Source organism: Phasianus colchicus, chromosome 5 (genome assembly GCF_987193195.1).
Source record: "Phasianus colchicus chromosome 5, bPhaCol1.hap1.1, whole genome shotgun sequence".
Classification (NCBI taxonomy): domain Eukaryota; kingdom Metazoa; phylum Chordata; class Aves; order Galliformes; family Phasianidae; genus Phasianus; species Phasianus colchicus.
In genome coordinates, this window is record NC_143440.1 from 30,508,903 (window position 1) to 30,652,163 (window position 143,261).

General features: G+C 39.2%; 4 protein-coding genes and 1 long non-coding RNA gene across 30 annotated transcripts in view; 3 read left to right on the forward strand and 2 right to left on the reverse strand.

The window, feature by feature from the left end:
* Window positions 1–20,283: 20,283 nt before the first annotated feature.
* LOC116229300 (uncharacterized) lies at window positions 20,284–24,364 on the reverse strand. The gene is made up of 3 exons (XR_004166983.2): window positions 23,214–24,364; window positions 21,436–21,559; window positions 20,284–20,632 (listed from the first exon to the last, which is right to left on the reverse strand). It is a non-coding gene; the product is annotated as an uncharacterized LOC116229300 (long non-coding RNA).
* A 131-nt stretch (window positions 24,365–24,495) lies between these two features.
* SRP14 (signal recognition particle 14) lies at window positions 24,496–33,114 on the forward strand. Of its 3 annotated transcripts, none has more exons than XM_090141200.1 (5): window positions 24,496–24,646; window positions 24,883–24,955; window positions 25,738–25,850; window positions 26,987–27,023; window positions 31,833–33,114. In XM_090141200.1, exons 1-5 carry the CDS (start codon window positions 24,623–24,625, stop codon window positions 31,889–31,891), a joined length of 306 nt encoding a protein of 101 aa, XP_089997326.1. In that variant the 5' UTR covers window positions 24,496–24,622; the 3' UTR covers window positions 31,892–33,114. The 3 variants fall into 3 exon arrangements, with proteins under 3 accessions (XP_089997326.1, XP_031449566.1, XP_089997325.1); XM_031593706.2 differs by lacking the exon at window positions 31,833–33,114 and adding an exon at window positions 27,344–28,220 and having other exon boundaries at window positions 26,987–27,019; XM_090141199.1 differs by lacking the exons at window positions 26,987–27,023; window positions 31,833–33,114 and adding an exon at window positions 27,344–28,220.
* Window positions 29,012–61,476, reverse strand: EIF2AK4 (eukaryotic translation initiation factor 2 alpha kinase 4). 4 transcript variants are annotated; one of them, XM_090141195.1, is made up of 40 exons: window positions 61,287–61,476; window positions 59,748–59,863; window positions 58,509–58,611; window positions 57,396–57,569; window positions 56,460–56,540; window positions 55,805–55,953; window positions 54,353–54,468; window positions 53,515–53,672; window positions 52,569–53,104; window positions 52,110–52,219; window positions 51,430–51,587; window positions 50,672–51,084; window positions 49,907–49,976; window positions 48,770–48,853; window positions 47,708–47,830; window positions 47,134–47,238; window positions 46,943–47,000; window positions 46,142–46,221; window positions 45,393–45,494; window positions 44,781–44,831; window positions 44,382–44,480; window positions 43,516–43,752; window positions 42,910–42,985; window positions 41,563–41,684; window positions 40,405–40,454; window positions 40,146–40,314; window positions 39,565–39,681; window positions 38,792–38,857; window positions 38,069–38,239; window positions 37,425–37,559; window positions 37,181–37,288; window positions 36,382–36,510; window positions 35,345–35,431; window positions 34,754–34,866; window positions 33,164–33,222; window positions 32,502–32,599; window positions 31,796–31,864; window positions 31,187–31,231; window positions 29,968–30,092; window positions 29,012–29,517 (listed from the first exon to the last, which is right to left on the reverse strand). In XM_090141195.1, exons 1-40 carry the CDS (start codon window positions 61,437–61,439, stop codon window positions 29,463–29,465), a joined length of 5,070 nt encoding a protein of 1,689 aa, XP_089997321.1. In that variant the 5' UTR covers window positions 61,440–61,476; the 3' UTR covers window positions 29,012–29,462. The 4 variants fall into 4 exon arrangements, with proteins under 4 accessions (XP_089997321.1, XP_031449564.2, XP_089997322.1 ...); XM_031593704.2 differs by lacking the exon at window positions 44,382–44,480; XM_090141196.1 differs by lacking the exons at window positions 29,012–29,517; window positions 29,968–30,092; window positions 31,187–31,231; window positions 31,796–31,864; window positions 33,164–33,222 and having other exon boundaries at window positions 32,506–32,599.
* Window positions 61,477–62,507: 1,031 nt separating this feature from the next.
* GPR176 (G protein-coupled receptor 176) lies at window positions 62,508–94,451 on the forward strand. Of its 18 annotated transcripts, none has more exons than XM_090141206.1 (9): window positions 63,115–69,467; window positions 69,593–70,316; window positions 73,363–73,461; window positions 76,241–76,344; window positions 77,435–77,515; window positions 80,144–80,264; window positions 84,068–84,183; window positions 91,672–91,924; window positions 92,845–94,451. In XM_090141206.1, the coding sequence occupies exons 6-9, from the start codon at window positions 80,152–80,154 to the stop codon at window positions 93,950–93,952; spliced, it is 1,590 nt and encodes a 529-aa protein (XP_089997332.1). In that variant the 5' UTR covers window positions 63,115–69,467; window positions 69,593–70,316; window positions 73,363–73,461; window positions 76,241–76,344; window positions 77,435–77,515; window positions 80,144–80,151; the 3' UTR covers window positions 93,953–94,451. The 18 variants fall into 18 exon arrangements, with proteins under 18 accessions (XP_031449567.1, XP_089997335.1, XP_089997332.1 ...); XM_090141207.1 differs by having other exon boundaries at window positions 70,064–70,316; XM_090141208.1 differs by having other exon boundaries at window positions 63,115–69,271; window positions 69,383–70,316.
* A 5,062-nt stretch (window positions 94,452–99,513) lies between these two features.
* The window catches only part of FSIP1 (fibrous sheath interacting protein 1), a 78,783-nt gene continuing 35,035 nt past the window's right edge, over window positions 99,514–143,261 (forward strand). For 2 of the 4 annotated variants that reach the window (XR_016466911.1, XM_090141201.1), the window contains exons 1-12: window positions 99,514–99,605; window positions 99,930–100,068; window positions 101,397–101,469; window positions 102,473–102,571; window positions 103,813–103,985; window positions 104,580–104,664; window positions 108,701–108,799; window positions 110,805–110,905; window positions 111,635–111,742; window positions 117,318–117,426; window positions 118,481–118,557; window positions 123,853–123,990. Coding sequence is in view for 3 of the 4 variants with exons in the window: in XM_090141201.1 (XP_089997327.1) it covers window positions 99,943–100,068; window positions 101,397–101,469; window positions 102,473–102,571; window positions 103,813–103,985; window positions 104,580–104,664; window positions 108,701–108,799; window positions 110,805–110,905; window positions 111,635–111,742; window positions 117,318–117,426; window positions 118,481–118,557; window positions 123,853–123,990 (1,188 nt within the window). In the remaining variant the exon portion in view is untranslated. Of the gene's footprint in view, window positions 99,606–99,929; window positions 100,069–101,396; window positions 101,470–102,472; window positions 102,572–103,812; window positions 103,986–104,579; window positions 104,665–108,700; window positions 108,800–110,804; window positions 110,906–111,634; window positions 111,743–117,317; window positions 117,483–118,480; window positions 118,558–123,852; window positions 123,991–143,261 lie in introns of all 4 variants that reach the window. The other 2 variants (XM_031593712.2, XM_090141202.1) reach the window with 2 other exon arrangements.

Below are 143,261 nucleotides of genomic sequence, written 5' to 3' on the forward strand. Positions count from 1 at the left end.
TAGAAGTAAGGAGCAGAGCCTCTGCAAAGGGCTTCATGCCCATAATGAGGGAGGGCCTCACCTCTCTGGGCCTCCCACAGATACAGAGCTAGTTCTTTAATGTGCAGTAACTGGCACCTCCTAACATGTATTTTCATGTTAGGAATCCTATAGGATGGATAAATGTGTTACAGGCCATTTGCAATATATTTGTGTAATGAAGAAGATTTTAAAGCTGCAGTCTGTAGCTGCAGCCTGGCCTAACCTCTGGTATTAAAATAATTAAAAACTTTCAGATTCATAATTCGAACATAACTGGATTTATAAAAAATTAGAATTAGATGCTCTTAATTTCTATACACCTTTTTGAAAAAATACTTTCAACCTATACTGAAAGGTGAAAATATACTGGCAGCATCTTTTTAAGCACCTTCAAATGCAAGTAGACATGCTGAGAGATCTCAGAGTAGGGCAGGAGTGGGACATCCTGTTGCTCCTCTTTATGATGCAGCCTAGAATTTGCTGCTGAATTTGAGTTGGACTGCAGTTTTCTTTTGAGTTTGAATAACTGTTTTTATAGTTACAGGCAGGGACAAGAGTTTTTTTGTGTCCGTAAAACCAATGGTAAAGTAGTGAAATTTGTCAGTTTGAAAATGGAAGGACTATGCTTATACTGATCTGCTGGTCAACAATTATCTTTATGTGGAGTGTTTATTATTGATTATCACGTATACTGGAGAGTCTGCAGTGAAACATGCCCTATCATAAACACCGTCAGCTATCTGGTGATCAGGCTGTGGGTTTTTTCTTGTGGAGATGTAGGCTTAAGACAAACTCAGCATCAGAACAAAAGCTTTGTCAGAAGGAAAGGGGTTTGCAGCATATGAAGTTGGTTTTGATTCATTCCCGAGCTCAGATGTTGCTTTGGGAAATGTATTCTCTTCAGGTCTCTCACTCTGACTCTATAAACAGAGGCCAGCGACTCGCATTTGGAGGCACTAAAAGTGATTTAAATGATTCAGCCTGGGATTTTTGCCAAGCAGCACCTCCTTCTGTTTGCTGTGGGGGCTTTTCTGCCCTCCCCTTGTGAGTTGTTTTTTTTTTTTTCCGTCCATGCAAAATTTTTTGAGACTATCCTTTGAGACAGTTTCTTTCTCCAAAACAGAAGAAAAAAGTTTGCATCTCCAGATGGACAGCTGCTCCCCGCTCCTTTTGATGTTGCTTTTATCTGCCAGGCCAGTGCTCTCTCACCCTCTCCCCGCCCCCGGAGGCAGTTTCCATGGGGTCTCAGGGGAGCTTTGTCTCTCACATGTGTTTAAAGAGAAATGTAGAGCTGACACAAAGGCTCCACGGCTCGACCTTTCGCCCTCTGCAGTTATGAGGGCCATAAAGCTCAAGTCCCTGGTAACAGTGCCGATGACCAGGGCAGCTCTGGACACAGACAGAGCTCTTTTGGCACAAAATTGTTTAACTAAAAATAGTTCTAGGGAGGAAAATAAAAGGTTGTGCAAACTAAGCAATGTCTTCTATTTCCTTATTTGGTGTTACTGGTAGTAGGATGAATTTCTTCAGTACAGGCAGAGGCAAATGGCTTCATTGCATTTAATATCAGATTTGAAATGTATCAGGCACAGACGGCACCTGTGAGGTATAGGGGAGCAAGTATGGGATGGCCAGGCTACCAGCACAGGAAAGGAAGGCAGAGCTGCCCTGCAGAGCTCAGCTGGGCCTGAAGTCTCAACCTGTGGGCAGTGAGCCTGCAGGCACTGTGCAGGAACAGCCGCTTCTTCTCCCTGGGCAGGGAACCCCGGAACTGGGCAGAGGCAGGGAGCAGCCTCATTAGCCAACTGGCAGCATTAGCCTCAAGTCTTGCAGAAGTGCAGAGGAAGGCACCGCTTTTCTCCCATTGCTCACAGCTGTGAGACCTCTCACAGAGGTAGGTGTCCAAGCTGGATATCTCCAACCATGATTTGAGACAACAGCTGGGCATTTATTTATTTTTTAATTTATTTAAATCACCATTCAGGCTAGCTACTAACAGATGTTGGATCCAGGTGGGCCACATTAGAGGTAAAAAGGTTTTTCCTGCTGAAGTTGTTGTCTTCAGCCTAAAATGGAGCAGGGATGGAATAAAGGTAGAGAGAAAAAAAAAAAAAAGTAAAAAACCTATCTAATTCTCTTGTGGCCTGCCAGGTGTATTTGTTTGCAGGAGAGTTGTGGGAACATTGAGTTTCTATGTGTAAGCTATAAAAAGTAGAATATTTTCAACAGGACAGTGACTTGCCTGGAATATCTGTTTGCTGAATATTAACCTACTCTCCTCAAAAGTGCCAGATACTAGAACAAAAATTTGGAGGTGGGCTTTTCATTTCTGTAAAGGAAGCTGTAATGTTTGAGTACTGGGTGTGATAAAGGGCAGGTGACTATGAAGCCTTGTTCCCTGTTTTTCTTTTGTCCAAATTAAGCTTGCTGCAGTGTGGTCTGGCCATTCAGATGGTGTAGGCGGGGTGGGGGAATGTTGCTGAGTAGGGGGGTTGACTGTGAGTATTAAGACTCTGAGCAGGACTTTCAAAATCTCCATTGCATCTCAGTATTGTGAGAAAATGTCTTGTTTTCTTTGGGAGCAGGTTGTTTGGGAATAGAGGACACCTGTTATCTATGTGTTTGTAGGTGTATCGTCTTGATGGGTTTCTTACCAAGGCATAGGTCTGTGGCAGCAAGACATTTCCCATGAATCTTTCTTCAAACTTTTGTTCATCCATAACAGATAAACAGGGCCACTTGCTGTGCAGCAGGGGATAGGATTTTTTCTCATTCACAAAAGAACTCAAGGGACTTTTATTTTAGGTTAAATAAAGCCAAGAAAAGGTGGGGGGAGGGGTGAAATAAAGTCTTCAGAAGGAAGAAAAACCTTGGTGATTTATGCTGAGTTGTTATTTTGTTTGTTTGGTTTTTGTTTTTTTTTTTTAAACCAAAATACAGCTACTGTTAGAGAATTCTTACACTGAAAGGAACACAAGGAAAACACAGCCAGCATCTCTTTCTGCTGACAGGTCTCTTGCTCCACTATCTTCTTGTGTGAAGTGAGCAGCTTAATGTTTAAACACCAAAGCTCCCTGTGAGACAGTGCACCAACTGCATGTAGTAACTTTTGTTGTAGTTGTGTGTGTCTGCTTGCCTCATGTGATAAGGTGTGTATGTGCACTCTCATTTTCCTCCTACTGTTTTTTTCCAAAAAGTTGTAAACTAAACATAATAGTGCATACTTTCTGAAAAGTATGGTTTACTCTGAAATCCTTGGCTTAAAAATGTTGCCTGGAGGAGAAAAATCTGTCAGCCCCAAGGCCGACGATTTGGCTCATGAACTGATCATCACTCTGTGACCATACCAGGGATATTATGCTGGGGGAAGGAAAGGTGCAAATAAGGAGTGAATAGGACAAGCCTTTCTTTGGCTCTGATCATCCTTTGGTGGTATATGAGCCTTCAGGGGATCACACAACTGGATTATAGTAAAACAACCCTACAGTTCCCCTAAATCATATAGCCTTGTAGAATCAGTGAACTCAATCTCTTGCCTCCCATACATCATCCTTACACCAGACAGATCCTGAATGCAGAGCTGAGTTGAGCTTCTCTCACTGCATCCAGAGCATGCACCTGAGGTTAATAGCAGACGATCCTAATCACAGCTCCCACAGCCCCAGGCTAGCTGATAACTCTCTATTCTGACTGCTGACCCTGGTAATCTTCTCATTCCTGAGAAGGAGCAGATATTGTAAACCATGGTTTCTTAACAGCTGGGACAAAAATAGTTGTCTTCTTGCATAAAGGGTTCAGATGGCAAACTACAGGAGCAGCAGTGATTAAACAGCCAACATACAGGGCTGGGAAAGTTTTGCATTGCATATCTGGCTCCATCACAGGCCTGATCTTAGTGACCTTAGGGAAACAGTTATTAAAGGCCTCACAGCTTCATTCTTCCCCTGGAAGAAAAAAAAAACAAAAAACCAAACAAACAAAAAAATCCCCCTAAAAACAGATAATAGCAGGCAGAGACTCTGGAATAATATAATACTGTGAGGATAAATTATTATTTAGTGTTGTCCAATATGCTTTAATGTTTCCGAAGAAAGGTGGGATGTAGTATATGCAATTGGGAACAAAACTTTACTGAAGCTACTTCAGCAGTTACACTGCTTCTGCAGCAGCCCTTCAGGCTGCACTACCACCGAAGGGCAGTCTCGTGAACTCTCCACTTACACTTTAAAACCTCTACACAGGCAGCAGCAGAGTCACAGATGCAGCTGCAAGAAGAAACCACACACCACAGTTGTGCAGGTGCGTGTGGGCCCCAGTGGGAAAGAATATTAACTATTTCCTGGTAATAGGAACACAGAGGTCCTTCACACTTGCGAAATAATCTCAGCACAGTTCCAGGACATGGACTGTGTGGGAAGCTGCTATCCAGTTGATAAACACACAATCGTGCTTAACAGATCCTAGCTTATATTACTGCAGACTAAATATTCTGGGTTCTCTTTTGAATCCAGCTAACTTGTGGATTGTATGCCCTGTAGTTTCAGTATTGTAGGGAAAGCTTCTGTGTTATGATTTCCATCAGTGCTAGTTTGTGTTTGGAAGGAATAGCTGATGCTTACCAAGGTATTGTCAAGATCAGATGTATTTTTTCATAAGCTGATCCTGTTATTTTCATCTGTTCTTGACAAAAATTTGCAGTGGGATCATTCGTTGTGCCCAAAAGGTAGGCAGGAGTGAGAAGAAGAATTCATAATTCATTATTTAAAAGTTCTGTCTTTTTGGAATAAAATTGTGCATTACAATTCTCTCTAGTATATTCTTTAATTACAATTATTGTCTGAAATTGAAACTGCCAGATTGTTTGCAAAAGTAACAGGGCATGTTTCCCTTCCCTGAAATGACTGAAGTGAGAATCAAGCTTCCCGTATGCATGTGTATGTAAACTATATTTTGAAATCACTTGCTTTGAAATTACTTCCAGTTATCTAGTTTTCTGAAACATTAAGATGCAAATTTAGGCAAAGTTGGATTTTTTTATGTGCTGATTATCTGTGAACCTGGTAGGATTTGCTGAGCTGAAGCTGCTGCGGATGATAATGATGTTCTGCTGAAACACAGCAATGCTTCAGAGAGCCCTGATGATGATAATGCATTGAAATAACAACATGTGGCATGGCAATCCACCCACACATCATAATGCATCACACCAGAAATGTCACGATGTGCTGATGGTTAAGTTTCTCTTCTGAAATCACAAAGCTTTCAGTCCCTGCTGCACCGCTCACAACAAACGGGGCTGTTTTGTTTCACGTCTTTGACTGGTTTCAGCTGTACCCAGCATCTTTCCTATTTGAGGTGGTGCTCCTTAAGCATTTTAAAAATGAAATTCAGAAAAATATTTACCTTTCCGAGTTTCTGTTCTAACAGAACCTCTCCTTAACAGTAGGAGGCTGTAAAACTGAGCAGAAAATCTAACAAGAAAGAAGTATGGCACCTGATTTTTATCCTTCTTGCTTTCAGGCAGAGAAGAAACTAGCCTCTGTTTTTCAATTCTGTGGGAAATACAACTTCAGTTACTTTTCCAAATGTCTTTGAACTTGCACGTTTAAAAACTTAGATTTGGCAAAAGTTTCAGCAAAGGTTTAGAGTAGTAGCTAGTTGGAATGACAGCAAAAGCTGAACTTTGCCTTCCCCTTATATTGTGATAGCAGAATAGTTACAAGACAACTCAGTTGCAATAACTTACCAACTTACCTTCAGCAGGAGTTTCAGGTTCTCTTACCACTGATGGAACTAAAGTGAAGGTGAAAAAAATTTAGGAAATACTGCTTGCATGAATCAAGGCTAAATCCAAATAATGCCTGTCTGTCTGTATTTAGGTTAGGAGCTGACAGAGCTCTGGAGCCTGCACCCTAAATTGCAATTCTGAGAACTTAGCTGCTGCTTAACTCTGCAAATACCTGTGTTCAATAGGTACTTCAACTCTTAACATCAAAAAATCCTATTTAAGCACTCTTAAAATTCTATTACTACATGTGCTTACCAGCACTTCAGTGTTTGCAAGTCAGACAAGTGTGACTTCTATCCCACATCAAAAGTAAATAGAGATCTGGAAACTAAAATGATGTCTTCTCTGCTCTTCCCTCCTTTTCCTTCTTGGATTCCACATGATATTGATGATCCCTGCTGCTTTTTTCTTCCCCCAAAGTAACAGTGATGACAATAGTTCTGGTCATGTGTTTTTACACAACAGTTTGGTGGTTGCAGCAGTCTTCCAGTATATACATTAGAAATCTCAAAGTAAGTGACAATCTTAACATGGTTAAGTCCATTAAGATTTCTTGCATCCTTATCAAGAGAAGAGTCCTGCTCTTGTTTCATATCTCCAAATTACTGTGGAGACAGACTTAATTCCCTTCTGAAGAACTTGAAATTCACATTTTCCAGCTCTCTGGGATGTCTTCTAATGATTAGAGAAGAGGCTGCGGTAGGACACATCTCCCTGTGTAAGTCTTCCAGCAGGCAATGGGAAGACAACAGGATATGCTGTGTTGGAAGAGTTGCCATGGCTATGATCCCTACCGATGAGGACACTTGCTTAGATTTAGCTTCCTCACCCTGCCTGAGGGCTGTTATTGGTACAGCTACTGCATGAAGAGCAGCCCTGAAATCAGCATAAGGAGCCCAGCAGGTCCCTAACCATGTGAGTGCAGACTAAATGGAGTTACCTGCTTTTCCTCTGGTCCAACTCATTTCTAATGTTTTCCTGAAGTTGTCATCTCAACAAGAGGGGCTGGGAGTACTTAAGTACCCTGAAATCTCTTGTCTAGTGGCCAGAGCACTCTCTAAGTATCTGTGGAGTTACTGATGAGGTGGAGGTGTAGTAAAGGGCAATAGCAGGTGCACATCACACTTCTGGTCAACTGCACCTGCTAATACATAATGCACTCATGAATTATGTGACGATGGCTGTGTAGCTGTGCACTGCATATTTCCCTCTATGTTTAGTTCAGACCTGTGCCTGCTTCCTAAGCAGTTTAGACCAGATCTGCTTCCTAAGAGGTCTGAACCTCCTCAAGGTTCTGGCTTCTTCCCCATGGGACTGAAAATAAGGTGTCTCGGAGCCTGGCCCCACAGTGCATGAGTTCCTCCTCTGCACTCAGCAGAGCCACCACTTCCTCCAGCACGGCTGGTACACACACATGAAAGTAGATGTGACTCAGTGCAGAGGCTTCTTAGGGAAAGGGCTCAGGAACTTCCTGCACAGACACAGGCTGTGCCTCCCCTTTGTAAGCACTCACAGGGGAAATGGAAGAAGAGAAACACTGAGGGTGGGAAATAAGACTGTGTTTTCATTTCCTCTTTCTTGTTTGTTACTTGGTCCTTCTCTAGTAAAAGAAAAAAAAAATACAACAACAAAACCCCAGCTGCACCTGTTTTTTTACAAAATGTTCTCGTGCACTCGTTCACCTCTTGGTAGCACTGAACTCCAGAAAATACGGTGCACGCTCTCTTTAAGAAAGCCTGCTCTCAGCCCAGCTGTTGACTTGCCTGAAGGTGAGACCTCTACTTAAATTCATGGCTCCAGCTGTCAAAAGCAAAGAAAAGCAGCTTTTCCTTGGCGGCTCTCTGCTTTGGGTAGAATTTGACATCTTCCTCAGTCAGCAGAATTTAATCAGCACCGAGTGCCCATAGCCTCCCAGCTTCACCGCAACCCGGCTGGGGGGGGAGCCAGACCTGGGGAGGAGAAGGGGGAGAGTTCGCAACCAGCAGGCACAAACAGACACAGACACAATCAGCGGCCCCTGCAAGAAATCCAAAGCTTGTCACTGTCTGGGGAGAGCCTCATTATACCCTTTGACTTAAGAATTGCTGTTATCATTCAGTAACCTTAGCCGGCTTAGGCTTTGCTGTGTCCTCCTGAGAAGCTGTGAGCAGGTAAATGGAGTGAGTTACTGACAGCTGACAATAGTACTGATTTCCAAAAGAAAGCCGATGAAATGGCCTCAGGGATACTGTTTCCCAGACTTGAGACTAAGTAAAGCAACAGCTCCTACGATTGCTGAGCTTTGCTTGCCTTTCTCCTAGCGAAAAGAATGCCTGCAGTGATGTTTGCATGGATGTCTGCAACCTAAATGATCTAGTTAATAGGAAAACTTCCCTGAGCATCCAACCTAGCCCAGCATCTGAGCCTCATGTGGTCAGACCAGACTGGTGTAGCAGAACCAGGTACACACGGACTTAAGTATGGATCTGCTACAGCAGGATGGCATTTGCTTTTCCTCAGTCCTACCATCCTTCCTGCAGCCAAGCCCCAAAAACTTGTGCAGAGAAATGAGATGCAAATAAGGCAGCCTGGAAGGTGGCAGTGCCATACTTGGCAGTGTAGGGTCTGGTTCTGTTCCCCATGTTGGGGACCTGGGGGCCGTCCTGGCTGCTTCCCTCTCTGGGGAGCCAGCATGTGCACAGGGTGCTTTCTGAAGGAGACTTTGTGGTAGTGCTCACCTGTTCAAAATAATCTGTTTGCAGTAAATATTGTCTGTATGTATGTTTTGAACACACAGGCTCCAGACTTTCTTATACATACAGTTCATTTCTAGCACCTGCAGCTGTTACCGATTTCCTGACAATATCATCGTGCCCATTGAGGAGAGGAAGGACACATTGGGTTGTTTTTTTTAGTGTTTACCTCTTCCACCCGTTTGATATTAGCCTGCATAATGGCACAGAGTGACTGGTGGGAGCAAACAGGAAATGAAGCAATGCCCGAGGTAAGGCGGGCAGCGTGCAGCGCAGCAGGGAGGAAACAAGAGTATGTATTTGCGGTGGGGGGGAGAGTACTAACTGGCAGACATCCCCTAGTCCTCAGGCAGGACCAGCTTCCCAGACCAGGAATCATTAGAAGCACTGATTGCCCCCAGCTCTTTGAGGGAGAAGAAGAGGGGTGAGATAGCAGAAGGTGCTTAGAGAGGGAGAGGTGCTATGGTTAAGGCAGGAATACAGGTAAGGCTTGCTGCTTAGGGCTGGGGAGTGATCTCAGGTGTATTGCAGCCTAGGAGCTTGACAGTGATCAATGTAGAGCTCAGGCTGTGAACTGTATAGTGTTGCAGCCTGTAGCCATAGAATGTGGTGAGGTTTTTTTTTTCTTTTTTTCTTTTTTTTCTCCCCACCCCTCTGTTCCTTTGTATTTGGGGAATGAACTTCATAAAACCTGCATTCATCGTTTCTGCTCAGCCACATGACAAACTCCTACTGAACTGTGTCCTGGAGAGGTGATGCAGCCACAAAAACAAGATTGCTTCTGCGTCAGTCATTAAAAACACTGCATTTCTCCTCTCCTGGTGCTGGGGGAGGGCACTGGGAACAGTCCGGGAAGCAAATCCCACTGGGGCACTATTACAATATGAAAGAGACTGTGAGCCTCATTTACGTACAGAATTTATCACCAAACATCCTACTGAAGGACATGCTTTTATTCTAATATTGCTTATTTTTCTCAACGTTCACCTTAAAAAAGAAGAAAAGGTGTTTTTAAAATGACCATCCTGCTTCCCTTCTTCTCAAACTTCTATATTTAAAATTTTACAGACTTTAAAGGTACAATGCTAATTTCGTATGGTGTCTGGAGCCACCTTTTCTGAAATGATATCCCCCTTATATGAGCAGTTAACTGAAGACATCTGTTGGATGCAATTATCTGAATGCTGCATGTTTGCTTTAGATGGATTGTTTTCTATGTTACAGACAGATAACATAGCTAATTATGTTTTGCTGTCAATGTTCTTATTTGCGAAGATGGTTCTCCACTGTCAGCTGAGTTCAGAGAGTGGTCAGATTTCTAGTGGAATGTCCTTTTTGATTAATGAAGTAGGTGTGCATATTTAATTATTTCAATAATTCTTTCTGGCCTCTTCTATCTATCTTGTATCCATACTCACGTATGGATCCTCAGCTTTTGTTCACTACGGCATAGTTTCATGGCAGGAGGTGAACTTGGTTACAAGTTTTATGTCTGTAGGATTACCTGCTATGCGGTATGCTGCCTGTGGGACATGAGCCATTTAATAATGTTGGATTAAAGAATAGATGGAAATGACTGAAATGTATTCTTTTTCAGATCTGGTCAGAAACAGGTTGCTAAAAGTACTGAACTTTTCATTAAATCTTGACAGAAAGTTTCACTGGCCACTTTATAAAGTACTGGGGAAAGCGCTTTCAGCAAACGTCAGCAAAAGGCTTTTCTCTACCAACTCCGTTTTATCTGTTTTCTAAAAAAAGGACCCATAGACTGACACAGCCAAGTTGCTGTGGCTTACTAAAATACCAGCGTTAGCTGAGCTCTGGTAATTGCACACACACGCGCTTTCAGCTGGGGCAAACACAGGATAAATGAAATTAGCTTTCCTCTAGGGCCCATGCTAAGGCGTTTCACCTCACAGCGGGAGGCGGGATGGCGGCCAGGCCATGCTGAGGGAGCCCAGAGTCACCTCAGTGTGCTGCAAAGCCCTGCCCCTTCCGAACAAGGACAGCTCTGCTCAAGTCTGACCCGGTGAGCACAGGGGGAAAGCGTACTAATGGTGTTATTTCATTTGCATTGCTGTGATACTTAGGAGCTCCGGTTTGGATTAGGACTCTGTTGTGCTAGGCCCTGTGTAAACACACATGAAAGTGTGACACTGTCCTCCTGAGCTGCTTGCCTTGTACAAACACACGCGGGAGTCGGGTACAGTTTCACACTGAGGTTGGGCTTTGTCCTCCTCAGTGCCTTGTGCTGTGCCAAGCATGTTTTCAGCTCTTGCGAATCACTCTTATTTAACAGCCCACACCTCAGCATGTTCTTTGCTGAATTAGTCATTGGGCAAGTTCGTATGTTTGTGCAGCATGCAGTAAGTGACCCAGAAAGATGCTTGAGGCCAAGCCAGGATGGACCTTGTGGGTTTACTTTATGGGCAGCTTCAAGAAGTCCTCACACATTGCAGTTTTGGGTGAGAAGAACTTGGGCTGACTGAGCACTGAAATTGAGAGCCTAGCACAGGCCACCTTGTGCCAGCCACCCTGGGGTGAAGAAGAGGTAGAGCTGTGTGGGTACCACAAGGCTTGTGGGGTGTTGTGTGGTCCGTGCAGGGCTGCTGAGCTGTCTGAAGGGCTGCAGGGCAATTTGCCTCATGGCAGCACCTCCCCTCCAACTCTGAGAGAGCCCAGCACCCAGCACTAACGAAACTGTCTTTGGATGCCTCTGAGCAGGAGCAGAGAGAAACATTTATTATTTTTCTTTCTGTGAAACATTTATTTATTTTCTCAAAGGCTGTAATGAAACTTCTGGCTTTAGCAGAAGAAATTCCACCACATTCCCTAAAATTTGGAAAAATAAAGATGAGTCATAAGCAATTTTTGTGTTTTGAAGCAGAGATCCTTCCCTCACCCCAAGTAGGAATAGCAGGGTGACCCCTGAGAAAGAAGTTGTTTGGATAATACGCTGTGTTTGGAGGCCTGTGGTGAGCATCTGAACAGTGCTTGGGATTTCCTAAGAGTAAGAAAAGAGCTCTGTGTGCAGTGGTTACCTGTTAATTTGTTCCCTTTCTCTCAGCCTTAAAGATCTGACTACATTATTCCTCCAAAAATTGTTTGGAAAAACTGCATTTCTTTTTATACTCGATAACTTCAGTCATGTTCAAGACTTTCCCTGTTTCAAGACAGAGCTTGCTGGTATGGCTGCAACATGATTCAGACATACGTTGTGCAGTTGCATGCTGTGCTGCTTGCAGCTGGAGTGCTTTGTGGGTTATGCAAGTGATGTGGGCAGACTGAAATAGGGAAAGTGTCTACGTATCAAAAGATGTAAGAATTCTCAAAAACTAGATAAACCTAATAAACAAGCTCATAAGCTGTTGTTCAAGGTGGTTTGATTTTGTTTGGAAGTAAAGATGCAATGCAGTCAAGGCATTGCATCAAGGTGGGGTGTGAAGCTCATGCCATCCAGCTAATCTTGCTGCAGAAGAAAAGTGGCCTTTGTTTTAATGTATTTCTCTTTGGCTCACTTGTGTGATCAGTCATTCTGTATTAGAAATGCACGTTTTTACTATTGTAGACAAAATGCATAAACATTTGACCCCTGGAAACATGATATATAGCTGAAGACAGTCTTTGAAAATCCTGGAGTGTGTACATGCATTATAAATTCCTCCTTTCTCACAGGACCAGTGCAGTAGAAAAAAGAATAATCAGTTGTGTCTTCTGGTCTTCTCTCCTCCCTCCCCCCTTCACCTCCTCCGTGCTCCCCTCCTTTTCTGCTGTGGGATGTGCCAGCACTTGTCTTGGCAAAAGCCAGTCTTGGATCTCAAAGTGAAGAAACCTCCAGTACGTCTGTGACTAACTCGGCCTTCAGCAGGGCTCCTCTGCTCCCGCCCCAGCACACACTGAGAGATGAGCGTGTCTCGGTATGCGCCAGGGAGGCGCAACAGAGGGGCACCTGCATGGCAAACATGTAATTCATGCCTTCATAAATCGGGGCCAAGTCAGAAGTAAGATGTGAAATGCATGTACATGCATGTACCTCGCAGGCAGATCATCACATGTGCCAGACACTACCTAAAAATAACAAGGCATTGCCATCCAGAATGGTTCAGGTCATGTTTTCAATGGGGAAGTTCAATTAAGGAATGTGCTGGCAGTCTTGGAGACCAGGGTGCTTTTTCTGAAATCAGGACAGGTAAAGTCAGCTGACCACGGTGTAATTTCCACCCAACACCCACTGCTAAATGCACCAAGCTACTGGCTTGTTTGTTCTCCACATCCAGTCAATCTTTGGCCTTTCTAGAAAGATTGCCAGCAAAACTATCATTTGGCAGTGGTGATGCCATGAAACAGCAGTTCATTTTCCAAAGCAGCTACCAACCAATAGCCACGTGGTAAAGCATGAGCTCTCCTTCAGTCCCCCTCAGCCTGGTCTGGATATTAACCAAGTTGATGAAAAACTTCAGCTCTCCTCCCAGGACCTAAAAGGGTGATAATCAATGTCCTGATCATCACAGCTAAATCACGCAGAGTAAACACACATGCTGTTCTTAATTCATAAGCATCTAGAAAGTCCACATTAAGAACCTGGGATAGAAAGGGACCTACTGGGTTTTCCACATCAGAAGGCAGTGCTAATTAATTGTGAATTGCCATTCTGAGCTTGTTTTCTGCTTAGCCATTAATAAATCTAGTAGAAAGTTTTAATACAAGCTGATTCTCCTGAGTCATTATTTCATACCACTTTGTTCTTGTTTTAAGGTCATGCTTCAATTTAAGTAGTTGTTTTTCTGCCCTTGGTGTTTTTTCCTCAGACATATTTAAAGACTCCCATCACTGCTCACCTGTTTTCAATGGTTTGTTGCTGTATAAGTCAGAGTTTTTCTATGATATTCTAACGCAGACTCTACATTTCCCTGATCATTTGCTTTAGTCTGAATTATTGTAAATATGGGTGACAATAGTGCATGCTGTTATGCATTAGATTTTGGTACTGCTTTACATAATGGCAGTAATGCTCTTCTAATCGTTCAGAGTATCTTGTCTAAAACATCCTGTCATTGCATTTACCTTTCCCGTGGCTGGCTTGGTTACCTACAGTGGGTAAGTACATCTTGATCATTCTTCACCACTGTCTTCCACATCTGTTCCTGTCTTTGCAGCAGGATCTCCTATTATTTAGGTGTATGACCTTCTGCGAATTTCTGAAGTCATTAGATTTTTTCCTGATATTATGCTCATCTTCTCTGTTGATGAGACATCTCAACCTTGTGCCTTCATTAATTTTCATTAGCACACTCTTACTTTTTTTAAACCTCCACCACGCCTGCTTAAGATAAAGGATTAAAAAAGTCTCCTTAACTTTTGTTCGTGGTGGGAACCTCGTTCTTTAAGGTACAACCAAAATTTTATGTTGAAACTCTTTTTTTTCTTGATGATAGAAGCTACAGATCTGCCTTGCCTGTCAATAACTGTTGTGTGCTTATCTCCAGTGCCAGAAAGGCAAGATCAAAGTAGGCTTCTGATTCAGATGGCACAGGAGCATGCTGTGATGCCATTGCCCTTGAGTAGAGCTGGGGCAGGATAACTGGATGTACCTGTCCAAACAGCTGACATACATATGAAGAAGGACAGAAAAAGATTTCTGGTTCTTGTCTCTCCATCCCAAATGTGCTTTGTCCTGGAGCAATCCAGGAGCCATCATGGAGGGAAGTTTTACTGGAGTTCGGCAGTTTCTAGGTATGCCATTTACTGCAGGAGGGTTGGCACAGAAGCAGCAGCTAGAAAAACCACCCATCTGCAATTTGTGTAGCAGTACATTGTCTTCAGTCTGGTCAGCTCCAAGGGGGAAGTCTCAGGGCTTTGAGAGCAGCCTTTCAAAACATTTAGAACAAACCCTAGACATTTGTAAAAACCACAGAGTGTACAGTTAATACACCCAGATGTGCTGTCAGCCCCACAGCACTGCACCAGAGTGGATGGAGTGTGTAAATCTTGGAAAGGTTAAAGCTGAGGGAACAGCGATACGCATAAAGACTTGTGTTCCTTCCAAAAAGAGGAGGGGGGCAAGGTGCTATCATTCAACATTAATCACTTACATCTCCAACCTGCCTAAATCCTCTGAAAAGAACCAGCAAAGAAAACACCAGCTGCTGTAGCTCCTACTCTTTTCTCAGTACCCGCCAGTCTCTCTCCCTCCTCCCTGCCTTCCTCAGACTGTTTATTTTTACTGCTTGTGAATAGCCAGGAACTTGCTCCCTGCAACAGGATCAGCTGAGAACAAGCTGCAGTCTGTACCTTCCCTGAAATCTTGGTTTCGTCCAGCAGCTTCCAATCAGCAGCAAAACAGTGGAGTAAAGGAGAGAAAGTGATACACGTCTTCTTTCTCACCCGGAGAGATGGGACTTTCATTCCGCATGCAGTGGGACTTCCCCAGCTCACTCTCTGTCAGATTTCACTAGAGATTTTAAGTGTGCTTGGTTTCTGAAAGAACACTGTCATCACTTAAACTGTGAGTGTTTTGGGAAAGCAACCATTGTTTTATAGAGGTGTGCCTCACTCCCACAATATCCCTGACTGACTGCACACTAACAGAAATAGCACAACAGCTCTCCCACCGGCAATGGCTGTTTCTTCTCAGGTTCCTCCAGTGCAAGAACAATTCTGTCTTGAATAGCAGAAGGACTCTCCCAAAGCTGGCAGTCACTGCTGCTTCTCATGGTGAAATCCTCCTGGGTGACAGCCAGGCACACTGACAAAAGGGATAGTGAAGAACAGCAATTAGGAACAGAGAAGTGAGGATAATGAGGAGGAGAGAAAAGGAGAGGGGAAAGGAAGGGAAAAAAATGGAAGGCAAAAAGAAATGTAAACAAATCCTCAAAAAAAAAAATAGTATGTGGGATAACAGGAAAATAAAAGGATGAACGTGATCAGATCATTCATGGGAGGAACACCCTGCTCAGCTGGGTGGTAATAGCACCTTTTTTCTGGTGCCTGTCTGAAGCTAGTTCCTGCAGCCTGAGCATGAGCCTGAGCAGCTGCATCTCTAGGAGGATCTTGGGAAAGCCATGTTTGGAGTCTGGTCATCTGCAGAGCGAGAAAGTCCTTATTTACAGATATACAAAAATGCTAGTTTTCTCTAGACTCTTGTGTTTGGACAGTCCAAAGGCCACCCTGACATTTACCATCCAGCAAACCAGTTGTCACTGGATTCATATCCAGTGCTTCAACTCACACGCCACTGACAGGCATGAAATACTACGCCTGTCGCCACGGCAAATGGAGAAGCACTTGACTTCTGGAGAGGCACATGTCCCGCAGCCCCAGCTGCAGCGTGCACTGGGAGGCTGCCTCGCCACTGCTGCATGCCTGGTGCAGAACTGCTAATCACTTTCAGATTGAAGAGGCTATTTGCTGCCAGGACTTCTCTGCCAAAAGATAACTGTATAATACTGATAATCAGGCGCCCTGTGAAGATAAAATGCCTGTTACTTGCCTCTAAATGAAGAGGATGACAGGATCCTTATTATGGCAAACAGTTTGTGCTAGGGAAAAAGCTGAGCCTTTTATTGAAAAGTAGCAAAAAAGTCTTATCTCGGCCTAGAAGTGCAGAAAGTGCAATTAATTAATTTGTTTCTGAAATCTGAGCTCTAGACACAATAGATAGCAATGAGTTATATACTGTAATTACAGGAAGGAGCAATCTATACTACAGCTTGTAGCTGAGTGCATAATGAGGAGTGAAAGATTGATGTTAAATGTGGTCAGATGACTAATACACCAGTAACAACCAAACTGGCTGGGCAAGAGCAACAGGCACCTGAAATAGCAACTGATATCTTGACGAATAATGATGCTGTTCTCTATCTTGATTATCTTCCTTTAGCTTGGTAACTAACTTGTCCTAACAGCACTGAGCACAACACAACACTCAGGATAGCAAGGACAGCTCCGTGTGTAGCTGCTGTCATGCCACTGCTTTGCCCATTACTCTTGATCCTCCCTCAAAAGCACTATGGGATGCTCCCAGGAAGCACACCGTAGGTAAGGACACACAAACATAAATGACAGGTGATGGTTGCCTTCTGAGAGAATTGTTCTAACCATACTCTTCCACCTTGCCTAGAAAAACAAAGAAGAAAAAGATGAAGGTTAGAGGAAAGCATTATTTGAATACAAAACAATGCTAGGTAAAACTTTAGCATAGATGAAGAGAGGTTTTTGGAAGAGACTTTAACTTTGACGTTCCCCATAAGGACTGAGAGCATTCTTCAGTGGAATTTTATCTCTTCTGCTATATTCAGGTGATGATAAAATACTGTTTGGTCATTGTAAGGTTTAAGCATGGTAGACTTCCTACATTAGTATGTCTCGCTGACTGAGCTCTATGCAAAAAATCACAATATTCTTGGCAGTTCAAATCCTGGAAATGTTCCTCCTCTTTGCTGGTATTGTAACCTAATCATTTTTTTTTTTTTTTTTTTCTGAGAAAGAAAAAAAAAAAGGAAAAGAGAAAGGAAAAGAAAAAGAAAAAAAATCCACTGATGTGGAGGTTTCTGGTACACAGTTCTGTAAACCTACCGCACTATCTGAATGCCTGAATCATCAAACAGTGCCATTCCTGAGCTTTGAAAGCTGTAGGACTTGTCACAGGTTTTTAAGGCTGTGGGCTATAACAAAGGGATTGCATTTATAGTACCTGCATTCCTTCTGAGAATTTCCTTGGCAGGTTTGTATTTAAGAATCTGTGATTGGCGATGGCAGGGCTACCTGCTACTGCAAGCAGGGATGACTCACTTGGTATTTCTATAGCCTGAGTGCTAACAAAGAGCCTACTACTTCTAATCTCCCTGGGGCTCCTGTCTGCCGCTCAGTGTGTGTCTGAAGACAACATGTATTCAGGAAAACAGGGGGATGCTGAAATACAGGGAAAGGGATAGCAACAAACTCAAATTACTATTTTCATACCTGAGTTTCCTGTTTTTGAGTAACTCCAGTTGTAGTTACAATGCCTACATTAATCTACTTTACAGAGCTACACCTTGCAACCCTTAATCTCAGGAGATCCTTGTGAAAAATAAGGCCAGTAAATGAGGTAAGATTTGGGTTTTGACAGAGATCACGAGAGCCAAGCTCCAGCATGGTAGCAAGGGATACTGTCTGAGAATGGAGATAGGAGGAGGAGAGCAGGAGAGCAAAGGAACGTTGTGAACTGATAAATATGGATTAGGGATTTGGCACTGAGCAGACTACTAGAGAAAGGTGGCATTGAAAAAGGCAGAGTGAAGAATCTCTGTTAGAGCAGTTCCTACTCAAATGAATGGACCACTACTGAAAATCCTTATCTCAAAACAGAGTTAAAACCATCTACTAGGAAGGACAATACACTTTGAGTTGTAAAAAGGCATGCGTGATTCTAGCTGATTGTGATGTTCCAGAAGTGCTGCACGTGGATCTCATTTTCTCTCTCACGGGAGGCAGGAGGAAGGACAAAAACTAGCAATATTCAGTCTGCTATTTCAGACCAGCTGGCAAGCTGTTCAGGCTGCTTGTATGGCAGAAATGCCTTCCAGCGCTCATTCCCTCAGGATCCAGTGCCTCTGCTTCTTTTCCCTGCTGCCTCCTTTCCTCTGGCCAGGCAGGGCCACCAAGCGGGGGTGAGCCTGGGGCAGAGCGGGGAACAGGCAGACAGCTCATGAAGAAAACAGCTTTGCTATGCTTAGGTCCTGCAGTTTTTTTCTTTCCCCCTATTGTTAAATGGCATTGAATACCAGCAAAACAGGAAACTGCTGCCTCCAGCCTCTGACCCAGGGAGTGCAGCCCAGCTACTAGCTGCTGGAGTGGCCTCCCCACCACACTGTTCCTAGAAAGTATCTGGATATTTGGAGGAGCATTAGGGAAGACGAAAAATACAAGTAAAACTTGAATAAACAGGTAAACTTGGCAAGTCTTAAAAGAAGGGAGTCATACTGGAAGTATCTGGTTATGACAGTCAAAACTGTCTGTTTATGCAACATGAGGGCTTGTGGAAATGAGAGCAATAGTGTCTCAGCCAATCTCTGTCACCTCACTCATCTGGTAGCTAACTTGATTATCTCTTTGTTCTGCTGTGCAGCTCTCACGTCAGGCATTCTCACACAGGCTGTGAAGAAAACACTGTTTTACAGGCACGGCAGTTCATGTTGTGATCCCTAAACCTCAGAAGTCCAGCCAGGTCTTGTTTCTTTAGGCAGTCTCAGCAGAGATAGGAAATGGTGCTGGTGAGTTCATAGGTGATCCTCTTCTTCCCAAGAAAGCAACACCCCACAGTGTCAAGAGAAATATGCTGCTCGTAAGCCTGTCCTTTTGAGAAGGACCTTGTGTCTCCTTTTATAATGATTCATTCCCTTGTGCTCTCTGATATCAAGGACAATGTTGTCCTCCTTAGTGACATTCTGTTGACCTAGAATTCCCATATTCCCATTGACTGATTTTTGTTTTTTTTTCCTCCTCGCCTTGCTTTGCCTTGCCTTGCCTTTCAACATAGTGTGATATTCTTCAACCTGTCTCTTAAATGTGTACATAGAAAAAAATATCCCATAACCTCAGTGGGATCGTCTGGTGGAAATTTTTCACAACTGCATTTCTGTGTTTCTTAAAGTAGGACACATCAACGTGAAAGAAATGATGCTCAACACAATCTCTGTCACCTCATTACTCTTGAGCTCCAGCTTAATTACCTCCCTGATGCTTTGCACAGCTCTTAACCAGACATTCGATGTCTGCTTAAAAATCTGCTGTACAAAATGAAGTGATGATTATATATCTTCTCTTTTCTGGGGAGATGAGCTGTGAGGTTTGGTAAATATCATTTCTAGAGCACCCAGAAGGTGCATCATATTGTACAGGCCTTCTCTGCACTGCAGACAACTTGTTGCAGTTCCCAGATGACTTAGAAAGATCCGCAGAAACCAGATTTCAAGGTCATATCGTGAAACTTATTTAAAGATAATAGCAAAGTTTTAACCCTAATAAAATTGTGGTTTATTGTTTACAGCTCCAAAGAGAGAAGTTATGCGAACAGCTACCAAATTCTGACCTCCTGTATCTCACTATGACTGTACTGACATCAGTGAGACTGCAAGAGAGATGAATTTGATGGCTTATATTCAGAAAGTCTTTGAGTTTCTTGTGTGAAAGTCCACACCTCAAAGTGTGTGCATGAGATGTGCTTCAACTTCATGCAAAACTTCCTCCGGGTTCAAACACAGGCCTGGGTCTTTCAATTCAGTACCTGCTATAGTATTCCAGTAATATTAAAAAAATGTAAGGGAGGTGCACACTGAAACTCACATCCCTAAGTATTGATAATATGCTTGCTTTAAGAGTATTAAATAAATGAAGTATAGCTGCCAAGTTATTATAATGTTGGCTGTGGAAAATGTATGGCAAGTGTGGGACCATGACCTGGTCATTTTGGCTTGCTTTACACAAGTGTCCCATCTGCCTAGATTCCAAAGGGATGCCACTGTTGGGTCACTACTTTGGGATGGCTGTGCCACGTGGCACAGAGCTCTCAGCCGTGCAGCCTCCACCTGAGGCTGTGTAACCCCTCAGTGTGAGGCACGGCACAGCACAGCGGTTCTTTGCAGCCTACAGGGGAGAGCTGTGACCTGGCTGCACACGTTACAGGCAAGACCTCCCGCACAGGTCCACTTACACCTCCCCAAACCTGTTCCCTGAATACTACCAGTTTTCTCTACCGTAACAATGTGATGCATTAGAGTTTCTAGAAATATTTCTATTTCTTGGTCTCCCTCACAAAAAATAAATCAAAGTTGACACTGCTGCTACACAATGAAAGAAAGTTGAATTCTTTGAAAACAAGGCTATGGAATAATATTAAATAAAACAGGAGGTATTCATGAAGACAAACAGCAGTGTTTAGGATAGAGCTCATGGCACAAGAACTTGTTCCTAAGACGTGACAGAAGACCTCCCGATTCTTATGGAGAGCTTCTCCCCTGAAGCTGACCTCTCTGCCTCAGAAGCTTCCTGGTGGCATATCCTGCTCTCTGAAAGAGCTGTCAAAATGTCTTCTTTAGTTCTCTTCCTGAATCTGTAACACATTTAGAACCCCATTTTCATTATCACTATTATTAGCTGATCACACCAATAATACCACTTAGTGTACATATGTTGTGTTGAGTAGCTCTCTGGTCATTGCCCCTCTGCGTGTCCTTTACTTTTCCCACTTATAATGGTTAAGAGCAGATTTGGGGGCAGACATTCACCTGTACCTATGTAACCTGCTAATTGCTGTGTCAGAAATCAACCTATCACTAGAGAAAGGAGTAACTGCTCACTGTGCTCATTAGAATTACTTTATTTCCCCAGCACACAACTGGCGGACATTTTGGTAGCTATCTCAGGGTTAACTGTATTTCTGCCCAAGCAGCTGCTGTTAAATTTTGGCTGTAGAGAGCTTTTCCTTTATCCATTAATCTCAGATCTGGTGAAGCTAGGAGGGCACTGAGGTGTGCACCTCTGTTTTTACAGTGCTAATGACAGACTTGCAAGGAGAGCGTGTGTGTATTACTGGGGTTTTGCTGTAATGCTGATTCTTTTTCCTGTGCATGGTTATACTTGGATGTGGCGTGCTTAAACCTACACATCAAAGTGAATTACCAAAATGATCCACTTGTGAATTGTGGGTCATTATCTGTTATTAACACATCTTGAGCAGTGTGGTGAGCAAATGGTAATTTATGGTATGTTATTACATTTCTCTTCACTGTGGTGTGTGGCAGCTGAATTTGAGTGTGTGACAGCCCCTAACGAGAAGTAACCTTTTCTAGTCTGTTCAAATAGGTCTTTGCCACCTTCTAATAAAGTTGATAAAAATAAAGGAGAAGGTCTCACCTCTGCTTCTTTTCAGTACAAGCTTGCTTCCAGGAAAACTTGGAAGCACAGCAGCAACCTCCTCCAGTTCCCTGCCAGATTTCCTTCAGGATTTAATGATTCAGGTGGCTTCATTTGCTAATTTCTTGCCAAAAAGAAAGAAAAAAAAAGTCAATCTCTACTGACACCATATAATAAAGTTGAGCAAACAGGAGGGCTGGTAGAAGCTTATTTTTATTGCCTGGCTCTAGTCACATGACAGATTGGGTTACAAAATACTAATGCCCCTGCCAACTCTCAAGATCCAGCCATTCCTCTTGCTACTGTTTTAATCCAACCCATCTTCTCTTGTCTATTTATTTATTTATTTATTTATTTCTGGGGGCAGAGCGTGAGGGAGAAGGTGTTAAACTGGGGCAGGAGATAAAGTGAAAAGCAAGTGTATCGTGATTGGGAGTATCCCTTTAGCTCCTTCAGTGTTTGTTCAGCACTTTTTCACCAGCTGAATAGCTTATTCCCTCCGAATGTTGGCAACCTTTGGCAAAATTAAAGCGGTGTCAGCATTCCCCGTTCCATCTCTTTTTTTGGAAAAGAATCATTAAAAATATTCCATTTTCACCTTGTTTGCAAGCTGTGATGAAGGCTTCTCCCCTAATTAAATTGTGACATTCTGGCTTGAAAAACAGCTTCGTGATCAGGAAGATAAGCTCACAAAAAAAAAAAAAAAAAAAAAAAACAAACCAAACCAAAATAAAAAAACCCCAAACCTCTGCTGCACTTCTTTTGGAAACAAATTCAGTAATTCAGTGGAATTGCTGTTTTTATTATCAGTGAGACTCAAAGGTTTTCAGATAAAAACTGCTGATAAAACAATACATTTGAAAAATGTAAACTTTATACAAGTCTCTCGAGTTCTATACCGTAACAGTAAAATCCCCTAGTAAGAGGGAAGGCCTTTCAATTTGTACAAAAGCAATCCCTGTACCTTGTGAACAGACAGGAGTCTGCCACACTTGCATAGCAGTGATAACTACATTATGTGGACATCCATGAGTGCTTGTGTGGAGAACAGGGGATGGTAGAGTTCCTCTGCTCGTAAACTGTATTTTACAGGCACCAAGCAATGCTAAGAGGAACTGAACAATCAGAATGTTGGGTGCACATTTCTCAGGTTGTTTTCTTTTTTTTTCCCCCATATCTTGGTACATTAACTATCATGAGACAAGGGCCTTCCAAAAATATGCATTCCTAAACCTTTCTCATGTTTTAAATGCATACAGTAAGTTGCATGCTGGAAACACACATCAGTCTTCAATGAATTCTGAACAGTTGTCTCCGCCTTCTCTGTATTCCCACTGCCTGGAATGTGTGCTCTCTCCACTTGCGGTTTCTTTTTCTTGCTCCTCTGCTCTGAAATACTCTCCTCCCTGAATTAGTAGTGTCTGTCTGTCTGCAGAGAAGTGCTTCTTCACAGAGGTTTTCCCTTCCTCCCTTTTCCCAGCATACACTGCTATCAGAGCATCTGGCACTACAAATTCCTGCAAAGGACTGTACAACCCCCGATACGGTAGCTGCACTGCTACTGCTGCCTGGATAGCTAGGTTAAAATGGAAACAATTATGGCAGCTCCCAACATCAGGTTGAGATTTTCATGCAAAATGGGGGAAAACTGTGCTCATCCCGCAACATTAAATGTTTTTGTTGAATAAGAAGTAGAGATAGTAAACATGCATCTTCCCTCGTCTTCAGGAGAGAGGAGCTGTGGTACAGGAAAGTGAGGAGACCGCACAAGAACTCACTGGTGCACGGAGGGGTCAGCATTCAGATGAGGGCTGTAATCCCCGTGCTTCAGCTACAAGACCACCCTTCTTGTCTTTTGGCAAGCTGAGTGAAGTGCATTTCTTTTGCCTTCTGGTTTCTGTGGCCATGGTAGTTTCCAAGGAGGAGTATGTTGCAATTGTTTTAGTTTTTCCATTTCTGTTTTGCTTTCACAAGCTGCCTATAAAAATCTGCAGCACAACCGCATCATTCCCATTCAAGTCTCTCCTGAAAATCAAACCTTGACAACAACCTCTGCAATGAGGAGCTGGTGGTGCCCGCTCCCCAGATGGCAGCACTGGAGGCAGCGCATCCCAGCAGCGACTCCTTGCAGCGGCTGCCTTGGCTCGCTGTGGATGCAGGCTGCAGGGCAGGGACCGTCCCCATCTGAGCCCGGACAGCGCTCTGGCCTGTCTGTACCTCTGAGCACAGCACTGGTTGTGTCTCCTGGCAATGTCAGCTTCAGGAAGACTTAAGCAAGCTAAGCTCCTCACTTTAGTGCTTAGAAGACTTCTATGCTACGAGAAAGAGCCAGGTGAATTTGTATATCTGAAACCTTCCCTTCTCAGCTGTCACAAGTGGGAAAACACGAGGATAAGCACATCCACGGTGAGGGAACTGCGGCGCTGGATGCGCGCGCTTGCTGGGCCGCCATGAGAACGGGAGGCCCCGGCTGGGCTGCTGCGCAACGCCGGCTGTGCGCGATCACAGCGCCCCCTGCTGCCTCGCGGTTTGTCTGCAAGTAGACAGCGAGCGACTGCCGGCACCAGAGCGGACGCTTTGGGGACGGGGCTCTGTTTCTGAACTGCTTGTTTGTTACGTATTTAGCGCACTGGGTAGCGACCCTTCCGAGGATGGCCACGCGAGGAGGCAAGCCGGCCCTCCCCGCAGCGCCGCCGGGTCCAGGGATCAGCGCCCGCCGCCGGGGTCGAGCAGCCACCCGCGCGTCTCCTTTCTGTCTGCGGGCAATTCCTTCCACATCCGCGTCCGTGGGGAGGGACAACAAATCGCCCTTCCGCGGGAGGAGCGCGGCGAGGCCCGAGACCGCGCGCTGCCGGGGGCGGCACACCCGGCCGTTCTCACGGCCCGCTCCCGCAGCGCCATGCGAGGAGGCCGCGGCGCGGGCGGCCGAAGCCCCGCCCGTCGCGGCGTCGCAGCGCCGCAGGGGCCGTGCCGGGGCGTGGCGGCGGCGGCGCGGGGCTGACGTGGCGCTCCCCTCGGCGGGGCGGGGCCTCGCGGGGCGGTCGGCGCCGGCCCCGCCCCCCGTGCGCGAGACGCCGGGCCCGCTCTGTCGCTCCCGGGGCGCCGCGCATGCGCTTCTGTGCGCGTGCGTGAGCGAGCGAGCGCGGCGCTTCCGGCCCGGCTGCGCGGCGTGGAGCTGAGCGGGGCGATGGTGCTGCTGGAGAGCGAGCAGGTGGGGCCGCGCCGCGTGCCGCACGGTCGCGGCTTCGGGGCCCGGCGCTCGGGGCTCCGGCCGCTCGCCGGCCGCGTGAGGTGTCCGCGTCCCGGCCGCGGCGGGAGGAGGCCGGGCGGGACCCCGGGGTGCGCCGGGCCCGGCACGCGCCTCGTCGTGGGCCGCGTGTGCGGCGCCGGGAGAGCGGGCCGGCGGCGGGATCCGCAGCCGGGCGCCGTGGTGTGCTTGTGTTGCAGTTCCTCACGGAGCTGACGAGACTCTTCCAGAAGTGCAGGACTTCGGGGAGCGTTTTCATAACGCTGAAGAAATGTAAGTGTTCGGCGTGGAGGCGGCGCGGAGGGGTGCTGGTTTAAATCGTGCCGGTTGCGTTTAGGGGTGCGGGTGTCCGTCAGGGCGAACGGCAGCTTGGCGCGCACGGACGGAGCCGGCGCCCTGCGGCCGAACTTCGAGCTGCAGGCGACGTGCGGGCTTTCTGGTTGTTAAAAGCTAATTGGGAGCTCCTAGGCTTCTGGAAACGGAGAATTAAAACGTTCTTAACCTTTCTTAGGTTTCTCGATAGTTATTGGTGGGTTCCAATTGGGTGCGACGGGAAAATTCCGTGCTGTGAGGACGGTGGGTGGTTGGAGGGACCCCTCAGGGCTGCGGCGGTCCTCCGGCGCTGGAGACCTTGCGGGTTCGGCGGGACGAGTGGTGGCGGCTCCGCGGGGCGCTGCTCCCGCAAGAAGGGGCGGGCGGGCTGTGATCTGAGATTCCTCCCTGGCTGGGCCGTGCTGTGCTTCTGCAATAGGTACCAGGGCCGTGGTTTGAATCGCATTTGAAGCGTGGCGCTGCTGAAATAAGCGGTCCGCACAGCGTGTCTGTGGGAGAGTTTGTGTATTTTTCTCGGCTTTCTTTTCAGGCAGAGCTAGTTTATGTGACGGAGCCTTCTGCAATTGCAGAGGGAGGGGTCTGAAAAGTTTTCATTCATTTGAGGCTGCTCTAAATTCCAAGATGTTTTACTGATCTCGTGAGCAATTTTTAGTATCTCAGGTCAGGAGGCATCACGTGATTTTAGTGAAATATGAATAAACGTTCTCTGTTTTCCAATACAGATGACGGTCGAACAAAACCAGTTCCACGCAAAGGCCACGTAGAAAGTTTCGAGCCAGCAGACAACAAGTGTCTTCTAAGAGCTACTGATGGAAAGAAGAAAATCAGCACAGTGGTGAGTGACAGCTCTGCGTTAGAATGATGAGCAGCCCTACTTGGCTTTTATGCAACACTCCCATATTTAAGTGAAGCTGCCTTATGTGGATTACATGAGAACTGCCCCCTTTGTTCTACACGGAAGTAGCTGAAGGCACTATTGGGATGCCAAAATGTTACACTTAGTATTACAGATAGGACAATTGTTTAGTTGTACTTTCTTTACCAGATTTTGCTCCAAAATGGTATTACTGAGCATGCAGAAAAGGATGTGCCTGTTTTCCACAACCTTGGGTATTGAGGGAGGGAGAGGGGAAACTGCGTCTAGAGAGATAAGGATGGTGTGGGCAGAAAGCCACAGGACAGTGATGAAATCTGCAGGATGAGGAAAACATCCAGGGCGGAAGGTCCTACAGTCAACCTCAGGTGATGGAGGCAGCTTCTTATAGAGCTTGATGGCATTAACAAAGGTAGGCCTGGTATTACTAGAGCAGCCAGGAAACAGGGGAATGTTCTCTGTCTGAAATAGTAGGAAAAGGATTCTTGTTTCTTGTCAAGAATATGTGGTATGGGGCACATATTGAAGCCTCAGTCTCACTTAGCGTGCCTAGGTTTCTTTGTTTGTTTAAGTTACCCCCTCCTCCGTTTACAGAGCTTCTTGTATTTCAGGAAATGTTAACTTTTGAAGTTGGGAACCTGATGTGTTTATTTTGAATAAGAGATTGGGAAAGGCTTTCGCTGACTTTAAATGTCCTCTGTGATGTAATCTAAGGGAAGGCATTACTTTTAGAAATAGTTGAGAGAATCTGGGCTATAGCATTTCATTCCAGGATTTGTGTTTCCACCCACAATTAAGGTATGGCCTCATAGTGAAAGCAAGTATTCTTTACTAGAATGTTTCTTCACCTCTTTCCTATGTGAAAACGCGTGGATTTGGGAAGGACAGCTTTCAGAGGATTGCCTTAATCTAATTAGGAGTGTTTTCAGTTCTCTAAGTCAGTGAAGCAATATGGCATGTTAGTACAGCCTACGTATATATGTACATATACATGACATTGTTGTGAAAAGAGAGAGCTACTGGTGGGTGAATATGTACTGATAGTTTGTAATAGAAGCCAGCGTTCTCTTGTTTAACCTCTGGTATTACTTTTGTAGGTGAGCTCAAAGGAAGTAAATAAATTCCAGATGGTAAGTTTTGTAAGCCTTCTATTTTCCTTTTCTGTAGGTATTGGGGAGTAGGCAGCAGGAGCAATGGAGAGCTGGAGCCCGGTTGGTTCAGCACTGAACTGACATACAGATTAATCTCAGACTGCACACATCCATCCATGAAAAACAATCCAGTTGTTTTGTCCAACTTTCTACATTGGTTTAGAAACAAGTTTCAAGTTTTGCAGGGTAGTAGAGGAAGACTGTCTGTAACTGAGAAAATGAAGATACATATCCATGAACAATGTGTAAACTGGTATATACATGAAGTATCTGTTCTTTTAATGGTTCTAATTGTTGTTTCAGGCATATTCTAATTTGCTGAGAGCTAACATGGATGGCTTGAAGAAAAAGGACAAGAAAAGCAAAAACAAGAAGAGTAAAGCAACACAGTGATGGACAGTATCTGACGCTGACCCATCACTGTAATAGACTTGACCCTTGCTCAAAGCAAAGTCCATTTCTTTTTGAGTTACCACTTGTCTTTGGCTTTTCTTTTCCAGCAGGATACTGGGATGTGATCAGTACTTTTGTTTAAATTGAAAGGCAGAAGGTGCTTTCTGTGGATTGTTGTATGGCAGGAGTATTTACAAGATTTTACCAAAATAGCTTTATACTCATCTGCCAACTAGTTTTGTACTTATACTGCTGTATGTTTTGTATTATACAAGTGGGCAGTGCAAAACCCATCTGGGGAATAACAGGGGTGAAGAGTAATGCACAGCACCATGAGCAAAGTGAGACTGGAACAGAAGTCTTGGTGACAGATGCCCAGTTTTATAGATAAGCCGCAGTAATACCAGGGAAAGCGGGTGCCAACCTATTACGAGGAACAGCAGCTTTCCTGTTTGTCTTATTTTGAGGGACTTGTTTACATGATGCAGTACAGATGTCTGTAAGGCAGCCAGAACGTGTTTGAGCTCGCACAGGGCTTAGCAGCTGTGCCTTTTCTCCACGCTGAGCCTGGCTTGGGGCGGGGAGGGCAGGATGCTGCATCGTGGTTCCTTCAGACATAGCTTAAGAATGCTTGTGTCACCTGAGTGTTTGTTTTTTAAGGCTTCATCCTTCAACATATTCAGGGATCTGGATTTCCCCATTTTCACATCGTAAAGTAACTCCTTCATATGAGCAGATGTAAAAGATGAATACTTACTTGTTCCTATTAAACACAATGAGAAATGGATTTAGTTGTAACGACTGATGTGACTTGTCTGGTAAATGGCTAGGAATGATCCTGTTATCTGTGACTTTAGGACCAATACCACCACAGTTGTTTTCTGTATGTTGCTATTGCAACCTCACAATTCTCAGAGGTTTTTGGGCCGGTTTGTCACTGACGTTACCTCTTTACATGTTCTGATTTCACCCTCCTTGTCACTACGAGAAAAAGGCAGAAGTAGGTAGGTATTTCTTAATGCACTGAGCCTGCAGTGCTGAGGACAGTCGTTTGTTTTAAGGGAAAGAAGCAGGAACAAGTTACTTAAACACATAGATTGCTTTTTTTGCATACTCACTCTGGTATATCAAGATTTATGCGACATATAATGCATTATATGCAGCAACTAAGGCTGTTATTCTTCTTTACATTTATTTAGCCTATTCTTCCTGATGTGTTGGTATTGCAGCTTAGTTTTAAATACATACGCTAGTAATTCTAAAAAGCAGTGACTGGGAAGCTGTAGCTTCAAAAAAGAAATTAAGATTCCTTTAATCAACATGTTTTCAAAGGCTTTCTTCACGTGGATTCTAAACTTAAGTTTGCTAGTTCAAAACTTCTGTTATGCTTCGAAGCATGTCAGGTTTCTCTGAAGTCTTACTTTCAGGACCTTCAGGTTTAAAATAAGTTCTTCTGCAAGGGTTCAATTTTTGTCTCCCATGAAACAGCTGTTTGTTTTGAATGGAAAGTGTGTGGGGAGGATGGATGTAGGCAGCCAGGCTTGCACAATTCAGCTTGGTATGTTTTATAAATTCAACTACTATGTTTTATAGAAAGATTTAAGATGAATTAAAAAAACACAAAACTTTCTAATACATATTTCAGAAAGGCTCAGTAGCCAAACCTTTTATTACCCAAAAGTTCTTCAAAAGTCATTTACAGTGGAAGATATTAGAGAATACATGTCCTCTAATCCTTGAACTGAGATTCTCATTTCAGTACTGTTGCATAAGGACATAAATGGCATTGTAAGCTGTATTTAAGTAAGTCATTTCACACTTACACAGCTGCTAATTTCCATTGTAAGGGAGCAAGAATTACACAGTAATACATATCTCTGGCTGTAGTCAGACTGCTTCTTAAATACCTATAAAACATTTATTTCCATTTCTTGGAATAAATTTACAGCTTATATTACAAATGAAATTCCTTTATGGAAAAACACTATTGTCTGTTAGTAAGAGCATCCCATAAAAGATGCTTTATGCACTAAAACAAAACCTTGCATTCATCTCGGTAACTGTACAGGATGAGCACAGGAACCCTGCAAAGGAAAGAAAAATAATTTTTTAAAATTTGTGTCAGATTCCAATTGTATTCTTTCAAAACAGGAGGAACTCAAAAGTCCCACCCACACAGAATGAGGGTCACAATACAGTAGTAGAAACATACTTGAACATGTATTTACTATTCAGTCGTTTGAAGAAAGCAACAAAAATAAATAAATGAGTGCAGTTTAGAATTTCTTGAAAAGGTTTATGAAGTGTAGAATTTAGATTACCTGAAGTGAGGATTAGATGATGATGTTAACCCCCAATTTTGTTTCATGTTAGCCAAAAATGGCACTTAAAGAAACAGGCATACTTCCTGAATATTTCTTTTTTGTACTTGGGGAGAGGGAAAGGGGAGAACAAATGAAGAGCAGCTTATTAGATGAAGCTGAAATGCAGAAATCGATGGGATATTTCATGTACCTTAAAGAACCTAGATTTACCTCTTTTCCATTTTGATACTGTAAATTTCATCACAAATTGCTTGCAAGTATGAACATCTCTGTTTTGGCCATCGTGACATCAGTTGTCTCACAGTAGCATCAAAGGCATGTCTGGCTCCATCAAACTAAGGAAGAAAATGACAAGAAACTTTAGTATTCTCCAGTGAAGGAAGTATTTCTCTTGGAAGGATTCAGTTTTCTGAACAGTGTAATGTCAATTCTCCTTAATCAAACAGGGTATTAAAAGGATTTAAATGTAATTCATGCAAACATGTGCAACTTGCCTTTAGTATTTAAGAAAAGGTGTTAAGAATGAGGTTTTTCAGCGATTGCTTTCTTAAAACAGTTCAGCAAACAAAGAGGCTCTATCCTTTTAGCAGTGCTGGATGGAATATGAGAATTTTAGCATAAGGGCAGTGAAAATTGAATGATACAAGCTGATCATGTGCCTGTTCCCTTTTTTGAAGCGAGAGATGATAAACTACCTCCATGTTCTGGAAGACTGGATGAAATAGGTATTTTGAAACGTTCTCATGTTTCACTGAAGTCTGACCACGTGAGCACTGCTTCAGAGCAGAGCAGCATTATGGAAGGTGTTAAAAGGAGTACTAGATCTACATCCATTTACAGGCAAGATGTCATTTGTATTTTTGGGGAGAATGGAGAGGTATCCAACTGTATTAAGAACTTCTGACTTCAAAGCCACTGCTCTGTCTACAGCATTTTTTTTTCCTAATCAAGTAGCTTTTGAATTGTTAAAAGGGCCTATATAATACTTATACATCTTCTGTTTTTCTTGGCTTCACTAAGAAAAGAAGCTTCAGCTACTGTAGTCATATCAACTGCCTCTGTGTTTTGGGTCCTCCTTCATTAACAGCTTCAAGAAAGAAACATCTTTTCTGAGACTGCAAGTTAAAACTTGTTTGTTTTGGAAAATGCATAGTAAGTTTGGATTTCAGATAACTTCTGGGAAAAATCCATAGCTTTGGATTAGGATCTCCTAATGGTGTCTTGTGTAACTTGGGCATCTCCCAAAAAGGTTTTTCTAGCCTCAGTTAAGCTCTCTGGGTAGAAAATTGCTTTCAGGTTTTAAAGCCTAATTCAAACTCCTCAAAGGAGAACAACTACAATAGGCAAATTGTATGTTCATCTTTGTTAAGAACAGAACTTATAACCTATACTTCCATTAGAGTTTCAACTACAATACTTAATTGCTTACCTCTACTAATAAGAAGTGTATCAGAGTTTCTTTTGGCAGATCTACCTGCAGAAATATCAAGAAATCAAATATTTAACATTTCTATCATCAGTTTGCCAACTGGAGATTAACTGCAGTAAGGGGAGTTACTTTTTCAATTCCAAAGAAGCACTCATGCTGACAGTGCTAGGAATATACAAAGGCTTTAAGCATTTAAAATAAGCTGTTAATGAGAGATTCCATTATGGAATGTTCCAAATAGGCACAGGCAAATAGGAAGTACATTTCTTGAAAAGCATACACCAAAGTCTGAAAGTCATATACAACAGCTGGATCAGTTTAACTGTAAGAACAAATCTGGCAGGAACAAGTTATTAAATTACCACAACAGGATAAATACAGCTTAAGACTTTACAGCTAAGTACTTGTTCCATTTTGGTGTGTACAATTGGACAGTACATACAGTCTGAGATACTTCTCAAGCATTAAAGTTGCACAATATGGCCAAGAGTTTCTTTGGTTAATTTACTGTCTCTAATGGGAAGCTGGTAGTAGCAATTTCTTCCAGACTGTATCATCCAGTTCAATTACAGATTTGAAATTAATTCAAGCTTTTGCCAAAATACTTACTGCCAAAATCTCAATTTCACTTGTTTTCTGTTGCAAGCTAGAAACGAATGTCTGCAGTCTTGTTTGCACCTGCCAACAAAAGATGGCCAAAAGTAATACGCTGCTTTTGTGACCCAGGTTGGGAACAGTTATTCTCTGTTTCATAGATTATGAGAACAGAAGAGGCTGCTTCTAGCACAAGATGCAGAACTACAAATTTAAACTGAAATTCACCGTCAGTATTATTTTCAGTAACATCCACAACAAACCTTGATAAGCAGACAGGAAGGAGACTGGGGCTGAACAATCTTGCTGTAATGATAAAGATTTGGTAGTAGCAGTATTGTACTAAAGCAGACTGGGCTGCACATTAGATTGTGAAGCCTGGTATATACAGTTACAAGCTGCCTTTCTGGCCATTAGGTGAGAACCTATGACTGGAGGGCACAGCAAAGTATGGTTCATTCTTTATAATACTTATATACATCAAGTATGTGTATGTATATAGCAAGCAAGCTACGCTAATTTTGCAAAGGTAGCATTTTACAGAAATAGTTGTAGCCTTACATTAATATTGTCTTCTGTACTCTAATATCTTGAAGCCACTAACCCTAAATAAGCAAACTGATCATTGTCTCTGTATCATCACATCGTGCAATCTTTTTACATTACAATAATACTGTATTTCAGAGGCTTAATTCTTAATACTTATTGGGCATGCTTGTACCTGAATTTCTTGGCGACGTCTGGCACTGGCAGATAACTTCTCAGGAGCTATAACACTGACATTAGGAACTACAAGAGTTCCATGCGACTCAAATGCACCTAAAATGCAAATGCAGAGTTTTACATTATATTCTCTTATAATAGAAAAAAAAGTAGCAAGAAACAGAAAATTCACAAATATTAATAAGCTTAACATGTAGTATAGGATTCAAAAAGCTGCTCAAAAGTGCAGTTAGTCAAGTCCACTGGAGGTGAAATCTGCATATAAGTTCTCAAAATGCATGCCTATGACTGTGAAAGGCTGGCTGGCGTGAATAAAAATTTGATATTTTATGTCAGAGATCCCTGAAACTACTAAAAAGTTCCAAATGGCTTACAGAATTTATAAAAGAACATAGTACGTGTAGTATCAAAAAAGGAAAGCTATTATAAGATTGAAGAAACCATTTAATGCACAGACCCAGGAGACAGTTTGTTTTAGATCACTTTGAAACATGTTTGCGAGTAGGGGGAAGTGTTTCTGAGCAGATGCACTGCTAGAAAACGTGTCCCTTCGCTGACCTTGGCAATACTTTTAGAATGTACGACCTAGGAAGATTTTCTAACAAAACTAGACAGAAAGAGAAATAATTTTCAGTGATTTATTAATCTGAAAATAAGTACCTGAAATATTAGCGAATGATCCCTTTTGGTTTGGTACTGAGAGGTTATCTGAGGTTTCTCTGAAAGTAACAAGGGCAGTTAAGGAAACAAATTAACAATAATGAGGGCATGCTCTGATAACACATGGTTTTAGGCTATGGTACGTACACACTTCATTCCAACAGATAAATTTATGTTCTGTTCTGGAACAGACAGGAACTCATTCAAGATTACATTAGCAAATTTGATGTATCAGGCCCAGCAAACAACAAACAATTGTATTGCTATTGTATTGGACTACTGCTTGTTAACAGCACAGCAACCTTTGTGTTAACTTTAGCTACAAACAGCTGTGCTGCCCATGATTCAAGAGTGATTTAGATCCTAATACTAGAATATATTAAGAAAATTTTGTCTCTAAATCATTAACTTAATCAACTCACAGATTTCTGAGAGGTGATGCTGGTGATACCAGAATACCAAAGCAGTGTTTATACTTGAGATTTTACAAATCAAAATAAGCTTTTGATTATTTGGATCCATTTACTTTGACCGTATTATTATGATCATAATTGTTGAGTTTTTATTATTACCAAATATGGTTTTTTCTCTGTATTCTGCTCTCAGGATTTAAAGGTAGTCTTTAGAAAGTATGCTTTTCTTTCACAGCATGAGAGAACATATAGATCCTACAGATCTGCCACAAAACACGTGAGAATGAGGTTAGTTGCAAAATGCTGGCAGAGGTCAGATAAAGGAAGAATGTGGAGGTGGGAAGCAGATGTCATCCACCTGTGCACAATATTTTTGAGTTACGCATTTCGTAGTTTAAAGATTTTCTTTACGCTAATTCAGAAATACTATGGATATCCAATCTGTTGGCTTATTCATATAAAGTAGAATTCAGACACTCTGTTCCTGCTATCACTACCATATTTACATACATATGTACACATATGTAATACAAATGTATAAATGAGCATTTAAGCATATATTTTATAAGGTCTATGTGTAACAGCTCTACTGCTTATGCACAGCAGTGTAACTGTGGCCCTTCCTGTGATTTCTGCATTGCTGTTTGCCACAACAAACTAATTTCAGCAAAGACATACAGTCCAGCTGCACACCCTGAGTCTTTGCCAGGTGTTACTTTCACTTGTGCCAGTCAAGATGTACAGCTGTGCTGGAGTCACACATTCATTTTTACCCTATTAGCGCTGCCTCAAAATGAGAGGGATCTGCTGCTTAAATTCTTTGATTACACAGTGCATGAACGTAAATCACTTCTAGTCAGTAATGGGAACTTGCAGGCAGTCCTGGGTACAAATGATATGGGTGTTTTAGTTGCATTTGAGCTGGATGGATACATACATAGTCTTCTAATTTGCGAAGCACTAACCATGTTTCAGTATAACAGCTTCTAGGGAAATCAGTCTCTTAATAATAAAATTCTGTTGCTAAGCCTTTTGCTTTCTTTTCCCCTCAAAAAGAAATCAGTAAAGCTCATATTCTTTATTGAGTACTATCAAGATTTAACTAAGTATATAATTAATTTCATTAAGAAAACCATATTTATGTCTTTACTTTGCAAATATATATATTTTTACTTACCTATTACATCTTTCATCACAGATTTTAGTTTTCAGTTTCTGGACCAGGTGATCTACTAAGTCAGATTCAAAAATCCTTTTCTCCGTCTGTCTGTCTTTCTCAAAGGATTTCACCTATGATGTATTTCAGTGATTCTTAACGTTGTTTCTTAAAACAGCATATGAATAAATGTCAAGACCAAACTGGATTATTCCCCTATTAAAGGTGAAGCAGTCAAATGGAAGAAGCTGTCCTCATTAGCAATCAATCACTGTCCGTTAAGTCTTTGATTTCTATATATTTTCAACCAGCTAATTTACTCCACATTCCCAAAGCTTAAACTATCTCATCTACTTTTATCTCATATGTGATAGATAACATTGAACAAAATGGTTCAGAGGTGCAAATACCATATTAATTAGAGCTTATTAGGTTTGGGGCTTTTTAAAAAAAACATTCTAGTACTTAGCAGCCAAACCTACGTTTACTTGAATTCCATCTACTGAAATATTTTATAGAAAAATGTAATGTTCATGATCCTAAGAAATAAAAAACATAGAACAGATTTATCAACCTGAAACACTACTGAATGTCCTCCAGTACCACACTTACCTTTACATGACTTCCTTCTTTGTCTGATACAAGAGCTACGTATGTAATCCCAGAACATCTGCAGTATTCCTGCAGTTCTTCCTGGGACTGAAATAGGAAAAGGGAAAGAGGAATGGGATGGAAATTTAACAAATTATAAAACAATCACTTAAATGATCAGTTTCCCATCTGCAGTTACAATAACTTTATATGCAGCAGTTACATTCAATATGAAAAGTTCTGAGCAAGGAAAGCCTTACTAACAAGTCCAGGAGATGAAACTTAGTTTTGTGTAGATACATTCACCTAACATACTCTAGGCAGTCTGCCTTAGCCCTGCAGTCCCAGTTCCTTCACAGAATGGTTGGTTGGATCCACTTTTTGGGCAAGGCATGCTCACCAGCACAACACTTCTCCCAGCTACCCACCACTTTTAGCAAGGCAGCTTTGGGGTAAATTACTGTTTCCTCTTTGCCATCTGTCCTCCAAAAGGAATCAATAGTAACAGAAGATAACTGAAATGCAGTGCAGTCTCCTTTCAGCATAGGTAAAGATGTAAGGACAGTCTGCGACATACAGCTGTCTTCTTCGCTGTAGACTATAAATGCCTTTCATGCATTTCAACAGATTTAGAAGATACCTGGGACCAACCAAGGTCTATTCGGAGATCCATTCTGTTAGGGTGGCACCTTCAGATCACCTCCTTCACTAGTATAAAATGTGCTTAAATGAGGCCAGTTAGCTCTCATTGAATTTATTCTGTGACTTTCCCCCTTGATTCCAATACACCTTGGACTCTGCACTGAGTTTATAATCAGGGAAGGTCACTTAATTCCACTGTGCTCTGAGAAGCTCTCCTACACATTTTTAAATGCTCTGGAAGCTGAAGAGCACTGCAAGGACAGTGTGAATCTACCCAAATAGCAACCTGTATTCTCAGTTTTCTGAATTTGTGATTCGATTACAACTAATTTTAAAAAATTGAAAAAGGATGATCTCAGCCTGTGCTAATCTTAGAGAACAGCAACATAATTAATACATGTAGATAGAAATTCTACCTGGGACCAGTCATACATTATTTCAGCTGGAATTCCTGCAGTCCAGAGTTTCTGAACAATATTGATAGCTCTCCCCATTGACTTCTGACCAACACTTACAACCAGCAAGTCACATGAGCTGACAGAAATCTGGAGGAAAAGTAAGAACAAGGGGGACAATATTAGCCACCAGACCATTTCCACTTTATTAATGCAGTTAAAAGTAACTAAGGATACATTTTTCACAACCTAACAACCCACAAAAGATGTTAGATCACCTCTTTCTAGAGCCACCGAAGCACATCTGGAAGATGCTGAAGCTTACTCTTTGACAAAAAGCAACTGCAAAGCCTAAGCCTGCAAAGCCTCCTACCCTATTCTGTTCTTCCTTTCCCAATGAACTTAGCAATGTTAATTTATTCTTACAAAAGAAAGTTAATGAAATAACATCTTTCACAATCAAATGAAATTGTGTGACATACAAAGTCCATTTTCTTACAGTTCCTTCCTGGAAGAGGCAAAATAAGAATAGCTGAATATCTACAGTTGTATTCTTTCATCTGAAACAAGCTTAAGGAACGCTGAGGAAAGTCCCGTTACATTAAAAAGTTATAAAACTGAAGATTCCTTGTTCCCTTGCTGTATTAAATAATGTTATGTGTAGACACAGAAGAAAACAAGTCAACTTGATGTTTGCTGTTTCAGAATGGTATTCTGGATCACATCTGAATCTGTTATTTTTTGCCCGTCTGTGGTTACAGGTAAGTTACTGTCAGAAGTAAGGAAATGAACGTTCCCACCTCCCCAGCACCAAACTTACAGTATCCTCCATACTGGAAACAGCAGCAGTTATTTTATCTATAGCTATGCTGACTCCAACAGCTGAAGGCACTGGTCCTACTGCCTGTGGTCCTCTAAACTGTGGGATCTGAAGACAAAAAAAAAAAAAAGATAAAACTAAAGAACCAAATAGTTATCTTTGGAAAATGTCAAAAAGATTTTTCAGTTTTCACTTCTTTGCGTTCTCTTTTCCTATAAATTCATTAAAAGAAATGTATGCATACCAGATGATCGTATCTGCCCCCCGCAGCAAGAATTTCAGGCACAGTTCTTTGCCTTCTTTTGATGTATGCTACGAACTGGAAGATAATACCATTGTGTTGCTGTATTTTGTAAACTAGTCCCAGATTTATGGAAATCTGTAAAATAAAAATGCATAAGTGAACAATTCCTCTACCATTACTGGTTAATGTAATTCATTTCCTATTAGCTGTATGCGCTGACAAGACTGTTCTCACATAAGAAGACATATGGAAAGATTATCTCCAAAGATTAAGATACAATTAAAAAAAAAGGAAATAATACTTTAAGCTTAGCGCATCAGAAGAAAACTAAACAGCAAGCCTTAAGAAAAGTGGAACATGATCAGCTTTCTGCATTTAAAAAATATTTCTATCTTATTTTAAAACTCGGTTGGAAAGAAAATCCCTTTGTAATTAGATAGAAATGGAGCCAGAGACTTCCAACTCAAAAAAGATCTTGTTCTTCAAACACTTCTCCCAAAATGACTATCAATATTATTACCTGCCATCAAAGATCTTTCAGTGTGCTTTTTCTACTCTCAAATATCATTAGTTTGTTTTGTGATAAATTACAGGGCCCAGGAGCCTCCAAACAACTGATTTATGAGCAGACTGTTTCTACAAACCTGAAGTTTTATTCCAAGTTGCTTTAGCAGACCGATTATTTCCTCTAGATCCTTCATACCGTGCTTCAGCAGCTGAGTCACACCTGGCTTTTGTTTTATCATTGTGTTTAAAAATGGAAATACATTACTTGCTTCTCCCTTTTGCTCAATGAACCTGTAGAGTCGAGAAAGCTAAAAACAAAAACAACAAATACAGATAGCACCAATGAAGGTGCTCATAATAGATCACTTTGAGAAAAACGGAAAATATTTGTCTGTACATGTAAAATATCAGCCTTTTTTCGCTTGTTTGACCTAGCAGCCTTTGTCTACCTACTGAATTGAGGAAAGGAATGGACACATACAACTCTCATTGGGACATCCAGAAGTCAACACAACTTTCTGTATGCACGCTCATCAACAGTTGCTTAATTTTTTTATTTTTATTTTTTGGTAATTTCTCTCAGTTTGTTTTACTGCATGGAATTCTGTACAATGACATCTGCCCTTTCATTTCCACAGTCTCAAAAATATGTTTAAGAGAAGAGAGAAACGTGGAAAGTAGCCATACTTCAATGGAGAGCAGAACAAACTCAAATCACTTTCAAAGAGATTAATCTGTTTTGGACAGCGGATTTAACAGTTGGTTCTTTTTATTCCAGTTGAGTAAATTTCAAAGTAAATAAAATTTAAGTAGCTTATGGCAAGTTATGGGGAATTTAACAACAAATTAAAATTACTCACACTATTTGACGTGAGAGAGAGATTACAGAATTTGGCTTCCACTTCTCTTTTAGTTAGCTTTTCAGTCTGCAAGAGAAACAGGTGCAAACATATTCAGAGCAAGTACGTTACAGCAAATATTACTGCTGAGAAGAATTAAAACACAAGGTTCCAATGCTTTTAATTACAGGCTGTATTTACAAACTTCAATCGTACCGTAAAAAAGCAAAGCTGATAAGTAACACATTTTCTACTTCTGTTTTAGTGAGGCCGTATTTGGCTTAGTCTAAGGAACAGGAAGAAGTATAAAAATGTAAACTTCTGTTGAAAAGCACTTCTGTGTAAATGAATACGAGAATTCCCGTGTGTTAATTAAAATGATAACAAATAAAATTAAATAATTAAAAAATTAAATCATAAAGCATTATGAAATACACATTTTTGGGGATTTAAATACTACCTTAAGAATGTAATCTCATCTATTTTCTTTGCTTATTAAGTGGAAAAAAACCCTATGATATTAAGGTAATTTATTTTTACCAGTTCTTAACTACACAGGTGAATATTTACCTCATGAATACTTATTTAAAAATTATCTCAAACCATCCAAATTCAGAAGTAACAGAGAACATGTTAATCTGAGCTCACTGCTCAAAGGTAGGCAGCCTTTATATCTAACGGGATGTTCCTTGTTACACTGGCAATGCCCTGTTACTCATTTTTAGAGATGGCTCCTCTAAGTAAGGTACCCTAAATTATGTCTACGAAGATTAGTTCAGTAATTCATATCTTACCACAGCATCATAGAGAATGATGTAAACTTGATTGAGTTTATCCTCTGGTATCCCACAGTGCAAAAGTATAGCTTTCAATAAGGAAGTATGGTTTAAGTAGATACTGTAATTTCTTTCCTGAGTTTAAAAAATAATAAAAATAAAAAATAAAGGAAGAAAATAAGAGGAACGTTTTATTAGCATTCCTGTTTACTTAAACACTAAACAAAACGCACATTCAAAAAGAAAACTCACAGACGTTTTTTAAACCTTCAATAACATCTCCAACTGTTCAAACCTCTTCTTCCATCACCTTACCTTTCATTTATAAATAAAGAATGGCAAGGATTGCCCCATTCTACACTAATTACTTGCCCATCTATTTCAATGGCACTGTAAGGACTCAACTAGTATTTCTGATGCACACACAAACTTTTGCATCATTTTATGTTCACCTACAAAAACACACAACAATGTTCTACATGTGACTATTGATAAAACCTGTAAGCAGAAAGTTCTGTATATTAACTTAGATTAACATTTTAAGATGGAAAAAGAGGAAAAAAAATACATACATCAAAAGGTATGATTAGGGAATCTACCTGTAGCACTGGGAACTCCTGAATGATTTCTGAAATTGCATAAATTGTTTCTGCTAAAGGCAAAAAGCTATTTCCAGTGGATGTAATAATGTCAAATGCACATTCCAGAAGTTCTTTGGGATGACAGCGGTCTAACTTCCGAGGTCTGAAAACTCGCTCTATACAGTATCTGAGGGAAACAATGAGGAACGAATCAGCATCTTCAGCATTCACTGTCATCAAGCACAGCATCTCTGCACAACATCCAAATGTCCCTTACCTTTTCAAGTTTGATATATTGTTTCTAGCTACAAATCTTGCAAAAGGAATCTGGAAAACAAAATACATAAGAATTGTTCAAACAAAACTAGTCTAGTGATGTCATTAAGCAGCAGGTGAATTACTAGCATGCAATCAGCATTTCTACTCTCACATGTAATAATGCCATAAATATTTGCCGTGGCCAAATAACAGAAGTCATTTTTGTGGCAAGTCTTTAACAACCCCACACACACACACACACACACACACACACACACCCACCCACCCCAGAAAACAAAAAACTGTTCCTATGGCAGTTTGGAGAAGGACAAAATACATCATAAACTTGTCTGGAAGCCTATTAAAATGTATTATCAGCTATTCTGTTGTTTAGATAAAGATACAAAAAATTGTTTAATAAATCATTGATCAACACATCTTCCAAAACAAAGAAGTCCAAAAGAGAGATAAATACTGTAGATGCTGCACATGTCCTTAACTGTGAAACACACTGTGTAACTTAATGTTCTAAATACAAAGGAAGGGTGAGTCACGCTGATCTTAATGTAAGAGATAAAAGGTCAGGTTATTTACCTGTCAGTAATAAACACAAAAATGAAACTTAAAGCACTTAAGTTTTAATTAAGTGCAAAGCAATTAACAACACCAATATTGCCTATAATTGAGTAGTGCTGAATCATGGATAGTAAGGTTTCAGCTGCATATGCAGCAGCACCTCTCAGACGAGAATGATGCTCAACTGTGTATGTTTGAGAGGGACATAAAATTGGACAGAATGTTGCATGTTCTCTAGAAGGACATACAAATAAGAAAGGGATGAGAATATTTTTATTTATCATGGGTAAAGTTATTTGTTTCAAGTATGCACAAGAAAAAAAAAAGCAGCAGTGACATCTACCGCATTTATAATGTAGCATTACCTTCACCTTTGGTTAAAAAAAGAGAAAAGGAAATAATGCACCTCTTCCCTAAACCATCAGGGCTGCAGTTGTCAAAACCAGGAGGGCAGCATGAAGAAAAACACAACAGATGCTGAAAAATGTACTGCTTCAGCAGTTAGGGAAAGTGTACGTCTAAACCAATCTCAGTGAGCTACACGTATGGACAAACAGCACTCTTCAACCCCAGCACTGCCAGCAGGGAAGATACTACTTACTCTGAGGTCATAAGGAAGCATAACCAGCATCCCACTATGATCCATGAAGTAGGAAGCTTCATTATGTTCATACAGTTTTTTATTTCTAGGCATTAGCAACGGAGTATGCAGCTTGATGGCTCCTACAGAAAACCAGCAAAATGCTATTATCTTCCATTTCAAAAGTAACATCTGTTTTTGCAAATTCATAAACAACTTTGCAGCGATCGGTATCTTTTAAAATTACATTCTTTTAAATGTCCTTAAATGGTGGGATAGGAAAATCTATCAAAGAAACCTATCAAACAGACTTCGATGTTCTGTCTTACACACTCGGAGTGCAGCCGTTGTTTTATCTGAATCTAATCTTCACTGAAACTCTACTATAAATGATAATATCACTAATCATGGAAAAAATGCTTCAGGGAAAAAAACGTAAAAAGCTCCAAACAAGGAAATGTTTCTAACTGTTACAGATGGCAGATAAAATCTAACAGAAAATATATCCAGCTCCCCTGTCTTTTCTGACAATTTTTCATCCTTTTAATCTCCAAGCTGCTGATGAATCCTAGAAAGTTTGATAAGTTTTAATGGAGGGAAAAGAAGTAACTCATCTTTATTTGGCTTCATATTTCCCAGTTTCTCTTTTATACTGCAAAACCCTGACTGTGTTTAATCAGATCGTGATATACTAGGAAATCTTCCAGTTTCTCTTTTAAAGATTACTCATTTTTATAGAAAATATAACAAACCATATAATAGCACCATGTAAAAATAAAACATTTCAAATGCGACAGCATGTACATTAGTTTTCTTCCTTATTAAAAACTAATTTGAAGCAAATACTAATGACTAGATGAAGTCACGGAGAGAAAAACCACTGAAGACTGTTGAAGATCACGACACTAGCTCTGGCTCAGGAAGTTTCCCAACGGCACATCATTTCTAAGAGCAGCATCAATGAAAGCACCACTGTATGGCTGCTCTGTTCTTACTTCCTTTCCTTGGCCATTGTAGTCCCTTCTGGCTACATTCAGAGGGAGGGTGCTGTGTCACATGGATGTTTGGTCTTTCACTATAGGGCTATCCATATATTTATATCTAAATTTAACATAGCATTCTGCATCTGAAAGCTCCTACAGGTTCACCAGAAGATGCATTCAAAGATGATTAAGATTTTAACTGTTCTTTCTATGGAAAATTTAAATCATTCAGACTTCAAGTTAACAGCCAAAAATTTAAAATTTTGAATAATACATAACTATTGAACAAACTTTGTGACTCATGATAGCAGCAAAATCGTTCCTTTCCCTTAAATCCACTCAGTCATGAAAAAGGGAAATGAACAACTTCTGTAAACACACTCACCGTGTCTCTTAAATATCCGACTGATAATCTCGCACACGTGCTGCTGGATCTTGGCTGCCCAAACAGAAAAACTGCCCTGAAACCATCACAAATAAAAAGTACACATGTAATTTATATGCAAGGAACATTCCACTTAGTACAGGTAAAAAACATTGTACTATCTTCTTTCACTATAATCAACTGTATTGCTTCCACAACAAAAAAGAACAATAGCTATACAAAGCATCATTTTACTGTCATCTTGCACTTCTTTACAAAGATTTAAGAACTTAGAGGATTATGTTACCATCGTTAGAATGGGAGAAAACACTCAAAGCCAACAATTTATGTTGGCAATCAGATACTAAGTACTATCAGTTTAAGAGAGGTTAAGAATAAAGCTTATTTCTTCATTGAAGAATCAATGTAAGGTTAAATACTAAGCGGGTTATGTGGGTCCCATACTGCAAATATGTAACTCAAGTGAAGGTTGATTTTAAGAGATAATGCAATTATCTCATGTGTGCTTTGCAGTCAACCATAACAACTTTTTTTTAATGGTTCATTTTTAAAAAATCCAACACAGGAAAAAAACCAAAAACCCAACAGTCCTTAACAGCTACAAACCTTCAGCGTATCACTGTCATAGGTGTAGTCTATAGCTGGAGATACACGCTGTGAAAATATCTGACTCATCATCGTGCGATAGGCCTTGCCATCCACATTGGCTAAGGTATGGTGGAGCACTTCATGAAGCTCAGACTCTTCCATTTGTGGTGGAGGAAGATGTTCACTTTTTAACAGCTCCACAGCTGTTGGTCTTGCTGCAGGGTCATGGTTCAAGAGCCACGTAATAACTGATCTCTACGAGTTAAATCAAAATTTTACTGTTTCTCTTATGCTATCAGTGTTTAAAATAAGCATTCTTAGTTACATCACATGAATAAGATACTGAAACTATATAGGAAAAAAAGGAAATCGGGGTTTGAATCTTTAGGTTGGGTAATTCTTTGCTTATTCCAAGTATCTTTTGTTGTGGTATTACCTGAATAAAGAACTACTAGAACAAACTGTTAGAAATTTGTTAGTCCACATAGATCTCTTGGGATGAAAAAAGAACCACATCATGACACTTACTGTCCTATGTTATGCAAGCTCTGGCATCTCTATGAACAAAATCAAGAGAAAACAGAATTGCATGCATAACAAAGGTTTGTGAGTTACAAACACTAAGGAGTGTATTTCAGTAAACTGTGTAAGATAGAAACATTTCTATGGCATTAGTGAGACAGACTGCTGTTCCACTACAAAACAGACAAAAAGTTAATGATAACTGTTAAAGAAAGAGTCCACTTGCACAAGGAAAAAAAATTTCTCAGATGATTCAGAAAAAATTACACTGCACCTTATCACTTCTTTCCTCTGCCATGGAGGCATAACTAAGTAAGATGAAATAAAAAGAAAAAAAGAAACTATTTGAATACATTGAGTACCTGTTGAATCAAGTTTCCAAAATAGCTCTTGGCAGAAGTATTCAAACTTAGAGCATTAATGTATGTTGTATCTCTCTTCATGTTCTGTGATGCGGATCTCTTTCATTTAAGGGTTAAAAAAAACACAACTGCAATTACTTTGTGTCTAAAAGGTAAAAACTGTCCCTCAGAGTCTTAAAGGTATGCAGGCAAATTCTGCATTTCTTCATGACTGTGCATAGGGAATTCTGTAGATAAGCATGTTTCCATGACGACTTTATTATTCTTTTGAGATTTTTTTCTTTCTTTGTTCTAATGTCAGTTTGGCAGGAATCATTAATTTAGAATTAAGTGGGGAAAAATAATAACAAGCGTTTCTTGATAGGGTTATCTACCTAGTTAAAATGTCTTCAAAATTACCTGCTTTGCATGCTTGACTTCATCGAAGTCTTGAGGAAATAAAATACTGGGCTACAAAACAAACAAACCACATTTGAATTAGAACAGTACTGTTTGTGCAAGCTGTCTTACAAACAGAGACCAAGCACTGTTATTGACCACAGGGGAAATAAAAACAGAAAAAAAAAAAAGAAAAAAAAAACCACGATAAATTTAGTTTGAAGAGCTAAGAGAAAGAAGAATGTTACTGAAATGCAAGTATGATGTTTGTGAAAGACAATCCATACTCTCAGGCACTTATCAACAACAAATAAACTGGTACTTGAGAACTGACTGGGTATAAACCCAGCTGTACTAAAGCCATGATCTGCTTATTGTTGAAGTTTATACTTCTAGTGCCTTGCAATAGAAAAATTAATTTCATTGAGACAGAAAAGTGACTAATGGCAACAATATTAGGAAATTCAAAGTACATTAAGAAAAAGCCACTAGGAGCTCCAATTCTTCCAATTATTCTTCCCTTCTACTTTTTTTTTTTTTGTTTTTGTTTGTAAAGCACTCTCCACAGAAACATCTTTGCTTCTCTTAAGCTATTTGATGCTCAGAATTGATCCTTTATACCTGTATACTTACTAATCTTAGCTGACCAAGAACAAAGATCCTTTCTGATGCAGTACTCATGGGGTGATAGGACATTTCAAAGAATATTATACCCAGACTGAACAGGTCCACTTTCTAAGGAAGAAAAAATATAAAATTCACAAGTATTTCTTTTAGATTTCCATGGAAGATGACAACAGAAAAAATTATTTGGTTAAATTTCACGGTACAGTACAAGATGTGAAAGGTGTGGGTTGCCTTTATTTGCTTTTCTGTTTAACTTTTTAAAGGCATATAATCCATTAAGACTTGTTAGACTTCAGTTACTTTTATCCTCACAGCACTGCCTTGACATAAAGGACTCCATTTCACTTTTAAAACACCCTTGCTTTGAGATTTAGCTTCTTTGTGCATATAACCAGGATGCTCTGTAATAAAATAAAAAAAAAATGTACTGCCATCCCTAAAATGACAATCTAGGAATCCAGGAGAGCAATTATAATGATGACGTTTTTCTTTAGCAAAGACTCTCAGATTTCTAACCTATTCATTTATAAAGATCCTCCTTTCAGCATCAAGTTGCTTGCACATAACCATGGCCACAGCACAGGCATCCTTTTACCTTAGTATACTCTTAAGCAAGGGAATGAGAAATATTCCTTCATCTCAGAAGTCCCACCATATCCTTTTCCATCTTGATTTCATCTCTGTTGAGCACGAGTGACCTGCATTGTACCCACTACCTTAGAATCCATGCTGCTTTTTAGTAAGTCTAATCATACCTGATTGTATGTAGATTTTGTGTTTCCTTGGACCTCTGGGCTGACATACAGTGCAGTGCCAACCATCCCTGTCAAATTACCTACGAAGCGAAAGATGAAAGCATTTGTTTCAAGAAAGTAGGAAATGGGGCATCAAAGTCAAGAAAACTCAATCATCTTTTGTCCTCATCCCTTCCAGGATGGAATGCAGATTGTTATAAGAGAAACCCAGACGTGAGCAGATTGCAAAACAGTTCTCAACTTCACACATGAAATGTACATGTCTGTCTATACTGCCTACATCCTATCTATTGCTCTATAGAATTTTAATAGGTCAGCACAACTCCATTTCACTTCCAAAGCACTCATCTTATGACAGAAGATATAGTTTTCTCAAAGCACAAAATTCATCCCAATATAGAAAGAGTTGAAGCAAAACAAAAAAACCCCAAAGCAATCAAACAAAAATCCCTCAAATCTTGAAATTATCCTATACAGAGACTAGAAATGCAGATGGAACAGATACACAGGATCTCCATATATGCCAAAATAATAAAAGTGTCAATCAATGGCAGAAGGCTAGTAGTGGAAGCAAATTTGTTTAGATAACTGCCCAAACTGCCAAATTATATGAACACATCCATCTAGAAGTTGTATTTTTTTCCTATAAAAACACATATTTATTTATAAAAAACATTTATATTATTTGTAAAACATGTTTTATTTTCAAAGAAAGAATGGAAGTTATAACAGAGTACATAAAATTGCCATATACAAGAGTTTGCTTAAAATCATTTAGAACAAGCTACTGTGTATACTAACCTGATGGGTCATAGTTAGCAAAGCTATCTGAGTGATTTTCTTCTTGCTTAGAGACTGCCTGAAATGAGGAAAAGAGATACACATAGTAAAGATTATGGCATTCACAATATAATCATTATCTTCTATGTTCATCTTTCAGGTTTTTACAACACCAAATGCAAATTGTTTAATTCACTTTTGGCTGTACTCACTGCATTTGCTGGATGATCTGTAGCTAAACCAAAATCACCAATTTTCACATGATCATTGGAATCTAAAAAAATGTTCACAGGTTTCAAGTCTCTGTGGATCATTCCCTGTTAAAGCAGGAGAGCAACAAAAAAAAGACCGATAACATAAGAAACAATAAACACAATGCAAAATGTAAATCTTTGTAATAGACTGAAAAACAGTATTATATGAATTATTCTGTAAGCAGTGGAAAATCTACTGCATCAAGTCACCAATGACTAATTTTGAAGACTGTAGTTGCTAGCCCAGAAGCTAAAAACAATCCTTGGTGTTAATACATATTTAAAGGAACATTTTTGAAAGGAGGCAATTTTTTATGACAAAGGGAAAAAATCTGAAGTGATTCACTGCAAAATTAAAATTGATGAAAATATATTCAAAAACCTTAGAACTGAATATTAATGGCAAGAGTAAGGACCACTAATAAACACAATTATGTAGAACCAAAAGTTCGAAATGAATAGAATAGGATGGAATAGAATAGAGCAGGTCATAGCATATACGTAAGAGACAGGTAACTTCACACTTGCTAACCTTTTCATGGATGTAAGCTAACCCATCTAAAATTTCTCGGAAAAGCCTCCAAAGCCGACTGGTGTCTTCATATAATCCTTGGTCAATGGTATCCCTCAGTGTGCTCTTTTCACAGTATTCCATCTTCAGTTGTGCATATGTAGCAGAGAGAGGGAAGAAAGTGAGTTTTGTCAAGGAAAAAAAATGATCAGAAATATTTGTCTGTGAGCACCTTAATGCCTGGTTCCATAAAACACAGTTCAGAAGCAGATAATATCACCTAAACATTCAGGTCCTTGGAATTTTCCTCAGACATGTTTTAGCTAGAAAATACGCACTCCTGAGTCCTATCTCATTTTCAGGGGCAACAGTACTAGCTTCCTTAATAGTCTGTTCTCAATCACAACATTAAAAACAAGATGAAAGCACGCCGAGAATAATGCATGTCCAAACCAGACTTTGAAATACCTCTGGCTTTACTTTTCTTGGCTGCTTGTTTTATGCTCTATATAGCACATGCAAACCAACATTAAAAAAAAAATCGAATCCCTTCTAGCTGCAACTCCCTTCCAGGCAAGGGCTACCAATAACTTCTTTATAAAAAATTGCACACAAAAGAGTTAGATATGACTGCTAACTTCTCTGTTAGTCTAACTCTTAACACAAAAGAGATGTTTTCAGAAGTAAAGTCTGAAGGTTCAAACTTGCATGAATTTTCTTTTGTTAGGGTCACCAAATGGCAAATTACAATGTTTCCTGTTAAAAATAGTATATACATTGTGGTTCATCTGAAAAGAAAGAGGAAGTTTTCACATCTGCAAACTACATCTTCAAGCACAAGTACAGTACAAAACAATGGGAAGCAAAGCACAGTGCCTTCCCCCCGGCCAAACCTTCTAGAAAACCAGTCTACTGCATAAACAAAACTGAGTTTAGTCTTATTTTGTTTTAAAATGTCATTGCTTTTCTCATGGAAAAACAAAACAAAGCAAAAAAAAAAAAAAACAAAAACCCCATCAGCAATTTATCCTTGCTAATTGGAATAAACAGGATCCTTTTATCTAAACACACAAGCAGCCTAACCTGGATGTACAGATAATGCACTGTTTGAATGACTGGTGTTCTGTCGTCTTCTTCATGGCTATTCTTTTCATTGCCTTCTTCATCCTTTATTGCAGTAAAAGTAACAGAACAGTTAATTACAGGAAACACTGCAGAGTTTTTTTATGCATCCTATCATTTTTATCGAGGTGAACACATTAATGAAAACTCATCTTCTATGTCTGGGTTTTAATATTAGAAAAATAATACGCTGATATTTTTGTAACACCACTGCTTCTACATCTGCTAGAAGAAAAGGTATGACCCAATTCTCACTTTTGAAGTGAAAACAAATAACATTTTTGCCATAACTAGACACCGGAGGAATAATACTTCCAAAATATCTGGACAGAATCTAAATCTCTAAGTATATTAGGTTAAAATAGAAATTCAAAAAAATAAAGCATGCTTAGTAACAGGAAAAATAAAAAAGAGAAAATCAATGACTTGGTATTATATATCAATCTTCCCTACCCCTCCATGATAAAAAGTGCACTGCCACCTTATTAAACATATATCAGGCCAATGTACATTTTAACAGAAAGGAGAAAATCAAGAATCAGTAAGAGCACTTTACAAACCCTCAGGACTGGCCATAACAGATTCTACATGCTGTAGAAAATTCTGCCCATTAGCTTTCTATGATAGAGTCCTCTGACTTTTTACAGCATGTGGTGTGATTCAAAATCAGAACCACTATAACCTCACACACATCATTCTGACTTTCCATCTCTTTTTGACTGCTACTTCAAACTGCTAACATGTCACCAGTTTGAAAAAATAGCTAGTGTGAGCAAATAGACTGGTTTACATCCCCTAAAAGTCGAATGGAATTTAGTACATACTGAAATCCTAAACTTATAATAACCAGGCTCATGACTATAAAATATGGATCACATTTAGCTCAATGACACTGTGAGAAACAAAATCCAGATTAGCTGCATCAGATAATCATTCTGATGTACCTCACGATGGCACAATATTTGCTGGCATTAACATAACCTTGCACGATTCTGTATTTACACCAGATGTGAAACAAAACCTCTCAAATGATCTGTTTGCTTGTCAAAGACTATTCTACGACATTTCCATTTTTAGTAGCTTTATCCTTGTACTTACTGGAGGATGACCTTTACTGTTCTCATCCTCGTTATCAAAAACTATTTCACTTTCAGAGTCTGTAGTTGGCCTATTAAAAAGAAAAAAAAAAAGTTTTAATGTTCCTTAAACAGACAATACCAAGAAACATTTAGTCAGAAACCTTGAGCCTATGTTTGCTGGGGAAAAAAAGAAAAGAAATCAAAGCTTTTGTTGAATAACTTCCTATATTTGCCTTAAACAAAGCAAACCAAATGTATCCTGCTTGCAAAGCAAAACTTCCTTTGACAGCTCGGTCTTTTAAAAAAAGGCACATATTCCTATCAGTAGGATTTAATTTCTGTACACAGTAAGCAAAACAGAGGTGAGTTCACTTGCAATACAATGCTTAAACAAAAAGAACAACACAAGCGAAAGAACCATCCCATATCCAGTGGCAGGTATTGAAGAATACATTACTGAAATCAAAAGAAGAAAGGGTTACAAACATTAAGTCGTAAGGTTGGAAGAAAATCCAACATAATGAAAATAAGCAGCCATGCATTCTGAAACAAATGGTAAGAAACTTCCAGAAGCACAAACCCACTTTCCTCTTATACCTACAGTAACTACGAATCTTCTCCCTGGCTATCCAGCTGCTGGCAAACACAGGACTTTCTTTTAACAGAGTACAGAAGAAAAATGCAGCGTATCAGCTCTGACAAAGTGAGAATGGTAAAAGACACAAGCTTGGAACACTCAACTATGCTAATGTTTCTTACAGTGCTAATGGTGAAGACTACTTACAAAAACGAATGTGAGAACATCCCATCACCATCATCATCGTCATCATCACTGGACTCCTGATCAGCTCCACTGAATTTGTTGCTGGAGGATCTCTCACAAGAAGTACTCCACTCAACTGAACTTGTCAGAACTGGGGGAGGAGCGTTAGCTTCCACATCGTTTGTCTCCTCTGCCGTAAGGATGAGACCTGCCTTGGTGGCCGTTCTTTTGTCTTCAGATGTCTCAGATGATGACACAATGGGAACAGGACTTTCGTGTTTTTCTATCCAAGCATTATAATACCTCACAATATTTTCATGGTTTAAACGGGAAAGTAACGTTACTTCTCCCTTAATCCTCCGAAACTGCTTACTGGCAGTGTTTATGCGGATACGTTTTACAGCGTAATAGCAACCATCAAGCTTATTTCGCACCTGAAAATTTGAACAAATCTCAAGTCAAATGCTTATAAACACCCCACCAAGCACAGCCAGACCCTAAATAATTTCATGAAAGTGGGAAGTTTTCCCTCCACCTGGGAAACAACAGGAACTGAAATACCAAGCTTCTCCATACTGGATGGGGCTCTTAGCAGGCTCCCAGTAATCTCTCAAAATTTATCAGCCTACTCAGCTCCAGATGAAAAGCACAATACAGGTATAGCACACTGGAAAGCCATACACAAAACCAAACAAACACTGAGTATGCTGTTTTGCTTCAGAGAAAACAAACTCATTTCCAAAAAGGATTTCATAGTGGAAATAATTTTTACACCATACCTTGATGACTGCTCCAAAAGCCCCTTTGCCAAGTAATTTTAGCTCTTCGAACTCGTTGTAGTAGCGTGAAAATTGTCTCGGTGTTTCTGTGAAGAATGAAGCACTAGAAATCTGGCTGCTGGGCACAACAGTCTCAATGCAATCTATACCTGCCGAATCTGAAACGAGGAGGACATCACAGTTACCAGCACTGACAGTTCAGGGGGAAGGCCGTAAGGCACAAGGCACTGTCAAAGAGGTATGAGGAAGATAAGCCCTAAATAACCAAGTGCAACTGAACCTGAAACATAGAAGTGTTCTGCTGAGGAGAGTTAAGCTCTGGTAAAAACATAAACCCTAATGCGGTGTTCAATTACTAACATTAATTATAGTGGACAAAGGAACTGATTCTAACAGAATACAGTGAGAAAAGATGTTTCACTGGAACATAATCTTCCAGGAAGAAAATTAAGACTGACATTTACACCACGTAGCTTCCTCTGCTGATGAGAATACAGCACTCTGACCATCCCACCTGTCCATGGACCAAAAAGCTAGCATGGTCTTTAACTTCCAAATTAGTTACTGTAAGGCACTTGCAGAAACATGGTCTTGTGATGATCTAGCACAATTCAATCTTCCATTACTGCAGGCATTGGTCCAGTTATTTAATAGAACACATAAAGAAATGAGTTTCTCACCATCTAGATTTTCTTCTGCTACAGGTACTTTCATTCGAGGAATGTTTATAAAACTATGTTGTAACAGTTGCTGAGGAGTCCATCTTTCCTTATCTTCCAAGCAAACACATCTGTTAGCAAAGCAAAAAGAGAACTGTTGAAAGAACTATTCTGTATTGGGCCAAAATGCTCAAACAGATCTCCTTATATTTAAAAAATGATCACCTTTATCATTCTGACGGAATCAGAGGCCAAGAGAGACTAAATGGCTTATCCATAGAGACACACAAAGCTGGTGGCAGAACAGAGCAGAAGAGACCACCACACCTGTTCTCCTGAATCCCAGATAAGCAGCATGATCCTAGAGAGAGAATGCCTCTTCTCTAAAACCTTTGACTAGTGACACCAGGAAACATGGATCAAGTCTTTAAAAAAAAAACAAATCAAAGAGAAAGATAAAGGAATGCAGCGAACACGTACTTTTCCAGAAAGTCTTGGAAGTCAGCAGGTAAATTATTAGGAACAGCGACTGGATATTCCTTGGTTACTTGGCCCTGGCTGAGTGAAAGCAGAAGCAAGCCCAGACTCCAGACATCTCCTTTTTTTCCAGGTTTGTTGGGAAGAGAATCCTCGCTAAAACGAACTTTGGTTTGCTCAAAAACATCTGCTTTGCAGATATCCGCTAAGCGTTTGGAAATGCTGTAGTCGGTCACCTTGACGTTTCCTTCAGCATCTACCAGGATACTGGAAGCACAAAGAACTTTGTGCACTACTGAATTACTGTGCAAGTAGTCAAGAGCTGACAAAATCTGGCTCACATAGTGGCGCAACTGCTCAGTCGGAACTGGAGTCTCTTTGTGCAAGTATGTGGAAAGGCTGAAACCGCTTACGTGCTCCACTAAAATGTCCACCACAATTGAATCCTCCCGTTCTTTCAAGTTCATACATATGTAATGTACTATGTTTGGGTGACTTAGCTTTGTCAGTGAGCTGAACTCGGTCTCTGCACCCTGAAGCTGTTAAGAGAAAAACAACATAACGTGCATTGTGTCATATTTCACGAGTGCACAGTTACTAAAATAGATCATATGCACAGAAATACCTCTCCAACATATTGAAGCATTGTCGACAAGGAGCAAGAATAACTTTGGTTTCTGTCAGGTATGTTTGATTTCCTCTTCCTTCAGAATTTTAATATTATGCTATTATTTTATAAATGCATACGTACAAATACACTATCTTTCATTTGTATTTTACATACACTCCTAAACACCCCAACATATTCAACTTCCTCTGTGGTGTAAATCCTCTGAACAGTAACATTGTGAGGCTCATCACCACCCTCTCAACATAAATTATTAAATTCAACAAAATCACTGAAACTTATCTAAACTTTATGAAGCCAAATACAAGAAATAGGCATTACCTGTTTCTTACATTTCTCTACTTTTTCTATTTCCTGTGCTGTAAGAAATTTTCCCATCTTTTTTTGCCAGTGCAGAACCCACTCGTATATTAAAACAAAATCTCCACTGTGAGTTTCCAAGGCATTGTAGACTGATTTACCAAGCTGTTCATCCTTGCCTAAACACAAAGGGAGAAAAAGAGGAACACAGCTTATTTTCTCCTAAAGGCCTAGCAGGAGCTTCTGGAAAAGCTAGAGACAGACTGGTTTTTATAATCTGAGAATTGCAAGCCTACCTGCAACTGAACAAAATCTGTACCTATATGTGACCTGCAAAAGATCTCTGATGAATATGAATGCTATGCAGACAAAGTAAACTAGCAATAGAGAAAACTATAGCATATTGGCAAAAACTGCTGCACGTCTACAGAATTTCAAATTTCAGTAACTGAATACTGTTCCCTGTTCTTATCATTGGTTTCACATTACTGAAAGTTAAGAGGACTTCTTGCTTGGTGGCCACGCGTATCTGACAAGCTTACTATTTAAATTTAAAATCAGATTGTTTCTAGGATTATTTTAGCTATGAAGATAATGTAGAATTTTGAGAAGGCAAGTTTTGTGGTACAGCTTTTCAGTTAAGTAATTGATTCTGGAAAAGTAAATTTTTACTAACATTAATCTTAGGAAAATTTTTAAAATTCATCAAAAAGTAACTTTTTTTCTATTATTCCCTACCACTTCTGGCTGTGACATTTCACTTTCCACAACAATCTTCTCTTTTTGTACTACCTGCCAGCACGGTTCAAGTTCTACCCCTACCAGAACGGTATGCCAAACTGCAATTATTTTTGCTTACCTAGACATTTTCCTTTATGCACAGTAAGTTGCCCAGCACCACTTGTGCTGAAGTTCAGAACTTCATAATTTCCAGGGGACTCTTCATTATTACCAACAGAAAACTGGCGTTCTCGCCTGCAATTTAGACGTAACATTTTTCACTGTATCAAAAAGATACTTTTCTTACAGTCTCTAGCTCCTAAAGATATCACTTCTGTAACAGGATTAGCTTTCAGGCCCTTTTGCATCCAACAATAACATCCATCAAAGACACTGAGATAGCATAAACATAAACATCTGAATAGCAACTGAGCATTTGATAAGCAACACCAAATTACACTCAGTCTCTACATTCAAATTCAGGAAAATGATTGGCAAGGAGTTCAATCCAAACTTTAAAACTTCTACAGCTCAGGACAACATTTTCAGTTTGGAAAATAGTAGTAATGACTACTACTATCATAATATTGCTCTGCAAAATTTGCAAGTTTGACTTGACTTGTATTATAGTTCAAAATGTAACAACAAGCAAACACTTGCAATTTTGAGCAGTTAATTCCAGCTTTAGTTCAATTATATTTCCCTACTTAAAATGAGTTTCCTGTTTGCTTTTACTCCTCAAATCCATCCTCCAAGAAGGGGAAGACTTTGGGAAAAAAAAAATAAAAAAAAAACAGTGGTACATTCCAAACCTTCATACGTGCACATATGGAGCTGCACATTAGATCAGAAAGAACTCCAGACCACTATCCCAAACCAACCTCCATTACTTCTTGATACAATCTACTTTGATTCTATCAGTATAGAAATCACAAAAGTACATAAAGAGTGAAGTAGAAGCTCAGTCAAAATACCGTTTAAAAAAAAAAAAGAAAAAACCCCACATACATAGGAATTGTCAATTCTCATCAGTACTGTATATAAAGAAAGACATATAAAGAAAGCATTTGGCTTTCCGAATTAAAATATAATTCATTTATGAAATTTATATAGTCCAAAATAATCTTCTGAAAGTTTGACTCCTAGCAGGCAAAATTTCAGGCCTCATAAGCATACAAAGAAATGGCATCACTGTTCTTGTAAAGACAGACCTCAGAAAACTAAATGCCAGCTTTTGCTTAACTCTACAAATATGGTACCAGAATGCTTCTATAGCATTTTTGCTTATTTTCATCATTGTCAGTGGAAGCAACTCAGCTTTTATGCCCTTCTTTGTAAAAAAAGTTAGACAGTGTATGAACAGTTTTTTGGAAAGTTAATATAAGCGCACTGCATGTGTTCTGGATTTAAGTACAGTAACAAACTTTTAAGACATCTGTCCTTTTCCTCAAGCACAGACAGCATCTCACTTTAGTATACTAAGATTAGCAAGGACATAGGAAAAGAGATTTCTGGACTATCTATACTGTACAGAAACAACTGCCAAATACAAATCATGATAACAAATTCACGTGCAAATTGCCATACATACTTTGAACGCCCAACTGAATTTGGGCGTTGTTTATTATTCACTCCATGTTCCAAACAGTTCCCATTAAAATTGGAAGCAACTCTGTACCCTGATGTATCTCTCCTGTGAGAATTTTCTTGACTTGCCAGAGCAGCAATTTCCAGACGCTCCTAAAGATCAGGAAAAATACCAAGTAAGTACATAAACAGCTCCTATCCTCAAAATTTGTGGGTACACCTGACTAGTATGCTATGAAGTCATCAGGTCCCAGGGAAAATACATCCTTTAGAGATAAGACTGAGGAAGAAATGCTGAGATTCAAGTAGTGCATTACTGTCTGTGGGTGAGAATGTAAAGGTGCTTTGCAATGAAACTGGGAACACATTACCAAACTAGCTTTATTCTCTATGTTTGAAAATATCCATCCCAGTGCACTAAAAAGATAGAAAAAAGCATGAACTGTTTTCCCTTATATTTAATTTTATTTCAGAAATAAATTTCATGTAACAAGGAACAGAAAATGCTATCTTAACTTAGGTCTCTTAGAAGAACTGGATAAGTAAAAAGGAAAGATGTTCAGAAAATTCAATCAGGAAATTCTCTCAGAATTCTATAAATATGTGCAACAGTGATGGAAAGAGAAAAAAAAAGGTGTTGCAATGCTCAGAAAGAATACCTGTTTGGCAATTTCTTTCTTTTTTCTTTCTTCTCTTTTCTCTTCCTCCCGTCTCTGAATCTCATTAAGGATTTCACGTTGCTGAAATGAATTTCAGTGCTGTTAGACATGCAACAGTAAAAACAGTATCTGCTAATCTTAGCCCGTTAAAAAATCTAGCACATTGACTTTTCAAAGGTACTAGAGAGTATTCACAGATCTCAGAAGAACAAAGTAACAAAACAAACAAAAAACAAAGAACAAACAAAACAAAAACCAAAACAGAAGTCAAATTAACTCTTCTGAGGAAGTTAAGAAAAAAAAGCATGAATTGCGAATGGAGCCGTAAACAAAAGAAAGTGACTTCTACTAGCACACCCAACAGCAAAGTTTCAAACACAGCACATTTATTGAGAAATAAAATAATAGCTATTCTGCCTATATTCCCACAGTGTGATTTCACATCAGAAGTGTCTGTGTGACCTACATGAATCTCCTCAACTCTAGGACACAATAAATATGTTTTTCTAGCTTAAGACATGCTGGCTTAAACATGCTGGTCTCTAGAGAAGCCTGTTACAGTGAATACAGCAGTCACCCTATGGTGAACGAATAGGTAGAATTACCTATCTGCCTGGCTGCTGCTTCCTCGTTTAAGGTGGAACACACCCAATATATACATTTACTCAGACTTTTGTTAGGACCTGCCTCATAAATGGTTTTCTTAGGATCACTAATCAACAAGTTTTTTTTCAGGCAGTAGTACTTCTCAGGGTTAAAAAGTCATCAGTAAGCTGTTACAGTAGAAGCAGCAGACAGTTCATGAAGTACCTATTGATGCTGACAGCTCTGACAAATTAATAATTCCCTAAAACTCATGGCAATGCAGGAGAATTTCCAAAATCTTTACTGTTAAAATAAACAATACAGAGTTATTCACATTTCAATTTCTCTTACCTCCTGCTCCTCTCTTCTCTTAACTTCTTGTGCCCTACGCAATTCCTCCTGCGCCAGCCTTTCTTGCTCTTTTTTATGATTTTTTAGCATTTCTTCATGAAAGGACTTGGAAGGTGGTTTATTATACTCGCTGAGAAATGACTGTACGTAGCCTGCAAGTTCAAATATCATCACCTGAAAAAAATAAATATGAATGGCAAGCAGAGCTCAATCTAATTCAAAGAACATAGCAAAATGATACCCGGTTTGGAAAAACAATACAGCAGTGAGGTGTGACTGTTTGATTTGTTACTTACTTGAAGTACTTCCATTATTTTTGTCAGATCTACTCATTAATGAACTGTGGCACAAAAGTCCCTGACCACAGTAGCAGATGGTGAAAATTACTGTCAGAGAGCTTTCAAGCACCTTCCCCCTTCCCACTACGCAAAATCCTTTTTCTTGTCTTCTCTTAGGGATATCTTTCTACTTGCAAAGATACACGTTTAAGACATATCAACTATAACAGAATAAATCCTCTGCACTTGTCTATCACTGTACCTACTACTACTATTATTACTGAGTAGTCACTTACTTCATTGCTAACGTGAAATCCAATCCTTCTTCTATAATCTAGCCCCACAGCTAGAACTCTAAAGCCACTTAAGGCATTCCACATTCATAAAGCTACAACAACTAAAATAAGAGCTGCACTGAAAGGGCCACACGATTTGCTAGGTATGTACTGACGACTGATTGACCGGTGAGGACTTAGGCTTTATTGATGTAGAAGCATTCCTCTGTTACAGCACGGAGTGCACAGCACTAGCAGACCACTGCATCTCCAATACCTAAGGTCTTACATTATTCACCTTATTTAAATATGCATTATCATAGAATGGCGTGGGTTGGAAGGGAACATCCTTTTCTATCCCCCTGCCACAGGCAGGGCTGCCACCCACTGCAATAGGAGACTGAAGAGTTCATACTTGGAACTTTCATTTAATAGAAACATTCTTCGCAAAGGTGTAAGTCAGACTTTTAATCTGGATGCATTTCCTTATATTACAGATACATTTTTTTAGAACTATTTAGTACAACGGTGCATTTCTCAAGGATGTGAAAAGTTCTTACCTCTCCACAGCACTCTTTTGCCAGTTCAGCTAGTCTGGATTTCAACTCATTTATTTTCTCATTAGACAAGCCTCTGGGATTTTTCAGTTGTATTTCAGGAACACTGGGAGACAGCAACAGAACATAAAGAAAGTCCTCATAAAGAAAAAAAAAAAGAAAGTAAAAGGAGGAAAAGGGAAGGGGAAGGAACAGGAAGAGAGGTGGAGAGAGTGTAAAAGGCTATATGAGATACAGAGGGCTGGTAAAAAAAAAAAGATCAACGATAGAAAAGGAATGGAGTTCATCGTCACTTGGCAATTAGTTAGTGGTCAACAAGCAGTACATAAGTATTAAATATATAACACAGAATAAAGCCAGAGATACTATTTTATACTCATCAATTTCCGGCTGCACAATACTTGTCAGTTACACATAACAGAAGAACTTGCAAGGAAACCCCTGCAGTCTCTCACAATTCCAATCTTTGTTAGTAATTTATATAAAAGTGCTTTACAAATACTACTAGCATAATACTGAGATGGCTAAAATTGATTTATCCCCACTATACAGGTGACAAAAACTAAAAAGAAAGGTGCAATAACAGGAATAAGTGAGACATCCATAGCTATGCTAACTTAAACTAAAAAGAAACAAAAATAAAACAAGAGGGGCTGCTGTGCCCTGTGCTACCCAGCACAACTGATCCACCGCCTGGCTACAAATAGTGCTTCCCTTGTATGCTGCTCAGGGCCCTCAGCAAAAACAGATGGGCTAAAGGCTGTAATGCTGTGGACACGGCCAGTGACATAGGGACTGAGGGGAACATTTTCCTCAGTGGTTGCAGGGCAGTACTTCACTCCAAACGCATCTGCTAACCCAAAACACAGGAAGTGCTCATTTCTAGCAATTCTTTTTACATTCTCCGTGGAGCTCAAAACACGAATATCAGCTACAAATAGGATAAAAGAGTGTTTCAAAAATAAAAGATAAGTCCTTCTCCAAGCAGAATAAATCATGGACTGGAGAAGTCTCCAGAGGCACTAAGATGCTGACAGGCACGCCTGTCCTTATTGCACAAGAAACCACATCCAATTCAGGTGAAAGAATTACAGTTGCCTATTTAAAAATACCACAGCCTGAACAAATACTGACATGAAGAAAGCAAGAATAAGAATGAAACTACATGTTTTTTCAATGCACATGAAAACAAATAAATGCTCAGAGAAAAAAGAAAAAAATTCTATCTTAATGTTCACTCACGTATCAGGGTAAGTATGCGGGCACTTGACCCAGAGATCAACTTTGGCGTACACCTCATCATCACCAGTCAATCCCTGAGGATGCAGAACTAAATTAATTTCCGGAGGCTGTCGTACCTATAACAGAAAACGAAGCTTTAGATTTAAAAGGGTTTTTTCATCGTTGTTTTCATTTCTATTGCTATAATGAAAGCAGGAATTACTGCACACGTCTCCCACCCATTATTATAGCAGAATTCAGGTCAGACCACCCAAACTGTGAGAATAATACATTAATGTTGATACTGCTCAATGAGAGTGAACTGGTTCGTTACAACAGCTTATCCAACACATTTGGGAACTTCTTTAGATAAGAGCACTTATCAACAAGATGAGTCAGACTGAGCAGAAAGGAAGTTTTATATGAGAATCCTCCTCTGCAAGTAAAAGTTAAGACACCTGGACAGGTTACTTATGAAATATCCCAAGTTAACACATTCAATGTACGACTGAAATTGCTTCGTTTTTGTTTTAGATCACTAACAAATATCAGTCAGCATTTTCTTTTCCAACATGACAACAGACCGTGAAATTGCATCTTGTGCAGCCAAACGAACAGTAAATTTTTGTGTTTATATTTTTTATTTTTGGCATTAAACAAAATTTTGACCAGTCTTCCCACCAGGGAACAGGGAAGGAAATAACATCACAAATATGAGAACAGCTTAATAGACTGTTGGTATCCCCTCTACTTTGCATTTCCAAGAGTGTTACACACAAATTTCGTAAGGACAGAGAGCAGGCATGCTTATGAAAATGCAGCAAGTTAGTGGCACTGCTAGCATCAAATGCCACCACCACCCCAATAAGTCAGAAGTTTCTGCAAGAGTTCTAGCTTCACATGGGCAGCAGAAAAAACAGTATTAGCCATGATGTTCTGCAGGAACCAAAGCCAAAGGCAGCTAACAGATGACAGCAGCAGTGAAGTTACGGGGAGGTGACATAAGCGAGTGGCACTTCCAGCTATGGGAAAACTGTGCCACCAAATGCAGCTGGAAAAAAAACTCGCAAGAAGACACTGTGGGCAGGGAAGGGAGATGAAAAGAAAGTACTGCATAGCAGACTCGAGCAATTGGCAATAATTGGAAAAAAAAACAATACTACAAAGTGAAAGTAGAGGTTGTGATGGAAACGGCCCCGTTCCAGTGAGCCCCAGCACGGAACCTACACAGTTCAGCAACACGTGCACCGACGGGATGAGTTAGGCAGCCCGTAATTACTCAGCCAATAAAAGAATTCAAAGGCAGCTTTTCTGAAGCTGGCAATTAATTAAAATGCACGTTACACGCAGAGCGTTAATTACGCCTGCGTCAGCCCAGAGGACGAGCGCGGCGGCGGGCGGACAGCAGGCCCCGCTCCGTACGGCCTGGCCCCGCCCGGCGGCAGCAGCGCCCGGCACCCCGCGCGGATCGGACGGAGCGCGCCGAGGAGCGCCCGGTGCCCGAAGCCGAAGCGCGGGAGCGCGGCCCTCAGCGCTCGGCCGCGGCGCGCCGCTCGCTACCTTCCAGGCCTGGCTCCGCCGCAGATCCTGGAAGTCCTGCCCGTAGATGGACTCCAGCGCCTGCAGCTCGTTCTCCTGCCGCAGCTGGTAGCTCTCCGGCGGCTCCGCGGCCACCTCCGCGGGCGGCTGCCGCGCGCCGCTCGCCCGGGCCATGTCAGCTCCCCGGGGGGGGCGGGAGGCGGGCGGACGGCCCGCGGCGCTGCCACGCTCCCAGCGGCGCCGGCCCGCTGCCGGCCGCGCCCCCCGGGAGGAGGGGCCGGAGCGGCGGCCCCGGCGGCGGGGCGGGGAGCGTGGGGCGGGCCGGCGGCCGCGGGCTCGGATGCGCGGTGCGAGCCAGGCCCGCAGCCTTTGACCCCCCGCGCAGCGCCGGGGAGCCCGTCCTCGCTGCGCTGCGGGCCCGAAGCGGCTGCGCTCCCCGCCGTATCCGTATGCGCCGGCACGCAGCAAGCAGGGGTCCAGCAGTCCCTGCCTGCTTCGCGCTTCGTACGGGCGGCTCCTGTCAGCGGGCCGCCTCAGGAGGGACCTGCCTGCAGGGTAGCCTTCGTGGGTTTCCGCCTGTCCTGAAAAACTCCTTTACGTGCAGACCTTGTCTTTGTTTTTCTTTTTTTTTTAATTCAAACCCAGGTCTCAGGGTACCGCTTGGGATTGCAACTCATAACTGCTGCGTCTGCAGCGCGACGTCAGTACCCAGCAAAACCTGGTTCTGCTCTGTTCCTCTACTCCTGGCAGCGCCCGCAGGGTCGCTGAGCGGCGGCGCTCCCCTGTTTTATTTTCCTGTGGGAACCCCGTGTCGAACGCGGCACGGCGCCCAACCCGCCACGTGAGGCGCCGGCAGCCCCCGCCGTCCGCCGCGCTGCCCCCAACATGGCAGCTCCGGCCGCTCCGCAGCGCCACGTCACGACGGAGGCGGGAGCTCGGCCGCCGGCTGCCGCCCGCCGCTGGCGAGGTGTTGATGCGGGCTGCGTTTGGTGCGGGGCTGCGTTTGTTCTTTAGAGGCTCGCGTGCTCCTCGCCTCGGAGCCCGCAAACAAATCGCTTTCCCTGCGAACGGGGGGAGCGGCGCCGCGGCGCTTCGGGCGCGGGGTGGGGGCGACCGCGTGCGGCGCGCGGGGCCGCGCCCGCCGTCGAAAGCGCGGGCAGAATGGAGGCGGGTAGCGGGCCGGCCGCGGGCGGAGAGCCGCGCCGCGTCGCTCGGGGCTGCGGAACGGCGCCGCCGCGGGGGCTGAGCGGAGCGCTCCGGGGCCGGGCGCGGGCTCCCGTAACTTTCGCGGACGGCCGCGCGTGCTGAGCGGGCGGGGCCGGCGGGGAGCCGCCGTAGGGACCCTCCCCGTCCGCGCTCCCCGCTGAGAGGCGCCGGACGCCGCGAGGCGAGAAGCATGGGACGGCGGACGGCGCGGCGGGGCCCCCTTCTCTTTTCTGGCCTTAGCGACTCGCAGGGCAGGAGCGCGAGAAGCCGAGCCTGCTTCCCGGGACGCAGGAACGCGGTGACGGTGGCTCCGAGGGGCAGAGCCGGGGCTCCCTCCGCAGCGCCGCGTTTTCGCCCCCGCGCTCCGCTCGCTCACTGAACGGCTCGGCGGGCGCGGGGCGCGGACGCCTCGCCATGGGGCACGGCGCGAGTCGGGCTCCGCTGAACGGCAGCGAGCCCGCCCCGTTCCGCGCCGTCGCCCTGGGGGCGAGGAACGGGACCGCCACTCAGATGCCGTGGGGCGGCGGCAACGGCAGCGCGGCCGGGCCCTGGGGCGGCGCGGAGCGCGGCGGGGAGCCCGGATACCGACACTTCGCCACCGCCGCGCAGCTCGTCATCTTCGTGGGCTCCCTGCTGGGTGAGTGCGGGCAGCGCCGCGGCCGGGGCCGTGGTTGGCCGCGCGCTGACTGCTCGCGGGGCGCTGCCGTCCGCAGGTCTGCGGCTTGGGATGGCTGGCGGGTTTCCCGTCTGTGCCAGTGATCGCTCCGAAAGACGAGGTGCTCGTCACAAGTGGAAACCAGAGCGTTCTGTGTATTGCTTTCCTATCGGAATATATACGGGGAAAATCGGTTATAGCTTTATTCCCAACTGTAATGGGACCGGTTCTTATTTTCATAGGAAAGCGTGTGGAGTGCTTTAGCAAAGTTTTACTGAGTATCTGTTTAATACTACGGTGATTCAGCACTTGCGTGCTGCGGACCGCACACGAATCTTTGGGAAGCGCTTCCCGCTGTAAGCAAGTGTAGCGGCGTGCTGGCTTACCTGCTTGCTGTCCTCCAGTACGGAATCGCGCGCTTCCGATGCGTGGTAGTGAACTACTGCTGTGTTCCGTGTAACTTCATGAAGCCGTGCAGATGGGTGCACTTGCTGCTTCACGTTTCTACAAGGTGATTACAGTGTGCTGTTAGGAACAGGTGTGCGTTTCCTACTAAACGAAGTTGTGGTGTCCCATTTGATGAGTCAGGTTAGCACTGCTTGCGGAAGCAGTGAGGAAGGCTGCAGCTGTTGATGGCATTGGAAGTAGTTACCAATGCCCTCAGTTCTCCTGGGCAATGTCAATAGGTCTTTGCTGATGGCCATGGCCTCTTGTTGTCAATGTTTTGGTTTTGTCTGATTTTGAGTAGTGCTAAAATCAATTTGTGTGGTTGCAGTAATACATTCTGCTACTTATTTCCGCTTGATAGTATTTTGTATCACCTACTTTCTTTCTTTCTAAAAATACGATGAGCATTGTCTTGGAACACTGCTGAGCTCTGGGTTTGCTCTGTGAGAGATGTACTGGTCATTGCTGCCAATTGCAGAGTGGTTTGACCTCACTGATTCCTCTTACCAGAAGGGGTAATTGTGGTTCTTGGTTGTTGTTTTTTTTTCCCCCCCTCTATTTTGTGTGTAGGTAATGTGTAAAAATGTTTTTGTTGCAGCATGTTGGTTAGTGCCTGGCACAAGATGACAGCCAGCAAACAGTAGGTGAGGTTAGCAAGCCTGTCCCCAGTGGTGTCAACAGTGTCCTAAACACTACTGGACAAGAAAAGCCTATTTTTCAGTTCTTATTCTTTGTCTTCTGGGCTGTGAGCCTTAAGGATATCTATTTAGATCGTATCTCTGGACTTACTTCCATGACAGTGGATCCTCATAGACACTGATGTAATTAAGCTGTCAGTGGCTTGGAGGCTTCATAATAAAATGAAGAAAAGTAAACCAAACCAGCCAAATATCTGAATTTCACCAGACTGACTGTAAGTCAAGGGTTTGGCACTCCTGCAGCTTGCTTTTGAGAGACAGGCTCTGATTTGGGCCTGTTATAAGGGGCTTTATCTGCAGATCAGCTGCAGGGAGGCTGATGTTGATCGGTAGCTTCCCAAAGCTTGTCTTAGAGCAAAGCTAGAGAGGAAATCATGGTGTCTCTCCTCTTTTTTGCCTCTGAAACGTCTCTTGAGCAACATTTTTTTTTTCAGTGAGTCTCAAATTCCTCCTTGCAGAGAGGAAACCCTTCAAAAGGAGCCATGTTTTCTCCTTCTGCTAAGCATGAGGTGAGGGACACTCTCATTATTATAGGGAGGATGTGTGATTTGGGCTTGTGCATCGCACATCCTTAGTGTGTGCTAAGCTGCTTTGGTAATGGATAAAATTGCACGGCCCTTTTAAAAGGAAAATAATATTTTTGTGTCCAGCATGAAAGGGAGCAAATGTATGTGCCTCAGCATCGGTGATGAATACTGACATGAGCATCAGTCTGAAGTTCAGAGAGGTCCAGATCCTACAAGAAGAGAGAACTGAAGTTGAGACTGTGAATTTTAATTTGGGATCTTGGCCTGCAGGAGGATGTGATAGCTATTGACTGTCATGAGAGAGATACATGGGTTTTTTTTTTCTTTCTTATTGAAGGCATTTCTGTGAGACTCATAGGGAGACTTCTAACAGTAGGAGGAATTCCTGTTAACTTTGCTTGTTTTTGTGAGAAGATGGTGCTGTAGTGGTATTTCATGGTGTCTGTAAAGGACAAGGTAATCAAAATGTTCTTCTCTGGCAGCAATAATAATAGTACTGGTTTCTATAGTTCTGTGCATCTTTGAAGGGAATTTCATAGTTGTCACTGGTATGTGTTATGAGATTTCAAATGGGAGATTTTGGTGGATAGAGGAATTTGGTCAATTTATAGTTCCTGACTGGCATCTCAGCTTACTTGTATAAAGGAGAGATTTACAATAGCTTCAAGACTTGCAAGCCTATTCTGTCCTAGCTGGCTACGAGTTGATGAATTTCTGGGTGGAAGTGAAAATACTTTGCACGTGCTTTTTGTGTATCTCAGCTCCTGCATTTGGTAAATAAAGTCTGTGAGAGACTAGAAGGCCTTGTTAATGCTATTTTTCTTTGCAGCTCCAAGGCTGGTAATGGCAGCACTTACACTAATGGTACTTTCTGGCCTTTGATCTACCAGCTCTGAACAGAACTGGAGCAAATCCTCTAAGTTAATCTGCCTGTCTCTGGATTTTTTGAACTTTTTTGCTCATTGTCCACTTCATGATGTTCTACTGCTGCCTACTGCTGTAATATCAGATTAATGTCAGTGATACAAATTGATAATAAAGGCACTATTTTTTTCTCTGGAATTTCTAAACTTACTACTCTTTGAATAGGAGTGAAGTTCTGATGGGGCTCTTTTATTTCTAAGCTAAAAAGGAGGTTAGTGATCTTGTAGGGATTTATTTCAAAGAGGACTGACAAGACAGTTCCAGTGGCAGAAAGGGAGAATTTGTATTGCTCCCGTGCCCACGGGAAGTTAGTTCATCTTGCTGGAGAACAGTCTGTCTCCAGCTCTGATATGACTTGTGATCATCGTTACTGACATGCAGGGCACTGACTGTTACAGACAGAACTCTCACTGTGCTGACTTCCACATAGCTGTGCTGTGGATGAATGGGACTTGTCTTCACAGATCATGTTGAGAAGCCAGTAAGTTCAGGAACTTACAAGAAGGGACCATATTCTGTTGTCTCCTGTCGCAGGTAAGTCTATGACTTGTCTGGCAGAGACCAACAGCTCAGGAAGGTGAGACCTGTCACTTCACCTGTAGTGCCTGGTGGGCTGGTAGGTGCATCTGCTGTGCACATGGGCCCAGGGACAGGGAGTGCTCCTGTGCTGATGCTGCAGATAAGAGGACCCTAAGGTAAGGAAATTTCCGCCATTTGAGAGGCGTTCTGGCCCACAGTTCTGTTATTTTGCCCTAGGAAAGTGTTTGGTTTTTGTTTTCTGTTGCTCCCTGTCCAAGATGTGTGTAAGCCGGTGCATTCTAGAGTTTCTCAATTGTTCTCTCATCTTGAGGATCATGTAGTGAGATAAAGCTTGTGCTGTAATCTCACTTTTTTCTGGGGTGGGGGGAAGCAGGAGGGTGCATATCTCAGGCAGTTTGAATATACGTACTGTGTTGTGAGGATTGACTACAGCATGGTAAGACTACAAATAGCACCGAGATACGTTTCAGTAACGCAGATGGTCTGCAAAGGGAATCACAAATGGAGGTGGTGTCACTCAAGGCCACTTGCCTTCAGAAGAAATAGAGGCTTCAGATCTTTGTCTGAAATCAGAGGGGTGGAGCACAACTTATAGATTGCTTATTTAATTTTTATGTTTAATAATATTTTTAATCAGAAATTTATATTTCTAAAATTCAAATAATTGGTTAGCCTGTGTCACCCTCTTTCAGCATGAAAAGAAAGCAACAAGAAGCTCTAATTTATTCTTGGCTGCTATTCAAAAGTGAGTGAACAGCTTACGAAAAGAGAGTATTTGAAGATGGTAACTGAAAAATTAGTAGTTTTTAGATTTAGGAGAATATGGAATTACTGCTTTTAGAAACTGTAGCTGTCTCTGGTTTGAAAGAAGGATACGTGTGGACGACGACTTTTAAATAGGTAACGTGCTGGATGACAAATCAAATATCCTTTTCTCTCTCTTTCCCCCTCTCTTTTAAAGGCTTGAGGTGATGTAGGACTCCTTTTCAAAGCCAATACAGTTTTTAATAGCTTCCATTTTATCAAAGAGGATTCTTGAGATGAAATTTATTGTGATCATAGGAATAGAGCAATATTGCTCAATAAAGCAAATGTATCTCTTTCCATTAGAGATAATCAGTCTGCAGGCGCTAATAATTTAGCCAAGAAACCAGACCTTCAACAGAAGGAAGAGGGAGTATTGCTTCTGAGCTCTGGTGGGGAAAGGTTGCTGGATGTGGCTGTGGCTGAGTGCAGGTGTTGGGAGAGGGTCTTGGAAATGAAGAGGATCCCCAGAGAGTACTTGTAGGCAGCATGAGTAGCGAGCTTAGGTTGAGAGGGCTGGAAACTGTTGGGTGAAATGCACTGGACTGCAGCATCTTCTCATACTTCTGCAAAAAGGGAAAGGATGATTGGGAATGGTAATTGTGAGGATTTGAGCTTTATGTCTCTTAATGCAGATTTTTTCCACGGTTTACCTATTTACATATTTTCTTCAAAAAAAAAAAAAATCAGACGGGGGGGAAAAAAAACAACAAAAAATAGACACTGCTAGATGGCTACTATAATGAGGAAGAGATTTCTGTAGTGCCAATGGAAGTTTAGGAAGAAGATTCTTTGTTACTTGCTCTTTTGTCTTCCTGAATGTGTATTGTACCAAAAGAAATCGGTACAGTATAGAAAGAAATCTTGAGGATGCACCAATACAATTTGAGCTTTGGTGGTTAGGGCGCTTTTTGGAAGGCTGTGGATTTGGTTACTTAGCTCCTTGTCTCCTCTGCATGCTCGGGGAGGTGGTCTTGGAGAGAAGATGATGTGTTTTGAAACAAGTATCAGACTTCCAAGTGAGAAGTGAACCCCTGCTGGCTACGGTGTTCAGAAGGAGCTCTCAGAGGGTTTAGGTTTGTCCTTCTTACTGACGATTTCTCAGCAGCTGTTTGACTTCGTGCTCTCTATACCCTCAAAGCTGATTTTTATCTGTTTGCCTTGACATTTGTGCAAAGCAAATTGAAATGAGATTTTTATGGCACCTAGTTTGTAAAGACATTAATCTTTTTTTGTGTACAACGCTAAATTTACTGACAGTCCAGGTGATGTGTTTGTTTTGGTAAATGCATTCTAGCATAAATAAATAATCTGTGAGGTTTCCACAAGCCTCTTCTATAAAGAGCAAAGAAGGGAATCTTGCAGTAAAGAATACTGCAGGTACAAGCTTAAGGCTGAGGTGCAGTAAATTTTTAAAGTGAGGGAGCTGTTTGCAGTAGCTCCAGAACAGAAGGGAGCTGTCTGCAGTAGCTCCAGAACAGAAAATTATATTCCTGTTTTCAAAATGGGTGTAATCATCTGGGAGGGGGGGGGGGAGAAAGTACACAGAAGGCTCAGGAATAAGGTAAGGAAGGTGATGTTTTGATTCTGCTACGGTGACTGAGAAAAGCTGGAATTGTTTTTGGCTGAAACCTTCTAAACCAGTCACATAGCACATCTACTTTGTTGTAGGACAGATGGAATAGCTTAAGTTAGGTGCAGTAAAAAGAGTCAGAAAAGCAAATCTAGTAAGAAGCATCACACAAGTTGTAATATTTGTATGTAATAATAATTACATAATAACATCTCTCAGCATAATAGTATTGCAGCAGTAAAATCCTCTATGTTTTCCTGAGTGGTTCCAAGCCTCAGGTATTATGGGCTCTGCAGCAGTAAGTCCAATTCAGTTTGCATCCTTGGTAAAGTCTGCATGGAATATTGTACTTGTGCTTTTTGTGTGTTGTCAGGTGTACTGCAGAGCAGCTCTTTATTGGAGAAAAATTGAATTTTGGGGTCAGTGAAAGAGGGGTTTGTGTGCATGGCTGTGGGTCTGTTGCCATGGAGATCGCCGTGCTGCCTCTGGCTTTGGCAAAGGCCTCCTAGGAGCTGCACCAAGTTTTGGAAGCAGGGCAGGAAGAGCATCTGTCAGATGTGGTGGTTTGTAACTGCAAGTGCCCAACGCCCTGGTGATGCTGTCTGCTGGAGTGTTCCTTGTGTGTGCTGCAGGTTAGGCAATGTCTTTATGCATGACACATGTTCAGGATGTTAAACCAACTGTTCAGGGTGAAAATTACTGCTGTTTATCTTTTTCATGTCTGCTTTGTTTTTCAATGTGAGTTATGGTTGCTCAAATGGACGGATTGTACTGATCAGGTGCAGAGCATGGGCCAGAGAAGCAAGCGTGCCGACCGGATTACAATTTGTAAGTGGCTCTTATCCGCTTCTCTTAGCAGCCCAGTGTATGGGAATTGATCTGCACTCATTTATTCTTCCCCAAAGTAACCCCAACCATCTCTCTGCCTTTGGTGCTTACCAACCCCCCCGCAGGTGTTGCGTGCTGCCACGCTGCCCATCCGCAGCATCCCAGAGTGACCTTCTGGCTCCAGGGCCTACAGCCTCAGTCTGAAAGGAGACCCCGAGAGCCTCCCCAGCACAGCCTGGGAAGGGTCGGGCAGGGGCTCCTCTGCTGCTGTTGTGCTTCTGTCCTCTTGCGTGTTCGTGGAGATGAGCTTGTAATTGCATTATCTAATGTAAGCTACAGACTGCGCTTTTTTGATTATCTGAATATGAAGATAATAATTTATTTGAGTTGGGAGGAATCTTTTAAATGTCATCTCGCCCACCTCCCCTATTGTGAACAGGGACAGCTACAGTTAGACCAGTTTGCTTAGAGCTTGGTCCAGCCTGACTTTGGTTGTCTCCAGGGCAGGGGCATCCACCATCTCTCTGGGCAACCTGCTCAGTGCTTCAGTGTGCTTATTATAAAAAACTTTTTCTTTATATTCTATTTCCTTATAGAAGTGGTTCTGAGATTACACATTGTATGGGAACTGCTGAGTCACAGCCTGAACCTCTGGTTAATCACCTGAGGCGAGCAATGAGTCAGCCCTGGGAGCACAGGTGAAAGCAATTCACCTGTGCTGCAGGAAGGGGTGGAGCCTGGCTGCACCTCTCCTAGGCCCATTTAAGAGCTGACTACCACTGGGGAAGGATCTCTCTCTCTTTGGAAGATCCACTCCCCTGGTCTTTCCTGAGCGAGCCCACGATACGGGTAAGCCTTCTATTTATTCTCTTTGTCTCGCTGTGCCTAGCTCTCTTGCTTATTTCGTTATTATAACATCTTAATATTATTTGATCATATAATATTCCTTTATATAATTTTCATTGATTATACACACAGTAAATTGTATGTGTACTAGTGGGCCTATCAATGTGAAGTGTTTTGTGGGTAAAACAAAAGTTTTTATATGCATCCTTTATGTATTTAAGGATTTAATTTAACGATCAAAATAATGTTTTGTTTTCCTGTTGTACTTTCCCGCCACCCCCCATCACAGAATTTGTAAATGGCTGCATTTTGAGGTATGTGATGTAGACCTTGACCAAGTTAGCGGCTGATCTGCATGTGCAGAGACTTGGGAATTCTGTGTTAACTTTCCTTCACTTAACTATCTCAGTATGAGACAAGGAAAGAGTTCTTAAAATGTTGAGAGAGTGGGCAAGAACCAGCTGGTATGCTTGTAAATAGCAGAAATACCAGAGAAACAATTACTGTGTTGTACCCCTTTCCATCTCATTGCTGATCAAATGCTATCTCTTTAGCAGTACAGTTTGTTTATTTCCTATTAGTGCTGTTACATTTTTTACATCTTTGATTTGGATTTGGTAGCTGGAAGCAGAGTCAAGAAATTGTGCCCTGGAGCCAGCCAGATTTCATAAAAACATTGCAGTGAAGAGAATATTCAGAATTGGAAAAGTATCTGGAAAGGAACATATAACCTCTCATGACAAGGTATTAGATCAGCCCGGCAGTGCAGATGGCAGCTACGCTATTAACAGAAGCAGAAGTTAAGCTGAAATGGCGGCGGCAGGAAATGCTTTTTGTTGTCTTACTATCTGCTCATAGCCCTTTGCTGTCACTGAGGGAGACTGCTGAGACTTGCTGCTGTTTTAAGTGTTTCATCACTTGCAGTACTCATCACTGCAATTTACATTCTCCATCGTGAATAGTCTGATGGACTTCCTAACAAATGCAGCCTTTGTGTTTTACCAACTGTGTTGGGGGGAAAAAACTAATTTTGAGGGAAAGGAAGCTTTGGATTTTGTCTACTTTTTTTACTCTACAACCCCTGACTTATTTTCTTGTCTGTCAAAGCAATTCCATTCAAGAACTCAACAATTTCTTCAAAAGGAAGAATATGAGGCAATCTTGCTTCTCCTGTCATTGCTTGTATTTGTCTCTATGAATCTTTTGTCACTTGGCTCACATTTGGATTCCAGCAGGCTTTATTTTTGTTGTGTATCTGTATTGCTTAAGGCATAACGAGATAATTTCTCTGATCCTGTAGAACAAACAAGAAAGTCCTGTGAGGATTGAAAATTTTTCTAGTGCTACTACCTGAATTAATTGGAAAAAGTAGAAAAATAGGGAGCTAGTGTGTTTTTTTTGTTGTTGTTTTGTTTTGCATTTAACATACGTATTTTTAAGAAGTATCTAGAGCAGGAGAAGGTAGCCTGGTTTGCCTTTTCAGAGGTATAACCCCTTTGAAACTGTATCACTGTGAATCAGGAGTTTCTTTTGCCTTCTGGCTTTCCCCACTTTTTAATATGAATACTCTCCTACAAGTTACAGCCTGGCTGGTTTGGTTTAGCTGCAGCCTGGTTTTTGCAGATGCATTACTGCCTCTTGTGAAGGTTAAGTCTGGGATGTGACGCGTGGCCAGTACTGTTGTTTGTATGACTGGCAGTTATCAGAAAATTACAGTGGGTTGTTGCCACTTGCGCTTCTTTTGCATGCCTACGTTCCTTTTAGGAGCACGTATTTTAAAAGACACTGCCCTTATTTTGCCCACTTCACACAAGCACTGATATGTTATCAGAAAAAAGGGACACTGTAAGGAACATCCTGTACAGGCTGGAATTACTGTATTATGTACAGAAAAAGCTGCAGATCTCAAGAGTGTATTACAGAATGTTCTTTTACTTCACTTAAAAGCATTATCCATATTTTTATCCAAAACTGTACTGTAGTGTTCATGCTAGATTTGGCTAAGATCTTGCCTGCAAATTAATTTGAAAAAAAAGAAATAATTTGTCGTAACGCTGAAAATCTTCTGACTGCAAGGGAGTTCTGTAAGCAGACAGCAAAGGTGTCCTTTCCTCCTCCCACCTCCTCCGTGGTCAGCAAAAAAGAAGAATCTGTGTAAAAGAGATGCTAAAGCACCCATGCAATTAGCGAAGACCAGTGCTGCGTGTGGAACCAGCCTCTGGAGATCTGCTGTGATTATTTCAGTCACTTATGAAAGTAAATTGTAGGTTCTAAAGGAGCTGAAAAAATGCTGAGCTACAGTTTAGATTCTGTTTCTCCAGTAATGTGTGAGAGCATAATGTGGACACATTTGAGTAAGCAGCTATCTCAGAATGCCTTATATTTATTGTACCTAGTCTAGCTGTCATAAGTTGATTGCTTTGTAGCTAAAAATGCAAATTACAAGGTCAAAGACATTCCTTTGTGGTAGTGCCTAAAATGAAGAAGTTACATGTGGAAATGTACAGGAATGGCAAATAGAGCTCTAGAGCCACTAGTATTTATATATGTTGCTTATAAGTGATCTTTTATTCGTGTAATGCTGTGTGAAGAACTACCAAAGATGGTAGCATTTTGCATAGTACAATTTTGTAATGACCTAGCATCACTGATGAAGTGATAGGTAGGTTGCTTCAAAAGTAGTGCTTCCTATTTATTTCCATGGAAACTGCAACAGATACTAGGAACACAATAACACTGTTTGGTAGGGCAAATACTCAGCTACAAAATCCTATTTTTCAGTGTAATCACTGCCATTAGCCAATTTGCATGGCTGGTAAAACAGCCTGAACATGAAGCCATGCTTAGCCGAGTAATAGTTGAGATCGTGTATCTAATATGTGTTCTAAGAGCAAGCTCTTGGTTTCTCCCCTTATTCAGACAATATACTAGTTAATTTAAATATTACCATTTGAAAGCAGATCACCATTGTAAGCAATTTGCACTTGTTTATGTAAATCTGTTTTAAATGATCACTCTTAACATATTCAATGTCAGCAACTCTTTTCAGAATGAGGTGAAGTAATGTTCAAATGGTCTTGCATCTGGTGATGGAGTACAGCTGTTGTGTGTCAGTGTGCCACTTGATCTCAGCTGGCACACCCTGGAGGTAAGCATATTGCCATTGTGTGCTGAGATTTTTTTTGTGCCCATCTGATTGCCCATTTTCCCAAGCCAAGAAAGGCATATTGCCTTTGTAATTGTGGCCTTCTGTTTGCAGTTTTGGCCTTTCACGTGCCCAACTCTGTTCCTTTCACCTATGCTGCCCTTAGTACTTTTCTCATGTTCTCAAGTTGTTTGCTTCTGCGCTGTTTTTCTGGCCTCCCACTTGCAAACCCCAGGGCTGATAGCGCAGGTTCACCTGTGAAGCAATTGCCATCAGTGGGAAGATGGCTCCTGCTTTCTTGTTTTGTAAACTTTAGCACTGGGGGAAAAACAAAGACTTAGTGAATACGAAAGTGTGTAATGGCTGTTTAAATATCTAGTAGGCATCTCTTAATCATATTTGTGCACAAAGCTTAGCAAACAGCGAGTGTTCAGCTCTCACAACTGATCCTGTGTGCTCCATGCAGCCTTAATGTGTTGTAAGTGTGTGGACAGGAGATTTGAGTAGATTTTAATGAAGAGTACTGTTTTTGCTAAGGAAAAATGTGATGGGAGTTGTTATCAGCCTCATCTTCTTCAGCATCAATACCTTGACATACCAGGGACTTTGAGGTGAGGACATTTGTTCTGAGACACCATTGCTGCTGCTTCCGCTGCCCCTAGGGGAGAGTTTTTCCTATTTCCATTTTCTCTCTGTTGTTTTTCTCTAAACATTGAAAGCTATGTCTGCAGTCAGCTATGGATCCTATGGATAATTTCTTTTTGTGCATTTAAGCCAGTGTCAATAAAAATCATCAGATACCACATAAATTTGGAGATGTGTTGTTTTCTTGGCAAATCTAGGTCTTATTTCTTTTGGAAGGGAAAATTCAGCTTGTACTTGTTATTTGAGGGCTCTAATAGATTTGTTTGATGTCCACAGAATCACTATCTGCTCTTGCAGAATTATGGCCTTTCCAAAGTAATGTGGCTACCTGGTGAGCCCTGTGATCTAATCTTTGTACTCCTGTTTCTCATCTCTCATCCTAGACAGTGGCCAAGCTGTACCTTCAGAAGCTCTGAGAATCAAATTTTCAAAAGCTTATTTAAAATAAAAAACACCACAGTGCTATGCTTTAAGCTATTTTTAAAATAACTCTTGATTTGCAAAATAATTCGCTATGTTGGAAGAGTCTTAATTAGAAAATCCCTGGTGGCTGTTGAGTGCTTTGAGTTATTCTGATCAATCAGATGCTACACTGTGTGGAATAATTCTGCCACGACTTGGGGATTCTCTTATACAATTTGCTGCTACTCAGGGGTTCCCAAAAGACTGATTGCAAACTGAGACCATCTCAGGAGCATGCATTAAAAAAATACCACTGTTTTTTTTTTTTCCTCTGACATTTGCAAAGTCTGTGAAGAAATGGAATGAAGATTGAAATCTGGTGATAGTTATGGAAGGGGTAGCAGAAAATGCATTTGGTCTGTGGAGAAGGAAATGGTCAGACTGGAGAGTTTTCGCTCATCTTCTTTTTCCTTTAACCTTCTGACTGTTATTGCTGAGCCGTTTGGGTGTGATCAGATATTTTGTGAGAGTTGTCTTTTCAGCTGCAGGAGGAGCGTGTAATAACAGTCACATATGCTAGCAGTGAGTTAGTAGTCAACAGGGAGTATTAAATTAGGGACCTGCACTGCAGCAATACTTACCCAAGAAACACACTAGAAAGTGCCATAACCACACTAGAAAGGGCTGCTTTGAAAGTAATGCTTCCTGTTTTGTTATGCTGGCTCACAATGTCAGAGTTAGATGTTGATGGTATGGCAGTAGAGGCTGACCCTTTACCAATATTCCGTTACATTTTGTTGCCCTGGTTTCTTTCTGGGGAGATTTTTGTGAGGGATTTATAAGATCAGAGCAAAGTAGTTTCAAAATAGAATAGAAATGGCACATAGAAGTTGTAGACATGAGTTTAAAACCAGCTAACTGTTCATTTGTGTACTGCTACTAACAAGGACAGCAGCGATATTTGTTGTAATAGCAAGCCAGAACTGCTGGCAGATCTGTTCTCTCAGATCAGCGTCACTCAGAGTGCAGTGGGAACATGCTGCAGTGTGCACCCAATGTGGGGAGGTCATGGATGTGAGTTGTATTTAAGAAATGAGCACTTAGATTGTTCATGAATATTTTTTGAGTATTTTTGAGATACTATTTTGCTGAACAAAACCTTTTGCATATTTCTAAGAGCAAACCTTGGTAGTTCCTTTTGTTAATTAATCAATTTTGGGGTGTCCAGAAGCTTCCTCAGTAAGAAACATTGGCCTGCCCTTCTAGGGTTCTTTAATAAATAAATAAATGAGAGATTTCCTTGATAGACATGTCATATGCTCCCCTATTTTTATTTCATGTATTTTTTTTTTGCTACAAATCTCAAAAAGGTAGATAAATTTTGAGCACAAAAAGCAAAATAAAGGACTCCAGACAATCCTGCTGCTGGTACCAAGCAGATTGCTGTTACCTTGGAGCTTTCCCTCTGCATGTGTGATGTTCTACGGAAGCTAGTAGATAAATGAATTTTAAATTTTTAGTAGACGTTTTTATGTAAATGTTTTAGAAACTGCCTGTGAAAATAGCTAAGTACCATTATTCCATCAAAACAAGAAGTGAACTGTGCACACAATACAATATTAATGCAGCATCTGACTCACTAACAGAATCAGTAGTATCACAAACTTGGAAGATTATTTGTTTTTCACATCTGTAAATTCCACTGTATTTTTCATTTTGTTTACTTGCATTTCAGTGAGAAAATCCTGCTGGGGATCTGCAAACCTGATTTAAAAAAAAAAAAAAGAGCTCTAGTATATAATAATAGAGGAAAGAGGACCAAATAGCTGTCAGCACCAGGTAGGGCTGTCTTTTGCTGGAACGCTGCTCTTTCTTTCCCTCCCCAGCTTTGCAGTTGGTTTAATGAAAGCTGCTTCTTTCCAGTACCATCTTTGCCTCATTGCTCCTTTAAGTAGCTGTGGTTCTTTATTATCCTGAAACAGTAAATTGAGATTTTCTTTTTTGTGTCATCCTCTGAAAAGCTGTGAAGCATCTATAGACTAATTCCAAGACCAATTCCATAAAACATATTAAAACACTTATGTGTATTAAAAATGGGTGGAGAACTATAAATGAAATAAACAAATGGCTTAGATGGTGTAAAAGTAAGAACAAAAAGCAGTTGGTTGCAGATGTATCATTTGACAGAAAGAGGTTACATTGAGGGGGGAAAAAAAGAACTACCCATTAATATCTGTTATAACTGAGGAAGCATGAAAACTCTTCATAATACATCATATTTAAATGTGACAAAGAATTCTTGCAAGTAAAAAATAACCCCAAGAATATTTATGTGGGTAAAGAGGAGGATGCTTGTGTTTCTTCTTCAACATCTGTTCTGTTTCCCAGCAACACATAACAGGTAAAAGTTACCTTTCTATCATTAATATATTAACAAACATTAAAGGGAATAATTTTAGTGTCAGTTGTGCTGAGTTGTATTTTTAATGTGTTTTTCAAAGTTGTGTGAGTCTAGTAATTGTATTATCAGTGCGCAAATAAGTGAGATGTTTGAAGGAAATAGCAGTTTGAATCGGGTGATGCCTTCTGGTTCCTGGTAGGCCATGGAGAGCAGCACTGGGGTGCTGATGGTGCTGGGGAATAGAAGGAGTGAAGTGGTGGCAGGAGGTGAGTCTGCAGCAGTGGGGGTGAGGCCCTGGCTCACAGAGAATTATCCAAAGGGCTGAAAGTGATAAAACCCCACACAGATCAATCAAATATGTTACAACTAATTTGTAAGTTAGCAGCCTGGCATTGACAGTGACACAAAAGTGCTCCCCAATTAAGTCTGCTTATTTCCAAGAAGTAGGAATAGTCCTTTGGGTCATTCCACAATTCTTTTAGTGCTGGGCAGTATAAAATATGTTTTTAATTTCCGTTTTCTTTGCAGATTATCATTTTCAAGTCCTGTAGAGCCTCGAGAGAGTAATACCCTCCACTGATGCTTGTAATGGCCCATAAAAATGATGGGGTATGTGTTGTCTGCAGTGCTTTGAAAGCATGTAAGCTACAGCTACGTGGCTGCCATTAATATTTTAGTGAGACATGGCAGATGTTTTTTGCATTTGTGCATGCTCCAGATGCTTTATGAAGTATCTCTCTAACCATGGTAGCTATGAGTACATCTTTCCGTTAGCACATTTTACCAGTAAGGCTTGAAACGGTAAATTAACCTCTCCATCCTTCAAATACCAGAAGTTCTCGTTTTATTTGTTGTTGGGATGCTTTGAAGCATGAACCTCAAAAGGAGTAATCATGACTAAAATAAATCTGTAGGAGTTAGGGAAGTGTACACTGTGTTTCACTTAAGCACTTTACAGGCACAGCACCTTTTCTCTCCTCAGTGTGCAGGCTGTGCTGGGGTCTCTGGAACTGAGCTACTTCCTAAAGTGGGGGTAGGATGAGTCATTTAACAATGTCTTCGTGAGTTCTTATGGAACTATTTTGTTCTCATCACTATAGTGCTGGTTTTTCAAATTGCACTAAATGGGCTCTAGAGGCAACTGGAAACTCACAGTAAAATGCTGTGGTTTTGTTCTTTCTTTCTTTACTTTCAATCTAGAACATCTGCTGTTTTAATTTCAAGCTTCTTTCTTTGCTTTTGAAGTCATCTTGTTGTATGTTTTTAGAGAAGGGACATCTCCTGAAGGCACCTCTCATATGTAGGGAAAACTAAAGTTTTTAAAGCAGCATCATGGTCTATGGTAATCTTACAGTTTTAGCAGAGATCCAAATGTATCATGGATATGGAGCTTTCCTGGATTTCTCCGTAGGTGCTAGAGGATTGGCAGGACAGGATAGAGGGGTTTTGTATAGCTCCCTGTCTTGAATATTTCTCTAGGAGAGCAGTGGAGTGTTGCAATTTGTCAGTAATAATTTTTCCTTAGGTTTTCTTTTTATAGTTTTTATTTTTTAAGAAAATAACATCATTTTAACTATTTGAAGGAAGAAATCTTTATGCTAGTTTGTGAAAACAGAGACATCCTTATTTAAGATATCTTGGAACATAGGGCACTATTTTTCCTGCTGTGTACAAAAACATGAAATCGATATAGTTATGAGTTCTCCTGTAATTTTCTTTGTTCTTACACTAGTTCAGAATTTTGGGATTGAATAGAAGTGCGTTTGAACTTTTTTTTCTCTCTTGAAAATTGTTCATAGATGTTTCTGGCAGGTTCATCTGGCAATTAGGGACTTTCTGCAGCTCTTACCCCCCATTAGGTTTAGTTCTGCACAGGGCAGATGAGCTCTACTCCTGCCCACCTGTGTCTGTACCAGTAGTCTAAATCAACCAGCACTGTAAAGCCCTGTGCTTGCTCATGTTTAACTTCTCTGCAAAACTTATAGAGTGATTCTAATGTGGTTTTCTTCAGTATGCATCTGGTAGCAAACCTATTTAATGCAGTACCAATCTGTGGTCTCTCATTGGAAAATCAGAGGTAACCTCTCCGACTATTTTATGCTGCTGTTTGAATGCCTCTCCATTAAGCATTACTTAAGCTTGCATAGGCACCTTAACACATGAATGGCTTCTTACAGTGTCTCTTGGAAAAGGAAAATTGCTAACTCCTTTTCATTAATTTGCCTTTTTAATACAATGCCCTATCCAAATTGAATTGATGTAAGAAAATAACTTGTATACATATTCATTAGTTTGCATTTGAGGTGCTCTCCTTGCTTATTCTTAGTACACTTACAGCAGTGGTTTGCTCTGGGGACTTGAATGGCACTTGGATGATGTACTTTGTGGGTGCTTATTTTGTTAAGTAAGCGTGCACCACATGCTGCACTTTGTTTGCCTGTTTTTTTTCTCCACCATTCATTTAATATATTTGATGAGATCTGCTCGTCCCCAACAGTAGTTTTATGTCCAGCTTGTTATTTAAATAAAACAACTCAAGTATGTTTCAAATCCAAACAATGCAAGTGTTTTATTAGCTGTGAAATGATTTTGCACTGTTAATGTATTCATTATTAACTTGTTCCTATAGTCATTGATGAATGTAATCAGACAAATAAAACCCATATAAAAATTCAAATAATCTTTGTAAATTAACCCACATAATTGTGCTTGGAAGGAAATAAAATTTTGTCTGCATCAAGATAATACCCTACTTAAAAGAAAAAAGAAAGATTTCTCTCTTGATAGCTTTTGGATGCTTCTTTGGGAAGGTAGCTAAAAACAGCTGAGTAAGAAAGAGCTTACTTTTTTATTTGCAACAAGTCAAATGGACTAAAGACTTGGAGAACACGCAGCACTGGTTTGGCTTGCCTGGATTTGTTGTTAATATTGTGGCCTATGGATATAAGCAAGGTAAGACTCCTTATGAAGGCTCCTGAGGTGAAAAGCAAACAAAATGACTTTTGTAAAATATGGCATTGAGATCATAAACAAAACCCCCACCCTTGTCACTTAATAATGGGGTTCTCTAAAACAAAAACAATTTTTGTGTTAGAATGCTTTGTAAGTGTAGCCCTGATTCCTCTCATGGGTGAACTCCTCTTGGCTGAGCTGGATGGGGGACAGGTGTATCCTAGAGCAGTGTGTGAGAAGTTCAGTGTCACTTACAGTTGTCTTTCTTCATTCAATCCCTATCAGTGTGAATTATGAACAAACTTCAGTGCATTCCTGTGTTTTGGGATTGGTATTGGATAATCACAGAAAGGCCAGGGTTGGAAGGGACATCAAGGATCATGAATCTCCAACCCCTCTGCCACAGGTAGGGCCACCAACCTCCGCATTTAATACTAGACCAGTTAGTACTAGACCAGGCTGCCCAGAGCCCCATCCAATCTGGCCTTGAACACCTCCAGGGACAAGGCATCCACAACCTCTCTGGGCAGCCTGTTCCAGCATCTTACCACTCTCTCTGTAAAGAACTTCCTGATATCCAATCTAAATCTTGCCTCCCTCAACTTAAAACCATTTCTCCTTGTCTTGCAGTTATCAACCCTTTCAAAGAGTTGATTCCCCTCCTCTTTGTAGGTTCCCTTTAGGTATTGAAAGGCTGCAATGAGGTCACCCTGAAATCTTTTCTCCAGGCTGAACAGCTGGCCCAGCCCAGCTCCCTCGGTCCCTCTTTGGAGGGGAGTTGTGCCAGCCCCCTGATCATCTCTGTGGCCCTCCTCTGGACCCTCTCCAACAGCTCCCTGTCTTTCTTGTCCTGGGGGTTCCAGACCTGGATACAGTACTCTAGATAGGGGCCTTACAAGAGCAGAGTAGAGGGGAACAATCACCTCTCTGTCCCTGCTGGCCACCCCTGTTCTGATGGAGCCCAGGATACCATTTGCCTTCCGAGCTGCACACTGCTGGGTCATATTAAATTTCTCATCTATCGAGACCCCCAGGTCCTTCTCCACAGGGCTGCTCTCAAGGACCGCTCCTTCCAGTCTGTATGGATGCCTGGGATTCTTCTGGCCCAAGTTCAAAACCTCACACTTTGCTGTGTTGAACCTCATCAGGTTCATCCAGGCCCACCTTTCTAGCCTCTCGAGGTCCCTCTGAATGGCATCCCTTTCTTCCACTGTGTCAACCGCACCACTCAGCTTGGTGTCATCAGCAAACTTGCTGAGGGTGCACTCAATTCTGTCATCGATGTCATTGATGTGAAAATTTATGAAAGGGAAGTATAATTTTAAACCACAGTGATTTTCATCCTTATTCTTTAAGTTTTGTTCTTCTGCATGTGTTGGTTAAACACCAACATGTGCATCTTCAAGCGTTAGGGATTATTTGTCTGCTGCCAGGAGAACCATTGTTTGCCTAAGTCTTTTAAACTTCTTAGAAGTCAGCAGTTTTTACAGGAGTGTCCTCTGTCTCAGCCTGGTTGCTTCAGCCCCTGTAATTCCTGGACTAGGTGGTTCCCCTCCTTCATTTCATCATTTTGGGAATTGTTGCAGCTACTTTCACACTCACGGTTATTTCACCCATTTTCCATTCAGACTAATCAGTGTTTCTGCTGCAAATGTCTCAAATCTCTCCCACTGTATGGCTCAGGAAAGGATTTTTCTTGTAAGTCACTACTTGAAGTATGTCAAACATCTGCAGATTAATTTAAAAGGACTTTTTCTTTCCCTGTGCTCTTAGAAGACCTTTCAGATTTGTAATAGCAGTTTTCCAGGGACAACTGAAATGGGCCAACTTCATTTTGTCTTCCAATTTACCTGGAACAGTACAAAATCTGTGTATGTTCCCTTTTTATGTTATTAGAACTAATCATGTTACTGTTACTGAAAGGGTTTCATCTGTAAGTGGATACTTTCTTGTTCCTTTGCGGAAGATCTGAAATTACTGTTGATTTTCAGCATATATTTCTGTTGCTACTTGTCCGCGGAAGTCAAGAGAAATTGCTGAATTGTTTTTATGTTCTGTTTGTTTCCATGTGGTAGAAACAGAAATCAGAAACATTTTTGTGAGCTGACAGTGGATGATCCAGTACAAAAGAGAAGCAACTACACAAAAGCATCCTGTAAGCATTCCCAGTTATTTTGAAGTTTTTTTTGTTGTTGTAAAGCAAAAAGGAAAAAGTGAAATTATAACATTCTGAAAAAAAAAAAAAAGGTGAGACAAAGAATTATGAAAGACATTTGCTGGAACATAAGTTATACATACTTTGTTTTGTAATGATAGGTGAGTTGAGTATTTAGAAAGCAGAGGACAATGATACAGTGACTAGCATGTTGGTTTTTTTATGAGCTTTGTCATTAAGTCCAATGATTTTCCGGACCAAACAGTATGTGGCATAGAATGTTCCTAATGTCTCTACTGGGATGACTTTGAGCAAAAAAAAGATAATTCTTTGAAAGAAGGCTGACTGGAGAGCAGTTGCTACATGTATCTTAGAGCAAAGTTCTGTTGTGATTGGGGAAATATAGAAAAATGAAGAGTCAGTGTGGACAGAGTCCCACATGAGAATAGTTTTTGTAAGTGAAACCTTTGATCAACAAAATCACAAATTTTATTTCAGGACTTCATAGGTTTTTAGGAAAACAAAATCTAAAACCCAACTTCTTGCTTTTGGTCATGCCAGAAACATCAGTGATCTTCACAGTGAAGCACCTTACCTTTCCCAAGCTATACCGTGGGAACACATCTCTTCCCTTTGGAATGCCAGGGTCTCTCTAGATTGGTATTTTTTCAGTGCAACACCTTGCTGTGGTAGCCAGACAAAGTCCATGTGAATTTTTTGGTAGGTTTGATTTAGGGTCATACTGATTTTCTCCTTTTTGTAACTTAGTCTTTCAGAAATGTGTGTCGGAGTCCTCAGCTCTTCCATCATCTCCCATCTTCTTTCTGCTGAGTCCCCTCACAGGACTGGGGAGAGCAGAGACAGCTACTAATTGCAATCACCCATGGAGTTCCCCTCCAAGAAATGCATGTTTCTGAATATAACATTAATGCTGCAAGTCTTGTATGTTAATTTGTCTTACAACATCTGTATATAAGGAATCAGGAGTAAATATGCCCAGCTGCTGACCTGGTGAACAGCTGCATGGCTGAGCTGTATTAAGAATACAATTCTGCTTCTGTTAACTCGGTGCTTCAGAGAGTGGCAAGTATAGTCAAACTGGTGCACAAATGACCTCAGATCTTTCTTGGTTGTATAAGAAAAAAAAAAAAACAACTCACAAGACTGTGTGGTAGGACAAAATAATTTCTACTCCATTAAATAGCCGTTACTAAGGTGTCTTTCAGCTACAAATTATAATTTCAGCTACCTAGGAGTACGGAAATTGGTTCTATTATATGGGAATCTTTCTTCCTTTTTAGAGTGCAAGATAGCCTCAATTACCAATGATAATATAAGGTCCGGCTTCCAACTACCAGTAATTACTGCAGGCTTTTAAAATTTTGCTCTGCTGTTAAGTATCATTCATTTTAAATTGTGTATATTTGTGCTTTTTTTTCCCATGATAAGTAAGCCAAGAAAGACCAACCAACCAGCAGTTTAGCCAAATTATCCAGTTATGTGTATGCTATTAGAAAGTATGAATTTCAGATAGCCACTATACGACAGTATGGCACAAAAACTAATTTGTTTTACAGTTTTGTCTTAATATCTTGGGTAAAAAACTGGAGAAGTATTGGGTACAGAAAAAAATATTTTGCATAAGTAGGATGCTGTTAGACCTCATCTGTTGCATTCTGGTCTGGTCATGTTTTGTACAGATGTGAGGGCAGGAGGGAATAAGTCACATGCAGCATGTGAGGTTTCAGGGTCTGGGGAGGAAGGTGGAAAGGTGTGGTTCCTGCTGCTATGGATGTTACAGCAGCGTAGGTCAAGGGCTGAAGTTGCTCTGAAGGACTTAAGTTTCCCAGAGCTTCACAAGCAAGGTCCTTTTGGATCTAACGTTAGCAGGCTCTTGGATAGGACAGGGTCTGCTATGCCCCTTCTGGAAGGTAGTGGTTGGGACTGGAGCTGGCCCTGTAGCTGAGGCAGAGCTGAGAGCATCTGTGGTGTGAAAAGTCGTCTGGTAGTGACCACATCTTAACAGTGCCAACATCCCTGTATGTGCATTGCAGATGTGTGAGAGCAAAGTCAGATAAAGGAGCATCTGAAGAGACGTGGCAAAGCCTTCGTAGCATGGCTGCCAACAGAAGTGGCTACAAGCTATCTGCAAACCAAGTGCGGCCTGGGGGTAAGGTGATGGTTTAAAAACAAATCCTAAATGCACTTGTTCCTGTGTTGATGCTGCTGCTTACAATTAGTTTCAGCACAGCAGTCAAAGGCAAAGCCTAAATAAACAGCTGTGTTACTTGGCATCACTTCACCTGGGAAGTTATTTCATGACATGCAGGTTCAAAATGGCCCTTTCCAGAGTTTTTTTCATAAAATAGAAGGACAAAAGCTTTTCCTCTTCTACTAAGGATGATGAAAACCAGAAGATTGTTAGAAAAACTACGTGCTTCTCTTGTATCCCTGCACGCAAACAGTTTCAGTGAGGTCATCAGATTGGTTCTCTGAGGGCAGCTAGGACAAAGCCAGGTGCAGAGAGGCCTGGTGCTTCACTTGGTGTCATACCAGGCTGCCAGAGGACATGTGGATCAAGTACTACTTCTGCAAATAATTTACTCTGTGTTGGTGATGCGAGGCCCAATGTTTTTACCTCTTCTGAATCATTTCCTTTTAGGTAAGGAAAATATTTTTACCTATATCTAACTAGAAGGAAATGAATTCAGAACAGGTAAAATAGTTAATCTCTGCATCATGGGGTCTGCTGTGAGCATCACATGAAGTCCTTGGTGTTAAAAAAAAAAAAAAATTTTGGTTGTACTTTTGCAATATGAAAAAGTTAGTCCCTTTGGCACTATGACTTAAAAAGTTAATAACCTTGAAAAGATTTATATTCTTGTGACGATGAGAGTAGTAAATCTGGGTGTTCTCTTTCAGTTTTTTAATTTCCTTGCTTAGGTTTCAAAGGCAGTGCTACACATTTGTCATATTTCCCTGATGTGGGAACAATCTAAGCCCTGAGGTTGCAGAAGCAATATTTTTTGAACTTTTGTTGTTCTATGGAGCTCAAGGAGTTTCGGGTTCTTTGAGGTCACCTGTTTTAAAACAGAGGTGAGGAGTTCAGTCAGGTCAAGTGTACTTCAGCAGAATGAGTGGGTTTGGTTACTTCCTTGATTGGCTTAAATGATCATGGCAGTTGTTGAAGGATTGTAGTTTATTGAAAAGGAGAAAATGATTGTTCCCTGCCTAGAAATTGCGTCCGCTTAATGAGACAGAAGTACGAAATGTGAGATGGAAAAAGTGGCAGCGGGTTTGAGGAACAGAGCAGTAGCGCTTTATCATCTCCCCTTAGGTATATTTATCTGAGAGAAATAGTGGGTGTCCAAGATCTTAAGCATAACATAGTTCTTTTAGAATCTGTCTATTACATAATAAATCCATAAAATACTCAGGACAAGATTTTAGGAAGTCACAAATTCATTTGTATTAATGATGAGTTCTCTCAGTCATTTTGAAGTTTCAAATGTTTGCTGTAAGAGCAGTTTAAAATTTCTTGAGATATGGTTTCTAACTTTACTACATCTTCCCAGCAGTCCTGAGTTCGTTTTTGCAGACTTCTTTTGTGGTACCATGTTCAGACCTGAATGTTTGAATTATGAACTGTTGAGCCAACAGACAAAGGCAATTGGTTTTGTTTGGTCTTTAATATACAACATCTAAAAAGTAATTTGCTGCTAGTGGAGAAGAAAAAAGCAGAGCCAAACAGCCGAATAAGGTTTTATGTTATTTTTTTCAGAGACTTCAGTGGGTGTTGAAACAAACTTATTTTAAGATTTTTGAGATTGCTGGACTTCAGTTATTGAGCAAAATGTTTTTATACTGTTAGGCAGTTCTATTTTGCAGGAAGTATATGTGCTTTGGAACACATTTCCCCCAGCGCAGCTCGCTAATCAAGTTTAGTGAAAGGCTTCAATCAGAATAAAGCCCAAATCTTAAAGCAAAATTTCTGCTGTTTCTATATAATTGCCCTAGTTAATTGATGGTATAAAATCTATTTCCATAAGCATGTTTTTCCCCTGAAACAGTTCATCCCCAAACTGGTTTGACTGTGATTCCTAACTTGACTTGTTTGGTTTATCTTCAATCCTGTTTTCTTGTTCTTTGTGTTTTACATTTAACTCAATACTTTAGATATAAAGTAGAACAAACAGCTTGGTATCATGTGTTAAAGTGTAGGAAGCTAACGTAAGGAAAGTTTTGATGTGTTTTCAGGAAGTATTCTTTGTGTGGTGTGTTTTTCTCCATGTATAAAGGTAATTGTATCAGTCTGTGTATATATTTTTTTTGAAAACAAGTATGCAGTAACTATAAAGAATTACAAGAATCTGGATTTGCTTGATTAGGGGATTTGGATTAGATGAGCTTTGGACATCTGTGCCAGCCTTGACCTCTCTGCAATAAAATAATGCACTTCTTCATGCTGTGAATGCCAACATGTATTCCGGTACATCCCTATTTCCAGTGGAGACAAGCGTGCAGGCAACATACATGTGACATAAGAAAGGTATTTGATGTCTGCTTATCTTGGATTGCCAGGAGTGTTTCTGGGGAATTACCTTTTGAGTGATGCTTATCTTTTAGCAGAAAGTTCTGCATAAAACACCTATCTCAAAACACCTCAGAAAATTTTCTGAAATTTAGTATTGTAATTATCCTGGTGTTGTAACAAGAAATTTTTTTTCCCCCTCAAACAGTAGAAACTGAGTTTTTGAATAGATTGTTTTTGTTTTTAAGAAAGGTTATAATGACAGAAGCCCAGTGTCTAGCCTCTTTTGTTGCTTGCTGGCTTCCTTTTTCTTTTCCTTTTTTTGATGAAGAGTTCTGCCAGCTGCTTTGCTGTGATGTTGCATTGAATGTGAGCAAGGTCTTCAGGAGGCTCTGTGCTGGGAAGGATGTGTGGATCCTGTGAACCCCACTGTAGATGGAGGGGAAAATTGGCATACAAAGGAGAGCAAGCTGTGAGAAGGAGGATTTTGTTGGGTTGTGGACTTTGTTTTGGTTCAGTTATGTGCTGATGAATGTTAATTATGTGGGATGATTTTCATACCCAGCTAATGGACTGGGCTTTCTGATTTGGCAAAGAGCAATATTTCTTTTTTTTTTTCTTGGATGGCTGCACGTCAAATTGATTTGTTTTGGATTACAAACTCTGGTTTCCATGGGGATCATCCTTCTGCTTTTTAAAGGTACTATTAAGAGTCTCTTACCTTTTATGAATTATGCCTAAGAGCTATTACTGCAAAACTGTCTCAGCTGTTGATGCCTAAATCAACACTTTGTATCTGGCAGCGAAATCTGAAGAGGGTACAGTCTGGGATAAAAAATAATTTTTTGCTCTTTTGAATCAAATAACACACACCCTGATAACATTTAATACTCCGAGAACATTACTCCTTGTAAACACGGTGAACTTAAAACACTGTGAAGGCTGGATGTTGTCTGGGCAGCACAATGTGTCAGGCTATTCCTCAGTTTATTTTCTCAGCATACTTATGTGAAGTTGCGTATATTACATGGCTGCCTGGTTGTGATATTTCTCAGTTAAAACATGAAGGGGATGACTAGAAACAGTCATCCTTTCAATCTGAATATAGTATAATTGGTACATGGAGGTTTTCATGAAATTATTAATATATATGATACAAGAGAATAAAATGACTTTCTTTGTCAGGTTCTATACGTACATTAGTTTCTAACATGAGAAGAGCTGCTTCTCATGCAGTGGTTGCTGTTAGTTATTTCCTATTCTTTACCTGGAGCTATTGTCAGAGGCACAGATTCTGTATGCTTCCCTCCTCTTTGTTCAGCTTGTATACTGCTAAGGTTGTTAGCCATCCAGACGTAGTAGGAGTTCAGTGTAGATGTAGCCCATAAAGCTGTGAAGACCAAAGATACTTCTTTGGGAATGAAAAAAAACACTTTTTAATCTTCTTTCTTTGCTACCAATATGGGATATGCTTTGTCACACATGATGGTTTACAAATGCTTCTCATGTCCCAGTTGGCACTGAGTTGCAAGTAAACAGCAACATGCTGCATTTTCCAATTGCTCATTCACCCTGACTTTCCCTGAATGTCTCCCAGCTGACCAATATAATCCCATGTATTCTTGAGTTTAGAATCCAAGATTATATAGCCCTGGGCCAGTTTTTGAGCAGAAACACTTCAGAAAAGAGCTCCTGATAAGAAACAGCAGTTTTGTCCACTGTGAGGACTGCTTAGTGTGGTCGTAGCCCATGGAGGGTATCGTTAGATTGGTGACTTTCATGGGTTCAGCAGTGAATGGCTTGTCCAGAAAGAACAGAGAGTGGCTCTACATAATGGGAGAAGATTCCAAGAGCAATTGCTGTAATACTTGTTGAATTACCTTGTTGCCTGGAAGCCTGTTATTCTTTTCCACAGGAAGGAGTGGCTTTTGAAAGGTGAGGAGAAACGCAATGGAATGTGCTTTGTTCTTAAGCTTCTTAATATATGATTCTATACTCAGTTTCTGGTGTAATTTTTTCTCTTCAGTGGGTGGCTTTGAAAATGCATGATGGGAAACACTTGATTTGAAAGCCATAGCAGAAAAGGCTGTCCGTCTACACAGAAACTGGTGTGGTTCATCAGGTCGGAGTGGCTTATAAATTTGCAAAGTACTCATAGCTGTAAGGGGGGAGGAAGCTGTTTCCCAGAGAGATGTTCACTCATTAATTTCCATTGTCCCCAGCGAGCTCTGCTTATCCTTTTTTTCCCTTTTCAAGCTCTGTTTCTTTCTGTCTGAAGAGCCCTTTGTCATCTTGGATGCACAGTATCTTATGCTTTATTTTTTCATTTCCATCTAGGATAAGTGAGCACCAGAACCAATTTCATTGATTTGTGGCTCAGTAAGTGACTATGACAATTTGTCAAAATAGTTCAACAGTTGAAAAATTAGAATCTTTAATCAAGCTTCTCTCTATGATCCTGAAGTGTGGCTTGGGTGTTTTTAGCAGCTTCTAAAGAATTATTTAAAAGCCCTCTTTTTTTTTTTCCCTTCCACTTTTCATTTATTCCCAATGAAGGTGAAACTTGCTTTGGAAGTAAGATTATAAAATCAATACAGTTCAGTTGATGAAAGATGCTAATCTTAAAAAAAAAAAAGAAAGAGAGAGAAAACAGCACCTTCCCTACTGCAATGTAATAATATATTATTCCTCTGTGAGAAATACTTCTTGAATAACTAGAGAGTTAGAGATTCTTGTTGAAAGCCGGGGATTTGACTGACTGAATATCTCATAGCAACTTAGGAAGCATTAAGTACAGTGGGTTGAATACTGCCTCTTGAATCTATTGTAGCATCTGCCAAAACCAGATGAGAATTTCATTCTTTAAAATACATCAGCTGGTAAATACATAACTCAATATTTTGTCAGATACCAAAAAGGCATTTGCAGAAGATGAATGACACAGTACGTAGAAAATAAAATTGCAAATGACATTTAAATACTGCAGATTTAAATAGCATGTCTGCGAGGTAGAGTTCAGTGCTAATTCTGTGTGCTTTTATTGATATGGTACCGCTTTACCAAGAAGCTAAATTTGTCTGTTATTTCTTGGTACTTGTTTTTGTTTCTTTTTGATATATATGTTGACCATGTGAATGTTATGTTCTTGTTGGCTTTTTTGTTCTGTGGGAAAGCTGTACTCTGCAAATAAAATCTTCATTATTATTTATTTTTAGTTGATTAAAGAGAAAAATCAAGCCAAAGAGTGGTATTGCCATTCTTTGTGGGAGGCTGCAGCTACTTTTTCGTATCCCAGTTAGTAGCATAAGATGTTTCCTCTCATGGTGTATGTTGTTTACCCAATTGAAGCACTAGCAAATCTGTCCCTCTCATTAATCAATTGTTTCAACTCAGAGGAGCTTCCATTGTCAATAATATATATTGTTAACAGCAAGCAGCTGTTGATACAGCCTGCAGTGAGAATGACTTTTCTCGCCAGTAGGAAGCCCAACTCTAGATGTTGTCCAGCTGCAGTAGTGCAAAAGGGGCTGTCCTATCGAGCAGTGGTTTTGTGCTGGTGTATTTTTTTTCTTGCTTTTATGATGCTTATTTGAGAAATGTTTAGCTGTAACATTAGGCAGCTTTCAGTTTCAACTGAACAACTTGCTTAGGAATACATAACTTGCATATAACTTCAAAAATACGTGCTTCTAACTCATTGTGGTTGCCTTGCACGTTCTTCTGCTGCATTCTGGTTTTAGTATGCGCTGAAAATCTGTGTTTCCTGCTGCTGAATCTTTAGAGACTCCGTCTGAAGTCAGCACTAAAAAACTTTTTAAGTGCTGAAGCGTGAGACTAAACCACGTTTATGCAATATGGGTGGACAGCTGCAGCCAGGTTATCTGTGTGCCTGCTCAGCTGCACTGACAGAGACTATCCTGCTTGGGTACCACAGCTGGTGTGCACCACGTGCCTGGGAAGGGGGGGGGGGGTAATTGCCAGGAGGATGAGGGCAGAAGCCGCTGTGTGCTACTTGCTGCCTTCTCTCAATATCCCTACGAGTGTCTGCACAGATGAGGGCAAGGGATGTCTCCCATGCGCAGAAGCAGAAAAGGTACCCTTTAGTATGCAGTGTGCAGTGCAGCACTGTGCGTGTTGTCTTGGGGAGCTGAACTCACTGAAGACAAGTTCCTGATTTCTGGTGCCAGCTATCCCTGGCTCTGGGACTCATTTTATATGCTTAAAGCTCATTTGGTCCACAGGATCATATAGTGCGCATTTGGAGTGTGGAAACCTTGTTTCTAAGTTGTGATATGTCTCCCTGAGATCCAGATAGAGTAAGATACAAGAAAATGAGAATAAATATTTTAGCTAATGCTGGTTTTTCTCCATCCGTCATTTCCTAGTTGAAAGAAATATCTAGGGCTGGAGTATGCAAAAGAGCAGATTGCATTCTCTGGGTTCTTTAGTGAAGTTGTGTGTAGCCTTCTTTTTTTCTTGTTCTATTTGTTTAGTGGCACATTGTAATGTATATACAGAATCTCTTGAAAAAAAAATTGAATTTCTTCTGGATGTAACTTCTCAGAGATCTGTGTGTGCCATTACTTTGGCCAGTGGAAGGAAAAGGAAATTGCTGTGATCCACTTCCACACAGACACAGATTGATACCATGTATTTATATTTGTTTACTTAGAGTCTATTGTCTTAAAAAAAAAAAAAGCAGTAATTATTAAAATGAACACTTAGCAAATATCTGTATTTGGATACTCAGAATGGCTTATTTCATGCATGAGTCAACATAAGCATTTGAAAACATGTTTTGGATATCCTTCCTACGCAGTTGATGAATTAGAGACTTTTGGAGCTAATTACTAGAAGCCAGGAGAAGGCAGCTGAAGTGCTATTGCTTCCAGTTACCTGGTGTACAGAGCTGCAAGCAGTTGTCCAGACTTCTTAGTCTGAGCAGTGTGTTGTCCTAACTTCTAGTAAACTCCAAACAAGTGCACTTTATTTGCACAGTGTGGGAGCATTCAAGTCTGTTAAAATTACTGAAATTACTGGGTGTTTTTTGGGGGGAAGGGGAAAGGGTGGATTTCTTTTTCATTTGGCTGAGTTTGTTTACTTTGTCATTCTTATCTCTGCCCACAGGTAACGTCATGGTGCTGTGGTCAACTTGCAGAACATCAGTGCTTAAATCTGTAACAAACCGATTCATTAAGAATTTGGCCTGCTCGGGTATTTGTGCCAGCCTAGTCTGCGTGCCTTTTGACATTGTTCTTAGTGCCAGTCCACACTGCTGCTGGTGGATCTACACGATGCTCTTCTGCAAAATTGCCAAGTTTCTGCACAAAGTCTTCTGCTCAGTGACCATCCTTAGTTTTCCAGCCATTGCTCTTGACAGGTAAGAGGATTCTCCAGGATGATAATCCTTTATAAGCTTTGTTTTTCAGCCCTATAAAGTACTTTGAGACTAAAAATTTATCTTCAAAGGAGTTTTTAACCCTTCTTTTTTTCCTGTTAATAATTCTTGGTCAGTAATGGAAATTGAAGCAAGACAACTTCAGACTATAGAAAAAGTGCACATTTTTAACTGTGAGAGTTGAAAGCCATTACTACTTAAAAGAATTTAGCAATGCTTGTGGTTGGTTGTCCAGTTTCAAATTTAAAACCTATTTAAATTTTATTTTTTAATAATACAACCAGAATTAACTCAGGGAAATTTTGTATGTAGATCAGTCTAAAACAGAAGTGGACCTTTGGACTGCCTAAGTCTTAGCGTTGTATTTATTTTGCTTATTGTTGCTAGTTGTCATTGATTCCTTCTAAATGCACAGCTCTGTCATCCTGAGAGTGGCTGTAAGGTATTATTAAGGAAAGGTGGACACTGTTGTGATGAAGCTTATACTACTAAAATAGTGGGATTTATATACAATTAGATAAAACTATTGTTAGTCTGTTAACGTGTCACTGCAAAATGTTAGCTATATAAAGCAAACTTTATAGCTAGTAACTCTAATGTTAATAACTTGATATCATTCTCTGTAATGTACATTTGTATTATGTGCAATATAACGTCATTCATTTTTCTTAATAATGTTCATCAACATAAAATTTTTTACCATTTTTGTAATCTTGAAATATAAATATTCAATTTTTTCTACAGACCTAACCATAAAGCCAAGACCCTTGTGCTTTTCTTTTATGAGAAGGTCATCAGTTGGAAGCTCACTGAGGGATGTGAGGCATTTTGCTCAGACAGCTTGTGAGAGACTTCTCAAAAGCACATGCTCTAAAATTGACTGTTTTTTTTTCCCCCAACAGATACTACTCTGTTTTATACCCTCTGGAAAGAAAAATAACTGATGCAAAATCCCGAGACCTGGTTATCTACATCTGGGCCCATGCAATAGTGGCCAGCATTCCAGTATTTGCTGTGACCAATGTGTCTGATATTTATGCCATGTCCACCTGCTCTGAATCCTGGAGTTACTCCCTTGGTCACTTGATCTACGTTGTCATCTATAACATCACCACTGTGATTGTACCGGTGGCTGTGGTATTTCTCTTCATGATTCTTATTCGCAGGGCACTGAGTGCCAGCCAGAAGAAAAAAGTCATCATAGCTGCCTTAAGGACCCCTCAGAATACAATTTCAATCCCTTATGCCTCCCAGCGAGAAGCTGAGCTTCATGCCATGCTGCTTTCTATGGTTGTGATATTTATTTTCTGCAGCATCCCCTATGTGACTCTGGTGATTTACCGCACCATACTCAATGTTTCAGATATTTCGGTCTTTTTGCTTCTCACTGCCATTTGGTTGCCCAAGGTCTCTTTGTTAGCCAATCCTTTGTTATTTTTAACTGTTAACAAATCTGTACGAAAGTGCTTAGTGGGGATGATAGTACAGCTGCACCAAAGGTACAGCAGGAGAAACATTGTCGGCTCAGGTGGTGTTGCAGATGCTAGTCTGGAGCCCAGCGCCCGTTCAGGGAGCCAGCTTCTGGAGATGTTTCATATTGGGCAGCAACAAATCTTCAAGCCAACAGAAGACGAGGAGAATGAAACCAAATCTGTTGGCTCTAGTGACTTTCAGCAGAAGGAAATTCCTGTCACCCGTTCAGAGGTAGGAGAGACTTCAATTCACAAATTTATACCACAGACAGTTGCAGACTCTGCAGCTCAGGTGGCACCAGCTGTGCCTGCAGAAACTGATATGGGAAATGACAAGTATTCCATGCAGTTTGGTTTTGGACCCTTTGAGCTGCCTCCGCAGTGGCTGTCAGAAAGTCGGAACAGTAAGAAGCGACTCCTGCCTCCTTTGGGGAATACTCCTGAAGAGCTAATCCAGACAAAGCAGCCAAAGTGTAAAGCAGAAAGAAAAATTAGCAGAAATAATAAAGTCAGTATCTTTCCCAAGGTGGATTCTTAGGAGGAATAGGAGCTTTAAGTGACCGACAAAGGTCACCTAAACTTATATGTGTGATCCCATGGATCTTTGCTGTGCTGAAATCTTTTACAGGCTGATTTTGTGTGTATGTGTGCCAAGTATAATTAAACAAACAAAAGGGAAACATGCATACAAGTGTTCTTTATTTATATGGTGTTGTGAAAGTAATATATTGAAAGATCATGATTCTTATTTTTATTTGTGAAATACCTATGATAATACACTTCTGATGAGCTTTCAAAAAGTACACGTGGCTTTGGGAACAGTTTTCTTATGACTGAAGTATGCAAATATGGCAGAAATGTTGCTGGGAACCTTCTTATATTAAGATGGACTGGATATTGAAAAAGCTTAATAGGAAAGGCTATGGAGAGCATGAGAGGATGCAAGATGGATAAGACCTAACCTCACGTTAGCAGACACCGCAAGCTTCTTCTGCACGTTTCATTAATGAAGTAAGGGGAACTATAAAGTATATCTATTAAGCCAGTTTCTCAAATCAGTATTAAAAGTGAAACTTGCCGGACTCTTACACAGGTTATTTAGCAAGTATCTGCTAAACTACACCTTTTCAAAACTTAAACCAGTATTTTTTATGTTTAAAATTTCAGCAAAGCCAAGGATACCAAAATTGTCTTGTGTGTCACAAACCCGAGGATGACGGATTCAGAAATAGCATTTATTTTTTAATATTCTTGTAGTTCTAAGTAGAAACTGTACTGGAGACAATGCAAGACAAATCCTGACCCTAACAAACAAGAATGTATATGCCAAGGGCATAAATGCAACGTTTTGATCTTATGATAAAGGATATATACAAATGTCCTAACAGTATTATGTAAGTATTGTGTACATAAGCAAAGGGTTGCCCTTAAAATTCACTCCTATCTAGTTCAGTCAGCTTGTTTTTTTTTTTTTTATGGGAAAGGTAGCAAATGGAAGAAAAGAGTTGGAATTGCTTACAGACTTGTACTGAATTGTTGAGTGAGGAAGCTGATTATGGACCCCAAAAGGCAAGGTTTGCTAATGCTGTGGCTCACTATTGTTAGTGAGGTTTTCCTTTTACCTTCACCAACATAAATACCAGCTATCATATTCCACTTGTCTCACAGACTCAATCAACCCATGTATGAACATGAGACTTCTGAATCTGGTGCCTAATTTCTGATCAAGTCAGAGTCAGCCATCCCTGGTCTCAGCACACCAGCTGTCCTTTGAGAGCTCTCTGTTTGTATCCTTTTGCAGCTCGTCCTCCCAAGCTTATCATTTCCTCAATACTGTGTGAATTTCAAATGTACTTGTCTATTAGATGACCAGGAAACTTTTGTCACCTCAGCTGTAATCCTTTGGTCAGTTGCAAGTAGTTGTTCCTTCTTTTTTTATTTGCACTCGCTATTGACTCTGGGTGAGAGAAACTGGAAAACACAAGTGACACCCAGCACTCCTCGTGGTTCTCCTGTAGTGTAGCCCTTTGGTGTATGCTGGATCTTTACCTGTCATTATTGCCTGCTGGGAAAGTATTTTTCTTTAAAGAATGCTTTTTGAAAGGACAAGGTGAATTGTCTTGCTGAGTTCACAGTAACTTGCTGAATCCAATTGATTACTGTTAGAAGTGTGGGAAAAATTGTGCTAAGGCAGAATTTGTAGATATGCATATTCTTCCTTTGAAGAGTAGGAGCAAGTCAGCTGCTTCTGGTAGCTTTGAGGTGATGGATTTCTATAAGACACTCAAAGTAAATATTTTAATTAAAAAATAAAAATAAAAATTCTCAGTTACTGTGTAAGTGGTTTTCACTGTTCAAGAACTTCCCAGTGTGGAAGAGCAGTCTTTAGTGGTGCAGATGGGTGGTGGGAACCCAAACTGCCCTGTTAAACAGATGATGACTTGACTGAGATCAGGCAGAAGAAATAATGTAGGAAAAGCTGTTCGTTCCATGACAGATGCAGTAAAGGATCGTAGCATATAGGTTTTTTTAAGTACTGATTAAAAAAAAATTGTACTTCTGAATTTAGTTAATAAAGAGTCCACTAAAGACATCCCCCAAACATCAAAAGCAAGGTTGGAGATAGTGTCGTTATAAATTCAGAATAAATTCAGTATTTACAGCCTACTTACACGTAGATCAAAGTCTCTGTGATTGATGAATGTGGGTAAATGGTTACTTGGATTAAAACTTCCCCTGAGGAAAACAAACTCAGTCTTGTCCCTTCCAACTCTTGGATTGAACAAAATGCTGATGATAAATTTGAAAAGCCAAATTGCACAGAATTACTTCTTCAATTCTATAACTTCTATATCTGGAAAATAAGATATTTGTGTTGATTTTTGGACTTCTGAGACAAAATTTATTTCAAACAGGACATGTATGAAAAACTGTATGCAGGTTTTTTTGTATCTGTTTTTTTGTTTCTTTTTTTAAGCAGAAATTAACTGTGTTTTTTTTTTTATTCCTGAGAAATTATTTTGGAACGCAACAGGTAATATGATTTTGTTTTGGTTGGTTTATCCATGTGAGCTTTTAGGCGAAGTGGAAAAAATACATAGAAGCCCATCTTTGTGTAGAACAAAAAATATCTGTGAAATTCATAATGCAACTACTGTAGAGATCTGTCATCAGAAAAGTAATTCAGGAGATGCCTTACGCAAGACAGAACATTTGTCTTGTACAGTTTGATTTCCTTGAAGGTTGTGGTACCTTTGAGACTGTGCTGCTGTCTGTTGGCTTCTTGTTTAAACGATTTCTACCAGGCAAAATGTTCTTTGGTATTCAGTAGAAAAAAAAACAAACACACCAAGACTTGTTTTCTTCTTTACTATTGTACTAAAGAAAAGCAGTTGTTGTTGTAATGGTTGTTTTTAAGATACATTTTTCTCTCCTGATTACTGGTGAAAGAAAGTGAAGTACCAAAGGAAGCTGTGGGAGCAGAAGAAAGGAAAGCTTGGGGTAATTTGTGTGAAAATAGATTCAAAGGATAAATCTTAATTCTGGAGAATAAACTTGAAGGGAAGACAGAAATCGCTTTTCTGCCACTTAGAGATAAAAAATGGAAAACAGAGCTCATATTAAATGAAGAATCTTTTAGAAGGAGAAAAAGACTTAAGGGAACAATGTCAATGTACTGCTTCGGAAATAATGTTAAATTCAAATAAACTTGATGTAAAAATTGAAAAAACAGTCTTTCAGCACCAAATAATGCTATATTGGTTGGCTACTTTGCAACGCTGTATTTTGCACAGTGGGATAAATGTGCAGAGAAAAGCAGTTTTCTGGAAGCTCCCCAAGCTTTCTAGACTGTAGCAACCAACAGATCTAATTGTTATGAACCTGTGGTAATTTAATGAATGCATTTGTTCTGTTTTTAAGGGTACTTCAAAATATTTCTATCAATAACATTTTGCAGAAAAATCTGTCTGGATTTCTCTAGTCCGATTCTGCTTTCTGTTTCCTGGGAAAAGATTCCCATATGAGTGAGCTGTACAGCAAAGAGTGGACAGAAAGGTAAGAGAGCTCGCAGCTCAGGAGTGCTGGAGAATCACAGCAGGTCCTATGGCTGTTGTGAAGGTAACCAACCAACCTGCTCTGGAGGCGACTGCATGTCCCACAGAACCCAGCCGGAGTTCCTGCCTTCTGACCTCGCACTGCAGGATTGGGAAACAGATGTCAACTTTAGAATGGCAAAATCCCTGCCATCTCATCTTGCTTGAGTTATCATGTAGGCATACTTTAAGCTGTGGAGGCTAAAGATAATGCACCAAGATGGTGACTTACTTGAAAAATTCCACTGTGTTTATAAGCAGGATTTTTTTTTCCCGTACCTCCATTTTCTGTGCAACCAAGACCTGTAAGTTTTGCCTGGATCACATCTCCTCCTCAGGGACTTGGAGGATCTCCTTGCTCCAGGCCCCTCGTACCAATGTGCTGCAGTGCAAACTGCTCTGGACTCCTGCTTCTATACTCGGCTGGTTTCCAGACAAAGGTGCGGCAGAACGGAAGACAGGACCTTTCCTAATGCAAATCAAAGAATGAAAATCTGGATTTATTAAGGCACCACGGGAGTTTTCCATCAGTTCTGCATTCCTGTTCAGCCTTTCCTCCTCATCTGGCAGGGTACTACTGTAGTGCTCCTACTTACGGGGTGTACTGCTGAACACTGCTTGTCCTCAAAGGGATTTCTGGAAGAGTCAAAATACAACCTAGAATTCCTGATGTTTTGCCCTTGACATGGCACAGGCCAGTCAGGAGAACATAATCTGTTCCCTTAACATGGGGAGTTAATATGTTTGTTTGTCCTGATCTGAGTAGTGGAACTGTTGCAATCTACCTTAAGTATTTTGCCTGTTGTAAAGAGAAGCTACTTCAGGTGAGTGCTTAAAGAAAATGTAACATATCAAAGACCAGTAACTAGTGTTAAACAAAGTTGTGATTTATCCTCCTCCCTGTAAGCCAGTGAAGGGAGTGCTTTGGCTGCCTGTTTATGTAGCAAAATGCTGTTTAGCAGAGAAGTATGAATAGCAGCAGGGAGGCAGCGGTATGGAGAACAAGTTTCCTGCATTTCCCCCTCATTTGTGTGTTTCTCCTTGACTGGATTAGGGAGAAAAGGATAAACGAATTCTGTTACTATGGTGACCGTGTTCTGAGTATCGAGACAACTTGTCTAAACCGTGTTTTCATGATGCTGTAATCTATCTTGTAGGATTAAAAAGCACATTTTGGAGTGCTTTTCTTGTTGCGCTCTGTGTAAACAGTTTTCTCTGATTGAGTCTGTCCCCTTTCCCTCCCTCTTCAATTCCCATCATTCTTCAGATAAGTCTCTATCATGGAACAAAACTGACATATTCCCAGAAAGGTGAAAAAGAAAATCACATACTTTCTCTGTTCAAGCTTCATTCTGAATATACCTGCCACCTGTAGTAATATTTGAGGTTCTTTAATATTTGATGATGTTTACAGAAACTCATCCGTAAGAAGAGGACCGAAGGCCTGTGGCCTGATTTGCTGCTGCTGCCTGCTGAGCTCATTGCGGTGCATGGCTCGCGCTGCAGCAAACAGCAGTGCTGGTGCTCGGAGGGCTCTGATGCGTGGGACTGCTCTCAGGTCCTTCCCTGGGGTTCACTATTCCTGGAATTGCAACAGTCGTTAGAAATACTTATTTTGTCCCTGAGCATTGTAGGTAGGAAGAGAAGTTTGGGAATTACAGGTTGGTCACAGCACTGTGATTAATCCTCACAATCCTATTCGAATGTGGAAAACAAAAAGGTCGGGTGGGATTAGAACGTTAGGTAGTGGCACTCTCCAGTTATAATTCCTTACTAACGGTGAACAGTCATGTAAATAACAGTGATCTCAGTGTCAGTTTTAAGTTCTAATGAGTTTATTTAAAGCAGCCATTCAGTTCAGCTCAGGTCAACCACAACGCTGCGCGTGCAGGCCGGACGCGCCGCCAGAAGGAAAAGCGAGTCGCCCGCTCTAAGCCGTCCGCCTGCAGCTCTCGCGACCGCGGTGTCTGCGGGCCGTCGCCGTGGCAACGGCGGCCGCGGCCCGGGTAACGCCGGCGGCCCCGCGCCCTGCGGGGAGCGCGCGCACCAACGGGCGCCCAGCGCGCGGTGCTGCAGGCGGCGCCTGGGGCTGCTGTGGTGAGCGCGGCTGTGCGGTTCCTTTTGAGATGCGTGCAATTGCGCGGGGATTGTTTTAGTCACTAAGCACTTTTGGATGCTTTGATTGCCCTGCTGCTTTGTGTCTGTGCTTGCATAAAAGCTGTGTGTTTGAGCGGGCGAACTGGAGCACAGAAAGATCTCTCAGCATTGAATTGTTTGAAATCTCTTTAAGCTGCACCTGAAGTGGGCTTGAGTTCTCGTTTTACTAACAGACTGTGAGCTTGGAAGGCGGTGGGTTTTGTTTTGTTTTGTTTGTGTGGTCAGCTGGTTGGTTTTTGTTTGTTTGCTGTTTTTTCCCTTCAGGCTCTAGGTCCCAATGGATACGACAAGGGGGAGCTTGGATAAAATTTCACAGCCTGCATGTAGCTCAAGAGCCTACCCCAGCTGCAGGCATTTAAGTGTCTCTGTGGAGTTACTGGCACCAGAACCTTTTTTGCCAAAGGTAATTCTTGTTACTTTCAGCTGCTTCCTTTTTTCTTGTTAGAACGTTGATGAAATGAAATTCTGCTCTCCTAGCTTTGCAGAGTCCTGGGGTTTGTGGCTGCACAGAGGGCTGTGAGTGTGGGCTGCTCCTTCTGCGTGCTGGAATGATCTTTCCAGCCATTAAGATGGCTGGAGAAAGGTCTGCTCAACATTGTGGAGAATTAGACTGTATTCTACTGTGTGCCTTCAAGTTGCACCAGTGGAGATTTGGGTTGAATATTAGGAAAACTTATTCTCTGACAGTGGCCTGCCACTGGAAAGGGCTGCCAGGGAAGTGGTGGAGTCACTGATCCTGGAGGTGCCTGAGAAACATTCAGATGTTGTACTGAGGGACGTGGCTTGGTGGGAAATATTGGTGAAAGGTGGATGGTTGGACTGGATGATCTTAGAGGTCCTGTCCAACCTTTGTGATTCTATGATTCTATATACTTAATCAGATTATGAAATATAGTCTATTTAAATTTTTGTTTGTTTGTTTTTTAATAAAAATCATCATATTCCAAGAATTGTAGATCAGTTCCAGGAATGTAATAAATTCCGTCAGAAGTAAGATGTTTGTCCTCTGAGGAAACTGGTAACTGGGATTAACTTAATTTTGGGAATAGGGTTATGTGATACAGTTTTTAAGGTGTAGGGACTGAGACTTGGGAATTTGAGATTTAGGTTGATCTACTTAAGTTTGTATTCCACAGTGTTGTACTTGCATTCATCCATCTGCTCTAGGCATCATGCCTAGGTGCTTCATAAATGCATTAAAATAATTTTTTGTAGGTTCACAGTCAGATTTTGAGGATACCATCAGATAACTTTGAGTCCACATTCTTAACTTAAGCATCCTAACCAATTGCATGAAAACTATCATCTCTTGAGACTGATGAATTAGATACAAGCATATCAGCCTTTCAAAGAACAGAAAAAACTCAATAGTATGAGCAAGAGGTGGAGGTTCTGCCTGGTGCAGAGTGCCCACAACACTGGGAAATGAGTGAGGCTGCTGTATATACAGACTGCTTGGCTGTACTCTGTTGTAGCAGAACTAGCATGCATCTTCAGAGTTCCTTCCTAGTCCAAGAGTCTGTAAAATGTTGACCCTGAGAAAACAAATTCAGTAGTGTGATATCTAAGAAGTAGAACTCTGATCTGAATTCTTTGTTTATTTAAATGCTACTCTGAGTCTTGTGTAAAAGCCTTATTAGCCTTTGTAATAATATGTGATTAGTGTGATTATCTCCCTCTTGCCCCCCAAGATTTCTGTTTATATGGTAGTGATTGATTTGTATTTCATAGGTTGATTCACCTGTCAGTTTGGGTGTTAGTCATCAAAGAAGCTTGGAAGACTGCTGTCCAAAAGAAAACAAAGGTGATGGTGGAGGGGGACTGTGGTATCAAGGAAGTAGAGAACATGACCGTTTTTCAGGGGTGTGCGCTGAATCCCAGCGAGTTGTCTAGTGTGGGAAAGCCTACCATTTCTTTGTGGTGTGACTAGACTAAGTACCATGTATTTATGGTTTGTGTAAAATTCTGTTGCTGGAGAGCATTGTATGCAAACAAGTGAAATTCCAAAAGAGAAAGGGGGTCATGGTGTTGAAACTCATGCCTTCGTTATTTTGAGTCTCGTCTTTGAAATGCAATGGTAATAGCTGTGATAACACAGCATATGCCTTGTGGCATCTTAAACTGTGACCTGCACCTGGTTGGTGGCCTGGAAAATCAGGAGAAATCATATGCATTTGTTCCATGAAACCATGATAGAAAATATTTTCAATAAAGTGTTTTTATCCAACTTTTCAAAGATAATGTTAATTTGTGAGAAACTTTATATTCTAATAATGGTCCATCAATCAAAAAAAAAAGTTAGAAATTATTTTTGAGAGTTTCAGCATTTAACAACTGAAAAATGTAAGTACTAATAATATAATTAAAATATAAATATACAATATTTTAATGAAAGCACTTATAGAAGTGCTTTGGACAGAATTATTTTGGAATTATGTAAATGCTACTAAAAATAACTTTTCAAAGCTTCAGGCTATTTAAAAATGGAGAAGTGAAAGCCACAATGTGAGGCAAAGAATTTCAATATTCTCTTCATTCTTAGACTTCATTACATAATTGGCGTCAAAAGAAATTCTGTGCTTTCTGGTCCTGGATTAAATGTGAGCTCAAGTGTAGTAGTAGGTAACTTTTTTCTTTTTTCTTTCCCTAAGAGAGTGGTTAGAGTCTCTTAGAGTCTCATGGGAGTCTCAGTGGCAATCTCACACTGACAAAAAAATTTTTACTCTAGTTGTTAGCATTTCAAACACTCTTTAAAAGCTTCCTTCACATCTATGTAATTGTGAAAGGCTTTCTCTGGTGTTTTTCAGGATATGTCTCTAATTCAGATTCTGGAGATGATAGCACTGAAACACAGACTTCAGTATTTTGTGAACCTTCCCAAGGAAAAATAAGTAATGCAAAAGAAGGTATTTTCTGTTTTATGAAGTGTGTGGTGCAGTATATTTCATTTATGTTAATTTTCATGTGAGCATTCTTTGAAAATATTTATGCACTGTTGCACTCAGGAGGTTATAGATTATTGGTTTAAAGGTTATTTATTTTGGCTATGTGGTAGTGTCTGTGTTCTATGTAGATTTGGTCAGTCCAGTAAGGAAGTAGAATCCAGTGGTGGCTCTATTTAGTGCAGCAGTGTTGGTCATCTCACATAATAGTCTTTGCTTCAGAACAGAAATCACGTAGAATTCAGCTTCAAGCCTTCACTTAGTAATTTAGCTCCAAATCCATCTGCAGCATTCAGTCTGGTTGAAATAAGTAATTGATTAATTACCTTTTCTCATAGGCGCTTCCCTGGAGTTGGCTAGTTCTGTATAGCTCGCTCCTTGTTATGTCACTCATCTTTTTTTTTTTTTTACCAGAAGTAGACTTATGTGTTACAGTGAATGTTTGGGGTCAAATGCACCATTTAAAGCTTTTGATCTATAAACATTAGAAATTGAAAAAAGAATGCAAGGACTTCAAAACTTGAAAGCCTATGGGATTGGAGCAGTGCTACAAATGTCGTCTTCTACAGAAGCTTTTCTGCCAGAAAACAGAGATGAGTACAGGGGTGCTGTAGGAAGAGGAGAGGCTAAAAATGAACAGAAATAAAAATCTGTTTAAGAAAAAAAGTGACACAACAAAAATGTATTTTGATTAAATAATGATAGTTTCTATAATGTTTCACCATTTTTTGTCGAAGAAATATTGTCTAGTATCAGTAACAGATTCTGCTTTATTTGAGATATAAGTCGAGATTAAAACTTCTATAACTTTTAGAGGAAGAGGTATTACTGAGTCTCTCTCAACCCCATAATTATTTACTTTAATGAAGGACATTTCAACATGTATTTTAGTAGCTGTCATGAAAGAAAAACTTGTTGAGTTGTTCTCTTATTTTGTCTGCCACTATTGCTGATATTTTGGACGTACAGTCACTCTTCAGTAAAGTTTAAACTAGTTGCCCAAAATGGGGTGTTCTTCCCCCACCTCATATCGAGCTGCTACAGAGTTTGATTCAGTAATCTGTTACAAAGACTTCATTTTTCTCTGCTTAAGAGTAATTGTGCTTTCATCTACAGTTGTTATCAAGCTACTTGTACTGTGGATTTTTGTTTGTTTGTTGTAAGTAGCAGTGTATCAAGCTAACAATTTAAAATCTAACCTGCAGCAAACTCTTCCAAGTTATTGGATTCTGAAGAGGCAGAAGGAGATCCTCAGATTCAAGCAGCTATAAGGAAAATGAATAAGCTTGACGCAATACTGGCAAAAAGACATATTAAAGAGAGAGCGGTTAAAAAACAAGGCAAGGAAATGAGAGCAAAGCTCTGGGAAGAACTTAAGGTTAGAATAATAATACTATGTTCTAATTCTTAGGTAATCTGCTTTTATACTTTCTCTTATTAGAACAACTAGAGATGTTTCCTTGAAGAAGACATGAGAACACCACAGCACAAATTCCTTTTACATTATTCCTGTCAACACCTCTAGCAGTTAAATGTCGGTTTAAGCCTTAAAACATGACATTTAGTATTTCCTCAGATGTTAAAATATTGTATATTTTTCATTATGTAAGTGTAATTTGCTAAAAAGACAGGGTTGTGGTTGGTTTCAGTGCATCTCATAGTATCAGTGCATTTGGATGAAGAGCTGTATATCCATTATGGAAGTTCTTTACTTCGTAGAATGTGTCTTCATGAAATAGTCAATGCAGAATAGATGCCTTGAAATGTCATGATGCTTTTGTCATAACTTCAGGAGGTGTTCATATAGTCTCAATAGTAAAACAAACCAAAAAGTAGATGTTAAAACCTAAGAAAAATAAATTTTTATAGATCCTAACATTTGTTAGACCTGGTAAGCAGAAGATTTTGCTGCAACTTTGAAGTATATGTATGCTAGTATCTTTTAAATTTATGCTTTATTTCTTTTAAATAGTCTCTCAGTACCATGGGAATCCATGAGGAGATAGAAAACACAAAACTCTTCTTAACTTTGATTTCATCGTGGCAGGATACAACTGGTAGGTAGAAAAGATTTAAATACGCTGAGCTAATTATACTTTATTTTGATTAATGTTCATATTTTTGTTGGGTACAATTGAAAAAAAAAAAAAGATTAAAAACATTTAGAATAAAATATTTTGTAAGTATATCACGGGACTGGAAAGATAGAAGAATAAGTAAAGCTTGCACTTTTCAAGTTGGTGGCCAAGGATGTATGACTGAGAACACTGGTACACTGAAATAATGAAAGTAGTTATAAGGAAAACACAGAGTGGAAACCTGTTGAAAAACTTGGATGTCTTAATTGTTTTGGAATGTCTGGGTAAGTAAGTAAGTCCCTGCCCAGGGAGGTGGTGGAGTTGCTGACCCTGGAGGTGTTGAAGGAACACTTAGGTGTTGTGTTGAGGGATGTAGTTCAGTGAGAGCTATTGGTGATAGGTAAATGATTAGACTGGATGATCTTGTAGGTCTTTTCCTACCTTGGTGATTCTATGATTCTGTGAAATCATTTTATTTGTTTACAAGATCAGTTTTGATGTTGCTGATGATGGCCACTGGCAGTCTTAGCTTGGAGTTTGACAGGCTGGCAGTAAAAAAGAATCAAAATAAAAAAAAAACCATATATATATATAGGCCTAATATATTTTAGGCCTAAAGGGGTTGCTTAGAAGTTCTAAGGATGTGGACTTGCCACACAAGTGGCAAGTGTGTTTTGGAGAAAACTTTCATATAGGAGTGGGAGAGATGATGAGAAGGAAGCAATAGAAATGCCATAGTAAGATTCTGATGATTTGCCAGTACTAGAAGTATGGAAAGCCTATGCCTTTTCAGAAACTGTTAAGAAAAGAAACAAAAGTATGGACCCAGTGATGATATTAACTATGTAAGTCACTCCAAAACGAATGCCTCTTATTTATTTCCGTGGAAACTACAGTAAACACCAGGAGCAGAATAACACATATAGACCAAACTCTCAACTACAAAACAGTATTTTTTAACATAGTCATCACCATTTGCTTTGCATTTTCACAAGCAATAAACAAGAGCCTGCATGCTGTGCTTGTAAAAATCTTCATGGTTGTATGGAATGTTGCTTGTCTTCAACATTGCTGTTGCCACTGCTGAAAGGTAGCACCCATTGCCTTATTGTGATGGCGTGCCCAGTTTGGTCGTCTTAAGCGTGCAGCAAGTTTAACGAATATCAGTGGGTGCAGTTTTTTCTACATGGAGGGAATCAACTCCACCCCTTTTCTTCATATGCACTTCCGTGTCAGATGCCATTGCCCCTCTGCTGTCAAGCAGAATATTGGTGGGAAGGTTCAACTTCTACCAATACCACCAATATCTGCCTCTGACCATGTGGAGCAACGTAATAAATTAGGAGACATTACTTCTGGAGCATCCCTTGTATGTGTTTTAAAACACCATAGGAAGGTGCATGCATAGCCATGGTTCTTGGAATGTAGTTTAAGGAGTAGACAAAGGAGTATGACTGATTTAAATTAGTTTTGGTACTGATTATGTTAAATTCACTTCCAAGAACTTAACTTTCTTAGCATGACAGAGAATTTGACTAATAAAGATCATCAAATAATATAAGGCATGATTCTAAAGATGGAATGTGAACCATAAAGTCAGTTACCTTAATCTGCTTTTATTTTTCTTCTCCCTTGAAAATTCTAGGAAAGAAAGTTCAGGATAGATGGCTGTTTTAAAAATTGAAACTACATTAGACATGCTGTCAAACTGTTTTCAGGAAGAAAGAACAGGATGTCAGATAATTTTTGTGTTTCAAAGTGATATGAAGACAAAAATACTCAAAGTGGAAATGAGCACTCTGATAAGAATCAGTGTTTGCATTTTAGTCTGTTCTCTTATAGCAGATAGACTAAATATAGTCATTTTCATCTTAAGAATTAAATGTTAACAAAACTCTATGACAGCATCAAAGGTAGACAAATGACTAAGGATTGAGTTCTTCCACTCAGGAAAAGGTAAACAAATGATTAATGATACAGAGAATTGTGGAATATGATGCATAACAAAAAATACATTAAAATTAGAGAATTCTATGTAAAACTATAGATGGAACAGGCAAGAAAAAGTTAAATGCTGCTTAGAAATTTTACTGAGTCAAAACAGCGTGATTCTGTTGAAATTCTACAGCAAACGGTCTAAGTGTGTTTTGAATTATTGCTAGTTTTCTTCAAGAATGCCCAATGGACATAAAATAAACAAACAAAAAACATTGGCTATTAAAATGTCTTCCATTTTATTTCTGTGCCTGGACTTTTACTGGAGAAGGTGCTGGATTGAACCGTAGGCATCCTGCACACCGTGTCTTTAGTGGGGGATGGGAGAAACAAAACCAGATTGTTTGTGTTTTCCAAAACTACCTAAGAGCAGTTTTCAAAAGTTTGCTATTTGAGTATTTTTCTTGGTGCCAGGGTTAAGTCAGTTGTCCACATTTTTTTGTCCTGATCTTCATCTCTGAACCATGGTGGATAAGGGTCTCTGGTCTGAAATGTTTGAAAGGAAATAGAACTATTGTGTATCCTTCCTTTTTTTCATATTGGGCAGAAAACAAGAATTAGAGGGCTGCATGAATATTGCTGAGCAATAATCTGAGCTTGTTAATATATGTGCAAGTGTGTGTATAATAACAGTAGTAATATGTGGTCAAAGCATGTCAAAACAAACTACTACAGGACAACATTTCTATACTAAATTTTGGTTATTAAGGGAAAAACATGGAATTTAAGGATGATATTTTAAAACTCTCCAGTAGATGTCAGCATATAGCAAAAAAACAGCAGAAAAGCTAGACTATTTTTTAATGAACTCCAACCATTAAATGCTTCAAATCGTCTCTTATTTCAAAGGTAACTCCTAATGTGAGATCATGTGTGTGTCCTGTGCATCTGGTGTACCATAATTGCAAAGCTCTCCTTAGTTTGGATTTATATTTTTCCTCCAGTCTGATCTTTGTCTTTAGTTTTCTGTAACATGCTCATGCTTTACTTTTCAGGCTTTATTTATTTAATTTGTTATTTATTTATTTAAATGTCTAACAATTACTGCCAGCCCTGACAGTTGCCCTGGTTGATACTGAAATGGAATACAGCTCATATATTTTGCTTTTAGAGTTGCAACTTGTCAAAGAGCTACATTACATAAATTATATAGAGGAGCTATTTAATTTCTGCTTATAATGTGACTCTGAAATCAAACACAAGCTTTAGTGTACCAAATCAATAATGTGTCCCAGCCTGCTTATGATGCATGAGCTTGACAGATGCTCATGACAGAAATGTAAATCGGGAATTAATTGGCCTTACATTCATTCCTTGCTCTGTGTAACAAAATCTTGCTGTCTGTAGAGTTCATTAAACTTCATTATTACAGATTATTGTTTGTTTGTTTTTTTTATTGTGAGAAATATATTTGTCATATGTGATATTTATGGTTATTTTCAAAAAGAGTCTTTTTATTTAAGTGCTAAGCTCTTAGAGTGTAGTTTAAGACTGTTAACGTAGGCTTCCAGTTGATATATGTTTGTGCCATGACTTATTTTTTTTTCCTTGAGTAACTGAAACAACTCTAGCATGCCTAAGATGTATTTGAACACTCCTAGACTATACCCCTGACCTAAGCACTTGGAAGACAAATAACTCATGTAGAGGCAGACACCAGCTGTGAAAATCTGGATACTTTATTCTCATTTAAACCTCTTTGTGACTAACCACATGGTATCTGCTTTGAAATATCATGGCCTTGGGCTGTATTTTCTAATGTGTAATTGTCACGTATGTGCTTCTGTATGTATATTCATTGGTTGCTAAAAACTCAAGACCTATGAAACAACGTATATTTCTATTATGTTGTTATTCATGAGACACTGCCCCTTTTTTTTCTTTTTTATTTCTTGAAAAATGTAGTGGTGATATAATTTATTCAAGTACATTTTTAACTATCATGTAGGAGATTTTATAGCACGATATGTATGAAACTAGGTCTTCTTTAATTGAATTTTACTGAAACATTTCTTTGCAGATCCCTCTCATGTTAAACAGGATGAAACACACGCGTTGCTATTTCACTCACAAATTAGTCCAGAAGATTATGCCTTCCATAAAACCCATCATAATAAGGGTAAGCTTTATTATCTGGCAAAACAACATGTACAGTGGGTGGTTAGTGAAGAGTTGGCTTTTGTAGTTGAACAGAAAATCAGAAATTGGGCTTAAACAGAAGGCTGTCTAGCAGAATGGCAATAATCCTTTTTTTTTTTTTTTTTTTGGCAAATGACAAAATGGAAGAACTTCTTTGGGATTTACCCAAGCATTTTATTCAATATGCTAAAAAGAAAAAAAAATACATCCAAGTTATAATGTTTTTTATTGTAAATTGATAGATGTACAGCATTCATTGTAAAATGTATCATTTTTTATTGGAAATTTGTAAAAACTTGTCTTTGTTAATCTAAATTGCTGAAATTGTTCATTCATTAACTTACATTCAAGAAATAATCTAAAATTGTTTTTGTATACATTTGCAGCTGTTTTGTAACTTTTTTGTGAAGTGCTTTCTGGTATAGATCAAACATCTATGCTCATTATTTAGCTATTACTTGTTTTCATGCACTGTTTAGAGGCATCAGGCACTAGTGGTTACGGTGATCAATATTTAAAAGTGAATAGAATTGTGCTTTTGTGTCTCTGTTCTTTCCCCACTTGAAATTAAAATATGTGTGGCTGAGTAACTTCTCACTTGTGTTGGCATAAGAAGAATGGCTTCAGCTGCCATTGCTATCAGCTTTGTTTATTTCTTTGTCATCTACCATTACATGTAAACAGGACATATCTTATTGATAACAAAGATGACAAGCATGTAATAAACAGATGTTCCTCAAGGTTGAACTGTTGTTGGCAGCAGAATCTAAAAAGTGTGGATGCTTTATAGAATTTAACTACATGTTTTAAATTTTCCTGCTCTAATATGATCCAATTCCTTGATAGATAAGGTCTTACGCGGTAACATTAAAGATATTTTGAGTTGCTTTAAGTAAACAATTGTGCATTTGAACTGCATCAGGATTTTCTTGATCATATCACATACCTCAGTCCATTAGAGTTTACTTGATGAGTTATTATTATGATTTGTTTGTAGTGGGTAAAAGAACACACTGAATTCATTTTTATGTCTTTGAGTTTGCAGTCTACTCAGTCTGCAGAATTATTTCTTATGTCAAGTGTAAAAGAGTAAGCTGCTAAAATCTGATGATCTTTTATAATCCAGCATGTTAAATAGAGTGCTTATTTTTGTTGATGAAATAGTCCACTCCATTTTTTGTTCCTCTGCTTTCCCAAGAAGTACCGTGCATACTTCTCAAGTAGTTTTTGAGATTAAGAATTTGATTGTATTTGCTTAGTCTTCCTATTTAATGTGATAAATGTGGTTGTGAAAGAATTGCTGCCTTAGAACTAGTACAAGTCTCTGAATAACATAGTATGTGCTCATAATTGTATGATAGATAGAAATCCATTGTTGAAAAGAAAAACCCTACATGAGAAGTTGTCAGAACATCATTAGTTTTAATTGTTACAAATAATGTATGTGGCTGTTTGTTTAGTAGCAGTACAATTCCATGATGAGTTTTATTTTTAAACAGTTTTTTATTAGCTGTGTTGTAATAATATCAAATATATCATCTGCTCTTCAGCTGTTCAATTTGAAAAAAATGTAATTGTTATGACTCCGGATAGTTCTGTGGTCTCCCAAAAGTTACTGTCTGGTTTTGTACTGATGATAAAACTGGAACAATGATAGAGTTCGAAGGAATGCCAGGGCGTTTACAACCACCATGTTTAACATTTTTGAGGTTAGAAATCCTAAAGTATTTTGAGCCTTCCCAGTGTTGTACGATCTCAGATAATAAAAGCCTAAAAATGAGACTAGACTCATCTTTGATGATTGTTATCTCTTTGAAATATAGCTATATAGTTTATGTAGATTATGAAAACAGCTTATCAAAATTTTAGGTCTGTTGACTTTACAAACTTGGTTAAAAATTTAAATTAAATTAATGTTATTTTAGCTCTGATTGAAAGAGAAAAGGAACAATTATAGCTTAGCAGTTTTTTTCCTCCAACTTCAGATTATCCAAGTGAAATAGAAACAAACAAATTCCTGAATCAAGAAAAAACAACACAGAATAAAAGTAAAAACAGTCAGCATTTCATTAAAAAGAATGTAGAGGTAAGCTTTAAAAGAAAAATCAATAATATTTCATTAAATGTTAATGAAAAAGTAGTATATAAGCACTTCTGGTGATAGTTGGATTACTTAATTGGGAATATTAAAAGCTAATTAGAAGTAAATGAAGATAACGTTACTATTAAAAATTGTTGCTTATGGCAGAGAACTCTAAGATAGTTCTCATAATGCATGCTCATATTTTCACAGTAGGCCTAATACTGCTTTTATGTATTTACTGTAGAGTAATGGAAACTGAATTATTCTGCTTGTGCCTGGCATAGCTTCTTTTGTGGAATTTCCTAAGAATTCCTTTCTTTAAATATATTTACGACTAAGTTACAGGAAGCTGTCCTTATGTGTAGATGAGGGATAGATATGCAGGTTATTTATGTACAGCATAATGGAACTTTTAACTTAAAGAAGGCTGACTTCTGACAGAAAATAGAGGCCTTGACTTTCAAACTTTCTTTGCCCTGAAGATAAGTATCTATAGATTTTTTTTTTTTTCATCTAGCGTTACCTCCTGCCCATGTCTATAATCTTATGTCAAAGACTGCATAAGATTATACTTTTATTATCTGTCAGAGAGATAATTTGTATTATGATAAAAAAAAAAAAAAAATCAGATGTTAATTCCATAGAGTTTTAAAATATTGTGTGAGCTATTGGAGTTTTACAGGTTTTATTATTTGTGGTTTTTTTCTTTCTTTCTATATGTAAACATTTCAGCTAGCAAAGGATTCAGGAAAACAGGTACCTATGCTTGAAGGAGAAAGGAAAAGGTTAATTGAACTATTGAAAGATACAGAAGATGAAAGTACATTGCAAGATCTTGAGGTATGAGAACTGCAATTTATACTTTCTGGTTGTATTTGGCTTATTTTTACGGTAAATCTAAATTTGATTTTTGCTTTAGTCTTATTGTGAAGTAACCAACAAAGATATGAGAGCTGAACTGAAAAAACCCATCTGGGTTCTCTGCAAATTGGAATTTTCTTTGTCTTTATTTATTTTTTTATTTATACTTTTGTTTACTTTCTACTACTTGGAATTTCTCAGGCCTGAAATAAGCATACAGATCTTTCAGGAAAAGTTAGAAGCGGGTGGAAGAAGCCATAGAAACCCACTCAGAACAGAACATGGTCTATTTTTTATGTACAGTAATTTGTGTGTAATGTGTCAAGTTGCTGCATCTCAGTCTGAGTGCTTAGCATTGTAGCCTCTGGTAGAGGTTTCAGCAACTACTTCCAGAAAAACCTAAAAAAAAACCCACAAAAATCAGAGAGTTTTCTTGGGATATTAATTTCAGGATGCAGTAATTGGGGAAATATATAACAGTGAAGCTTATGTTTGCTTTTAGAAAGATGACTGTGACTTCCAATTCAGTCTGTCTAAAAAGTATACAAAAGCCAGAAGCCTACTTAAATATTAGAAATTTATATTATAACATAATGTTACAGAGCAAGCAGTGCATATCTGCATATTGCACAGATAGGAAAAGCTGAAGTAGAAACGCTTTTCCTTGTAAAGCATAAAAAGTGTGATTGTCCTAGCCATCACTGTGTCAAGGAGACTGTGCCACAGAATGGTTCCCAGTAATCTGAGCACATCAAATAGTCTTTTGATCTCCTCATTACTAGTCTGTCTAGTCTTTATTGTTTACTCCTTTGATGTAAATATCACAGTGGTAGAGTTGTTGGGGACCTTCATATGTTATGGAAGTTCTCGTGATGCATCTAGTGTAGGAAGATAAAATTTTGTTTGAAAAATGAATCATACTGTAACCCTGTGCTATTTTTCAAATATATGTGATATTAAACATGCTAAAAAGAAGTATTTTCATATTATGATCATCCTCAATACAAATTTGGTATTATACTTAAAGAAAACTGCACTTTTATAAGTAAGAAAAAATGCTGGAAAAATACTTGCTTTGTTCAAAGAAATAATATGACCTTTAAAATTTGTTTTACCTTTAAAAGTACATCACTCAAAGTCTATGTATTTTGAGTACTTATGAATTTTGTCACAGTACGTAAGTGTACACTGTATCACTGCCCCTATGAAGAAAGATAAGAACTTTGTGTAGAAAGAGCAACAAAAAATTTAGGTTAAGCTTCTGTTTATATTACTGAAATGATCTGGTGTAAATTCTTTTGCAATTCATTATTTTATTTTTTTTGTTGGTTCCATCTTTCCATATTTTACTCTTAAGTTATTTTCTTATAAGGCCATGAGATATCCAAGAGGTGCTGTTCTTCATTACTCTTTTCCAAAACGTGGCTAAAATCCATTTTTAGAAGTTATTGTTTCAGAACACGAGATAAGGGAGTGAGCTCATGTAAGGATCAAAATCTTTAACTGAATCTACTTCATCCGGCCTTTTGGTAAGAAGAAAATATTGGTAGAGTGGGTTTTTGGTTTGTCCTTGTTTTGGTTGTTTTTGTCCTCATGTTGGAAAGATTGGTGTTTAACAATACCATCCTTTCTGTTCTTTTTTGAAAGAGTTGATCTTTCATTTCATAAATGCTGACATTTAAATAAGTGATAATATTATAAATAGGCTTCTGCTAGCATTAGAGCTTTCTGACTTAAAGAACAGTGGTTGCTTTTTGTGATTACTTTTTTTTTTTTTTTAATTAAGAATTCATTATTTTACTGATTGCAGAAGTCTTCTATCACAGTAGGTGGTAATTGAGTTTTCTTTTTCTTAAAGCTGGTCACAAATTAGACAGGTATTTGTTCCAAATAGTTAGTGCAAATTCTGGCTAGCAATGTGTACCCTTTTTGTGCACCAATTCTTAAGGCACCAAGACAAAATATGGTACTTATCCAGAGTTCATATCCGGGACATGACACTGTTCTTTGGACATGGATCTATAGAGCTTTTACTACTTATATCAGTTATTAACTAAATCATTACAGAAGGCATTTATTGTTATATGTTCTTGATAGACAGGAACAGGAAAGGTAATTTGTGGGTTAGTCTAGTCACCGCTAGATCTTCTCTTTAAAGAAAATAGCTCCTAAATTTACTGCCAAAATAGAACAAAAGAAAGGATAATACATAGCTTCTTGAAACCTGGCTAGTTTAGAGAAATTCTTTTTCTGCTACATTTGAATTATATTATGTCTGAGTCATTTCTTGTGGCTGCTTTATAGCAAAGATCACAAGAAACTTATCAGCTAATGAGTAATTTAGACTGCTCCAAGCTGGCCCAGCAATGCAACTGTCCAACTGATGGCTTTTATCTTACTTTATTCTGACTTTTTAAAAGCTGGTCCAACTGCATTGGCTGAAGTAATATTTTGGAGGGTGTCAATCAGTGCAGAGCTGGACATGCTGTATTAATTCTTTTGTGTAGTATAATGCAGATTAGGTAACTTAGTCTGACTTGTATAAGTAAATAAGCCAAATATCCAAATAGTACTTCTTACTTAAATAAGAGTTTTATGGATATTTGAAGTATTTTAGAAGTGCATTTTCATGCTAATACAATTGTTAAATCAGCAGGGGTATAATTTGTTTCAGATGTTACATAGTACTAAGCGCCTACTGCTGTTACAGAAACATTCTGAGTTAAGACGTTGGAAACAGTGGCAGGACAGAAGCATATTTTCCAAGACAAATGTTAAATCACTGACCATCTTGAAAATATGAGAGAATATTTAAGTCTGTTTTACTCTGGAGTAAAGTGGCTACTAGATACTGTGAGGAGTGGGTGTGAGAGCATGAGAAATAAACATTGAGCAGTAGCTACAAAATTGCACCTGGGTTCATATGTCTGTCTCCTACAGAGTCATGTGTGTGTTTGCACTGACTAGAGGATGGTTAACGTGACACAAGTTTAGCACCTCATTCTACTTTTGTTTGATTTTGTTTCACAAAGACAAAATGGAGGTAATTTATGACAGGTGTCTGGGGTGTGCTTTTTTTTTTTTTCTTTTTTGTAGCCAGCATGATTTAGAGTAATGTGGATGGCCAGGGATGACCTCACAGTAGTGGTATTGTAGTTTGGAGCTGATATTTCCTCCTTGTGTGTGGATGCAGCTGCTCAAATAGTCAGAGGGCTAATCTGGAAGCTGTAAAGGAAGAATGGATGTGAATCCTTTGCAAGACAGATGTTGAAGTTTTGAAGTAAGGTGATGGTCCTCTTCTGTTAGGATAAAGAAATCAACAGTATGCTCTCTACTTCCCCCATCTTCCTGCCCTGTTCTTGTGAGGTTGTAACTGATGATTCTTTGGAATCAGGCCAGAGATGTAATTTGCTAGGGTCATTCTCAATGAATAGTGGTTGTGCAGAGCCACTTCCTGGGGTGTGAGACAAGAGTACCAAGTTGCAGCAGATAACTGGTATCTATGAATATGTGCTCATTTGTTTGGGTTAAGTGGGACAGATTCACTCATAGTATGCAGCTGTCTATACTGGGAACACATACTTGTGTTGATTGGTCAGTGGGAGAAATTATAAAACTCACTATCAGGAAGAGAACTCTGCTTTCTACCTCTCCCAGTGTTTCATTGATAATGTACTGGATACGCTACAAGGCTGGTGGTTATTGATCTCAGAGCAGTTCCTGTAGGAACTCAGATTTTGCTGTGGGTGTCTTATTTTGTTCTTTGGGAATGCAACTCTCACATTGCATTTCATATCTTTGATTTGAGATTTGACTCCAGGCAGTTTCTACCATAGCATCAACCTTTTCAGATTTAATTCTAAGATTTCTCAGGCTTTCTCTCTTCCACTGGCACAGGTCTTGTCCTTGGAGATCTCCAGAAGCTTCTTGGATATGGGTCTGGGCACCCTGCTCTGGGTGATGCTGCTTGGGCAGGGGTTGGGCCAAATGGAACCAGAGGCCCTCTCTCACTTCAGTCACTCCATGATTGTGTGTTTCTTCTTGATCTTTTGTCAGATAGAAAGTTGCTGTGCTTTTAGTTGTAGCTGCTGATTATGTTTCTTTGGCTTACACAGTAGTATGTTGCTTCCAACTCCTTCAGAGGCTAATAGAGAGCAGTGTATTATGTTCCACTTTATTTGGACTTCTGAATGATTTTTAGCATGTGTTGCTGTGCAGGTGTGATTGGGCATGTAAAATGGATATGTGATTGTTTATAGAAAGGGGGTCTGTCTGTGGTTGATGCCAGAATTTCTTTCTGAGGTGAAAACAGATTGGGCAGCTTGTCAGTGAAGTTGAGAACTTCTCATTTTATACCTGTGACTTGCATTTGTCCTTTTAGTACATAAATATATTTTACTGTTTGCTGTGTAGTTAATTTTCCGTCCCTTGTCTTACTTGAATTACAACTATTCAGTTGTAATACAGTATTCCCAGAATAATACTTCTTGTGCAAACAACGCATAACTGAATTGTCTTAGGATGATGTTTACTGACAGTTTTAGTGCAGCTTACGAGAGCTTTTCTGCTTCAATATTAGCTCTGAAAACATGAGATTGTTGCATACTTTGTGTGTTTTAGGATTGGTGGATCTACCTCTGTCAAACAGTTTCCTCTGAATTTCTGTTCTTTGCACTATCTTGCAATGGGGTACACTGCCTCCAAGATGAATATTCATGTCGTTGGCGTCAAAAAGTGCTGCTTGTGTACAGCACCAGAGAGCAAGATCTATGCATACGTTAGGCTATGGTAAACTCTTATTCCTTAAAGAGGGAGCTGGGACTCCTGTGTTCAACAGATGCAGAGTCCACAAAAAGGGGGGAGTCTATATCCATGGATGGAAGCTATGATAATTTTCTGGCGTGTAACCTGGATAAGATGCTATACAGTGAAATGCATCATTAAGGTAAAGGGGTTAGCTATCCAAAGTGCTTTTGTTGTATGCAAAGAGAACTTAATCGAAAGAGTTGTACAACTATCAAAGAATGGGTGGGGAACTTGTGGAGCTGTCTGTTTATTCTCTGGCTGGTGTAGAGGCAAGGCATCTGCCTGTAAGCACTTTTATTTCAGGGATTCTAAGTGGCTAGCTAGTGAAGATGTGGGTTTTGGACTTATTCCTATAAAAGTATATTAACTGCAGAAATCTGTTTAGGTTAACGCAAGACCTTTTTTGTTTTTTTTTTTTCTTGCAATTGCATTTGAACAATGTAGATGAGTGTGCTTTCTAAAAATAAAATGTGACACATATATATCTTTAAGTCCACATAAGTCGCTGCTTAGCTATATTTAAAAATAAAGAAATGTGTACTTCTAATTGTTTGGTGAATTTCTGCTTTAGGATATGCTTGGTAGATGAATGCTGGCAGAGTTCAGCTATATAATGAGATAGATGAGAAGTTGCATATTGCCCTTTAATACAGTTTATTCAAAAAATAAATACACTTGATGTGTAACTGCTTTTAAAGCCTGTTTCCTTTGGGGATGGGGATTAAATATTTTCTGTATCTTTCAACAGGAGGATGGATGTGGCTGGCTAGCACCAGGAGAAGGGTACACACCAGAACCGATGGAATTTCATCACCTAAATGAGATAGACAGGAAGCTTCAAATACTACTGTCTAATGGTGATTATTCTGCATTTTCCAGCTCTTGCTCAAATTCTCCAAGCCAGATTTATCAGGTATATTGCAGAAAAGAGCTTTAATCAAGAAATTTGATATGCAAAAATTGATATTTTGGATATTCCGAACTGCAAAATGACCACTGTAGCACATTATCCATGATAATTCATCTTTGGGAATTAGAATTTGGTTTCTTCTTATCTCAGGATTTCAAAAGTAAACTGAAAGATTAAACAATGATTGATAAGCATTGTTAAAGACTGTAGAAAATGAACTGAAATTGTCTTTTTTTTTGAAGGATTTTTGTCTTTTTCCCTTTCCAAGAGTAATAAGCTTAGAAGTCTCAGCCTTGAAAAATGTTTGTTTGAACTTTGCACATAGAAGACCAAATTTTCCATTGTTCTAGGAGTGTTGTCCATGGTGTATGATGGGGGAAATAACTATGTAAAATACAGTAATTCCATACTTATTTGCACAAACCTGTTCACTTCAGTAAAATGTACAGTTCATAGCCAGAACAAACAAAATTTTAACATTTTAATGTCAGTTTTGTATTGACTTACTTGTGGACCTTATTTAGGTGTTATTTGACCTGAAGCAGTATTTTATGTTGTTATAAGTTCTAGAGGAGCCATAATTTGAAGCTGATAATTTTCCTCCTCGCATTTAATGTATGAAACAGCAACTCCCTCTAGTGGTTAATCACTCACGCAAATTTGTTACCGTGGTTGCGTCAGATTCACGGACCTGACAAAGACTGCTGGATCTTGTGCTTGGTGATAGATAAGAGGCAGCACCTTGAAATTGGTGATACTGCTTGTGATAATGAGTTCTTTGTTTGGGAACGTTTGTTCAGAGTGGTCGTTATTGCATTCTTTTGTTTATTTCAAACTCTGAAGTATTTCATTAGAGAAACTTGCACTTATGTATATACTTCTTGAAAAGAGTACACTACCTTTTTGAACAGTATCAGAATTAACAACCAAAACAAGGCAGTTAATTTCTTAAATTACCCATACTTGGTAAAAAGCAGTTATCTTTCAACTTTGTTTTGCAGAAGTTTTTTTACACACTGTAGAATTGGGAAACAAAATTCTGTTTGTCTACTGTTGCTGTTCAGATAAACTACAACATGTGAGTCATTTTAATGAAAGTTACCAAATAACAGAACTACTTATAGATGGATTTGTAAGTTTGAGAAGAAATTAAACAGAAGAAACATAAGTTGAAGTTGACAGGTACTATAGCTATTTAAAACTGGATTTAGAAGGATGCTAATTGCATAAATCCAAAACAGCAGTCTGCAGTTGTCTAATTCCATAAGTATCATGACTTTATGCCTTTCCAGCTCACACCAAAATTCCTTAGACACTTGTATTACTGCTTCTCTGCATCTTCACAGCTGTTGCTCTCTGGAGAGAATTGGGTGCCATAGTTTCATTGCCAACATCACATTAGAAAAGTCAATCCTGAGTTCTTCATGATGCCTAATTTAATAGGTTGATTGTATCTGGCACAGTGACATGACTGGGTTTGTATACATCTACATATAATTTCAACTGCTAACATTTTTGAAGGTAAGTGGAGGAGAAAATAGCAATGTCAGCTTTCAGAAACATGGCTGCTTAGTGTGGAAGCTTTGTACTGGATCTTCTGGTTCTACATTCTTGACTGTGGTTATTTGTACCTTGATACCGTCACTTCAGTACATATGTGGAACAGTAACGGCAGGTCCAGTTCTGGGTTTGCTTATGTAAATTCATTCCAAACATCTTTTTTTTTCCAAGTCCCTTTAACAGTTGCTTTTTCAAAAGGCAGGAAGTAACATGCATCAGTAGCTAAGAAATTAGCAACTACCTTGAACCTGGAGAGCTTTCTGTCAAAAGGCATATTTTTTTACATGTTCTAAACTCATTTAGTGCTCATGGTCTTTGTGAAACAGCTGTGATTATCGTGATTGATATCCTCTAATATTGTTATAAACTAGAAGTTTTCATGTTTTTTTTTTTAACCTTCAAATCTTAAAGCATCAGTTCTGATATCTAAAAGAAGACGGGCCATAGGAAAAATGAGAATTCTTTGTTGTGTATGTCTTTTGGAGGCTGGTGCAAGTATGATATTCACAATACCCATTATCATGCTAACTCTTCTCTTGAACCTGGCATTTTTGTTTTACTTTGCAGCTGTCTAGATGTCATCTAGATAGTTAAATTGTCTTTTGTGTATGTTATCTTAAAGATGAAGTGCATTTTTGTTTAGTTCTGTGTGTCTTTTTTTTTAACCTTCAGCAGGGCCTATATGAGAGTGCCTTTTTCATCTCTGATTTGATATCTTTTTGTACTTAAGTACTGCTGAAAACTTTTTCTGAACACGTCTAGAGTTGTTACAGGAAATAAGTCTCATTTGGAAAAGAAGAAACTGATATCAGTGGCATCACTCTTCTATAAGTCTATGCTGAAATTCCTTCTGATTTCCATGAGGTGGAATTTTCATCTGCTGTGGTTAAGTAGAATATAATGTACTAGTGATGGGGAATATTGGGAAAAATATAATAACGTGTAACCATCTACTTATGTTTTTGTTTAGAATTTTAGAAGTAATTGAAATGAAATTAACTTAAGTGTTGCATATCATAAAGAAGCACATTCTTTTCTTCCAAGAATTTCATTAGATATAACTTTCAAAGAGCAAGCACTTAATCACCATTGGCTCAGTGGGAGAGAAGCTTCCTGCTGCTTATAGATGCATTGGCAGGATATAGGAAATATTCTCCAACTCTGAAATCTTTAACAACTGGATTTAATTATTGTACAGTACCATAGCTGAGCTGTTAGAGAGAAGCATACAGATTCATCTTTTTGTGCAATCAGAACAGCTGGATTCAGAATGCTTTTCCATGACTAATGTTTTCTTTTACATGGAAATGTTTCTCATCAGAACTTAATTTCTCTCTGAAACATTTCTTTGTTTTGGTGCCAACTTAATTAAAAATTTTAAAAAATGCTTTTGCCTTACTCAGTGTTTTTTGGAAGAGCAAATTAAATTGAATATAATCCTAGAAGAGACAGGAAAATGGTGGGATGAAAGAATATGAAGCATAAGATTGAGTATGAGGAATACAGTTACCAACTTGAACAACTGGAAAACTACCTGAAAATAAAATGAAATGGAGGCTATGATTCAAGATCTGTTCATTTTTACCTTATGAAGATAATTACTTCTATGTTTTTGCAGTCTTGATGAGTTCTTTCATTTTGGCTTCCTTTTGTCAGAGAAATAATTCTGTTTTTCAATTACTATACCAAACTATAGTCAGCAGTTCAAATAATTAGTCAATAGAATGGAAAATTCTGACCTCACACTGATATTTTCATTAATGACATGCATTATAGCCTGCATTCCATGCCTCCTCTTCATCAAAACAGATGACTTTTAAAGCTCTCTCTTCTTCAAGGCATATTTAGAAGCAGGTAAAAGGTAAACATGTCAGTCTGTTTTGTGACTCAAAAAGATTCCATGCTGCCAGTAGATTTCATTAGGTGGCTTTTTACTTTTGCTTTTAATTTTGAGAATTTTGGAGAAAAGGAAATCCAAAACATAAATTTAGCCATTTAAATACTGGATATTTCTGTTTATGCTATGGTCATTATACTATGGCTTTAGCAGTTGCTGTGTGTAATACTTTTTATTTTCTACATCATCTTAGTAGGTTTATAGATCTTAATCTCTAATGAAGAAAAACATAACATTTCTGAAGCATTTGAAACATTGATAGCAAAATATTTTTTGTGATATAGTGCTTCCTTTCATCCAGATACCTTCAGAAAAAAAATAAAAAAAATGAGTGAGTAGAGAAAAGCTGTATAGACTTTGCTCATGTAGTGCAAGTTCTGATCAGTTACTACTCAGGGACGAGGTAAACGAGACTGTAAGATCTGCTTCTGTGGAAGCAGCAGTTTAACCCTCTGCAGTGTAAGATATGAGCTGATTAAGAACAATTATGAAAAGAATATAGTAAAACAAAAAATCATTGTACTACTGTACAAATCTGTCGTGCACAATGTAGCTTGATAATTGCTCCATGAGGCCCTCAGATCTCTTAACCAGATTAGAAGAAATAGAGATCTGGCTACTAGAATGTTCAGAAGTGTGGAATGGCTTCTATACAAGGACTGACTTAGCAACATTCTTCAGTTTGGAAAAATGAATAAGAGGAAGTGTGATTGAAGTATACAAAATTATACTTGTCAGAGAGAGTAAATACTGACAGTTATTTACCATCTTATCTAATGGAAGATTAGATAAGAACTGGAAGAATCAAAAGAAACCAGGGTGACAGATTCAAACAACTGAAATGTTTTTCTGACAACTATGAGTCTTCCAGAAGCCAGTGTGGATGGAAAAGTATGTATTGTTCAAAATGAGTGAACACATTTATACAACAGAGGTCTTTCAAAGACTGCTCTGTGTCAGAGTATAGTCTTTGTCATGGTTGTTTTAGTCTGAGATAGAACATTAAGAAATTATCGCTATAGATTTACTGTTTCTATTTCAGTCTGTACGTATCCCTTGTAAGGTCTTGCTGGAGATAGGCTAGTGTTGGAAACAGCCTCTCCTATACTTCTTGTTCGTTATGAATTTCTGAAGACTTCATCAAAATCACTGTAAAAATAGTTTGTTATTAACAAAGGCTTACTTTTCAATGATGAATAATGAATATGCTGTAAAAATTGCATTTTCAGAATGAAATTCAGTGAAAATGTTCTCAAAAATTTGGAATAATTTTTAGTTAATTTTACACTATCAATGTGTGTCATCCCCATCTTTCCTTCGCATTCCTTCACTGAAACTGCAGGGAAAAGCGTATTTTATTAGTGTTGTATTTTCTTCAACTGCATTCTATAAATAATTTTTTACTCTGACCTTGAGAGATAAAGAAATTTCAGAAAAATAGTGCAAGGCTTTCCAGCTTTATGTTTTTCTCTAGTTATTAGCTTCCATCCTCCCCTTCATCCCCAGTGGTTTGAAGAATTATTTCACTCGTATTAAAATCCCTGGAAGAATAAAGTAATACAAAAGCAATCTTCCTTACTAGAGGGAAACTGAGTGTTTGTTTTGGGCTCCTTTGCTGGCTTTGTGTTTATGCTGCAGTTATAAAGATCCTATCCTTGTTTCATATATTAATTAACACAAGTTTAAATAAGTAAGTCCTCTGTTTTATGTTTTGTCATGTAGTTTTCTTGCAATTGGGCATCAAGTTTAATTAATCTCTTTCTATAGAGAAGCCAAACTTTATAAACACTCATTATTAATGAAATTTGGCTTTAGGTGGTCCACATTAAACTTGAGCTCTGTTTAGAGAAATTCGAGTCACTATCAGGTGCTGCTTGTATCTATGTCTGTTACAGGAAAAATCTAGGATTGTGGTACAGCCAACTGTCCCTGATTTGAATACTCAATAAAGATTGCACTGTGTTAGTTTTATTTTCAGGCACATTTATTTTAAGTCTGAGAGCTCATGATTTTTTATGTTCAGAAGAAATGTCTTCAGATACTTACAATTTTTTTATATGTTGCAGCTGAGAAATTACGAAGTTGATTTTCCTTTCCAATTAGACACACTATAATTGTTTTCCTCATGTGGTTATTAAACTGCTTCTGGAAAAAGAAAAAGAGGAATGAAAAGTATGGTTTTTTGTAAATGATTGCTCACGTTCCTTTGGATTGAATTGACTAACAGTTTTTATTATTTGACTTACTTGGATTCTTGTATTGGATCCTTGATTTGCAACAGAAAGCTCAGCTTTTTTTCCCCAAACAATGTAACTTTGCCATTTGTTTTTGTCAAATAGTTGTCATTCTTAATAATCTGAATTCTATTCTGTTCTTGCATGTAATAGTACTACGTTGAACTTCTGATATATTCAGTATTGTTAATTGCAAAATCTGATCCAAAACTACTGTAGGATATGAGAATGTGTAACCCAAGAGTATAATGACAGTAGTACATCTAACTTGCACTTGAACTCAAAGGATTTTTTTAATTTACCATGATGTCCAGGAAACAAGGCCTATTTCAATTTTGATTCTTTCATTCTCTTCTGAGAGTTGTCAGTAATGGCCTAATTCTGGTCCTAGTATCATTGACAGGGAGCAAGCTTTTGAACCTCTACTTCAATGTGTCTTTGTTTCTCATAGAATTTAAGCAAAGAAATTCCTCTTTGAATGTGAAGGCGGCTTTTTACTGAATTAAGATCAGCCTAACATTTAGCTATTGGATTTGAAAATATACATAGAAGTTATGCATTTGCCAAATTTGAAACTTACACATTATTCTGTAGATTTCCACATTTTGCTGATGTAAATCAAATGAACATTCTTCAGGCTTTGAAGCAAAAAAATTTAATTTCTGCGTGTTCTTCTTCTCAGGAGTCTCTGGTTTATGCAAACAGAAACCTAGAAGTAGTTCCAGGTGAAAAGGTTCTACGAGACAATAAAGAATATCGTGATCAACAAAACCGTCTGAAAGAAATAGATCATCAGCTGAAATCTTTAGAGAGAAATTTTGTAAGTTTTTTTTTTTTTTTCAGCTTGAAAACTTTGGAATTTATCATACCTTATACCTTCACAACAAAATCCAATTTTGAAACCTTTTGTAAATTCCTGAAAGAGTTCCTGGGGAAATACACATACAAAAAGTCAAACTTGGTTTATCTGGGAGTTGTTTTTCATTTGAAATGCCTATTTCTGTTTAATAGTGCCTTTTTTTAGGGGTTATATAATTCAGTAGTTGTTGGAGGACCTGGTCTGGTGAAAATATTATGCAATTTAGTTCTACTAAATTCATTTAATATATTTTTGTGATCATTTTTCATTTAATGCATGAATTTCTTAGAAGCAGGAGTCATTAAAATATGAGCATGCAAGGAGAATGGTGGTTAAAATATAATCATTACTGTTTTAGAACAAATACATCACATCTCATCTTTGTTACTGCTTTGAGTAAAAGTGGAATATACAACTTAAAATATATGAAAATCCTGAAATTCTATTTATTCCCAAGTCATAGAGTTAAAATGGACAAGTCCAAAGTTGCAGAACTGTGTGCCTCACTCAAATAGTATATTAAATTCTTTTCAATGAGTATAATTTATTACATTACTCAAGTTACAATAAGGAAGCGTAACTAAAAAAATCTAGTCATGGGGAATCCTCAAGGACATGATTTTTTTTTTTAAGTCGTCTTTGACATACACTTCGTAAGTGTACTGTTTAATGAAGCAATTGGTAGAGAAGATAACAAGGGAGGAAATATATAAATTATTCAAAGCTAGATGAAGCCCTAAGGTGGAACATCTCTCATTTGGTCTGAAAACCAATAGCATTTGTTTGTACAGTGGATCCTTTATAGATCTTTTTATGAGTAGAGAATGAAAGACTTCAAATCATGTTTTTTCATTTTTTTAAATATATATATACACCTTTGTGCAAAACTTTGAAGGCTTGTCTTACTCACATGAGATCTTTAATGAAAAGCTCAAAAAAAAAAACATTGAGCTGCCACTAGTGACCAGAAATTGGGCACACATGCATGCTTTTCAATTGTGAACATCTTTATTTAGTGTTATGTTTCTGCTTTGAGATAGGAAGGCTTTTTATCCCCTCTCTCCATAGAAGGTGTTATGTGAGGAAGACAAACTAGTTCAGCAGTGCGTGAGAAACTAAAGTGATATGAAAGCTAGTATGGATAGAATCATAGAATGGTTTGGGTTGGCAAGGATCCCAATAGTCATCAAGTTGCAACCCCCCTACTGTAGGTAGGGCCACCAACTTTTAGATCTGGTACTAGACCAGATTGCCCAGGGCCCCATCCAACCTGGCCTTGAACACCTCCAGGGACAGAGCATCTCTGGTCTGTGCCAGCACCTCACCAGTTTCTCTGTAAAGAACTTCCCCCTAACATTCAATCTAAGCCTTCCTTCCTTGTGCTTAAAACCAGTCCCCCTTGCCCTATTGCTGTCTACCCTCATAAAAACTTGATTCACCTCCTGTTTATAATCCCCTTTTAAATACTGGAAGGCTGTAATGAAGTTTCCTCTCATCCTTCTCTTCTCCAGTTTGAGCAAGCTCAGTTCCCCTAGCCTATGTTCATAATAACCTGAAAAAGCTGGATTTTTACTAGATACCCTGAATATTTTGCTACATTAGTGTACAGTCAATGAATATAAAGATGCTATAATTATGAAATAATCAAGAGAGTAAAGCAGATTATAATAACAAAAAGAGAATAGATAGAAAGCTTACCTGTGTCCTAAGCTCACTGCAAAACTCCAGAGGAGGGATCTCCAAAAAATATCCTTCCCTACCAGTAGTCAGCTCTTAAATGGGTGTAGGAGAGGTGCAGCCAGGCTCCACGCCTTCCAGCAGCACAGGTGAATCGCCTTCACCTCTGCTCCTATGACCTCAGGTGATCAATCAGAGGTTCAGGCCGTGATTCAGCAGTTCCCATACAATTAGCAAGAGGTATCAGTACCTATAATTAAGATGAAACAGCTATGCATATGGAAAAGTTGGTGACTAGGGTTGGGGAACATGGATTTTCCAAAAGTAATGCTTGATCAAACTGACTACTTTCTGTGATGCAGTGACTAGATTTACCTGATAAACTGGAGAGTAGGAGTGCCACTAACCTGCACTGCAGGCTGGAGAGCGGACTGACAGGATCCTTAAGAAATTCATCAAGGGCAAAGGTAGAGAGGAATAACTCAAAAACAGCATAAGCTGGAGCCTGACTGGCTGGGGAGCAGTCTGATGAAAGGGACCTGGCATTGTTACAGACTACCTGTGAGCCAGCAGCATGCCTTGTGGGTATGAAGAGTATTTGACCATGTGAGCATGAGCATAGTCAAAAGATTAAGGGGACAATTACACTCATTTACTCATTACTCTTTAGACTTTGTTTGGAGTACTGCATCCAGGACAGAGCTGTAGTATCTTTACTGATTTACTTGATGGGAGAACAGAGAACATTGTTCATAAATTGAAATGAGGAGTTTTCAATTGAATTTAAAGAAAACTAGTGCTGAGGGTAATTGAGAATGGGAAGCAGGTTGCCTGGAGAGGCTGTGACATACGTCCCTAAAAAATATTGCAGACCTGACTGGACAAAGTAGTAAACTGTTGAGTGTTTCAGTGATCTCAGAGCAAGTGATCTCTTTGAGCAGGAAGTTGGACTAGAGATGTCCTTATGTTCTCCTTAACCTGATGATTTTTTGATTCTACAAGAATTTGTGCACATTTCACAGGTGGTAATTTTTTATTATCACTGCATTGAAAGGAAAAAAGGTAATTTTTTAATGGCTGTATATTGTGTAAATCAATTTCTTCTTTGCAGACCAAAATCCATATAGTCCACCTTTGGCTTCAGTAGTGGGCTTACCTTCTACAGTAGTCAGAGTTAGGATAAATATTATTCCCATTGTCTTTTATTGCCTGCTTAAAGGAATCTCCAGTGCAGATCAAAAGCTTTAGGGTTCAGATAACAGCATGTCTGCAGTGGTATAATCTCATTTACTGATAGTGCTATAGATACAGTTGCAAGAACTTTTGCTGTTGTTTATGTATGCAGTGTTAGTGCTGACTGTACTGGAACTGCACACCTGATATGATTAGACATCTAGCAGGTGTAACGCTGACATGGATACAACCATGTGCATTCTGATCCTTGCATTGAAGAAAAATAAACAGCCAATTAACACACATCCTTACTGGCATCAGTTCCTTTTACATATTTGCAGCGTATGGGAATAAGATATCGAACAAAGGGGCAGTCAGTGATCACTTTAGAGATCGTTCATTTGCATGTGTGCCACAACAGTCAACGTATTTAGCTCTTTTCTGCTCAAAAGACTGAAACAATAGTAGAACTTCTTTTAATGCACTGCTCTGCTATGTTACAAGTAGCTAAAAAATGTGAAGCAAATAACTAGAAGAATTATGTAGAACTTCAGTATACTCAGTAGGTTAATGGGTAGGCAGATAAAATAAGTCTGTGTGTTGTAATCTTTTCCTGGTCATTGACCTTTATATCACTTTTTATCACTACTGACCTTGTCAATGAGGCAAACACAATCTGAGGAAGTGCGTCTGGGAACTGTGCTGGTCTACAACAGGCCTGGGAAATGCAGTGAACTGCTGACTCATTCAGATGTTTTGAATATAAATGGGTCTGTTCCAAGACTTATCAGGTTATAATAGTATATTTTGTTATCAGTCTACTTTCAAAATTTTCAACATAGTGAACATTCTTCCTTGGCTAGACTGTGTATTTAGAACTCTAAATTGGTTGACTGTAATACCAGAAGGTGCTACTTTTCTAGCTTTGCACACTTAATACTGTATAGCCTTATTTCTGGAAAATACAGTTATTACTAAGGAAAATTGAATGAAATAGAATGGTAACTCCTGATGCAAGATGCTGGCATATTTCCAAAATAATTATTTCAGGAGATAACATTTGCAATTCAATAGGTGGCACTCTTCACTATAGGTCAGTAGAGGAATGCCTAGACATGGTTCTAGGGAATGCTGTACTGGTGAAAATGTCATTTCTATGTTATAAAATACAGACTGTGGGAAATCTCTCATTTCTAACAAGTTAATTTTATAGCTTAGCTAATTAAATTGTCTGTTTAAAATTCATGCATTTAAAATTCTTTGCTATTTTCTAAACCACTGTAATTTGCTGTGTAAAACTGGAAATAAATGCTGTGAGAGCAGAAGAGGCAATTTGTCAGAAGTTCGAAATTAAGAAGTTAATTCTGGATGTAGGGTTGTATTGGGCTTTATCGTTTTAAAATACAGGTTTTTACAGATTTGCTGAGGGATGAGTTTTAATGATTTATTTTAAAAAAAAAGTCTCTGGTAATACATTTTTGTTTGTGTTCTGTTTTGGTGGATAGATTAAACAGCAGAATTTAATTGAATGCATTAGGGAGTAACTTGCAGTAGGTATAGAAGTAACTTTGCAAAATGTTGAGAGTCTTGGGGGTAGAATGCTGCATTACTTCCACTACTGTAGTATGAAGGAATTGTTCAAGTGGATTTGTACAACTGCAGATTTACTCTGCCCTTTCCTTCATAGAGGAAGAATATATTCATAATATTTCTGGAGCAGGCTATTAGTAGATGCTGACTTCCGAAATAATAATGTTTATGGATCCCTCAACTACGTCTTATCTTGTATGTACTGTTCAATGGTTTCAGTAAAGACAGAGTCCACAAAGCCAGACTGGAAGATAAGACTGAAATCATTACAAAAAACAGCAACACTACAGAAAATCTATTGAAGTATATGCTTGCAGTAAAGAAGCTTTGGGCTTTGCCATCAGAGTTTCTCCTTTACTTCATAAAAATTGTCCCCAGTGAATTTATATACCAAAGAATGTATTGTCTGCACTGTTGAAATGCATTGTGAAATTTCGGTCTAACTGAAATGTGTCTGTACTGTGGTTTCTGGGCCCTTGTTGAGTTTCTTTTTAGGCTTTAGTTTGACCTTAGTTCACTTGTTCTTCATTTGAAACCATGGCTGACTCTCTCCACATTCTTTCATCTTTCAGTTTCCTGGAAACCATTGAGCTTATCTTTGTTTGGTGAATTGCATTGTTAACTGCTGCTTCAAAAAATGTTCAGCTGCCAAATGCGTGTTGCTGAGCATTAATGAAAAGAATTTTATATAGAAAGAATAATAAATGTATTTTTCAACTGGGGCTTCTACTAGTTGGCCATGTGTGATAATCTAGTAGCATGTTTGGTGAGGTGCTGAATTTCTTCGTAGCAGATAGTAGGTTTAAATGTGTGCCCAAGCAAGCTATTAAGATAATTTCACCTTTGCTGAGTGTAGGATGTTAATTTAAATGTCTTCCTCTGGAAGCTCATTTCTTGATGCCAAAAACAAGCAGCAGATGTTGTTTTGATGTAATTATTAAATATATAAATTCAAATACCCTTCAAATACATTATATGTATATATCTTATAAATGCATTATGTATCTATATTATATTATATTGTATTATATAGTTTATTATATAGATATATACACATATACACCTGTGTACATATTAACATTAGTTAACTGAGAAACTGGTATTTTAAAAAGAAAAAATTTGCTTATTTCTAGTGAATCCTTTTAAGCCACAAATTAAATTTGGTTGGATCAGTCTTAAGTGTAGTATCATCAGATGCCTGTGTATGCCTAGATTTCTTTTTCCATAGGTTTAGGCAAATTGGTTGCCAAATTCTGTATGTGATTGTTAATTATTCATGCCTTTTCTCATAACATATAATAATAAAATTATACATAATCTGAAGTTTCCTGAATAACTGAACTTTGCAGGGAGGTGAGGGATTGTAGTAAGTGATGTGGAATGAAAATACAAAGACAATAAATATCATTAATAGTCAGTCATTCTTCAAGGAATGTTGCCTGCAGGATCTTAATCCAGAAGGAATGGTTCTTATCTTTGTGATGCAGAATAATGCATTTTTGCAAGGAAGGAAATCACAGGATAAAATTCATTATTATTTGTTGCTGGAAAATTTCTTAAAAAACATTTTGTAGTGTAATGTGCGTCAGGATAGTGACAGATCTCAGTTATTTATATAATTTCATGCAAGCTTTTCCTCTGCAGCTGGCTGAATTCAGTGTACCTAATCCTATCTCTGTAGTAGACAAATACCAGATGAAATGAATTATTTGTTTCTGGCTTCTACTGGTCTTCCTCTTTTCCACTTAATGGGAAGAAGTGGGCATGATAAAATCCTTCCATCTATTTGTAGAGCTATTTGTCAACTCTGCAATCCTGTAATATGGTGTTCTGTCACAGTATTTTTCCAGTAATTCATTGCCAAAACTTTTGAACATAAGACCATAGCTATACCTATTGCTTTTTTTGAGAAGGGCTACTCTGTATATTGTTAGCCTTTCTGGGCTACTCCTGTGGCGCTGTGCAGTAACATATGAAGAGCAACCACACAATATCATGTAATAGGCTAGTTTCTCAATGAGCTTTTGTTTGTCCCTAAAAGTGGAACTTTTCCCAAAGTCATTCTAGAAATGCATGTTTTGTTTCACCAAATAAAAGGAAGAAGGACCACTTTTCTGAAGTTTGAGATGTACCATTTTGTTTTATTATTCCTTTGGAAAATGTCTAACAGGTGCTTGAGTTGCTTCCCAAGTTGTCATCAAGTTTCAAACTGAACTCATTCATTCAAATTTTACTGGATTTCATTCTCATTAAGTGATTCTAAGAGATTTTTTCAGAATAATAAGTAGCATTGTTTTCACCTGGGAGAAAATATTAGCATGAAAACTAAATGTTCCTTATGTAACAGCTACTGCACACATGAAGAGAGTAGTAAGTTAAATAGTGCAGTAATAAAATGTAAACATTCCACTCATCATTAAAATTTCTTCTTTTTTGGTTCTTTTTCCACAATACTATTGGCAAGAATGAAGCAGCTGCTGGAAGTGTTAATTACAGATGATTTGAAAACAAATTACCTTAACTTAATAAAATTCAACAAATGTTGTCTATAAAATAGCTTTTTAATACCAAATTATAGTAAAATATTAATCAGTTAAAATTTTACTGATGCTCCTATTTTGTGTGGATAATTACTAAATGCTAGAGCCAGTTAAATTACATCCAAGCAAAAGTTAGTAATGTTGTGAACTTGCATCAAAGGCACTCAGAAATATCTGTTATGCTTTGATATCATTGCTGGCATTTGATACTCTCAGGGAGACTTGTAGTAAATATAGTCAGTGTTAAAATAATGGTCAGATTCTCTATTAATTTGATGTGCTGATCTTCTTCATCTCAGAATGTATTTTCCAGTTGTACTGAGGAAGATTGTACTAATGGTTTGCATCAGAAGGTGTAGGAGAAAAATGAGAAGCAACTCCTTTCCCGTGCTTCTCTCAACTGCTTTTGAACAAAAGAAGTCTTTTGTTTTGTCCTCAAGCCTCTACATTTGTTACCATTCTCTTTTCCAATATATTCCATATAATCTGATTTTATTCTGTATAGTTGACTGTAGAGTTTTTTTCTTGTCTTTTTCTTTTTTGATTGACCTCCCACATAACTAGTGATAGGACTAGAGGGAATAGCCTCAAGTTGTGCCAGGGGAGATTCAACTTGGATGTTAGGAGAAACTTCTCCAAAATAGTGTTTAGGTGCTGGAATGGACTGGCCAGGGAAGTGGTGGAGTCACTGTCCCTGGGGATGTTCAAGAAATGTTTAGATGTTGTACTGAGGGGCATGGTTTAGTCTGGAAATATTGATGGTAGGTGGATGGTTGGACTGGATGATCTCGGAGGTCTTGTCCAACCTTGGTGATTCTATGATTCCGTACCGATGCATGTCTAGTTTTTGTATGGATACAGATATATTTGGGATTTTTTCTCCTTTCTCTTCCTGTGTTCATATATCACTTTGCACAGTAGTTCAGGGTAACAACTGTGGCTTCTAGCTGTGGTGGTATTAAAACAACAATTAATAATTTCTCTGGTATGTATGCGTATTTGCAGCATAAGGTTTCAATCATGTAAGTGTGTCCTTTTGAGAAAAGACGGTGTTTGCCTGCTGTTACACGTCTATTGGGAACTCTAGGGATTGTTCATTATTTGCTGCTGGTTAGTATCGTTAAACTCTATAGGAAAGAAACCTTACTTCTATTGGCCTGCTTTCACCCTCTGCAATAAGAAAGAATAGTCTTTCCTCAACGATTTTGTTTCACCTTTATCTATAGATTTCTCCTTCGCTCAAGAGGATGACCCAACTCTTATATAAGTTCAAAGGGAGGAAGGACATAATCTCTCCTGTGGTGAAATTAAGATACTCATCTGGGAACACAAAATTCAGGGTAACAGTTTGAGTTAGAAGGATGATAGTAGGAACTTGCCCTTAGAGAAAGCTATGCTGGTTATCCCATTGTAGTCCAGTGATGGGCAAAATGGTCCTCTGGAAGAAAAGGTAGCATTATGAACAGTGCCTTATGTATACTTTCTTTATATATATTTTGAAATACTTTCATGCAAAATGTGTAAACAGATCAGTGTGAAGGGACTAGTAAAACTGTTTTGGAGATAGCAGTCTTATCTTTGATCAAGATACCAAAAAAACATGAGTTTTATTTTCCTTAGCTTTGCGGCTGTGGTGAAGTTTTTGTTCAATCTTGCTTATACCTTTGCCATTGAAGTCTCTGCTCATAAAGAGGGGAAGTAGATTGAGTTTGGAACTCACTTTTTTGGCATGTACTTCACTAATTATGAAAGGCAAATGCAATTGTCATTAGGCAAACTGATTGCATTTACCTAAAAGGTACAGCATGCCTACTTTGTGACAAATGCTGGTCTTTCACACAATTCTCCTTAATTTTTAACAGCGGGGCTTTAAGTTCTTATCTGACTCATTTCCACTGTCTAATTTAGTTTTTGCTTTTATTTTTCCTCCTCTCAATATTTGTCAATTTCAGGACTATTCTGCTTACAAACACTATAAAATTTACATTGGTACATGGTATTGTGTGATAGTGGTAACTATTTTTTTTCTCCTGGACTGCTTATTTATGGATGTATGCTTGCTTAATGGTGTCTTACCTTAGTTTCCGCTATTCATATAGTAACTAGAAAAAGCCAATTGTACTAAGTTGTCATTGGAAGACTGAAGATATTAACCTGAACTTTATAAGAAATATTTTCCTCTACTTTCTTATACGATACACTATTATTTTTCTAATCTGTAGCTACATTTGGGAGTGAAAAGGTTTATATGAATTTCTTCCACATACGAAGTTGGAAGTTACACACTTTTAAATTATTCTTTCAGGAATGCTTGCACTATATCTTCACAGGCTTTACAGGCTGTTTTTGTTTGTTTTTGTATGCCCTTTGTGACCACTCACTTGTTAGAGCACCTCCACATTCTTCATGCAGTTTTCTTCTTTTTCTGACATTTCGGGGAGCTCCTTATCCCTTTCTGGTGGGATCTGATTGTTGATATCAATGGCATGCAGTCTTTCCTGCCTGTGCTGTTGATAGTCTTTGGTTAGAGCTGAAAGGCTGTAGACTTTTGTCTGAGCGAATTCATTTCCAATAAGGCCCGATTACAAAGTTATGTAATACTCTGTGGTAGAAATATGCATGTGCATTGAATATTAAAGAGGCTGTTTGTTTGTGTTTGCTCTTCCCCTAAAACGAGTATTTAACTCGTATTTCCAAGAACATCACAGGTGGGTATTACTTAGTTCCTGAAAAAAAGATGAAAACTGGTTAACATGTACAAATGTGATCAGTCATTTGTGCCTGTATGATGCTCTTGGTTTGAACACTACAGAAGTTCAGTAAGAAAGGGCAGGAATCTCCTGCTTTGTGAGGACCAGCCTACAGGATTTCACTCTTTTTGTTGAAGCCATATATATTACTGTCTAAATTTCATACAGTCATCTTATTGAAGAAGAATTTTCCAGTGCAGGTCTTTTTAATAGTGTACTTTCTCTCAAACAAACACATAAATAAAAATTCCAAAGATTCTTACACTAGTGTAAGATCATTTGTATATAAATATTGCATGTTTTTGAAATTTTCATGTTAAACAGGTCTACCTGTGTAATTGAGAAGGGAGAGTTGTTTGTTGTTAGAACTGTCATTCTCATGCAGTATCTTATATTAATTTGTCACTGAAAATAATTGATTAGGGAAATCAAATCTAATTTCAGTTCTGACCAGTGTCATTATTACTAGAATTTGGAGATGTTAATACTATTTAACACTATTTAAGGACAAAGCTAAAAAGCAGTAGTGGGGAAATTATTGCAGAGCGATAGCAGTAAGCAACTAAAAAGTTTTAAAATAGTAAAGAAACAACAAAGAAAGTGATTTTTCTTGGTATTATACACAAAGGAAGGCTATATTTGTAAGAGTAATTTGAAGTACAGGGCCATGATGATTTCTGGTTACTTTCTCAGAATGATATATCTTTTATTAATTTGAATCATAGAATTGTTTGACTTGGAAGGGACCCTTAAAGATCATCTAATCGAGCTCCTCTGCAGTGAACAGGGACATCTACAGCTAGATCAGGTTGCTCAAGGCCCCATCCTGCTTGATCTTGAATGTCTTCAAGGACAGGGCATCCACTGTGTCTCTAGGTAACTTGTTTCAGTGTCTCAACACCCTTATTGTAAAACAAACAAACTTCATCCTTGTATCCAATCGAAGGTTCCCCTCTTTTGCTTTGAAACCATTTCCCTTTGTCCTCTCACAACAGACCCTGCTGAAGAATCTTTTACTTTCTTATAGCCCTCCATAGATATTGAAAGGCTGCCCTCACTCAGGTCTCCCTGGAGCCTTCTCTTCTCCAGACTGAACAGCTCCAGCTCCCTCAGCCTGACCTCACAGGTGAGGTGTTCCATCCCATTGGATCATTTTTGTGGCCATCCTCTGGATGCACTGTAACAGGTCCATGTCTCTTCTGTACTGAGGAGTCCACATCTGTACGTAATACTCCAGGTTAGGCCTCACAAGCACAGAGCAGAGAGGCAGAATCAACTCCTTCCACTTGATGGCCACACTTCTTTTGATGCAGCCCAGGACGTGGTTGGCTTTCTGGGCTGTGAGGGCACATTGCTGGTTTATATTCAGCTTGCCATCTAGCAGTACCCCCATGTCCTTTTCAGCAGGGCTGTGCTCAATCCTTTCATCTCCCAGATTGTGCTCCTAGTAGAGGTTGCCACGGCCCAGATGCAAAACCTTGCACTTGGATTTGTTGAATCTCATGAGGTTCACCTGGTCTTGAGCCTGTCTAGGTCTCCCTGGATGACATCCCATCTTTCAGGTGTGTTGACTGCACCCCACAGTTTGGTGTCATCTGCAAACTTACTGAGGGTACACTTGATTCCACTGATCCCAACATTGCTGTCATTAATGAAGATATTAAAGAGCATTGGTCCCAGTGGTGACCCCTGAGGGATACCACTCATCACTTATCTCCATCAGGACATCAAGCCATTGACCACCACTGTCTGGGTTTTATCTCATAACCAGTTCCTCATCCATCAAACAGTCCACCCATCAAATCCATATCTTTCTAATTTAGAGAGGAGGATGTTATGGCAAAATGTGTCAAAGGCCTTACTGAATTCCAGATAGATTACATCAGTGGTTCTTCCCTTGTCCACTGATGCAGTTACACCATTGTAAAAAGCTACAACGTTTGTCAGGCAGAATCTGCCCCTTGGTTAAAGCCATGCTGGTTATCCCGTATCACCTCCCTCTCTTCCTTGTGCCTTAGCCTAGTTTTCAGGATGATCTGCTCCATGATCTTCCCTGGCACAGAAGTGAGGCTGACAGGTCAGTAGTTCCCTGATTCATCCTTTGTACTCTTCTTAAAAATGGATGTGATGTTGCCTTTTTTCCAGTCACCAGGGATTTCACCTAATTGCTGTGACTTTTCAGATATCATTGAGAGAAGAAACCTTTATAAAAATGAACTTACATAATAATAATAAACTTGAAATGAGTGAATTCATTACCATATGACTTACTGTCAAGTTTCTGAAATTGAGCAGTATTGGTTGTTTTTGTAGGGATATATCTGTCAAATAAATTTTAAGAAGAGGAGGGGAAGGGATTTATGCCATGAGAATATATCTTTTGATGTAACGACTGTTGCACAACTAGCTTATATACCTTATATACAAAATATTTATATATATTTACATTCATACTTCTATACGCTGCATATGCTATGTATACACAAAAATAATACAAAGAAAAGTTTATATAAATATGTGTATGTATCAAATGTATAGATCAGAAGGCAAACAAACTAAAATGAAAATTTAAATTCCCGATGTTAATTATGTATTTTTATGTTCATAAAAATTAACAGAAGATTAAATGATAAATTGCATTTATTTTTATTATTATTACACACTATAAGAATTACGATTATTTTTAAGCAAGGATTGTTTGATAAAAGAATATTATTGGTAAGAAAAATCATGTCTATATCTCTCGTTTTATTGCCAGACGTTCACAACTACATTTAGCTACAGAGAGATGTGAGTGAGCAAATCTTTAATTAACCTTCATGATTACGCATCATGCTCTCTTCATTAAATAGATCCAACATGGAGAGGAGCCAGTTGTTTCTAATAATTTTCTGGTGCTTTTGTAGTTTGTATACTTCAGTGTTCTGAAGGTCAGATAGAACTACCAGACCATAAAATCCAGCCAGCGAGAAATCTGGAGCAAAGAGAGCTCAAGGATTTATTAAGTGATGTGAAACTCTATTGTTTCGTGCATGTATTACATAATTGCTGTAAATGCAAGGCTGTTAAAATTCCCTGCTAGTAATAACAGGAATACCATTTTACAGCTTCAAGAGGAGATAAAAGAAGTTTCTTAGTCAGCACTTCAACAATATCACAGCACATGTCAGTTTTATTATTGTGGGGCCTTCAGTTTTGGCAGATGCTCTCCATTCTGGCTGTGGTGTGGTAATTACCATAAAAATTAAGCAGTGAAATAAGCAGAGTGCAGCCTTATCCCTGCTGCCTGTAACCAGGTTGCAAGTAGTGCAGTGTGAAACAGGCATAATTCAAGCTGATTATATAGGAGGCCACATTTTGAAATGGTGGGCCTTTATCTCTATTCAAGTCATATTTAAAAGTAAATTGAAGCTGTTTAGCTGCTGTGCAAACAGAAGGATCATTCTTTCTCCACAAGGTACTCTCCATAATAACATTCCAGGAATTAGTTTAATCCATCCACGTTTGATTCATAGCCACTAATTATATTTCAGCATACATTCTAATGCTTCAAATTATATGTGTTCTTACTTTAATGATTTGTAAGTAGTCCTTAAATTGGAAGCTTTGCACTTTTCTTTTGTGTCACAACAGGCTTTACTTTGAGATTTAATGGGATTAAACTACTCTGGAAAATCTAGCTATGATAGTGAACCGAATTGCGTGGTGGAATTATTTTTGTTTGCTTCTTGTTCTTAATTCAGTTTGATTCTGATCACTGTGAAGCCTTACATTTTTACATCAAAAGTCCAAATGGAAATTACTCAGATAGTGTTGACAAGCTAGACATTTTCTTCCATGTGTTAAGTAAGTGCACAGGAGAAAAGTGGCAAAGAAAATAAAGATGAACACCTATGCTTTTCAAAATCAGAAAAATAATGTTGCAAAGTAAAAGCTCCTGAAGAAAAATAGTGCATTACATAATTGTGTTGTGTTTTTGTTTGGTTGGTTGGTTTTCCTTGTGTTGAATTGCAGAGTCAGAGCATTTTAGAGAACTGTGTATGTCATTTGTGATATAGTGGACATGAAGTAACGTGACTGGAGTCTCCCAGTGAAATGTGGACAAAGCTGGTGCCATTATGATCTTTTAATAAATTATTCTTTAGATCTGATGTCATGGAAAGAACTAGACTTCATGCCATCATTGTTAAGATGCAGCTAATTATCTAATGCTTCACTATGGTATTTTGTGTCTAGATAAAGGGTGAACCTACAAAACTGTTTGCTGCTTCATGGAAAACTGTTCTGATTTTTTTAATAAGGAAGACAGTAAAATAAGAGATTTTAATTTTATGCTTACCTTTTCACCTCCAAAGAGAAATTATTTGAAGCTACTACATTTATAAAATATACCTTTAGCATATGCAAATTTGCAAATTAAAGTTCTTATCTTCTCTGTTTTCAAGGTGCTTTTTGAATGAAACCTTGTTTTGGTGTTTTTCTTTAACTAGTGGAGTGGGACTTCCTTCAGTGTTGTTCACATGGAACTAGAAAGTTAAACAGTGAAACAGAATTGAAATCATAGCATTTATAATATTATCAGAATTATATTTAAGTACAGTAGGAATAAACACCAACATCAGGACCAATTTCAGCTCAGCTAATTTTACCGTTCTTACTGTAGCTCCTCTTTGGTGTCAGGTATTCCTTTCTCAGCCAGTTGTTTGTTCTTCTTACTCCCTCTTTCTTATGCTACCAGTTGCTGAACTGTTGATTTAAGTATTTTTTTTATTTAATCAGTAAGTTTACATAGTGTCATGCAGATCTTCAATGTTTTTTAGAAACAAAGGTGCTATATAACAATAAGCTACTATTTTAATAGCTTGAATTTGAATTGCTAAATATTAGGACAATCTTTGTGAGCATATTGATATAGTTAAACAATGAGAACAAGCATCTCCAGTCTACCAGACAGATAGTAGATGATGTTAGACGACTTGTTCTGTTCTGGAGAATCCTGTCTTTTTTAACTTTCTGAAGAGAAAATTAGATAAACTGTTGAAAGAGTACTTTTCTGTATGTCTGTCTGCTTTATACAGTAAGTCTTATTATGTAATTATTTGGGGCTGTTTTGGATTTCCATTTTCTTAAGAGATTAAATCACTTAGAAAATATCATAATCTCACTTAATCTTTAAGGAATTTATAAAGGAATATGAGTGATCATATAGCTCTGCCTGATCAGTCATTTGAAAAACTTAGTGCTGAAATTACTACTCAGTTTTGATACGTAGGCCTTTCAGTAAATGCTTAAACAGCTGTCTTTGGAAAGTCTGTGTGTTGTTAACAGTGGATGAAAACAGTTACTCAGTGCTGAGAATATGGAAAGACATCCGTTAGTGATTAGAAATATGTCACTGTTAAAATCTGATACGTTGTGGAACCTGCTTCACAAGTAAGTACATACAATAAAACAAAGCCAAACCATTTTTTTTATACTACTTATTACTTGGATTTTAGCCAGGTAGAAAATAATTAGGCTAAATCTTACTTGCTCTTTCACAGTTGACCTCTCTGTAATCCCATAGAGTAATTAAAAAAAAAAAAAAAAAAAAACATGGGAAGCAACATTTTGTGGGGAAAAATGTGCCTGAATATTGGCAAACTTTAAAAACAAACAAACAAACAAAAAACTGCATTCCACCTCTGTCCTTTTCTGTTAAATATTATTGATACATTACTCTTCACTCATCATTCTTTTACAAAAGATACTTGTAAATATAGGTAAAATACTCGTTGTACCTTGATGCTGTGGCACCAAGTATTTGTTGAGTACCCATGATGTTGCAAAAACCAATTACATTAACTCCATAGACTGGATTATATGGAAAGTTCTCTTGACACCTTGTTTTTCTTTCTCTGATGTATCTAAGCTTTTGCTTTCTATTTATTATCATTAGTGCTTCCCTTCGTGTCTTAGTATGTGAGAGGGTGTAACCAAACTGAGCATGGCAGTGCAGCTCTCCGTGCCTCCTGGTAGATGTAGAAGTCTACTGCATGTAGTTCAATGCTGTTCCTCTGATGCTTAGTCAGTTTTGAACGTGGAACAATATTGGTCACTTTTCTAAATTGTTGAGTGTGCAAATAGCTGAAAACAAATTTCCAAATAAACAACAAATCTTAACGTGCAATTTTAATCTTTACTTATGTTTTCCTCTCATTTTATTTCTAGAACACAGCGTGAAGTAAACAATTTCCAATTCAGCTTATTCTTAATACTACCATTTCAATTTTTCATCCAAACTGATGTGCCTAGTAGTTACTTCTTTGAAACATCTCCCAAATGATGCACAAACTGACTAACAATGTAAACTTTAAGTTTAGATTAAGTAGTGTTATACTACTTGGGTATGGCGTATCAGAATCTCATGCAGAAAAGCAGTTTATTTATGTTTTCATGAAAATAGATTGCGTTATTCATGTTTATACATCTGTAAGATTTGCTATGTCATTTTTTACTAAAAGCAAACAAACTGCTGCTGTAAAAAGCCTACATTCTTTTTCTGAGTGTAACCAAATGTGACAAAGGAAACTACTATACAAATAAAGGTGGGAATGACTTGGAGCTCTGTAATACGATGAAACTGCTAATGGCTTTAAGAAGAGTTTTAAAAGTGGGAAGAAGCAGGTAAGAAGCAATATACTATAGGAACAGTAATATGCAAATTTCAAAACTTCTGTCTATTCCTGTGGCTTTTATGGTAAAGGAAGCTGAATGTTGAATATAGCGATTTTAACAAGATAGGTCCAGCTGAATTGGCTAAACATTGTCTGAGGGCAGCATTTGATGTGCAGTCTAATAAATCATTAGGCAAGTCTGTGAAATGAATGCCCCCTGCAAATGATTTTGCTTCATCTGCACAACATCCTGTTGTCAGCCACAGCTGAAAACTATCAGTAGTTTCTCCTCTGGGAAAAAAAAAAATCTTGTTAACTTGTTCCTATGAGACAAAAGAAAACTTATTTTAAGATCACACTTCCTGTGACTGTGGAATGAAATAGAAGGTGTGTTCTTGGAATCATTCTAGCGCAGCCATCTAGTGTAGAATGAGTTAAAGTAGTTAATATGCATATTTCACCTTGGTGAGCTAGCATTACATTGGCACAAAAAAATGCAGTCTGCAAATAATTAAACAATAATTAAAATAAAAAGAAACTAGATTTCCTTTAGTGCTGAAATCATACTTTTGAAAGCTGATGCTCTCTCAACATTTTAAGTTTCTTTCTATCAAGAAGCCCAGACTTATTTCTACTTCTAGTTCCTTCACATGACACCTGTGTAAAGAGAGCAAAGTTGCTTATGCATATTAGTCTACTCTGAGCATTAATGAAGTGCTAGGTAGGTTTGGAGAGGGAGATTCCTTAAATAAGCATCTGTATTCATTTTTTTTTTCTTGCTAACAAGAACAATGATTGTAGAAGACCTTGCTGTTACTTAAACAAGTACACAATGGAAGAGAACAGAATTCATTTAGCCTATTGTCCCTGTAGTCTGCATGTATCCTCAGGTGCTGCCCATGAGTACCAGTGTTTGTGCTGGGGAATCAGTTTTCCTGAAAGGTATATGAAAACTCATGCAGTTTCATTCTTCCTCCATTCAAGGGAGCTGCGAAAGTTTCAGTCAGTTCTAAGCTAAAGTCAGTCACAGTCTATGCTCGTTACTACAGTTAATAATGTAAAATATTCTGTTAGACTGAGATTACCAACTTTGTGAAAACTAGGAAGTAGAGTGCTGTCCTTTCAGCAGAATACCATTCTGCATTTTAAATACAGGATGAGCATTATTGCTTGGATAAAATAACAACTCTTCATTCTCAGGCCCATCTAGTTTTGAGGAATGTCATTTATGTGGTAATTTCCTTTACCATGTATTGCCGTCTAAATCTTGAATGAATCAAATACTACCTGTGGCATAGAATTCAAAATAAGATCATCCTGAGTATCTCTTTGGGGGAGGGCACAAGGGGAAGACTGATATTCTCCTGCTGCTTCTACTTTTTAACAACTTTCTGAATTATTCACTCAGAATTACTGCTTCTTTTGAAAATGGTTTTATTTAGATAATCATAGAATGACTTGGGTTGGAAGGTCGCTTAAAGATCATATAGTTCCAACCACCCTGCCATGGGCACTGTTGCTACCCACTGCATCATGCTCCTCAGGACCCCATCCAACCCAGCCTCAAATGCCTCCAGGGATAAGCCATCCACAACTTCTTTAGGCAGCCTCTATCTGTGCCTCACTGCCTTCATAAAAAATAAAGAATTTCTTTGTAATCTTAATCTACCCTCTTTCAGTTTAAAGGCATTATCCCTTGTCCTACACAACTATGCATACTAATCTTTAAATCAGTTAATTAAATTAAACTAGTTAATTGTTTAATGAGCTCTAATATTCATGGGTTTTGGAGCAGTTTATTGTAAGTGTTCAAACTTGGGGATCTAGAGCTTTATTTTTTGTTGTTGTTATTAATAGAGAGTTAATATCTGTTTGGCTGAAAAGATTCCAGATCAAATTAATTTTCTTGAAAGTGTTTATAAATATTCTTCATATATATTTTGTATTTGAGCAGAGTAGCCTTCTCAATGAACTCTGGAATAGAAAACTAACAATAATGGAAACAGTGGCCTTGGGTCTTGGACTTCTCTAGATCTGCTAACTTACGTGCTGTTTAAATCATTTATTATAATTATATAATGCTATAAATATTTTTGTTCAACATAGAAAATAGGATATGCATGGTTTTGAGATAGATTGCACCAAGGCAATTTGATTTTTTTTTTTTTAAACTAGGTGTGCATCACAAAACAATAGAATCTGTTACTACGCTGAAGATGTAAGTACTTTTTTCATTCTATTTATCTTAAATTTTCTTTCTTTCTTTCTAGTATTTATTAGGGCCATTCATATATAGAAAAAAGTAGGAAATCTCCTAGGCACAGTTTCTGAGGAAGAGATAATGGTGCATGGAAGTCATGAAAGTGTGTCTCTTACATTACTGTTTATAACAGCAGAAATAGGATGATAGTGTAGCTAAGGGGTTCTCAGTTGTCAACAGTTAATCTCTGGCTTTCGGCATCCTATGTTTTATTGACATATATCTGCATAGCAAGCCTTGGATAGAAAAGGAAACATTGCAGGAAGTGGGGTTTTGTTGCACTAACAAGTCAGGTGATTGTTAGGGGATTCCTATTGGATTTCAAAGAGTTATACTTCAGATAAATGTTACTCAGTTCTCTTTTGTACCTTATGTGGGAGACATATAGTAATATTTATAGAGAACTTTTTCTCCATTTTATTTTCCTTGACAACATAATAGTTATTTGAAACACATAGTTGGTATTTGTATGTTTGGGTACTTCTGCAATGTAGATTGTTTCACAGATATTTTTGTGATGTAATTGCATTTACCATCTATAGGTAAGTGCAGCCCTCTGTAAAATATTCGTTTTATTTATATCCTA

What these genes read in the sequence shown, in the direction of transcription:
- SRP14 (XM_031593706.2), top strand. Translation starts at nt 24,623, where the DNA reads ATGGTGCTGCTGGAGAGCGAGCAG. An exon ending in TGCTGCTGGAGAGCGAGCAG is followed by an intron (nt 24,647 to 24,882) that starts GTGGGGCCGCGC and finishes CTTGTGTTGCAG; the next exon opens with TTCCTCACGGAGCTGACGAG. An exon ending in AAGTAAATAAATTCCAGATG is followed by an intron (nt 27,020 to 27,343) that starts GTAAGTTTTGTA and finishes TTGTTGTTTCAG; the next exon opens with GCATATTCTAATTTGCTGAG.
- EIF2AK4 (XM_090141195.1), bottom strand. Translation starts at nt 61,439, where the DNA reads ATGGCCCGGGCGAGCGGCGCGCGGCAGCCGCCCGCGGAGGTGGCCGCG. An exon ending in AACTTGGAATAAAACTTCAG is followed by an intron (nt 37,560 to 38,068) that starts GTTTGTAGAAAC and finishes TTTATTTTACAG; the next exon opens with ATTTCCATAAATCTGGGACT. An exon ending in TAATGTATGACTGGTCCCAG is followed by an intron (nt 35,432 to 36,381) that starts GTAGAATTTCTA and finishes TTCCTATTTCAG; the next exon opens with TCCCAGGAAGAACTGCAGGA.
- GPR176 (XM_090141209.1), top strand. Translation starts at nt 80,152, where the DNA reads ATGAACAAACTTCAGTGCATTCCTGTGTTTTGGGATTGGTATTGGATA. An exon ending in CTCCAACCCCTCTGCCACAG is followed by an intron (nt 80,265 to 84,067) that starts GTAGGGCCACCA and finishes TGTGCATTGCAG; the next exon opens with ATGTGTGAGAGCAAAGTCAG. An exon ending in CCAGCCATTGCTCTTGACAG is followed by an intron (nt 91,925 to 92,844) that starts GTAAGAGGATTC and finishes TTCCCCCAACAG; the next exon opens with ATACTACTCTGTTTTATACC.